This window comes from Daktulosphaira vitifoliae, unplaced genomic scaffold, assembly GCF_025091365.1.
Source record: "Daktulosphaira vitifoliae isolate Bord-2020 unplaced genomic scaffold, ASM2509136v1 Scaffold_1, whole genome shotgun sequence".
Classification (NCBI taxonomy): domain Eukaryota; kingdom Metazoa; phylum Arthropoda; class Insecta; order Hemiptera; family Phylloxeridae; genus Daktulosphaira; species Daktulosphaira vitifoliae.
Genome location: NW_026099572.1, coordinates 29,194,515 through 29,326,440, shown reverse-complemented (window position 1 = coordinate 29,326,440; position 131,926 = coordinate 29,194,515). Strand labels below are relative to the sequence as shown.

The 131,926-nt window shown below is 28.6% G+C and overlaps 7 protein-coding genes across 13 annotated transcripts in view; 2 read left to right on the top strand and 5 right to left on the bottom strand.

Moving 5' to 3' along the window:
- LOC126895172 (ski oncogene) overlaps positions 1-12,976 on the top strand; it is a 32,679-nt gene extending 19,703 nt beyond the window's left edge. Inside the window, exons 2-6 of one of the 2 annotated variants that reach the window (XM_050666741.1) lie at positions 10,057-10,295; positions 10,387-10,567; positions 10,651-10,732; positions 10,809-10,987; positions 11,045-12,976. In XM_050666741.1, the coding sequence (XP_050522698.1) occupies positions 10,057-10,295; positions 10,387-10,567; positions 10,651-10,732; positions 10,809-10,987; positions 11,045-11,260 (897 nt within the window). In that variant the 3' untranslated portion in view covers positions 11,261-12,976. Of the gene's footprint in view, positions 1-10,053; positions 10,296-10,386; positions 10,568-10,650; positions 10,733-10,808; positions 10,988-11,044 lie in introns of both variants that reach the window. The other variant, XM_050666740.1, reaches the window with a different exon arrangement.
- A 5,025-nt stretch (positions 12,977-18,001) lies between these two features.
- LOC126895204 (uncharacterized) lies at positions 18,002-21,431 on the bottom strand. The gene is made up of 2 exons (XM_050666819.1): positions 21,237-21,431; positions 18,002-18,766 (listed from the first exon to the last, which is right to left on the bottom strand). The coding sequence occupies exons 1-2, from the start codon at positions 21,294-21,296 to the stop codon at positions 18,281-18,283; spliced, it is 546 nt and encodes a 181-aa protein (XP_050522776.1). The 5' UTR covers positions 21,297-21,431; the 3' UTR covers positions 18,002-18,280.
- A 977-nt stretch (positions 21,432-22,408) lies between these two features.
- LOC126895205 (uncharacterized) lies at positions 22,409-27,384 on the bottom strand. 2 transcript variants are annotated; one of them, XM_050666820.1, is made up of 2 exons: positions 27,031-27,354; positions 22,409-22,958 (listed from the first exon to the last, which is right to left on the bottom strand). In XM_050666820.1, the coding sequence occupies exons 1-2, from the start codon at positions 27,088-27,090 to the stop codon at positions 22,584-22,586; spliced, it is 435 nt and encodes a 144-aa protein (XP_050522777.1). In that variant the 5' UTR covers positions 27,091-27,354; the 3' UTR covers positions 22,409-22,583. The 2 variants fall into 2 exon arrangements, with proteins under 2 accessions (XP_050522777.1, XP_050522778.1); XM_050666821.1 differs by lacking the exon at positions 22,409-22,958 and adding an exon at positions 23,952-24,427 and having other exon boundaries at positions 27,031-27,384.
- Positions 27,385-42,145: 14,761 nt separating this feature from the next.
- On the top strand, positions 42,146-44,400 carry LOC126895179 (cytochrome P450 307a1-like). The gene is made up of 3 exons (XM_050666751.1): positions 42,146-42,707; positions 42,780-43,577; positions 43,643-44,400. Exons 1-3 carry the CDS (start codon positions 42,323-42,325, stop codon positions 43,990-43,992), a joined length of 1,533 nt encoding a protein of 510 aa, XP_050522708.1. The 5' UTR covers positions 42,146-42,322; the 3' UTR covers positions 43,993-44,400.
- A 16,732-nt stretch (positions 44,401-61,132) lies between these two features.
- LOC126895186 (tubulin gamma-1 chain-like) lies at positions 61,133-64,803 on the bottom strand. Its single transcript, XM_050666773.1, has 9 exons — positions 64,596-64,803; positions 63,700-63,905; positions 63,348-63,631; positions 63,089-63,283; positions 62,910-63,021; positions 62,336-62,470; positions 61,641-61,823; positions 61,336-61,524; positions 61,133-61,269 (listed from the first exon to the last, which is right to left on the bottom strand). Exons 1-9 carry the CDS (start codon positions 64,642-64,644, stop codon positions 61,249-61,251), a joined length of 1,374 nt encoding a protein of 457 aa, XP_050522730.1. The 5' UTR covers positions 64,645-64,803; the 3' UTR covers positions 61,133-61,248.
- Positions 64,804-68,526: 3,723 nt separating this feature from the next.
- On the bottom strand, positions 68,527-102,732 carry LOC126895182 (inhibin beta chain-like). The gene is made up of 7 exons (XM_050666760.1): positions 102,001-102,732; positions 94,805-95,227; positions 74,161-74,390; positions 70,109-73,542; positions 69,580-70,017; positions 69,197-69,508; positions 68,527-68,627 (listed from the first exon to the last, which is right to left on the bottom strand). The coding sequence occupies exons 1-4, from the start codon at positions 102,209-102,211 to the stop codon at positions 72,931-72,933; spliced, it is 1,476 nt and encodes a 491-aa protein (XP_050522717.1). The 5' UTR covers positions 102,212-102,732; the 3' UTR covers positions 68,527-68,627; positions 69,197-69,508; positions 69,580-70,017; positions 70,109-72,930.
- A 10,982-nt stretch (positions 102,733-113,714) lies between these two features.
- On the bottom strand, positions 113,715-131,467 carry LOC126895188 (growth/differentiation factor 8-like). Of its 5 annotated transcripts, XM_050666784.1 has the most exons (6): positions 131,225-131,467; positions 126,214-126,303; positions 121,835-122,419; positions 117,991-118,202; positions 117,072-117,263; positions 113,715-114,384 (listed from the first exon to the last, which is right to left on the bottom strand). In XM_050666784.1, the coding sequence occupies exons 3-6, from the start codon at positions 122,358-122,360 to the stop codon at positions 113,989-113,991; spliced, it is 1,326 nt and encodes a 441-aa protein (XP_050522741.1). In that variant the 5' UTR covers positions 122,361-122,419; positions 126,214-126,303; positions 131,225-131,467; the 3' UTR covers positions 113,715-113,988. The 5 variants fall into 5 exon arrangements, with proteins under 5 accessions (XP_050522741.1, XP_050522739.1, XP_050522740.1 ...); XM_050666782.1 differs by lacking the exon at positions 126,214-126,303 and having other exon boundaries at positions 131,225-131,464; XM_050666783.1 differs by lacking the exons at positions 126,214-126,303; positions 131,225-131,467 and adding an exon at positions 125,830-126,031.
- Between the last annotated feature and the right edge of the window lie 459 nt (positions 131,468-131,926).

The window sequence follows — 131,926 nt, the reverse complement described above, 5'->3', positions numbered from 1 at the left end:
GGGGGGGGGGTGTTTAGGAGTCTACTCCCGCGCTCAGTCGGATCGTCGAATAAACATACACAACACCGTATCCCTTTAGCCATTACCGTCCTCCCCCGCCTCGTCGCCAGGATAATTCATTCGGCTAGCGGGATTTTTCGGCCAGACGGCGACGACCACGACGGGAGTTTACCCTAACCGTCTGGGGCCGGTGAATATATTTATTTCGGCTGCTATGGCGCCCGCCGTTGCCGTCGAGGGTTAATACTACAGCGTGGGACGGAGGGGTCGGTTTCCGGCAGACGGAGGCAGTATATTGATTTAAGGGGTAAGCTTTCGGTCCTGCGTCCCTCGACGACGGCAGTTCCATTGTTCTTGTTTTTAGGTTATAACGTAACAATCCACTTACCGAAAATTTACCGCCGTCAGCTTTTCTCTACAAAGTTACAACAACACCGACCCTTGTCTATATATTATTATTTTGGGGCCCACTCGCTCATTGTCGGCTTTTGTCTTGGAACTTTAGTTTATGTATTTCTATTCGGATTGTTGCGATTTTGAGCTTCATTACATCTATGCCGCCTAAAGTGTACTCTAAGGTGTGCGGCTTACTTAAATACCAATAAAATTTGTTTAATCGATTCTTGTTTTTGGACAAGTACTTTGTACGCGTTCCCCCCCTGCATTCAATTTATAGTCCGCTTGGCTTCACGGGCCATTTCTGTTATTTAATGTCGTCGTAGTTTATCGAGTGAACACGCTATCGTCGAATTCATCTTAATAAAAACAAATATCGCCCCGGACTAAACAACGCACAGCTACTACTTTATTGCTAATATACAGTAGAATTGTTGTCGTTGATGTTGTCCCATGTCCAACCTTCGTGTAGGTCCGCCTATGATAAAACGAATTTATTATGTCATGTTTACAATTTTTATCCCCCAGCGAGAAGAGTTTATTTTTTCCTTGGATATTCTTGGCTGGCAATTTGTTTTTTATTTTCTACTTATCAACTATAGTTATCATTAGTTTACTTTAATTTGAATACATTTGCGTTTTGGCAACGATTTACATTTTTCATTAAGTAGCGATTGATTTTAGGAAACATAATTAGAGATTAACTTATAGTTTGCCAAATGTTTAATGTGGTGTCTACTGTTTGGCGATGTCAATAAGCGGTGTAGACTTTAATTGAATAAAAACTGTCCCGTAAACAAATCGTATTGCAATAGTGAACTACTAATAGTGCTATCTATACTTAATTTTTTTGTCCGTGAATAATGTCGTCCCTTCTATTTTTAAAACTTGTATTTTTATTTCTAAATTTTTGCGAAACAACTTGGTTTAATATTCATCTAACGGGGACGATTTTCGTTGGTTTTTCTAGTGTCAAAGATCGTTTCAGCAGTTAAACGATTGTTAATCGTTACATCAAAGTCGTTTGCATATCATTGTGACTGGGCCGTGTTTAATTTCTCCGTTACCATATAAATGGTAGTCAGATTTCAGTAGTTAATTTTTATGACGCAGTCACCCTTCTGTCAAACAATACTATTAGAATTTCAGTATTGTCAATGCTAAAACAGTTTGCATATTAATTTAACGGTCAAAGCATGTGTTCAGTTTAGACGGCGCTATAACTACAGATAAAAAAGTTAAAAAGCGGCTCCGCTCGAATTTGTTCGTAAAATTTAATGAAAGCTTTGACGACATTTGGCCGCCATCGCTGTTCTGCTGCTCAACAAAAACGCCATTGACTTTCTTTTCCGTGTGGTTTTTTTTAATTATTATTGGCTGTCGTGTTCACAGACTGATTGATGTTCCGTTTGTTTATTGTGTATGTGTGTAAAGTATTGGCGGGGTAAGTTCAAGGTTGTAGAAAATCGATCGCGCAACACGACGGTGCTTTGTGGACGCGAGACGGAGAACGGACGAGCAAAGGGTGAGACGGCGGGACTTGGACGAGGGTGTACTGCCGCCGTCGACCCAGTTAACCACGCGCTTTCCGTTTTTTCGTGCACACTACACGACCTCTTCGGCCCTGCTCGTTCGGCGCCTACCGGAACGACCGACGATCGTTTACCTTCCGTTATTCGTTCGCCATGGCGGCCGCTAGACACTACGGGGGTTGGCGTATCGTAACGGAACCTAGCTTAACGTTTCTTTGTCCGCATCGCCTTTCCTCGAGTTTCCCCGCCGCAACACATTTGGAGCACGCGTTCATTTCGTTTGGGCGGCGGTGGTTGAACTTATACGAGCTGTTTGGAAATGATGTAGTGCCCGCGTCATTTCAACCCCACGCCGGTAACAAACCCGATGCTATTGTACTCCTTATTTAAAGGACGGCGTTGCTGAGGTGACGCTTAAAGAAGTGGCGGCCGCGTTTGCACACATATGTACTATGTAATAAACAATCCGCCCGTGGCGTTTTGAGAATTTCAGATAATAAAAGGCGTTTAACGCAGCGTATTAACGTTTACCTTAGCGTGTATATATATATATATATATATAGGAGCACCGTCACGAGGCTCAACGTGAAATCTATGTGGCGAGTTACGGTGAGCAGAAGGGAGAAAACAACAGTGGTTTGTGTGTGTGTGTGTGTCTATATATGTATGTGCAAATGTTCGCATAAATTTCGCCTCCGTAGCACTGTTTGTTGTTTTTTCGCGATAACGGAAAAGTTACCGATCTGTAAGAGCAGTTTAGCAGAGTTTATCGGCCGTTTAGTTGCCAACTGCGCACATTTCATGGGTAAACTCGGCCAGTGTGCCTGTTTATAGATATTGCAGACTTATGTCCCGTCAAGGGATGAGGGGGGAAGGGTACGCGAGCAACACAACTACAATAAGAAAACGTCGACAACGCTGTAGATTATCATCTGAAATAAAATTATCAACGCGCCAACAAGTCTACACATGTATTATATTTTCTGGTTTATTGCACATTGACATAATACAGTAAACTATTCAAATATAAAAAATTTTTATTGTTTGTCTATACGATATAAATAATGTTTTGTAAATAATTTTTTGGTAGTATTTTAAATTTTACTCTCTTTATCCTTTAGCAATAATTCTCGTTGAATATTTAGTGAATTATTTATTGTCGTTTTGATGTGTTCCCAACAAATAAAAATGAAAATTACATAATGATGTCCGTGTGATATTTCAGCCGAAATTTTGATGTTGTGGTGTTCTTAACGATAATTTCAAATAACGCCGGACCATTATAATGGTATATTTTAAAATACAAGTATCCCCAAAGCGGACGGTAGAAAAGGTGTGAAATTTATTTCCGTACGTTTACTCTCAATGGATGCCCACCTGAACGTACGACTGCAATGTGTATGTGCTGTGTGACTTTTAAAACAAACCGAGTCTAAAGACATTTGGCAATGTTGCTTTTTTTAGCAGGTGCGCATTTTTACCGCCAATCTCCAATCGTGTAATTTGTCGAAAAAAAACACGGCTCCTTTTCGGCCAAGGTATTTTCAAAACGTGTGCATGTTATTTTTTACTATAAGTTATTACAAGTACTAGAGTTTTCCGAGTTACAAGGTTCAGTCGTTGTCGTCCGGGAACTATCGTAGCGCGTGTGCGTTGTGACCTTGTGCAATGAGTTTCAGACTCGGACAAAAATTATACCCCATAAAACCGCGTACCTTGATCATTAAAATAATTAGCACGAGCAAAAAAAGCCGTCTTTGTGGTCGAACATTACACGCCGCATTTAATAATAAATATGGGTGTTGTCTACAAACTATTAAGTCTACTTATACAATGTTGTTTCTGACCGGTTTCGTTTTTTCGTTGTACAAAATTGTATAGGATTACACATTGCGGAACGGCGAGTTGTTGAGATCTTGTAAGCATCATTATTATTTTGACGTTCTTATCTACAGTGCTATTGTCGAAACGAGGTGAAATGTTTGAAAAATGAATATCTTTTCTTTTTTTTTTCATTTTGGATTACTCGAGTGCCCTTCCAATTGTAGTTTCATCCCTTTGCAATAAGAAAACCGAGTAATTTCCAGTTTGAAGATATTCAAGAGTGGTGGTTCAAAAAGCTTACCCCGAAAGATGAAAAGTACACACCGTGTTTGATTGTTTCGTATTCTTTGTGGAATTCTTATTAGACTTTTACGCTAGTAATGTATTCTAGTGTTTTTTTTTTTTATAAAGCTTACACTATCTCTACAGGAAATTTGTGTTTTATTATATCGTCTGTACACCCAACGTTTGCTCATTAGACGGAAACAACAATGTGGTTTTGTAGGCGTATATCCTACTTTCCTTTAAACGAACATCATTAATCTATAAAACAGTACATATTGAATCTGTCATTTTTTAAACCGTTGTATAATATTACAAAAATATTAGTTAAATAAATTTGCACCGATGGCACACAAATTGTTGCTAAAAAATGTTTCAACCATAGGCTGTTTACTGTATTAATTAATATTTTGTATTTGCAATCTAATTTTATGCTTACCGCATTTATTAGTTGCCGGTTTTATTTTGTGTCGTATCTCTATACAATAAACACATACGACAGCTTAATAATAACTTTTTGTTTTTTTGGGACAGCTGTTATTATGTACAGTAAATAAGTTAAGAACCTTTGAGATAGTCTCGTAAATGTTTGCCAAATACGTAAAACAAATACATGTTATACACTTGTGCATTATTTTGGTTGAAACTCAAATGTGGTATACACCTGTACATGTTTTACCAAAGGAACAGACGTCTCCGTCCTCGTCATTACTCTTTAAAATATATATGCTCGACTTTACATATATATATATATATACAAGACCATGTAGGTAAATGATTAGCCGAACCCGGGAAAGCTCTGACAACAAATGAGATTCTAGAAGAAATGTTTCTCTGGCAGGATTGTATTTTTTTCTTTTCCAATGAAGGATTATTGTATACAAAAGAGTAATCAAGCGTAGTTTTATCGGGCGACGGCAGAGTAATTGAATTCGCTTCCGGGGACTAAACGAGAATCCAATTTCGCGTGGGCGTAGCGCCTTTTGGTTATATATTATTGTGACGTCCCTATCGCTCAGAACTCGCGTGTCGCCGCAAAACCCTGTGAATGGCGTTCGTACTAGCTTACTCGGTCGGTGTACAAAGCGATACTTATCACTTTTAAAGCTTAATTATCAAGCGCATCCCGTGTCTTCTTCACTTACCGTTCTGTCGCCTTCAATTCTATGTGTATACTCTTTTGATTGGACCAAAAAAGGACCTACGCAAACCCTTTATCCCCCTTAGTTCATCAAAGATAACGACATACTTCACTGGATGTACAAAACAAGTCGACCAAGAGCTTTCCCGTTTTTTTCTTCTTCAAACATTTAAAATTAAAGTCGACCGAGTGGTTTTGACCTCAGATTATTTCGTGACTGTTTTTGATGATAAAACTTTAATACAAATTGCGATAGCAGTGATGTATAAATTTTGTTTTGATAATATGTTTCTTATCGGTAACGATTTTTTCTTTGATAACGCGGTCAACGCTTTGTAGACATTTTTTTTAAATAATTAATAGAACGATAAGGATTTTTTTTTTTTTATTGTACATTTTTCGATTATTCATATATATGTTAATGATTTAATTTATAGTTGAGTTATTGCATATGTTACTATATTTTTTCTTAGATATACACTCGTCCGTGTTTTATGTACGTTGTTAATTATATGTTTTTTGCACACACTCTGTCAGTTTTCGGTTTGGTTATTTCGGTACAAGAAACAAAACGTTAATAAAAAAATTTCGTAACAACAACGATAATTACTGAGCGCAACGTTCCACAAAACGAATTCGGCGTGGGTGGATTAAAGAACTCATAGATAGGTATGAGACGTGGAATCTTAATAATGTTATAAATAACAACGTTACCATCATTAGGAGGTCGTCGTCGTCGGCTGTTATTTTTTTACCGCGCACAAATAATGGATTCGCTTTGAACGTTTGAATTTTTATATACAATTATTGTAGAAATTTGACATGAATATTTACACTTTGAGATTGTTGATAAGGTAATTTGAAGTGGGTTTCATTTTGTGAAATCTGATTTTACAGCGATCGACGCGGTAATTGTGAGCGCGTTGGTTTTTTTCGTCTGGTGTCTGTTTAGGAAAGACTTGGTGGCGCAACCGTGTCTTACACGCACAAGGACGTGCGGTTGGACGCCAACGGACAATAGTCGACGGAGGAGCGCGTGCGCGGCCAATATTATAAATTTTATTATAAGCCATCTCGGTCGCCGCCGTGGTGTTGTACGCTGCTGAATAACAGCTGTCGAACAGATGCTGTGCGCGTCGGTCACAGCATCCCGGGCCGGGTAATGGGATTTGACGTGTATGCGCATTATGTACGGTGCAAACCGGTTTACCTGTTTACCCGCAATCCTCTCGACCGGATGAAAGGGAAACAATGTATCTACAGTGTGCCTGTACACGTGTGTGTGCTGCCCGGCGGCCTTGATTTTGCTCGCCGTTCGGATTTTAAGTCTTTTGAGAGGAAAAAAATTCTGCTGTTCAGGTGGTCTTGCACTACAAGTATTGTTGGTCTACGGCCTACGCTAAAAAACATTTCTAATGCCATTACTGTGTATTGAAGTGTATTTTTTTTAACCCTAAATATGTTCCGTGTTGGCACGCGAACACAACTGTGCCCTTGAATTCGTCAAATCGTATTGGCCAGTTTGTGTTCTCACAAGGATAATTTCCAGAAAATAAGAAACCTTGCCCCGTCAAATACTTGGACGTGGAAAAACAATAGGTTGGATTTTTAACCGTCTAGTTGGGGACAACTGTGGAGTTATTTCGGCGTTAAATATTTAATTCTTTAGACCTCAGATATATTTTGTGTCTGGGCGCGTTTCCGGATAAACAAACGTCCTATGAATATTTAACGAGAGTTCATTTGGTATTTTGTCGTGGTCGACGTTCATTGTCGTCGCTACCAGTGAAATGATTTCGTACACCGCCGCACCGAAAATAACATTATAATAATTGATATTCTACTATTGGCCTGTAGCCGCACAAAACTCGTCTCCTCTCCCACATACCCGTTCGTTCATCTCTAATAGCGCTACAAAGTCGTGTTCACTGCTGACTAGTGCGCGGAATGCGTTGCGGCAAGTGATCGGACCGTACACGCGCTCTGTTGGTTCCTTTTGGACGGCCACCTCCATTAGAAAATTGTTTTTTTTTACTCGTATCGCAATAAGATATTGTTGTGTTAGGTGATCGGAGGTATTTCTGTGGACGGTATGTGTCGAAACTGTATGAAATACCGTTTTTGATTTTCAATTTACAGAAATAGGCGTCCGGTCGGTATGGCTGCAGAATCGATGTTATTCTCCTATAAAATGCGTGCCTGGCCACCGCACGCCGCNCCTATAAAATGCGTGCCTGGCCACCGGCCGCCGCCGCCGTATGGCACATACCGTGCGGTGTTTTCGTAATGGTTCTGTACTCGATTACGTGTGGCAATGGTATGCGTTCTTATCGGTTTTTCTTTCTTAAAGTCGTCCCTTTGACGATTTCTTCACGGGTCGACCACGTAGATGGGCATAAGTTTATGCCGCTGCGTTCACTTGTATTTATTCTAGTTTTTGAGGAATCCCGACTCCTGCGGTGAGCCGATTGTCGTGTAGGCGGACTTACTCTTATTTTTTTCGCGCGATGTTTTTGTTATTACACCATCGACGGGGCGCCGCCAGACGATGCGTTCGGATTCGACCCGGCAGCATCCCACCTCCCTATCCTTTGTCTCGGTCCCTTCGTCGACCCTTCCTGAACGGCCGCCACTGCGTATATCTCCCACTGCTGCCGTCTACGAGGGACGTCTGGATGTGACGTCACCGCCAGACGGATCAATACTACCTCGGGGTTCAATTATACATACAGAGTGCCTTTTCGCGGCGGGTGTGCGCCGGCGGTGACGATTTTAGTGTATCTCCGTTGCTCCATTTCACGTCGGCTGTATACATTTATATGTGACCCGTTCAATATTCCGAATCAAAAGCGGCGGAACCACCACCCCATCCGTGCGGAGCGCGTGTACTTTTTGTCTGTACTCGTGCACACTGTAGTGTTAATTTTCTTCTTTCGTCCCACGTCCTCCGAGACCGCCAATCAAGTAAAATGATGCGCAAAATATATCTGGTTAACAACGCACATTCCCGAATACAGTTGTGGGCGGCGGGGTGGTGGCTGAACATTTGTTGTGGCAACGGTAACGGACAACCGTGTAGCTGGTATAGGTGTTCGGCGAAACTAATTTTGATTTCCAGCGAGTCTGTCTGTCGATAACCGCACAAATATCGACAATTCGGTCGACAGCAGCTCCCGTTGCAACAGCCCACAGTATCGATTGAAACTGGTGGCGGCCAACGCCGGTCTGGGAGTCCCGTGCCGCGTTCTGCTCGCCCGTGTCGCAATATATTTTCTAGAAACGCCGCTTTGAGAAGTTTTCGTTTGTTTTTTGTCCCTCTCTGGAGATACACTCGCGTTGTACCGATTAATATGCAAAGAGACTTTAATTGGCCCGATTAATATGTACGTGCATTAATGTATGTAATTTTTCCACGTCGATCGTTATCTCGTCGCAATTAATATTCATGTTTTTTTTCTAATTTATTTTTTTAAAACATACGCTGGTGGTTGGGCCGACGGTGTATATGACGGCCGTAATAAAGTGCGGCTTTCGTGCCTTTCGACATTTTTGGGCTTCCACTGCAAACTATGCAGGTGAAGGCACAAAGTAATTATAAATAAAAACTCGGGTGTTGTGTTAAGTCTGTGCGCATACATGAGCTTTAAATATTTCTGTTTAATTTTACCCTATCACGACACTTATAATTATTGCAGTAACGCCCCGAGTGTGTGCACACTATGATAATAATATATAAACAGAGGGTGTCGAGGTCGGTGACCGGCTTGACGAGGACAACGGACAGATAGTGTGGCGTTGTTCTGCGAGCTAATATCAGCATTTCGATTAATAATTTTCTAAAAAACGCATCGACGTGTGCACATCCGTGTTTTAACGTATGGCAGGACGTGTATTGCTGTATGGAAATTACGAAGGCAAAATGATTGTCTAGCTAGTCTATTGGAAAACCAGTCAGTAAACGTGTAAAATAAATAATGGAATTGAAATTTCAAATAATATTTTAACAAAGCGAATCTGCGTATGTCTAGTGCGTTTAAGAAAACAGCTTTGCACAGCTGAATTTCTGCTCGTTAAAAAGTTATTTTTTTTTTTTATTATTTGAACGTGTATAGAACTATAAAAAAAAAAACTGCGTTACTTCCTGTAGGTCGATTTTGTTACTGTTTCGAAATCGACATAAAAACGAGTCTCCCCAACGCGGCGGTGGTCGAACGACCTGGTCACTGTCCGCAAATGCGTAATGAGTGTATTTTAAAAGTATCTTATCGGCCTATGATTTCCGCGGGTGTATCGCACAGAGTTTTTTATGTTGAACTTTTCCGGTCGGAGGTACAAAATGATTTTGCCGGGACAATTACAGAGACGAGCGAATTCGAGAAACGCTGGTAGTTGTTGTGGAAGGTGTCGAGTATCTTCTCGTTTTGCAGTTTCCCCTGGAGAAATCTAACAGCAATCGCCGTTAGCGCCCCCCGACTACAACATCGGTCTCTACCGCCCCTTCCATTGCTGTAATTGATCTTATCCGGCGAAATCGCGGTTTTTAAAATTAACGACGCCTTAAATAAATAACGGGGCGTTAGTTACCTCCGTCCGAATACTCGAGAGTTGCACGGAGGAACTCTTCATCATCGCTGTGAACTCGTGGCGCGGTAACGTCAGTTTTTGACAAATCACACCACTTATTTCTTCTACTCCGTCTTCATCTCGATTGCTCTCAGACGTTACACGCTCCATCGTCTAGGCCACCGCTGGGTCGGGTCCTTATACGGAACTTGTTTTTGTATTAATAAAGCCGGGGCTGGGATCGCCGTATTGCACGTTTATATAAAAAAAATATCAATTCGTTTTAATAAACATGTTTGTTAATTTTTGTGTTAGCAGTTGATGGATCTAGTACCCGAGTCGTGCAGAGCGGAAACGCCGACTCCTTCGTTAAAGAGAACTAAGCTGGAGGAAGCGCCCACTGCAGCCACGGCGGCATATTACACAGCTCTTAGCATGGCACCCACGTTGCCCAATTACATGGTGGATCCGTTCCACTACTTTTACGGTGCGTGGAGCGTTCCACCACCTGCAATGTACCTTAATAATCCGCATTCGCATCTTTACAGGGGTGACAGGTTAGTTTTATTGAAAATAAGGTTTTAAACAAATTTCGTCTGCCGTAATGTGTATACGTTCTTTACTAATGCAAACAATTATTTTACACAGTTTGATCAAAAGAGAGAGACCGCCCAGACTCGTGGATCCGCAAAAAGTTATATCTCACTCGCAGTCCGAACAGTTTGGTCGGAGCTTTCAACCCAATGTCGCATTAGCACCTCCCGTCAAAATTAATGGAACTCATATGCCATCTAATATTAACAACAATAATAATATAACGAAACCCACGGTAAGTCAGTTGCGCCCCATTCTAAGTAAAGACGCAACACAATATACATTAAAATGATTAATTTTATTTGAATTATTTTGCAGGTCAAGTACAAAGACAAAGAAGATCAAGAACATAAAGACATTATTCAAACGCAAGACTTTGGGAAGAGGTACAATAGCGTGGGTGAGTATTATTATTTTTTTTTTACCCGAGTATATATTTGTAGAATAAAAAATAATAAATGATTGGAAATTTATAGCTGCAAGCGTTATGGAACAAGTAGCTGCAGTGCTTGATGCTCTCAGTGATGCTAAGGAGACTACCAGACAACAAGTGATAGAATTAGTTGAAGGTCTAGCTCTGAGGTTAGAAACAGTCGAATCTAAAAATCAGCATCTTGTCAGGGAAAACGAGTACCTTAAGGATCAGCTAAAAGCGGTGTGTATATTGTAAAATTGTTATTTTGATGTGAATCTAAATTATGTTTTATTTTAGAAAAAACATTTGAACAAAGAAGACTCGATCAGTGTGAATGATGCGATGATCAAATGGGAAGAGGAAGAGACCAACTCTAATAGCCTACCATTAAAAAACAAAAGGTGTAGCCCGGTGTCTGTGATAACGTCTCCACCTTGTCAGTTAAAATCACCTTCCCCGTGTCAACCACAGTCAAATTCGGTTTTGATTAAATCTGAATCCATCGACTGTTAGAAATTTAAAAAAATCATCATAATGGCCTGATTATTATAAAAATAATTATTTGTACAATGCTACCACCGACATTTGATCTCCTTTAAGAAAAAAATTATGTATAAGTTATACAAGCTTTTTATAATATTTATTATGCAGTACGAGTATACATTATTGTAACTTAAATATTTTGTTGAATCCTTTGTCTCGTGTAAATAATTTAAATTGTTAAACTGATTTTCTTAATTTCCTGACGAATTTCTCTTTCTATTTTTCTTCTTTTTTGTTATGAATTTTTAGTTTAAGACCATTTTTATTTATTTATTTTGATTATTTTGTTATACATTTTAAATTATTTATTTAAAAAGTTTTTGTGCCAATTTTAAAGATATAAATAGAAATTGAAATGTTTTATTGAAAAAGAAAAAAAATATTTAATGGCTAAATATTTGATTGCTAGAGACGGATACGATGTTATTTCTGAATCAATCAGATTATTTGCGCCTTTTGCAAATCTAAAATGTTTAATATGTTATTCTGATGTTTAATTAAAACTATCAAAAAAGTTAAAACATCTAGTATTGCAATAAAATATCTATTATATCAGATAGAAATTGTTTATTGATCTTAAATAATAAAATATTTATTTAAAAATCTAATGTTTACTGATAATATAAATTTTGAGGACTTAAAAAGTATATATAATTATAAAATTATTAGAAATTTTATGTAATAATTAAAATCGAACAATATTCCTTTTCTTTAGACTAGAATAATCGAGTACAAAATAGAAAGTGCCTTAAATTCTGCAATACTCTAACTTTACTTAAAATAAATTTACTATAATTTAGTTGTTTGTTTGCTCTATTACTATTTTTAAGATGTATGAATTTGTTTTATTATTCTGTGTCAAAATTATTTCAGTCCCCTTAATTTAGTATTTTAGTTAATTTTGCTTATTATTTTTAAATATTTTGGTAATTAAAATTGAAAATTACTTTGTATATTTCATTGAAAGCATTGTATTATGATTAAATGATAAATAAAATTCTAAGCATAGAATAATATATTATAAAGAACTATTTGATTAGTTTGTTACCATATTATATTATTAAGTACCTGATATAAGCCAGATTGTAATTTTATATTAAATGTAAATTATGTAGTACATTAAATAATACCTACTTTTTTTATGTGTTCTACAAATAATGAAATAATTTAAAGACAACATTTCATTTAATGTTGAATCTATCAAAATGACCTATGTCAAGAAAGTTATATATTATCTGCTATAATTTTTTTTTTTGAACCTGTGCAATTTTAACAAAATCGACATTAGACTTATAAGCAAATAGTTTATATAACAAAAAAAAAGGAGTGTAAAACAACCACTGTGTTCATAAAGTTTTCTCATTATATTAGTTGACAAAACAATGAATCATATATTATGTTCTTGTAAATGTTATCGTTGATGTACAGAAATTTTTTTTTTTGTAGATTTTAAGAGTTATATAATTTAAATGTAAAACGAAATCATTTAATATTTCGTTTTATTATTTATTATTTTTTCTTATGTAACAATGTTAAGTTTTTAAGTAACTTATATTAGGTAGATTTAATTGTGCCAAGCTTTGTTAAGCACTTTTTAAGCAAACTGAGTCATATTTTGTATATACCTACCTACCTATATTGAACATATATTTATAGACATGTAATAAAAAAACACATAAATTGTCATTTATGTTTTAAAGTAGGTTTTCTTTATTATTATTATTATTATTATTATTATTTTTATTTTATTTTTTTTTTTTCTGTGTACTATGTTATTCAATTTTATGAAAATCCGAAGAAAACCAATTTTGTTTATTGAAACTCTTTAAAAATAAAAAAAAATTAAATAATAAAGAAAATAATTATAAAATGTTGTTTATTTATTCAGTTTTGTTAAAATTTAACAAGAAACTAATTGATATTTTGATCAAATAATTATTTACACGGTAATAGTGATTTTTTAATAATAGAAAAAAATGTGATAAAAATACTATTATTTAAGTATTACTGTGTAGTTCATTCAATTTGCTAAAAGAGCATTTAAAAAGATAAATTAAACAGTTTAGTAAATCGAATGTTATAATTCCAATAGATGAGGAATAAATGGTTAAAATGATTAAGTTAATTAATTGAAACGTGTTATTTATTAATAATTTAAATGAAATCGTTTTGGTTATGTTTCATTTGGAAGTTATTAATTAAAATATGAATTAGAATATTTATAAGATGGTATTATAATCTATGTTGATTATCAAAGTAAAATTGAACGTTTTCCATTAAATAAATATTATAAATAGATAACAGTTAAAGTCTGTGAATAACGTACTAACTAGTATGTTTGTAAGTAACAATTTATAGATTTTTAGCATTTAAGAAAAACAATATGCCCTAATTAATTGAACAATAGCCGGTCCCATGTAAACATAATTATTATAGGAACATTTGGTGTCCATTTTAATTCCAAAAAAATTGTTACATTATAAATTTTTTTGTCCTGGCTTAAATTTATGATTTCAATAGTACGTTTATTCAGCTTAGAACATTGTTTTTATAAAGAAAAATTAGTCTATGTATATATATATATATAAAATAATCGTAGAAAATGTTTAATAATATTTTTTTATACCTTTATTAATATTTTAATTATTCAATAATTATAGACAAAAATTGTCAAGGGCCATAAAGAGGGGTAAAGCTTCTCCATTTTAAAAATTAACTCCACCAATGTATATTTAGTGATTTAAAACTTAAACAAAAGAAATTGAAATATTTTAAGTACAAATTAAATATTAACATTACATTTTAATTTAAATATTTGTACCACCTGTTACTATAATTTTCTACTAATATAAAAAATATTTAATTTATGTACTTATATATTTGCTCAAACATTATTAATGTTAAAATAATACTTGAGTAACTAAATAACCAATTTAAGAAGCTTATTATGTTATGTTTCTTAGAACTCAACTTGACCTTCAGCCGATTTCATAATGGTTTTGAAAACAATCTTATAAAAGTTACTCTAGTCCTAAAAAACTCACATTAAAATTTGATTTCAGGTACCAAGTAATAAAAACTACTAAGCTATAACATATCGTTAGTAAAAACAATTAAAATTTAGACATTTACTGCTAATTTATTAAAAATATACTTAATTCTTTTGTAGTTTTATACAGACATGAATTATACAAATGCCCATTGAAAAAACAATTAAAGGTGATAGCGAGACAAATTGATACTTGTCAAGAAATTTTTCTTGGATGTAATCTTTATGAATTTTTTAGTAAATATTTTGAAATATATAAACCATACAACGACAAGTTTTTCAAAAATAATATTAACAATAATAATAAACCTATGTTTGTTATAATATGCACTTATACCTTTTTCAAGAATGATGTGATATTGTTATATACTGTACAACGTAAATCTTACAGTGTAAGATTTTACTTGAGCGTTCATAAATGGCATTATGCCACACAGGGCAAGATAACAATATAGACTTTTATTTAAATTAATTAATAATTTTTAAAATAATAAATTTTTATTAATTAGTTATTTACCAATTGGTCTCAATAAATCAAGTTATTATAGTGAATAATTTATTTCAATTAAAGCTTGCTTTGACCTTCCCTCATTTTAACCTCTATCAGAATTTGTTAATACCAAACTAACTAATATGAAAAATATATATACATGTATATATATTATACATATACATACATGTATTTTAAATTAAAAAAATTATAAACCCCTCGAGAAAAAAATGTTTACATACGAGCCTATTGCACCACTAATTACAACAAAATATTAGTCAAAATACCTATTACATAACACATCTCTCACTAGAACATTAATAAATTTATTATTAATTATATGGAATAAATCTAAAAATAAAAAACAATACATTTTATTTTCTCTATTGATGAACCGACAAGCAACCTGTCTCGCCTTAAATGACGCTTTTGATTTTTAAAACTTTGTTAATAACAATCGCTTCTAAATCTATTTTAAATTGATAATAACTCAAATTCAAATTATAAGATTTGGTAGCTAAGATTGTATGTTTCGCGTTAGTTCTTTTTTGTTATTAACACGAAAAATTCCAAGAGTGTACACAACAGTACCTCCTGTCCCCTCTCCGTCATCCTTTTTAAGTCTAGTTAAATTTTTCTTCTCTAAAATAATATTTTTATAATATATATATTGGAAGTGTAAACTCCTTCGAACCCTCCCTTAGATTACGTTTATGTGTGCGATTAATTGTAAGCCATACATTAATGTTGTTTATTTTAATAAAAAAATATAATTAATGTCCTAATAGTCATATTTAAACCAACATTGATAATAATATTGGAAATTACGTAATAATAAATTTTTAGATATTTCAGTGTTCCGTACTACTTGGTGAGTCAATTCCTCCAGCTTCTCCTCTAACGTTCAAATTTAAAAATTATCATAAGTAAATTTTACTAACAGTTACACATCCAAAAACGATGGATGTTGCCATTAACGTTAACTGCGATTGATATTTAAAACGGATGCAGACCATTTGCAGATCCTATCTGAAATATTGTCGTGATGGACACGTGATCTCTCGTGAGCCAACTGTAATGTAGTTCCTGGACTTTGATTAACCCCCGATAATTTATTAAAATTCATTTCCATCCATCCGGAGACGCCATTTTATTAACCAGAAAAAATTTGTCGAGCTATTAAAAATTATTCATCGATAAAAATTTATTTATTATGTCACTACGTCATACCGTCGGAATTGTTGACAGGATATGTTATTAACACCGTTAAATAGAAAAATAGAGTTGGTCAGTCAGATTCTGTAATCATTTTTAATCGCGTGTTACATCATCGGATGGACCCAAGTCACGTTTCAATAAGTGTACCGAGACTAAAATTTAACTCTTAAAAAAACGTCATATTTTATATCGGATAGATTGTAGATGATTAAGTATTTCGGATATGCCGTAACAATGTGACATTCTATACACAATTTGCCCGGAAACCGATGAAGTATTCATTTTGATCAAGGCAAAGAGCTTACGTTATCAATAATCAATTTGTATTTACTTTTAAAATACAATTTTACTATTTGTACAAAGTTTTCGCTACCTACTGATAGATTTGTAAAATAATTAAAAAAAAAAAAAACACGTACACACGCTCGAGGTATAAATTACAATTGTTTGAATTGCATTAATTAATATGAATCACGTAAAATTATGAAAGACGAACGATAACATAAACGTTTGAAGTTAAGTTAAGCTTTTTTAGTTTTTTTGTCCTTTTCCACGTCTGCCTTGACACTTTCAGTTGACTTTTGAATGGCCTCCCTAGTTACGCGGAAGGAATCTACTATTGCACCAGTGGCATGTTCTATAGCGGTCACGGCTTCTGTTTCCCACTCTTCAATCGTGTTCGTAATCGTAGCAATTACATCCGGATGACTGTCATATTTCATGGACTCGGATTTCCTTTGCATCAAATCTTCTAAATGTTTTTTTACTCCTTGGAAAGTCTGAAGTTGTTGGCCATTGACGAGCTATAAAACAAAATGTTTTACTTGCATTTGAAAGAAAGTTGAAATACCATTATTTTCTTTTTTTAAGATGCTTTCTAATAAGAGAGCGATATCTGACTATTATTTATCAAGTTATTATTGTGTCTCAATGGAAAATGGTCTTCAAATTAAAAAAAAAATTATTTTATACAAAAAATAGTGGTAATATTTCATATTTAACAGCCTCTGTTTTTATTATACCATTTAGAATTTAAAGTTTACTAAGGTATCCAAGATTAATTTTTTACTAACATTAAATTTTGGACGAATTAAGAATTTTTTTTAATAATTTATCAATGATTTGAATATTTTTTTAATGTATTTACATATTATTTCATATTTTCCGATATTAAAAAAAAAATTTTGGCCCAATTCCCTGTAGTCATTTTTTTTTTCAAATTTTTAGTTTTAACCAATAGATTTTTAAAATTTAAACTAGAATCTCATGTAGTTTAAGGTGTTATTTGGAAAGTATACAGATGACAAGAAAATGTTTTATAAAAAGCAACGCATCAGTAAACTTTGTGTGCTAATTTTTAGTTGGTATATAAAAATTGATATTTCTTTAACTACTGTTATCAAAAATCTGAATTTTATTATAATAGTCTTTAGAGAAAAACAATTGGATTGAAGTTTACCATGGAAATTAACATCTATATTTTATGAATCTAAAACGAGCGATGACATCGAGAGAACGTAATGACAAAGTGCCATAATTGAATGACCTATTCTATTCCTGAACTGTTAGGTTGGTGTTTAAAATATGACATGTAATATAAAATTGATAATTTCAAAGCCAATGAAAATTTTGAGCTAAAATATTGGCTTGTTTGCCAGTTAATATATTGTTGTTGATAATTAAAATGATTGAAAATAGTTTAAAATATTATACTATATAAATACAATATAATTTATAATTTATTCGTATCATTAATAGTTATTATGTGTTTAACTGTAGTTATTTTTGAAAATAATCAAGTAAATAACCAAATATGGAATGAAATTTTTTTGTTTTTTTTACCATATACTTGGTAAATTATATTTTTAGTGGAATAGTAATAACTATAATTAATACAGTTTTTTACAAGACGACACAAGTGTTGTTACATTACAAGTGTAATAAAAAAAAAAAATCAAAAGTTTATTTTCAATTTATTGATAAAATATATCATAAAGAACAATTGATTTAAAAATATCTATTAAAAACGATTAAAACATTTTATAGTTTGATATTTTGCCGATGTTTTTATTTTCAAAATTTGCATGCATTTGAATACACCCTACAATGACAAATTGGGTTTCTTATAATAATTAAAATAATCTGTTTTATGGGCACTGTATTGTTGACGCGAATTACACCAATATCGAAGAAAAAGCAAAATTCTATTACAGTGCAAACAGTTTGGGCGGAATTAAGTCGAAGTTTGTCCATTATCTCTTTGCGATTTTTCTACAGCAGCCTTGGCTTTTTCTGCAGTTTCGCTGAGGACACTGGAAGTATAATCGAATGCCGCCTTGCCGTCCGTTTCAATTTTTTCGAAAATATTGTCTAATGTTGACGATACGTCTTCTTCGGCTTGAGCATGTTTCATTTTGAGTTCTTCGACCGTATTTTTCAGTTTGAGCATAGCGTCGTTCAGCAGCTGTTTAGCTTTGGTAATGGTGTCTCTCTTCGAGCTCTCCAATCGGTCCAGAGCTTCATCGCCGATTAGTTTGTTTTCGGTGTTCCTTAGATTATCAGTGACTTGAGCGGGTATTTTATTCAAGACTGTATTTTCAACGCTATCCAATGTTGCCGACGCCTGTTGTTTCAAAGTTTTTACAAAATCAGTCAATTTGTTTTCAATCGATGGCTGGGCGGTCTCAATTGTCGTTGCATCTTCGTTAGCGTATACGTTCTAAAAAAACAAAGAAACCACTCTGTTGTCAGTCATCAAAGGGAAAATTATTGTTTGTTTTTTTTTTTGAAATGGTGCAATTTAGTTTCGTGTTATCTGTACTAATATTTAAAATTTATTTTTGTAAACATTAAAAATTAATTAAAATAAAGTTAATAAAAAATCTATGGTATTAATAATATATATTAAACGTATCAGTGTTTTTTTGATTCGTATGCATTAATTCTAATTATGTATTTAAAAGATAAGAGGATTTATTTACTGAAATTCCCGAACAAAGTATAAAATATTAATTTGAATAAAAACTAATAGAAGAGTTCGCTATAATTATTTCGAGAAAAAGCTTTTTAGAACTGAGAGTATGTGATGACTCTGTTAAAAACAAAATCAACTTTGATACAGGTGATTTAAATAATATTCATTTGTCTTGCTAGGTGACTATAAAAATAAATATATACAATCTTTTTATTATACCGGATATTTCTTCCGATTATTATAATATACATGTCGTAGTTGTCTGTTATTTGAATGAAATCGCGAGGTTACCTTGAAAAATTTTGCGTTAACAATGCTAAGTTATGATCATTGCTGATATTTACTGAAAAAAAATTACTCTTTGCGTTCGCTCTAGATGAACTCGTAATATATATAACCTTACCATAATGATTACTTCCTTTTATTTGAAAATTTAAGAGGCATTAAAATAATTTGAATATAAACAACAGGGCCATGAAGTTTGAAAAAAATGATTTGTTCTTCCTGTTCCCACTTACTAATGACCGCAATTTCAATAACATTTAAGTAATAATTTTTAAATCAAAATAATCATTTTTAAAAATCACATTAAGACTGTTTCGTTTTGACTTCAATTGTTTTATTAAAATAGTTATAATAACATTGCTGCAAAATATTAAAAACAAATACTGACTTAAACAATTTTCATTTGGTTTTGCGCAGAACGTTTAAATTTTATTGAACCACAATAGACTTTTTGTGAAATAATTTTGGGCGGATGTTGATATATTGAACCTTACACACATAAACTGTTTAGGCATACCGACTTATATTTATGAATAGCGGGTTTATGCTAAAGAACCCTACATTATTACATTTAATAGAATATTAAGTGGACAAAAATGGACGAATACGCCGTTTTTAGAGTATAATAGACTTGTTGATGGTTCGTTTTAAAATTGGTATTACAAGATTGACGATTGAAACATTAAAGATCCATAAGAGTTTTTTATTTAAATTAAAGTTTTGATAGTATCTTTTTACTTTTGATAAAGTTTTAAGTATAAAAAAAACAATCAATACTTTTAAATAATTTATTAAAAATTGTTAATTTTCTTTTTTATTCATAGAATTTGGGCTCATTTTAATGAGATTAGTGTGAGAATTATTATTAAATAGTGTTAATGAATAATAAACAAAGGCAGTTTAATCTGCAATTAAAACAATTTGGCTACTAACGATAAAAAGTTTGCGTGACCTTTTATTGACCGCTAAATAAATTATAATAATATTCCAACTTGATTTGACAATATCTTATAAAATATTTGAGATTGTTAATTTTTATATTTGTCTGTCGGAGAGATTTTACTGCAGTTTTGTAAATATAAGTTTATCTTTTTCAATCGGCGACTGAAAACTTTTTTATTGTCTTTTTGTTTATTAAAATTATGTTTCTGTTTAACGTTAAAAATCGATTATGAGAAAACGTATATAAATTTTGTTTTAAAATTGACAATTGACTCTTTTTCCAAAATAATTTTGTAAGAACGTTTATTCTTATATTTATTTGTTTTTATCGCAAATAAGGTTTAATAATATCGATCAAATAGATTTTGTTCAGTTATTTTCATATATGTATTAATTTTAAACATATCTTTTACCATGTAAAACAACACATAAAAAGTTTCCCATCCCAAAGTTAATTTTTAAACAGATATTTAGTTTTACTCAAGGGAGAACCTATGATTGTTGAATTCATAAACAATTTTTGTTAGTTTTTTGGTAATTTTTAACATGATAACTGATTATACATCTAAGCAACATTGACCAAATTTATACTTAGTGATATATGAGAATCTTATATAAACTAATCTAAAACTAATTATTCACTTAATATTTTAAACCAATATTGAATATTAAAGTTTTGTGATTATACACAATCATTATATTTAATTGAAAAAATATTTGATAACTTGCTAAACATGTAATTAATATGTAGTTTTATTTCAAAAATTATTGTCTTCTATGGGATTTAGTGAGCAAAATAAAATAATTTTGAAAATATAGTTCTTAAATATTATATTAAATGAGGATAAATTAATGAAACATAGATTTTAGAATTTTTTTTTTTATGTAAATTGTATGTCGTATACATTTTTCAAAAACATATCATTCAAAATTATTGAAAATTTACACAAGACTTAAAAGTATTAGTAAATATAATCTTCATACTTACGCTTATAATGAAATATGAGACTACCACTAAGGTAATAAATCGACGAAGTAACTTTGCCATGCTTGTTTTTCTTGGTGTAGAATAATTTATGAGGTAAAATAAAAATAGTTGTGAACTAATAAAATGAACAAAATAGACCTTGTGTAGTACTTGAATCTGACTACTGTAGAACTATCAGTTTTAATCGATTATATCAATAAAATTTAATATTACCATTGATGATATGATCATTTACTCATTTCATAATTATGAACTCTGATACTCGGCAGTGTAATATTATCACCACTGATAAAAACTTATTGTTGTAATATCTACTTGTGGTATTTCTGTTTTTAATAAAAACATTTGACTGTCGTCATTATAATTACAAATTACTAGATAGTATTTACAAAAATACACTCTAAAGTATATATTGTACAAATAAATTATAGTACTGCTATTTTAAAACATCGAAAATCTGATAAAAAAATATAAATGTATTTTAAATAATTAAAAATAATTAAAAATAATGTATAATTATTATACAAGACACTGTTTAAATTTATATACTTGTATATTAATCAATGTGAAAAGTATTTGAAGTTATTATTAGTATTTGGTATATTACAAAAGTCTGAAAAATTCATAAACAGGAATAATCCGAAAGTTAAAACCGAACAATAAAAAAATATTTTAAGTTGATTTTCACTGCATTATTTTGAGAGAACAATTTTAGTTAATTTTGAATTCTTAAATAATCGTAAAAAATATAATTGTGTTAATGTTGAGACGATCAATTGATTTTGATAAAATTTATTATCTGCGTTAATAAAAACAAAAAATGCCTGATTCATAATTAGATCAAATACTATAAATAATATGAATAATGTATAGTCAATTATAATTGCAAACAAATGATATTAAATTTAATATTTAAAAAGAAAATGTTTTCATTTAAACGACTGACTAATCCTAATATCAGTGGCCTCCATTTTCATAAAAGTGCTTAACATAAAGTTGTCTTCTTTATAATTAAATAAAATTAAGTTTGACATTGTCTATACAATTTTAAAATATCTGTATCACTTTTCCGCCATATACAAATGGATAAAATTTTATTTTATTTAAATCATATAAAGAAATACATCATAAATAATTATTGGGAACTGTGCTTACAAATAAAATTCGAGTAATAAAGTTCAAAAATCTATGATAACTTAAAGAATTATCAGTTTATCTATTTTATATTTAATGTACACATAATTATTTCGTGTAAAAGTATTCACAGTTACAAACATAAATTAAAATGGTAAATAATTTAATAATGGTAAAATTGTACACATATAAATTCAAAATGGTTACATTTTATTAAGAAGTAAACTTTTCTGGTTTTTGTGGAATATTTTTCACTGTTTCTTGGTACAAGTCTTCTGCGGTCTCTTGAACTTTAGCTGGAACATCTTCTTCGTTTGGTTCTGGGTTTTTGTATCCGTTGTAAGTGTTTTTGATCTTTTCGATGGCACCATTTACGAGCTTCTTGGTTCCCGCCACGGCCTGTTTGCGCTTTTCGTCCAATTTTTTGGCCGCATCAGATACGCTGTCAGACACAGACTCATAGGCATCAGATGCACCCTCTTTAACGCTGGTCACGAAACCATTAAATTTATCTTTGAAGCTCTTGGGTGGTTCTTCGGTAATTATCGGACCATCTGGCAATACTTGTTGTTCATTTGCTCGAGTCAACTAAATATTATAAAAAAAAAAAAGTTAGAAATTTAGTTGTTTTTTAAGTCAGATTTCTATACACAAAAGTATTGTTGACTTGTTTCAATGTTAAAATTATATCATTATCCGTTTATCAAGTTCAAGAGGTCTATATGCGCCTTACCATTAGCTTTATTAATTCTACCATAGATGACTAATAAGTAAAAAATGATTCACTAATTATCGACCTAGATAAGTAATTAAAAGAAACCATTTGTTTGTTCAAATACGATTTAAATTTATATTATACTGAAAAACTATTATTACGTATAAGTAATGTAGAAGTAAACTTTATGAATCATGTACTGTTGTAACTAATAATAGTAAAATTAACATCATATTTGCATGGAAATATGTTCTAGTCTGTTTTTTCTTTTAATCATTATTAGAGTTCAAAGTACTAACTGTATTGAGATAGTTTGTAATTGAACCTTCATTATTTTATAAATATAATCCCTAAGAAATAAAATAAGAATTATGAGTAGATTCAGTACAAAATTACCAATTGTAGTTCAATTTTAAATGAAGATATTGTTTTTATTATAAGTCATGTTTCCAACGTTTACTGCTTAAGTAATAAGCAAGAGTAGTATGATCATGTGAAAAAAATCAACAATTTGATAACCAATTAAAACAACTGTTTTAATCAACATTATATTTCCCAAATACAGTCGTTATTTAAAAGTTGTTAAGTGTAAGATTATAAATTGTAGGAACTTCAAATTACAATAAAATGCCTATAAAGTTATATTAATTATAATATATACTACAAATTAAGAACTCCACTATTAATTAACTAACTGTTAATGTATTCTGGAATTAATTTTATAAAGTATTATTTAATAGTTTAAAATATATTGATCTTCATTATAAATATATTGTGAATTACTGTAATTTTGAGTATTGTTTGGCGCAAGAAAAAAACATATCTCAAAGTTTTCCAAAACAAAACTTAAAATAAATAGATTAGTATTAATAAAATAATGTTCATTTAATTTTAAAATTGATTCCTACGCTAACAACAATGGTAGTCGATGAAAGTAAATACAAAGAAAAAAAAAATTAAATATCAAAAAGGGTACCAAAATTTTTAACAAAAATATATGTATCTTAAATTAATATTTCTTATTGAGTGTTGTTTGTGCATAGTCATCAAATGCCTTGATTGCTTCGTCAAAATCATCATGTTTGTTATTAATCGGTGCTTGAGGTTTAGTGCTTAAGGCATGTTTGAACTTTGAAAAAGTGTCCTGAAAGAAACCTTGTGCACTTGACAAAGATTGCTCTACTTTCTTAGTAGCATCCATCTCTTGTACAGGCCTTGTGTTCGTTTGAATCTTGCTAAGCGCCTCAGAGGCAGTACTCTTAAAATTACTTATAAAACTTGACACCTTGTCGGACATTGAAGTACCTTTATTAATGTCTTGCGGTGTTTCAGCACGACTCCGCTAAATAATTAAAAATTAATAAACAATTGACTCCATGTAGGTAATTAATTTTCTGATACATATATCCATTCACAAGCATGTTTTAATTTAGCTAGAAAGCGCTTAACACACACAATGGACAAAATAATTACAAAAGTTCGTTTAATTATTAATGGAGAAATTAGTGGTCAATATATAATTTACAAATGTATTGGTTATCAGAATTATTATACTTTATTCGAATAATTTACTAACAGTTTTTATAAATTGTTTTGCTACATTGAGTTTCAGTTAACAAATCTAATTGGTCATACTATTATATATAAAAATATTGTAAAAAATAGACTGAAATCGGATTTTGTATATAATCCATATTTTATTAACAAGTAATGAGTGTATTGGTCATTTAATTAATTGTATTTTTATTAATATTGCTTTCATAGTACGTTGAAAATAGTAACACTATAGTAATTATTAAGGATTTTATATTATATTTAACTATTTATAATTTGTCCCTTAATTTATACCATATATTCTAATGGATAATTTTTTTAGAATAATTTGGATTAAAATATTTTATTTTTACTAGTTTAACAAAAAATACGTAATTAATTAAATGACTTAATTTTTTTTAACTAGGTGAATTTAATTTACAGTTATAATCTCTGAGTGTTTATCGCATCTCATTAAGAAAAAAACAAAATCATTTTTGTATACAAGAAGCAAATATTTTTTTCATTTACAGAATAAATTAAAGGGAGCATTATGATCTTAGAATAAATTTTATTCAAGTTCAATTTTGTTCAATGTGAACATCATCACATCCGTATGACTGACACAATGTTTTATTCATAGTAGAATTTCGGCATTTGGCATATACGTTGGCAAATATTACCAATAATCATATTAGATTTATTCTAAATAGGAATAGCAATAATTTAAAGATAAAACGTTCAATTACTGTGATAGTTGAGCAATAAATTATAGCGTATCTAAATATTATTTTAGCAAAATTTTTAATAAAACCATATTTTTAAAGCTTTTATTAATGGCTGTAATAAATGCTTTTAGTATAGCTGTATTTAGTTTTATTTATTGTGTTAGTGTTTAAATAAAGTACTTTTGCTATTGATTAAAAAATCTTAATTATTTCGTAAATTTTTACGAAATTTCTTGTTAAATTCAAAAATTTAATGCCTATTTCATGCTCACTTTCTAAAAATTATATTTTGTAAATAACACTGGGGTTCTCAAACTATAAATCCGCAATCTACTGTATAAGTTTCAATATTTGCAGTATTAAATCTGCCACTGTATGTTCTAGTTAAATTGTTTTTGTTAATGAATTTGGTAGAATTTCTAAACAATTTTCCTAGTTTTTACAAGAAATCACATTTAGCTTAAGAAATTTCGCTATTGCATATTTTTGAATAACATAACCGTTATAAATTTAAGTTTAAAGCAACCAGTTACCATTACAAAAATCTCGGGTGTATTAAGTAGCTGGTTAAGTAAGAAACATTTGTCTCACAAACATCATGAACTATTTTCACTTCATAATAAAATCATTCTTAGAAACAGTAAACAACTTTTATGTATTTAACCTATGTGTGTCAAATTTGGTATAGAATATGAGTGTAAGAATAGCTAGAGAATAAAAAAAAATCTGTTACACGGGTGTTTAGTTTTAGTTAATCCTATTGACTACCTTATTTAAATATATACAAAGGCGAAATTACGGTTCAACAGGCGACTAGGCCAGACTTAATATTTAAAACCCTTTTCAGATAATAAACGTAAAACTCGACCACAGGAATGATGTCACAAAATTGTTAAACTTAACTATCATTTCGTATGTACCTAATTAATAATAATAAAAAACAAAAAATCTTAAAGAATAAGAGATAGTGTATAGAATTTATTATCAATTTGAAATACAATCAACAGCAATAGTCTCTCATTTTATCTATATAAAGATTATTATGGTAATTTATGTAACTTTTTAAATTTTGATTATTACATGTTCACCCATAAGTAATCTTGTAAAAATATCGTTGAATAATGATAAAACTATTCAAATATTTTTTAATGCAAAATAAAATTGTTTGATTATTTCTAATAACAGATCTTGAACGAAAACTAAAGGGTTCTATCTCCTATAAAATTTATATATTAGAACATTGTAGACATTGTAAAGGAACCTTTTGGTTTTCGTCGAAAACTTATCGATTAGTCAGATAATTATTTTTAAAAAAAATTTGGGAGTGCTAATTTAATATCTTCTATTTACAGTAGTACAGGACAAAAAGGACTAGTCATTTAAAATTTGATCTAATTTTTTTTTGGCCTGGTCTAACACAAAGGTCTAGTTTCGCCTATGAATATAGATAATATCGTTTAAATGATATTGAACCTAAAAATTATTAATTGTATAATATATAAGTCGAATATACTTTATGACATAAATATTATAATCTGTAATTTTAATAATACTCCTGGTATTTCCTGTTATAGTTTTTTATTGTATTATTTAAGTTAAACATTTATAGTCCAAATAAAAAAAAATTAAAACCATGAATATGAGTGCAAATATTAAATAATGTAATTGAGATGGAAATACTTACATCGATTATAACACACACAAGCAAAGTTATAGCAATTGTTTTTAACGCAAATCCGTTCATTTTTGTTTTATTTTTTTTGTTTCACTTTGACAAAAAAAGTTTTTATTTCAGTAAACGAACAAACGTGTACGTCGAAGTCTTGATAACAACAGAGTAATAGGTTTAAAAAAAGTAGGGTTCAAGGTGTTGTAAACTTATCTCTTACAGTAAATTATGTAGGACTAAAAAATGTGTATAGATATAATTATTTTCAAGCTCGGCACTTTGATCGCGACTATTATAAGATTAAATCTAATAATGGAGACCTTCTCTTCGATACTATGTGCGGCAAAAATACCGACCGGTAACAACAATAATAAATAGTTTGGTGTTATTGAGAAGGAGAACGCTCTGCGTTTAATTTAAGTACTTCTTCTTATTGATAAAGCCTTGAACGTCAACATCATGTCGGGAAACAAACATGATGGATCTCGCGGCTGCATCAGTCTCTTAGTTTAGTTCATATATACCCATTGTTCTATTTTCAGAAGGCTCCATTCGGGTGTATCGGACCACAATGTCATTCTCAAATATTCAATTTATTAAACCCTTTAAATGAAGAAAGTATAAAGGGTTTAAAAACCATCAAAGTAAAATTGAAAGCTCGAATTATTTCAGTGTTAATTGCAAATAATTATTTGAGATAAAATTTTTCGTTAAAAACCCTAATGTATTTTTTTTTATTTCGAAAAAAACGTACTCAATATTTATTATTAGTAGGTATGTTATCTTTCTCGCCTTAAAAGCTATTTATAATGTTTTCATGTTATCATGTATATGTGAGCAAGAAGATACTTATTTTTTTCTAAAACTAATTAATTATTAAGATTTTTTCATTCAAAGAGAAAGTTGACGACAACTCTCTGCGTATAAAAATCAAACTAGTGTTATCTAAGAAATTTGGAGTACACGAATAAAGAAAGTTGTGGTGTAAGTTCCTAATAAACTACTGTGTATTAACTAATATATCAGCTCCATCGAATTTTATCTAATCATTAAGAAAGTATATTAGAAGCTAATTAATTTAAGTCAATTGGTCTATTCATAGGTAATTAAGATAAAAATGTTTTTCACCAGTATTGCCCATAGTGGGTTGGCATTAAAACCTCATATACTACATGTGAGCTAGATATTAATTCTAATATCAGGACAATTATGTCGAATCGATCAGCTAACGCAATGATTTTAAAAATCTTAAGTAGATTAGTGTGACGGTTTTAATGATCATAATCGCCGTGAACATGACATAGTGCTAATAAAATACTACAAAAACGTATAAGCAAACAATAATTTAAAAAACATTTAAGCATAGTAACCTATTTACACCTTAATACAAAATAAATTTACACGTGAAAGAAAAGCATATTTCACTTTGGTAAAAATTTTCGATAATCCGTTATTAACATTTCACGTGTTCACTTAGGTTAAACACGTGTATTTTCATAATATCTTTGTCTAGACCAAAGTCTGATACACAAACAAACAATTGTGCCATATGAGAAAATTTGTTTTAATTACCCAGTCTTAACTAACATGTCCTTGAAGTCGCACCTTTTGTTGTTCTTATTAAACTTTACTTAGACTAGACATTTTATTTACAGAGAAATATCAGGTTAGGTCACTCACGTGCTCGTGTTTGGTTAATTTTTTCTTTGGTTTTTAACACCTGATCACGAGATAAAGAAAAACCACCTACGTAATACATGTCATGTAATCTCTTATCATTCGAGTTGTTGCTTATTTATAGATTTAGAAAACGAAACTGGATTGTTGATCATAATAACATGAAAGAGGTAAAATTATTTAAGCACAGTCTACTGATAAATGGAGTACACATTATTTGAAAAAGAGTTATTATTTGGCAACTGATTGAACGATGAATGAAATGACGTATTACTAGTTATTAAAGTTACTTGGATAATTAGATATTATTTAACTAATAATTAGTTAAATCATTGCTCTAATAATTAGAATAATAGAAAAAAAGCTGTTAAATTGACTGTTCAAATTTCTAGGTTTCATGTGTATAAATAACGCATGTGTAATAAACTTAATATTTTTAGCAAACTTAAGTTATTACTATCGTTAATTGAAAATTTGTCTTAAGAATAATTGTGTCAAATAAAGTATTTTATATTGTTGATCAATTTTCTCAAAACAAATTTTAAACTAATATTATAATAATAATAAAAAGTTAATTGATATTGCTGTTGCATTAAAACTTTTACTATCATATGTACTCATTTATCCATAATGATCTTAAAACATTATAAGTCACCTAATAGCAATATTTTACTAAATATTGTAAAATTAAATACAAAAAATTAAATTTTATCAAATTAATAAGACCTTTTTTTTTCAATTTTTATGTTTAATTCTACTCTACAAATTGGCTACAATAACCCGCTAATAACTTGCAAAATAAATACAATATTAAGAAAAAATTTGGTTATTTTTAATTATCTACATTTTGTATATTATCAGATATGAATTAGTTTTTAACTGCATTCTTTAAATAAAATCCACATTTTTATCCGGAACTTGATTATTACTAGTAAAATTAGAAAATTTTAGGACTCATTTATTATGTATTTCTATAGCTTTTTAATATAATTGTTATTACACTTCTATGACTTTTTAATATTTGATATGCTTCTTATTTTTGCACTCCTAAAGCTTTTTAATTTGTTTGTTATTATATTTTTATAGCTTCTTAATATTTTTGTTATTATATTTCTATGGCTTCATGTTTTTGTATTTCTAAAGCTTCTTGATTTGTTTGTTTTGACATTTTTATGGCTTCTTAATATTTTTGTTATTATATTTCTATGGCTTCATGTTTTTGTATTTCTAAAGCTTCTTGATTTGTTTGTTTTGGCATTTTTATGGTTTCTTAATATTTTTGTTATTATACTTCTATGGCTTCATGTTTTTGCATTTCTAAAGCTTCTTGATTTGTTTGTTTTGACATTTTTATGGCTTCTTAATATTTTTGTTATTATATTTCTATGGCTTCTTAATATTTTTTTTATTATACTTCTATGGCTTCTTATTTTTGCATTTCTAAAGCTTTTAAATTTTTTTATTTTAAATATTGTTTTATAAAAATTTAAATAATATAAATTATACTAATAGTTTTTTTATTGAAAAAAAATTAATAATTCCCAAAAATTAGTTTCGAATATTTGCAAATTTTCAGAAACTTTTATGAACCAAGACAAGTATGTTAGACATTAACTAATACGAAAAAATGTATGTATACAGGATATCTCCGACTTAACTCATCAGGCTTATAACTATTGATACAATAATCATTTAGTTACATTTTTTTTTTTAATAATTATTATATTCATAGAGACTACGTTTAAAGTATATTTTTATTATTTTTCACTTATAAAATTGAAAATTTAATTTTTTTAAAAATATAAATATAGCTACTTTTTAACCGTTTTTTTACAAATAATTTTGTAAAGTCCAACACAATTTTAAAACAAGTATTCATTGAATTAAATAGTCCCAACATTTTTACCAAATTATTCATGAGAAAATTATCTGTAATCTACCATTTTTATTTTTTCGTTTACATTATTTCTAGTATTTCATATTCACTAGTAAATTTTACTAAAATTTACTAGTGAAAATTTCACAAAAATTATAAAAACGCTAGACCACAAATAATTTTTTTCTTTATAATTTTGTGAAAAATCAAAGGCTGTCAATGCTACTCACAACAGTGTTGTAACTCACTTTTAAAAATTTACTTTATTATGGGCGACAAAGAATCTATCTGGAACTAAAAGTAATTAAATTTTAATCTTTTTTTCATTTGCCTGTATTGCGTTCTACTAAATTTCAACCTTCAATAGCTTCTACTCATAAGAAATAACATGTGGATAGTAAAGTTTATCAAACCTTTATTGCTTCTACTGACTGTTTCTAAGAAATTCCTGACCTTAACAACACTCTTAACTATAGGCTGTAAGATGTTTTTGATTTATTAGTTACAGAATTAATTATGGTCAATTATGTAGATCAATTTATTGTTATGATCTTTTTGTAGATAAGCAAATTATCTTTAAAATCACGTTGTTTTGTAGCTTAATAAAAAGTCATTCTGAAAATAACTATACATAGTTTTAAATTTATTCTTTTATTATTATTTTTTAATCATATAAATATGTATAACAACAAATGAGCAGTTGTTAGTTATTTGATACAGTAGTTTTTACAAGACTATATAATAAATTAAATAAGGTTTTAGAAATATTCTAAAACCTTATTTTGATCAACCATAAGCTTGATTTTCATACAAAATTAATATTATTTGTTTATTAAGATCATGTTATTAATAATTATAGACATAAGATTATCTACAGTGTAAGTCATTAGTTTTTTATAAACTTTTATATTTTACATAACCAAAAATACCCATGTCATAAAAAATTCTACGACGTCATTGACTTCGTGAAATGAACGGAAAACCCCATCGAATAACTTTTTAGAAATAGAATTTTAAACAAATACATTTTATTTGATAACAAGTCTGCATATTGTGTTAAATGTAAATACAATTCCACCAAACAAAATTTGTTGTTGTTGATTGAATTTTTACTTTTATTATACTTAACTGTTTCTTTAACTTTGAAAAAATAAATAGCGCATTAAAAAAATTAATAAATTTAAAGAGAACCATTCATAGCTTTAAAACATTTCTATTCTAATTCTCATGGCTTTTTACTACTATTCACAGTTTTAAATTACAACTGGAAAATTACTTTAAAATGTTTGTAGATTTTTGATAAAGAGGTAATTTTACGTTACTAGAAATTAATTGGGGTATTTATATACTTAAGAAACTAAATTTTAGAATTATATGTATGAAAAAATATTCATATTATTGACTGAAAAAAAAAAGATAAACAAAAAGTTTTAAAAAAATTGAATTTTGTTCTATAATGAACGTGAGAAACATATTATTGGCGTATGTCAGATGAATTCATCTTAAGTCCGTTGAAATGAAGAACGATTACGTAAGCCAGACATTATTTAAATGTTCGTTTGCGTTGTGTTATAAGTTTAACTCGTTGTATTTATAATATCGATCGGCAAGGCGCATTTATTAAAATCGCGAATCATAACTATAAGTGCACAAGATTTGCGAACGCGGTCATTATTATTTATTATGTATTTAGGCGCATTTTTTTCGGATGCGACATGAACAGTGCTGAGGGATAAGGTTAAAGAAAGTCATATGCATAACACATACTTTATTTGTGATCGTGTATTGAAAACAACATTTGTCCATCGTATTCACCAATCTATGTTGAATGCATATATTTTTTTACGCTGCATTTATTGGTATAAATTTATGTATAACATTTTATAATCTATGAGAAACGATTTCATTAAGTTAAAGACGGTAAAAAATCTTGGTTCTATTCGTAAGAATTCAATAAGCCGTTAATCGTAATGCGAATTTCCGCTAAGAACGACCATAGTTATCTATGATTTGATTGGGCGGCACTATAAAATCCAAGGGGACAATACCTTTTTTTTTTTTGGTCATGAACTATTTTTTAGATATATACTTTAGAAAAAAACACGCTAAAATATGTCCCTATAACATAAGATATAATAGTATTCATTTTATTTTATATAATATTTTTTCTCTTAAAAAAAACCAAGTTTTGAATAATCGAAAAAAAAGGACATGCCCTTCCTTGCCACCTATCAATAGGTTCTCATGAAAACTAGTTTAATTGGATAGTAGTTTGAGAGATTTTATGGTTGTATTTTGGTACAGTGATTTATTTAACTGTAATATAAATTGAAGTACCAAACATAATAGTTATATAGAGAATGATAAACAACAAATAATTGAAATTCAAGTGTTAACTTGTTTTTTTGTTATTTATATTATACATTGTATGAATGTATGGGACAAAAAATATTTTGATTTATTTTTCTTATATTATTACAAAGCATACATAAAAGTGACAGACAAAAATAAGTTTTCAACAAATTTATAAATGTACAATAATAATATGTGAAATATTTTTTTGTGTATAACTTAATAAGTTTTTATAAGCTCATATAAGACTTATTTTAAATTAAGTATTAAAAATCCAATAAAAAATTATAAAATTGTTTAAAAACACCAATTGAATATTGATGTATTTTTATGTCTATTTATGTAACGCATAATCATAATTCGATCATAAAAGGGCACCTGCTATACTAAACTGTGTTTCATAATAATATAGGCAATTCTATGGAATAAATTGAATATTTCGAAGTTCAGTATATTATTTAGATATCAAATAATTTTACAAATCATACATTTTTCATGTTGGGAGGAGGTCAATGAAAATAGATCGCGTGGAATTTTAGTTTTCACTTTAACGGTTTGACTTTTAAATTATATGAAAAACTTTCGTTGAAACCAATTTAAAGAGTAATTATTTCTACTTTAAAATATAACTATAAATTAAAATTATTGTATACAATGAAACATCATCAATTGATTTTCAATACAATGTACGAATAGTAGTAAAATATTTTCAATATGCACGTATAAATATATCCAATCAAAAATACATAAATAGCCCTTATAAGCATAAAATACATTAATAGTTTTTTAGTAATCTTTACGGAAGAAAAGTTATGTATTAATATAAGTTGCGAGTAAAAAAATATAAAAATCAAAATACTTTTCAAGGGCATTGAAATAAGGGAGCTTGTAACATACATCGAATTTATTATTTGGTGTCGTATTTTGAGAATCTGCAAGTTAAATTCCCTCAAAATCAATAGTTAAACTATAATATGTACTGATTTGGTAAATACCAGTTACAAAATTAGAAATTTTTTATGGGGAATTTAGCTTCAAAACTTTTGACTTTTTTTTGTCTTTAAATTACTAAAAACTCAAAAATTAATAGAATTAAGACTCTCAAAAAGAGGCGTAAAATAAAATAATCAAAGAGCCTTTCGAAATTTTTGAAATTATATTATCATTAAAAATCATTGTGTATTGGAAATATTTAATATTGTAAATATTTAGTATGTTTATGCAATTAATCAGACATTTTTTTATGCATTTTAATTAGCAGAGTTATTTATTATGTGTTAAGTGATACTAGGGATGCGCCAGTTATCTGAATGGTATTCGTTGAACACAAATATTTTCTTTGCCCTAAATATTTTGAAATAACTTAGAAATTATGTATTAAATACATTATGTCAAAGCTTCAAGTTCTTTAAATTAATATTTATTTCATAATATTAATAAAAAAAAAAAATTTAATTTGACCGACATTATCCTGACATAGGGTTGGACAATATTAATACTTCAATTAAATGGTTAAGAAATTAAAATTTAGTATATTACAATTAAATAAATAAATAAAAAATTGATACTATGAATATTTATCGCTTTTACCACTTTAACTAAATTTATTTATTAATAATTTTACTTAATGACGGAACTTTGATGGTTTTTGATAAAATATTTTGTTATCCCATTTTTTTAAAGTTTTTAGATAGTGTTACTATACCGAGTTTGTTATATTATTTGTGTATCTTTTTAACCCAAATGAACCAGCTAAGGAAATATATTGTGATCATTGACTCTGTATTTGTGTACCTTTTACTTATTGAACAGATTAGAGTGTACATAATAATATTTTTAGAGTGATATTTTTTGTATTTGGAAATTAATGGATACCAATAACTGTTGTCTAATTTCAAATAAAAAATTGTGAACTTGATGGCATAAATATTAATTTTTTCAAAAGGTTTTATTTAAATAAAACATAAAAAGATATTAACATTTACAACATCGCATTACACTTGAATGACCTTTTTAATTTTCAATGGCTTGTACTTAATGTGCACATATATTATAAAATTTTTCAAAGAAAGTAGGACTACTGTTTGAATAAAAGTTCAATTTCCTTCTAATTTTATTTACTATCCATTATCAGAAATATTAGAGTTAATCTAGCTCAAACATTTATATTAAGAAATTAATGAAAATAGTCATGCTCTATTTTGGTTATTAAATATAAGTAAAGCGTTTTTGTGTGTTACTGTAATAATGTTGCGTATTTGATTTTTAATTGTTGTTATAATTTTACTTATTTGTCCAAGGTTATTTATATGATAGTAAATGTTGCAATTGCTAAATCTTCAATGTAAATTGGAATTGTACAAATATTTAAACAAAACTACTAAATAATTATTTACCATAAGATTATTAAATTATAAATCACTAAAATTAGATAACTAAATCGTATCTGTAAACATACACAACTGTAGCATGTTTCTTTAGATCGTATGCGTTAGACTAGATGACAACTATTTTTGGATTGACTCAAGGTCTTTTGTATGTTTTCTATATTAGGAACTAGTATAGCTTTTTTTAATAAAAAATTAAATTTTAAATTACGCTTTGTTTAAAAATTTATTTTTTTATATTTGTACTGCTAATACGATNGATGACAACTATTTTTGGATTGACTCAAGGTCTTTTGTATGTTTTCTATATTAGGAACTAGTATAGCTTTTTTTAATAAAAAAATTAAATTTTAAATTACGCTTTGTTTAAAAATTTATTTTTTTATATTTGTACTGCTAATACGATTTACTAGAAATGAGGGATTGTCAAAAAAGTTTTACAGTAATGTCTTCAACTCAGAACCGTTCTAGGGTTGGGGTTAGCAGGGCCCACGTCTCGAGCATTGATCTCCTCGTTTGGGCCCCACTCAAAACTGACACACTTAAGAAATCTTTAATCAGTTTTCATGATGTGTTTTTTTTATGTTTCTCTAACAAAATTCATAACTCTGAGTGGGCCAATTTCATTTGGTTTGTGCATCATAAGAATCCTATTCTAATTTAATTATTCCTGTAGTAGCCGAATATTGAAAAAAACTTCAATTATACAAATTTAGAAAACATAACTCTAAATTAAACTAAAGTAAAATATATCTTTTTCAAAAAATGTTTTCTGCATTTTGAAAATGCTATAACTCTTTCTTTAATATTGTGATATAAATTAAATTTTAATAAAGTATACAAGATATAATGCTCTTTCTTTTGGTATACTTTTGATGAAATTTAATAAAAAATTTAAGTGTAGAAAAAGTTTAAAAGAGACTATCAATACAAACACAAAAAAATTATTCATCGTAATTTTCGAAAATGTTTTGAAAAGCCACGTTCTTTAAACCTGTACAATATTAAAGTTCTTGAAGTGTTCTATGATATTAATAATAATTACAAATTATAAAAAATTTAATTTTGTCCGACGATTTTTCTATTAAAAAATTTTCTGTTAAAATAATATCCCCATAAGTGATTAAACTAAATATAATTAAAATATAATATAACTAAATACTAAATATATTAGAATCAAATACTACATTTTTAAATGTTTTTTTTTTAACACAATTTATTTATTTTTCGCTTTTATGTATAATTTTTTTTGTTTGTGGTTTTTTTATAAGGACGCATTAACTAATTGTGCAAGGTTTATGAAGTACAAGTTTGACAGAAAAGAGAGGTAGCATTTAGATTTAAATAAATGCTGTATTTTTATTTATCATTTTTCGAAAACTTTAATGCAAAATAATGTAGTAAGCAGAGAAATTGATCGTTAAGCTAAAAAAATTTATTCATGTTGCCAAATTAGCTTTTATTACAAAGATGGATACATAGGTTTGCGTAGACCTGTTATTAAACAACGTAAATAGTAACTTTAAAATGTATTTGAGTTTAACTAGCTATATTTCAAATATATACTTTTTATATTTTGAATCAGAATTTTCATGATTAAAAATTCATAAACACCTGTTAACTAATAAGGATAAAATTCAATACAATTGATAGGAAAATAATACAACTTGGTTATATTAGATATAGTTTGACATTGAGGCTTATAGGTTAACTGTATACAATTATCTCGTATATCATGTAAATTTCTAATTGTAAATTGTAATTACAAAGTTGTTGTATGATAAATTTATATACATAATTTTATCCTGATATATCACCGTCTACTTTTTTATATAAAATTTTTAAGTAAAGATGTTCAATATAATAAAAATTATTCGATACTAAATGTGATAAAAATTATTTTAATAGAGACTAATACCAATTGAAATAATAAAGTATTGTAAAGTATTAAAGAATATTTTTCATCTATACTTTTTTTAGAAATCTATACTACATGTCCCATGTTCTTTTTTGTAGATACGTTATAAGAGCCAAAAGATATTTTAAAAAATATTTGTGCTCTAAATTATAATAAATAAATATAAATATGAAACTTTGTTGATAATTTCTCTTTGATATAATATGCCGACAAAGGGTTCATTGAGCACTTAAATCTAAGGATTTTTTTTAATAATGCGATATAAAGACGTTAAGCAACTGAGTAAGTATAAAATATTAAAACTCATGACCAATTATAATAAGTAATTTAATAACTTGTATAACTTCTACTACTACATTCTTTGGGAAACTACAGAATTTTACAATAAAAATATCAAAATAAAAATTTATTACGTGTAAAAAATTACCTATGCTAAATACTAAATTTGCATTACAAAATAGAATAAAACGAATAATTTTAGCGTTTAATATTGACACAGTATTTATTATTATAACACTATTAATAATAATTAGATGATAACCTAGTTATCAATTTTACAATCTGCGTCTACTTTTGAGTGTTATTGAAATTATCTCTATGAAACGTTTCCTAATACTTACAGATGTTGATATGGATCGCTTAGCAACCATATCATGTTCTATATTCGGTTTATGCTCAGGACCTCTCACCACCCAAAAAGAATCTTGACAAGAGTGTTTTCTAATTTTTGAAGTCTTCATCTCTGGTCAAAACATTTAAGACAAAATATAAAAGTTACACCAAAGTCTGTGTTTTAGGAGCTATCTGCGAAGTACGAATTATCGGCCTACCTGAAATATTATTGAATTGAGTAAAAAAATTTAAAAGTGTGTTAACTTTTAGTTGCTTTTTTAACTGTGAATGTTATGTCAGATGTAAGGTTTAAAAATATTAAAAAATATACGAAACTTTAGTATTGATATCAATATAAATTGATTCTGATTCTAAGGATTCTATACATAAAATCAGTAGTGGTCAAAAGTTTTTCATGGTAAGGAATGAAAAACCTTTTTGATAAAAATCTTCATAAGATCTGTGTTCTTATACCCCAGAGCATTTGATATTCATAAATGGATTACTTCTTATTAAGCCTACTTCAAGTACTTAACTTATTTTAAATATTACACCATTTAATTTGCCCACATAAATAATAACCAAGACTTAAATTTTAATCTCCCAAAATTGCAGGATTCATAATTTTACATTCTAATTACACTTAATAACTTATCATATATAAAGTTTCTAAGATTATATATATTCATACAAAGAAAACTGTACAATAATGTCAAAAAAAGTATATCAATGAGAAAGATCTATATCTCTATCTCCTATTATTTACCGACACTGCTTTGAACATTGAAATAAATACATATAAAATACGATAATTAAATAGAAATAATGTCCACAAAAACGATACCAATGAAAACGTATACATATATATACAGGGTGTTCAGTAAGTCAGGAAACGGGTTTCTATTGTTCTCATTGTTACAAACAATGAGAACAATAGAAACCTGTTTCCTGACTTACTGAACACCCTGTATATATACACATATATTTTCGTTTTTAACTTTGCAATTTTTTATATGCATTCAATCAAATTGTCCAGCTACCTTATTTTTATTAATCCGATAAAAAAAAATTCAGTAGCAGCAACTATAAAAGTTTTGTTTTCTAAAAACTGAGTTATAACTATGAAAATCAATAAAGAAATTAGAATATTATTGTTTAATATACATTTTTTTTTTTTAATTGTTGTTTTTTTTTTTATAATAAAATATCCGGAATAAATAAATCATACTCATTGATTAACCAATAGAGAGTGATATGTAAAACAAATATTGTATTATATATATTTTATTTGACGAATTTTAATGTTATTTTTCACATCTTGTATAAAATATTTCTAAAAATTCAAATCAGAAGGCTCGACATTTCAACATATTTACAAATATATACAATTTAATCTTATATTCACTTACAGCCTAATATAACCAGGTCAATAAGTACATAAATTTAAAGATAAATTACAATATAAAAATTATTTCCACATTTTCCCTCGGTGACTGTGATAATTGTATTATAATTTGATTTACATAGTTTAGCAGCTTTCTAATGCCATGGTGGCTACGTGTAAAATGCGGCAGTTCGTTTTTCAGGAAATCTATTGTTTACCATTTTCATACATAATTTCGTAATGTTTTTTACTATTCACACAAACATCATATGTGTTTGTGTGATTGAGTGAATGACCAATGTATCTGTCCCACATAAATTGTTCTCTATACCCTTATAGCTTCGTCGGCAGCAACTACGATGAAAAATATAAATACAGATTATTTTACGTAAATTTAAATACGTTATCCATATACTTATATTCTACGATATTGAATAAAAGTGCTGGCAAGATCACATTAATAATGTATTGATGGCGTGTCTAGTAAATTATAAGTTGCAAGTCGATTTGTTGACATTCCCTCATAATCCATAAAGACTAGACCTTTGAAAACCATTAGGAGTGTTAGTATAAGCTTTAGATTTGCGTCCATGTGGAATATAAGTTCAACCATTGCTATATTCAGGAACCGTATTGCCCAACACATCAAATATTTAAAATAACAAGTAATATTTATATACAATTGGCATTCTTCTAACCAATAGTTTAATTCAAGTTGTTTATTACTTTTCTAAATAAATTAATTCAAATAAAAATGTAAAATTCAAACGAAATTATAAAATTATGAAAATATGAAGAATGTGATCAAGTTATATTAAGTGATCTCCTAAATTTGAATTTTTTGGTTGGTATTATTCTAAAAGTTTATTTACTATTAGAAAAGTTCAATACATCAGTTATAATCATGATAGTAAAGAAGAGAACTTGGATAATTAAAATGTATGACACAGTCGTAAACAAAATTCCAAAATATTAAAACNTAAAATAAACACGTGACACCTATAATAACTACTTATTTTATTTTCTACATAAAAATAATAAGTTGGTAGAACAAAAAATATAAATATTGGAATATCTTCTCAATAATTTTAAACTTAAAATTAATTTTTTAAAAAATTTTAAAAAAAAAAAAAAAAAAATACAATTAAAATATTGATTTTAATACATAATAAAACATGATAAAAAAATTAATAACTTAAAATATACTTAAATAAACAATGGTGTTAGTTGTAAACAAGAGAATAATTAAAGGCCACCAAAAAAAATTAAAAATGTTTTTCTGATAATGTATCGTGAATTAGTCTTTAAACCTTCGGAATGTTATATCTACGTGCTAATGCTCACACAATGTTTGTGTATAAGTATTATAATTTTCGCTAAATCGGTCACGGTGACCCTTTCTCAGAAACAACTTATGCTTTGGAAATTTTTTTCTGTCTACTTTTCTCTTTGCTTGTTTTGTTTTTAATCTCCAGCCGTTTAAATATGTGTAGTAATGTTTGTGTAGTGTATAACAAAAACACATGAATTATCCATGTTGGATTATTTTAGTGGCTTATCTCATATTGTAAAATACGACGACAATTACGCCGCCGTACTGACCTAATACTATGAAAGTCAACTGCTGGGTACCACCTTATGGGTACATTAGAGAGAAGATGCTGTTATTTTATATAGGCGGTATGTACTGTATAATACTACATTATACGTGACGGCTAATAATAAAAATCAATGAATAAATTACACAGGAGCTCAAAGGGGACGGGGTATGTGCCGTTATTTGGAATACAAAACCGAGGTATAGGTTCTTAAATATGTAAAGATGTGTCCCTAATTCATTTATTTGCAATGGTCAAAAACATTGAACGTTTAGATAACCTTTACTAAGATATATACAAAAATTGTTCCAGTAAACAATTTTAAAGTTAATAGTAGTTGACTTTTAAAACATTGTTTTTAGATTAATGGAACAATGATATTAATGAATATTAATTAATCAATATCATTTCATACTATAAGATTATAAGATACAAGATTTGTTTACTTTACAATATAATATTTGGATTATTTTGTAGAGAATGATGAATTATGTGGAGTGTATTCTATTAATCTGAGTTTGCGTTAATTGTACCCGTTCAGAATCCATAATCTAATAGTTTTAACTATTAATCTTATCATATCTATTGAGTACTTACTATATAATAACTATATATATAGTTTTTTTAATTTTTGTATGGCATTTATTAGTAAGAACTGTACTGATTTCTTGAGTCAATGTAATTATGTAGTTAAATTTTGTATAATATAGTCAATTTATTTGTGTTCTAAAGTGACAGTTATAAGTGAAAAAATCAAATGAATTACTATTATTGGTGTATCATCTGCTATCGCTAACGCATGCAGAATAATAGTCATTATTTTAATCCATTTTTTTAAAAGAAAAAGTTGTAATCGGATCTAATAGTTTCAATGCTTTTACAAGCAGAGATACTGAGGTTTTTTTTTTAAAAATTTAAAATTAAAATAATAATAATTAAAATTTTCCCTAAACATAAATTTTTATTTAGGGAGTACATTGTTTAAAAAATAAAACTTTATTTTGTACTTATCGAGTATTTAATAATTAAATATTTGTTACGAACATATATAAACACGAAATAATTCATTATTTTACTATTAAATGTTTTTTTTTTTTTAATTAAAAGCCGAAAAAATATTTAAATTGAATTATTATAGCTATAATGTAAACGATTACGTCATGACCAATCAAAGATGGTAGTTTAGTACGTGCGTCTAGCCGATGCGACAATTTTACATATTGTAGGTGATCCAGAGTGAAATACAGGATGAAAGGGAAAAATAATAATTTGCAATGGAAATTTGTTATGATCTGTCCTTTTCGACAGCATTCAATCAGCTGATTTAAAACGCATATAAAAAGGAAAATCGGATTACCACACGCCAATTGTCGAGCGTAGGAGCTCAGCACACAATCAACAACCACAACAACACACACACCCTTGCGCTGTACAATTCTACAACAATAAAAAAAAATAAATATTCGTTAAAAGTAGTACATTTTTTTCATTAATAATAGTATAATGGAGTTCGTGTTTAGTTCTTTAACTTATCTTTTACTTTTTGTGTTAACTGCGATTTTGCTATTTTTGATCCGGGATGAGGTGAAGACAAAAAGTTTGGATGAAGATATTAACGAAGGACTTCGAGAACCACCAGCACCTAAATCTTGGCCAATTATTGGTCATCTATACTTGATGGCACGTCATAAGGTGCCTTACCGAGTATTCGGAGAAATAATGGTTGATTTAGGCGCTGTTTTCCGCTTAGATTTGGGAACAGTACCATGTGTTGTTATCAATGGTTTGCAAAATATTCGAGAAGTTTTAATGGTAAAAGGTGATCATTTCGATAGTCGACCATCATTCCGTCGTTTCAATCAACTTTTTAAAGGCGACAAAAATAACTGTAAGTACTTTTTATTGATAAAATATTTTTACTTTTCAATTGGACCAATTACTTACTTGACAATTTTTTTAGCTTTGGCGTTTTGTGATTGGTCTCAACTTCAGAAATCTCGCCGTGAATTGTTAAGAGCCCACACTTTTCCTCATGCTGCATCTAATATGTACAATCGCTTAGACAAATGCGTGAAAACCGAATTAACAGACTTATTAGATACAATTGATGCTTTGAACGACACGAGTTGTGTGAATTTAAAATATCTTTTGCTTCATTCTTGTGCCAATATGTTCATGTCGTACTTTTGTTCTGCCCGATTTACCAAATCGTACGATAGATTTCGTGAATTTGTTCGAAACTTTGACGAAGTATTTTATGAAGTTAACATTGGATCTGCTGGAGATTTCTTACCTTGGCTTAAACCATTATATCATTGGCATTTCAAAAAGTTGCGTTCATGGAGCGCATCTATTCGAAAGTTTATGATTAGCGAAATTTTTGAACAAAGACGCACAGCTTGGAAAAATGAAAGCAAACCTGTTGATTTTGTAGACAGTATCTTGGAGGCTTGTTCTCAATCCGACAGGGACGATGGTTTTAATGCTGACGTTGGATTATTTGCGTTAGAAGATATCATAGGAGGGCATTCTGCTATAACAAACTTCATCGTCAAGGCTTTAGGATTTTTGGTAGAAAGACCAGACGTACAAAAACGCATCCAAGAAGAAGCTGATGCTGTAACTTTAGTATCCGGAAATATTGGACTCGCTGAACGTTGTCAAATGCCCTACACTGAAGCTGTTGTTTATGAAACTATACGGTTAATTGCTTCTCCTATTGTACCTCATATGGCGAACAAAGACACATCTATTGCTGGTAAGCCAAAATAGATAAATATATAACCTGGTTAGCTTTTAGTTACAATTTATTTTTGATAACAGGCATGAAAATTTCAAAGGGTACAACAGTATTCATCAACAACTACGATTTAAACATGAGTCCTGAACTTTGGGAAAATCCAGAACATTTTAACCCTGAAAGATTCATAAATGAAGAAGGTAGATTAGAAAAACCCGACTACTTTTTACCGTTCAGCGGCGGAAAACGATCTTGTATGGGATACAAACTAGTACAACTTATTTCGTATTGCACAATTGCTACTTTACTTCAAAAATACTCATTATTGCCTGTTGAAGATGTGTCCTACTCAGTACCAAAAGGTAATTTAGCATTACCTTATGTTACATTTCCATTTCAGCTTCGTAAAAGAACGACGGAACAATTGAAATAACTTTATCTATCCAAATAATCATATTTCCCAGTATTTCGTTATTAATTTTGTTATATAATCTATTTTTATTGTATAGTTGCAATAGAAATTAAGTTTGTGTAAGCGTATTTGTGTGTGTGTGTGTGTGTGTGTATGTTGTGTGTTTTAATATTGTTGAAAATTCACGTAGACAATTTTGAGAGAATTTGATGATAATTTATTACAATAATTAAATATTAAATGAATAAAACGGACTAAGGTCTAATAGTACAGATTAATATAATTTATCAATTTTCATCGAGCATTTTTTTTTCACAAAAATTCTGATTAAATAATAATAAATTAACAAAAAAATTATTTTGTTTTTAAACATTTGAGCTTTTGTTGATAGGCACTTATTTTAATTTTCCCCTCGAAAAATTTTATAAGTTGTTTTTCTAGTCCTTTAGTAAAAATAAATAAATACAAATATTACATTACTTCACAATATATGTTTGTAGTAGTAAAAAAATAGGGTTTTAAGACTTAATAAATTTTTTGTTTTGTAGGTACATTAATTATTTTTAAATAATAAGTCAAATAAATGTATTTTTCTATTTATTTGTTGTTTAGTGTACATACAATAATTTTACAAAACAAATTATATTGTACAAACTATGTAAAAATATATGTAATTAATCAAAAATGTTAATTATAATAATTCTATTTATTATTTATTTATTGTAATTTAATGTAAAATATTATTTTTATGTACTATTATTGTCCTATAATATAGTATATGTTAATCCATAGTTTTGTGTTAAGTATATAGAATGTGTGGCTCGATTAAAACAAATATTTATGAAATAAATTGTATTACGATCTCTAAAATAAATTGTTTTGGCTTTATAATTTTAACTAAATATTTTGGATTACCTTAATGACACATTTAGGTATTATCGGTGAACATAAAGGAGGGACTAAAGATCTTAAACATTCTCAAAGTTTGCTTGTCCAACAAAAAAATATAAAAATTTGTATATAATGCTAAGTATGATCCTTTATGTGAAGTTTAATGATCTCTAGCTCTCTAAATGTTGATGATAAGTGTTTAATAGTGTAGCAACTTGGAGAATGCTATAACATTTTAATGATTAAAAGTCAAATAATCATTATCAAAGTTAAGGAAATATCGATATCCTTATTGATTAGAACGTGAACCTAAAGGTGCAAATATAAATCACCATGTAGTAGATTGTGCTAAAATAACATTTGTATGAAACATAGTTTACAACATTAACTATTAAAAGTATAACAAAATATGAAGTATAGGTCAACTGGTTGGCTTATAGGTTGGATTGAGGTTGGGTATGGAGTAACTGATCCCGATACTGAAAAACCCCAATAAACGAACAAAATCGGATCTACTTGAAATATTAACTCTCAAGCATCAAAGAAGAAAAATTTTTTTAATTTGTGATGTATTATTTCTTAAATGATAACATTAGAGACACATATATTTACATTTAAATATGCTTTAAACCATTAAAATTCCAAACAATTACAGGACCTTCTCGGTTAATTGTATATCCAGATATTAGAAGATAATATCTATTACCATTAATTTATCGATCACAGTGATAAAAGTTACTTATCGCTTACCATAATTTCTAATTTAATTTTTTTTTATACATCACAAAACACGATAGAGTTTAGTTTGTTCACTAATAATAACTTGTCATAACTTTTACTATTTTTACTATTTTAACGTAAATTATTTATTATAATTTAATAAAATAAACTCGAGTTGAAATTTTTCATTATAATCTTCGCAAAATTCTCAATTATTCAATAACTATATATAAGTTATGCTAAATTTATTGGTTATTGGTTTTACCTTGACGTGTTTTAAAAGTTTTGTTTTAATAAAATTTAGTTTTATTTCGTTGTTTCCGTTGATGTTTGATCATTAATATTATTACTTTTTTTTAATAACATCACTTGATTTAAAAGTAATAAAAATTTATTTCAAAATAACTTTTAAAGAATATGTAATAAAATTGTAATTTGATATAATAATACATATAACATATAATAAAACACATATACATGATTTTTGCAACCAAAATAACCAAGGACTGAATAAATCATACTTATATCAGTATGTTATTATCTAATAGTTCATCCTTCATAAGTGATGACAATATAAAGTAAATAAATAATTTTTTCAGCATTAAGTACATTTGGAATAAATTTCAATGTTTTTGTTCATTTTGATTATGCTATTACAATATTTAGTAAGTCCTTTTGAATAATTTTATCTTATAGTTTTTTTCTTCTATATTTCTCTTGAAAAATAGTCATAGTTTATAAGCTTATTAGACATAACCAAATTTTATTTTTTAGTATAAAATTTACCGAGTGGTATTTGTTTATCATATTCCTTAATTGATTTCCTGAAATTATACAGAAAATTAAATGTATTAAATTAACAATTTGTAGTTTCTTTGCAAATACACATTGTCTAAACAAATTTAAAATTTTACTCTTTACTAACTTTATAAACGTATTTATGATGAAAATTCCTTAAATTTTCAAGTGCTCTACAAACTACTTACAAAAACATTTTTATGAATGTCAAAAATTAATTATACAATATCTTAATAATATCCCATAAATATATTTATTTAATTTTCTCTTCTAAAAATAACAAGTGCACTCTTGATAATATTTTTATAAACAATACCTAAATCAAGAGCGTAGCGAAGTCATTTTTTTTAAGGGGAAACCAAAACTTACAAATTTATAACTTTTAATTTGATCGACTAAAAATTTTATAGATAATAGAACTAAAAAGTTTTTTTTTTTGATTGACTATAATATAAGAACTATCTAGATAGTCAACTATGAAAACTTTAGGACAAGCAACCTCACTTGATCATTTTTATTCATGGCCCGGCTTTTGATCTAATAAATAATCAGTAAAGTCTGCTTAATGGTGGTTATTTTAAAATTGGATTTGACCTGTATAATGATTTTAACTTATGGTTAGTCTTATTAATTTATACTTATTATTTTAATTTATAAGTAATACCAACAGTTATAAATACTGACTAGACTAGGAATAGACCCGAAAAAATCAACTCTTCAAACAGGATTTTCCAGTATTTTTTAAAATTTTAATAAAAGTCGCATCTGCAATCATAACGGGTTATAAATATCTAGTAAATACTCTGACAGCAGATATTTTTACGAAAAATGATTCCTACTATAAAAAAATAACTATACCATTAGTATAGTATAAGTAGATATACAAACTACTAACGTCAGTAAAAAGTTTTACAGACTTCAAAAAGTTACCACAATTTTCCTGTATTTTAACAATTAATAATAAACCAAAGTTATAAAAATAAATTTAGGAAGAATTGTTATTGACAGTGTCCTTAATACAAATATATATACATACTATTCGTGTTTTTTATAACTTTAAACGTAATTAATTTCTATTAAATTTATAACAAAAGTAATTGTGAATAATTTTCTTTTGTGTTTAAAAAAAGAGTTTTAACGCTTATTATCAAGTGAGTTGTTTAATTTGTGCACCAATTTTCTTATTGATTATAAAAATTCCTGTTGCTAAAAATATATTTACTTCATTAAAATTCTAATAACAACAATTTGAATACATTATTTTGACCATTATTTTTTCTGCATTAATATTTGTTTATTCTAAGCAATATTTTTGTTTCAAGTGTTTCGCTTTCGAATATCATATTTTTGAAGTATTCATGATTTAAGACTCTGTATATTACGTAATATTGTATTATACACTGCCTTTATCTCTTCCTCATTTGAATTGCCCTCGATTACAATTTAAAATGCATTATGATGTTCAGTACACGAATAAATGTAATAAAGTGAAAACGGATTTACTCATAAGTTCAAAGTTTGAATAAGTTTTCTTTTAATTAAAAATTAACGTTGTGTTTCATTTATTTCCCTCCGCTATTTTCGTAATATAATTTAAAATCAGGTTCTAGCCTTTTACATCTAAAATAAGTGCTGGCTTATCAAAATAAAATAAAAAGTGCAAGTATAACAATCAAAATTTTTTTTTATATTTTTTAAAAATCAAATTTGTTCTTATTAATTTAAAAAAATGTAGTGCCGCTATTATGTAAAATAAAGGTTTCTCCATAAAATTAAATTTAATTAAATTTGTAAAAAATATTAGTACGCTGATACATTCTTTAAAATTTTGATTATTTTTTGGTGATTCATAGGAGAGTATTACAGAACAATCATACGTATGAGCATTGTTTGTTGACCTTATTTTCGAATAAACATAATTTATTATTAAGTTATAAGTAATTAGGAAAACAAAACAATTTTTTTTTAAATGCACTTGTTATATTTGTATATCAATACAAGAATCATTAACAATAAGGTCAATGGCGTAGTCGGAATTTTTTACGGAGGGATGTTATGGGTACTGAAGCAATTATTTTTATTATTTCATAAAAAAATTATTTTTATTTCCCTTTGATAAGAAAAATTGTTATTAATTCGCTAATTGTAATTAAATGGTATTCAGCCACCCTGATAATTATTTTTTTAATTTGAAAAAATACAGATAATTTTAATTATGTTATACAAAATCTTAATTACAATACTAAACTAAAATAAAAAAAATTATTAATGAGTAATTTTTAAACTATTCATACAAATAAAATATTGATGTTGGTACACTGAGAAACCTAATACATTGTTTTGGATTCACGTGACTGACGATTCTATTCATAGTAAAGATGTTCATTTGTTCATTATAATTTTTAATTTTAATGAGATTCACTGAAGATATCACGTGATTAGTTTTTAATTTACAAATTCTTATTTGTACCACACTAATAGGATTAAAATTTAAATCGTGCGTTATATGTTTTGACATTGATATAATTTTGTCTTCTCTGTTGTATTCAATTACAATTATAAGTAGTTTAGTATTTAATAAGTAATAAAAAAATTATACAAATTTATACTGGGTAAATTTGTTTATAACATAAAAATAATTATGAAATGTTAAATTGGAAAAATTGGTATTAAGATACTAAGTAAAACAAAAACATTAGTTCACTAAATTACGCAATGTTGTTATTTTTAGAAGAACATACATGCTTATTTTGCATAGATATTATGAGCGTAATAAAAGAAGGTTTTTTAAAGACCTTTATGACTACAGACATTGGAGATCCCTTAAAATGTTTAGTATTTTGGTATATAATTAGTATTATAATGTGTATCATTATTAGACATATTAAAATAAATAAATGAGAGAAAAAATCGATTGATCTGCATAATTATAAAAATATGTGATATTAAATTTATTTTATTATTAGTATTTGAAGTTCTATAAAAATTATTTTTAAAATTTCTCTAATTTAATTATAATTTGCCAATTAATTAACTACAATTGAAATAAGTTTTAGAGAATTATTTATAATAACTGACTGTCTCCTTTTTTTTTCAAAACTAAATAATAATAAAAATACATATGAATTTATAAAGTAAAAATTATAAGAATTACTAGCATATAATTTTCACTACTTTTGTAATAATATATTTTGAATACCCTGAGCATTATAGTTATAGTTATTGAGATTACTCATTTGAAGTTCTAGTTGACATTCAATATTTAAAAACTGGTTCATTCATGACTAAAGATAACTATCAACATATTAAAACGATATCAATTGACCTCGATCAAAATACACACATATCTATGAATGAAAACTCAGCATCTATCAGTTTCCGTCATGAACAAGACTTGGTCATTGTCAAGGTTAAGTACATAACGAAGACACAGTATTGAAAACATTTGGTTTTATTGTACAAAATCTCATAAATATTATAATTCAAACATTTTCATATAACTTATTGAAGGAGACAGAACAATATAATTTATATGATTACATCGCGATAATGTTATTAATTTTATTATTCTTTATAGGCTTTAACTGCCGTAAAAAAAAAAAAATTTATAAATTGATTCTTATTCGTATCTACTCATACATTGCAAAATATTAGAAGTTCATACTACCGACAGACCATTCACAAACATAAAAATAAATAAATGAATGAGATGAAGTATCATTAAACTTGAATATACTCAGATGCTAATCGAAATTTTTAGAAATTTTAGTTTAAGAAAATAATAAAGTCAATTTAGATGATTCCTATTATACATACAAAATTGTATTATAATTGTATTTACTCTGTTTATCGAGAGGGAAAAAATGTCTGAAAGTAATTTATAGTAAAAATACAAAATTTACTACTAAGATCACATTTAACTTTGAAAGATTGAGAAACTTTATAGTTTAGAAGTTAAGTTAAGAAATTTCAGTTCAGAAGATTAAATTAAAAAATAAAAATTATTAAGCATAGATACTAGTCGTATATAATATTATTTATATAGAATTAGGTTCAAATTAATTGTTTTCTTCAATCATATAATCATTTAACGTCTTTATTGTTATTATATATATAGTAATTGTATTCTTTATTATTTATTATATTTCTTTTGTGCTTACTAGCAAATCAAATGTTTTTTTTATTAAATAAATGTTTGTTATCTTCATGTATTAGTAATATTTTAGTGGTTATATTTTCACTTTTAAATATAGATAAATATAATCAATGGTATGCAAAATGAAACATAAATAAAAATATGTATTCATAATATGGGTTCTTTAGACCCTTGTGGTATTAAACGATAACAGTATTAATAAAATCTTGTATTAAAAAAAAATCAAAAACGACATCCGAATAATTACGGAGCTTAGAGGGTGTCAATCACGTAATGGTAAAAACATAAATTTCAAATAAAAAAAATTATTTTTATTAAGTCTGCTTTGACCTTGTGAATTTATGTGTACCGTAAATTGTAATTTAAATTTCTTCGTATCGACAAAAACATTCGTTGCTTGAATGATAATGTTTTGAGCAGCACTGAGATTATTAGATAAAAATGTTTAAAAATTAATTTCATATACCCCGATTCGAAATTAAAATGTTTTTAAAAATGAGATAAAAACTTATTTAAAAAATTTGACAAAGTTAAAATAAACCACATTGAATGAAAATAATGATTGCACTTATGTGTAAATTGTAATACGAAATTTTTTTTTTTTTTCGTTTGTAAAGATAACGCCGATTATATGTATTTTTTATTATATTATTAATTTTAATAAAACCACGTTATGGAAGATTTAAATAGTGATTCAAAATCACTGTTATAAAACGTTTCGGTGGGTATTTGAAACATGATTGGTATTAGAGAACCCGGCACGTGGTGACGTGCCATAGTTGGGTTAAGTATAATGATATCTGACAGCGATTAAAATCACTATCATAAAAAACGCTACGATCAAATATGTAGAAAGTGTTTAATATAAAAAAATTATTGGATTATTCTAAAAGCAACATGATCTCCTATTTCCTTATTTATATCCTGATTACAAGTTTTATGATTTATAAGTGTAATATATTAATAGTATATAAATATATAAAGGGAAATGGTTTTATTTAAAAAATTTTTTTGTCAAATGAAAGAGGTTTATAAATAGTATTTATCATAAAAAAAATGTATTGATCCATATATTTTTCAAAAAGTTATATCATTATAAAATTAAAAATATAAATACACGTGAAACTAATATAAGCGTGTTAAAAAAGAATTTTTTTACAAAAATCTTATTTTTTTTAATAACTTTGATATTAGTTTTTACCATGAATACAAACTAAAGCTTGAAGTTTTTCTTTTTCATATTGAAGTATATTACATAAGCTTTAATTTAAAATATATATAAAAGTGTCAGAGTTTCCGGAACACTTTAAAAAATTAAGTAGAAAAAGTTCTATTTTCTATATGCATTTTTTAGTTTTGAACCCCCCTCCCCTTGTATATAGGTAAATGGTCCGATTTAAAAAAAAAGTATGTCGAATGAAAGATGTGTATAAATACTACTTCTCATGAAAAAATTGCATTGATCTATACATTTTTCAAAAATTTTTATAAATATAAAGTTAAGTATATAAAATATAAAATCGAGAATTTTCAAACAAAAATAGCATTTGATAGCCATTTTCACCGTGAAGATAAAATAAAGTCCGAAATTTTTTTTTCCATAATAAAGAATATTACATTAGCTTTAATTTAAGATATACTATATATAAAAGTGTCAGAGTTTCTGGTACACTTTAAAAGTTAAGTTGAAAAAATTAATTTTCTATGAAAAAGTTGTCATTTTGAATCCCCTCCTATGAGCAGATAAAGGGTCAAATTTATAAAAAAATATATCAAATGATAAGTAAATACCTTATATGTAACTATAAAAAAAAAATTATATCAATTTTATCATTTTTAAAAAAGTTATGGCAGTTTTAAATAAAAAAATTGAAAACATTTCAAAAATTATCGACTTTTAAATTTGTAATTTTTTTGGAGATTTCTCCCATTTACGGGGAACGACGGAATTTTTTTCAATTTTTGAGGGTAATATCTTCAACTAGATACGATTTGTGATATATTGATGTATTGTTGAAAGAAATCGGATCGGTAAGAGCTAAGAAAAAGTGGTAACAGAAAAAAAATATTAATAAAGAAACATCATAGTAAAATTAATACGTTCTCAGGTTCGCATCGAAGCTAAAAAACCCAGTAGAGTGAAAACGTGGCACAGTTAAAACATGTATAGATATCTGACAGTAAATAAAACCTCTATCATAAAAAACACTTTTATGCAAATCTGTAAATAGTGTATTATTTTTAAAAGGAATTATTGAATTGTTCCACAAGTAACATGAACTCTTATTTTCTTAATAATATATTATTATTATATTTCTTAATAATAATCTGATTACAAGTTTTATGATTTATAAGTATAATACATGAATAAATACTTAATATAATAATTAAATTTAGTATGAAATTGATAATTAAAAATTTAGAATTGTCTTTTTATGGAAAATTATAAAAGTTATAAAGTTGTAGTGTATAGCGTAATTCTGTGTATAGATTAATATTAGTCACTCAATTTCTCTTCAATTACAGTTAGAATTTTTTCCTCCTTCAAATAAGAAAAAATATTTTTTCAATTTGATTCAACTAGTCACATACCTGAGTTTACTATTATAAAACGTAGTAACTTATTAGTTATAATTCAACTTTATTTTTTTCATACAACTGTAATTTTTTGCGATATTTCTCTTCATTATCGTGACTGGGACGAATTTTTTGAGTTATGGCGCTAATAGCTTAAACTTGGTAGAACATCTGTCTCACCGAAAAAATGCAATGATGTCATCTCAGAAAATGTTGTTTTTTCAAAAATATAAAAATATTAAATATAAATTTTTATAAAAATAGAAATTATATTTGAATTTTAGAGTTTATAAGAAAAAACCATTTCGTTAATCATGACAATACTTCAATTAAAAATTTATACTCAAAATAGTAATTTTAAATGCGTAAAAATTTTTAACAACCAATCTAAAAAAATAACCTTTAGTGATACCTATTCGTTGTTTGCAATGATAAAACATATGGACTATTTTACCGCTTTTAATTCTTTTTGTTATTTTGACCGAAATTTCTCAACATTTTTTTTAGTTAATATTGTATATTTTAATTTAAAATTGTTCTACCATTTATAATATCATCAATACCTACTTATAAAAATATCCAACTCAATTAGAACTTGCTTTACGATACCACGTACCGAAATGTGCTTATACTTTATATCATTTAAACACAGTAGTGCAACTGTGGGAGTGCCAGGATGGGTACAGATCGTACTGTTGTATATCAAATATACAACAATAGCGCAGTAAAGTATGCATTTCAAATTTTATAATGCATTCTTAACCCGCGCTACATGCTCACTCAATGTATTATAATGCTTGTAACTCAATAAGTTGTAATCGACCCATCAATATTCTTGATTAGAAAAAAGCTAAAAAATTAATTTTTCATATTAGGCACAAATAATAAAATAATTTATGTTGTTAGCGTAATTCAAAACGTTTAAATGTTGTTAAAAAAACAAACTATAAATATTTGCTAGACCAAGAATTATTAAAAATGTAAAAACCTAATGGGACACTCTGTATGTACTTCAGTTCTAAATCTTAACAATAGTTACGATTTGATTATAATAGAAGCTACATAATAGAATTTAGTAGTCACATAGGGGCATTATTTGGAGGGGAGCAACTCAGACGTTTACCTCATCTAAATTTTTCGTACATACTGAGGCCACAAAGCGTTATAAAACACAATTTTAGCAGGACAAAATTACTCAAAAACAGTCAAAATTTCTACTTTTGAATAAAAAAAAAGGCTGATAAAAATGTTTTTGAGGTTTCTAAATTCAAATATTTTCAATTCTAATAATTTGATAAACCAGTCTTCAATCATATTTTGATATTATATGATAGAAAAATAAGTCATTATGTATTTATTTTATACTTATCATATGTTAATATATTTAAAAGAGAATCTTTATAGATTATATTTTATATTTAAAAAGTATTCCACTAGATTTACTCTTGTTTAAACTCATGAAACTTCATATTACATAAACCAAAAAGGAATCTAAAATAATTATATTAATGAATAAATTTAAACATTTTATATCTAATTGGTGAATAATATGAATGAAACAGAAAATGTTCAAAGTTACGTATTATTTCTTCAGTATATTTGATTTTTTTCACCAATAAACTATTGAGATTAATCAATTAACCCCAAAGAAATTACATCAAATTTGATAAAATTAAACAATATTAAGTTAAAAAAATATATAATTCATTAAATATATAACATAAAACTGTATGTTTAACTCACTAAACATTATATAATAGTGTTTCTTTTAATACTACCACAATATAATCAATTAATTTATCATAATTAAGAAAGTTTTTATAATTAAATTACTTTATTACTTTGAGAACTTAGTATTTTAAAAGTATTGTATTGAGTGTTTGTAATTGAATAGATTGTTTGTGTCACGTGACTCGGTTAAGTTAAATTGTAAAGATGACTACAAGCCAATTATAATTTTTAATTTTTTAACGAAATTGAGCTTCGGATGGCATGTATTATCTTAAAAAAATTGTAGTTTTTCTCTCATTATAGTGCACTAAGCACGAATTAAAATTTAAATCACATTTTTCGACAATATCATTATGCAATCTCTGTTGTATTTAATTATAACAACTAGTTTCTAAATTTTATTTTTTATAAGAATGAATAAAAGATACAAGATTTAGCAAAGAATTAATAATAAACATTATGCTTTTAACACTTTCTCTTTCGTGTTTAATTTAGTAACAAATACTACTAAATTTTTAATTTTTTTTTGTGCATAGTATACCATATAAAATAATGGTTATTTAACTAATCTAAAAAAAAATGGAAATCCAAAACGTGCTTTTAGAATAAAGTAAATACTTATAAAGTTAATTGATATTTGAAACAAATGTTTTATTTTTACAAAGTAATTCTGTGATATTAAGGAATAGAAAGATAAGTATAAAATTGAAACTTTGAAAATTTATTATAGAATTGTTTTTTTTTTTTATTGAATTGTTAGTTTTGTTACCATAGGAATAATTGACATGAAAACAGGACATCCTTTTTATTTAATTTATTTTCATATTATATTACTATAAATTATGAAAATTTTAAAAATAGTTAGGATAAAAAAATTGTAGTAAAAAATAAAAATAAAATTTTTTCTGAGTTAACCATTTTGCATATATATGTTCAAAAATTTATAAATTTTATTGACATATAACTATGATCCCAAATAATTCATAGATTGTTATATTATTTAAGATATATCAGTGTTTTCAGTTTTTTGCTAGCGTTGTACTATGTATAGAGTACATCTTAAGAAGAATAGTTACAGCTTCGAAGTGGTCACTATACTGTCGACCTAGCTTGTTTTTTGTTTGTTTTTATATCAGTAATCGGTTAATACCAACAAGGTTAATATAGTTATTTTTTGTTGTTGTTGATATTATTGGTATCTTGTTATTGATAATGACTGACTTTGTTATTGTTGTTATTTTCGACATTATTGAAATTTTCTTTTTCTTTTCGGTTCCAGAAATTTTCAGATAAGTTGATATGGTTTTTTACATGTTGTATTGTTTTCTTTATTATTTCGTCTTCTTTTTCTTAATATATAATAGTTAATCAATTTTTGCTTCAGTTGTCTCTTTTATAATTTTTTTACTTTTTTTAAATTCAATTGCTTTCTTTTTTATTTGTTTACCAAAATGAGCTTCTTTATTCAAAATTGTGTCCGCTGTTTTTGGAGTGTTCGGCTGCCGCGAATTTTTCCACTCTTTGGTAGTATACATCATTTTCTTATTCTTTCATTCTTATTGTAAATGCTCTTCTTATTTGTCCAATGTATAAATTCATAGACACATAGTGTTAACATTTTTAGTTGGTCATCACCGTGTCGTCTCTATATCGTAGCCATACGTTTGGTTTTTGACCATATGACATGGATATATCTATAAATATTTTATATAATAGCAATATCTTCAATATACAATGTTATATAATTATACAGGTTTTCAAAAAGTAAGGAAACGGCCAGTTGTTACAAACAATAAGAACCCGTCTCCTTACTTTGTGAACACTATAAGAAGATATCAAAAATTGTATAGACCTTTACATAAATATTTGTGGCCATTTTCTGTGAATTTATTAAAAAAATATTTTTTAGTATTCGATGTTATGAGTTTGGTTGATATAGTACTCAAATATTATAACTAGTGGTGTACGTGTTTTTTTTTTTTTTTTAAAGAGAAGAATTAAAACCTTTTTATTTTTTGCTTATTAGTAATAAACAGAATTACATAACCTTACTAGTGCCAAAGTCAAATACAGTTAATAGCTATAATTAGACAAAGGAAGGGGCTATAGACCCTTCAGCCCGCCTCTTGAGTACAACACTGACTGTAACTGAATTTTAAATCTCGTTTGAATCTCGAGTTATTTATTAAAAAACGAGAAAAAATTAGTGCATTGTAAGTATAAATTGGGTTCTATAGCTCTATAAATTAAAAATTAATGATGATACATGAAATATAATAATTCAAACATTTTTTCAATTTCATAATATATGTAGAATTGTGCTATATCATTTATTTTTAAATACATTTAATTTTAGAAAAGATAACTTTTTTTTTAAAAGTTGTTATAATATAAAAATTTTGAGCTTTTCACATTTTTTTTAATGTTAACAGCAATTATTTCAGCGTCTAGATATGATAGAAACATAAAAATTACATTTTAAAATCCTTATTCAATAATATAAATTATAAATATCAGCCATTGAAAATGTATTATTATAGGTTTAAACAAAACAAAGTTGTAAGGAAATGTTCAGTTCAGCTTTGAATTTTTGTAAAATTACCGTCATAACCAATTTTGAATGCCATATGTAGTGTTTTTGTTTACTAAAATAATCCGCTGTCGATAATTAGCTGCCACACCCTGGCCCCGCAGATGACACAGCGCCCTGATATCAAACTAATTTTGACATTTCTCCCTGATCGCAATGTATGATTACTACGATCTAAATAACCCCAAATTTGCATTTTTTGATTTAACCTTCTTGCCCAAACATCACAGAGTTATATATTTGTCAGAATAACTTTAGAATTGTTTATACACAATGTACGGAAATAATTAATTTTGACCTTTTTTCGCCAAAAAATTATTGAAATACTGTATTATTCAATAATTTACTCGTGATAAATAATTATTTATCACGAGTTTTAATTAAATATAATTAATTAAAATGTTTTTTTCCTTTGATTATGACTGTATTTATTCACAGGTTACTGTAATTATTTTCTACGACATAGAAATTTACCAAGGTTAGTAAAAATAGTGTAGTGGTTTAATCTAAGGAAAGACTGACCATGATTGAAGAACTTAAATTTCTATCATGTAAGTTTTAAAAACTCTTTCGCATTTATGTAGAATTATTTTATATTACATAAGTGTTTTCAAAAAATCGTGACCCTAACTTACCCTATTTATCTCTTATTATTTAATCAATAACTTTACAACTCTGAAACCAAAAATATTCAAATATTCAATATATGATTAAACTTTAAATTTTTATTGATAATATTTAGGAATTAAGATAGCATTACCATAGGTTAAAAAAAGAAAAAAAAATGTTATTATTTTAAAACTAGAAGAAAACTTTTCTCTCAATTAATATACGGCATACACACTCGTGCATAGTTTGGTACTATATAACAAAATATTATATCATCTGAACGATAATACATTATTATAATAGGACATTAATTTTTTCTTAGCTTTCGACTTTAATCTAAAAACGAAGTCGCCAATACTTTTTAAACATAAAAAGAACTCGACGATTATTCATTGAAATTTTATATTTTATCTTTATATAAATGCATATTGAAAGAGATGTTTGCCAGCGTCAAATCTAAAATTTAGATTTATTTTCTTGACAACAACAGCAGCATTGTGTCTGCTTAGGCGTTCGAGATCTTTTTCTCGTCGACGTCTGTTCGAACAGCTCAAGTCGTTGATTTTTCTGGTTGCCGTCACCTCTGCTGATTGCTGTATAACAATCCATTGGACGGCATTCGGATTCGTGACCGAACGTAGACGTTTTTTCTTCTGCAGCAATAGATGAATACGAAGTTCCCGCGTCCAGGGTGATCTTACTGAACTTGTCGGCCACGTCGCCTATGCCAGGCATCAATGATCCCACACCCAAAGGCCCCATCTCCACCACCGTATTCTTATAGGGCATATCGTTTACTTCGGCTGGAATATGCACTCTAAACGCTGGAGACCTTGTGTTTTTGCTGCGGTTATCGCAGAGGTCGTGATGGCCTTTTGATTTTAACGGCATACTCTTGTGCATTGTACCCGATGGAAATGCAGTACAGGCAATCGGATCTGCAGAAGTGATATTAACTCTATAAGTATTTAAATATGCGTATTATTTCGGAGGACTATTGACAAGAACAAATAATATTGAATATTGACAAAATACAGGCTTTCGTTTCCACGCGATGATCGCTATGGTATATAAATTTACTTTTTTTTATACTATTCACTATATGTAAAAATATATATTATTTATACGCCTTATTGTCATAATATTATGAACTGTCGAAATGATCTATTCGACAAACCGTAACAATGTTGCGCCGAATAATATCGTTGCGATTTAAAAACAAAATATTTAAATATGATTTAGAAAATCATTCAAATTATTGATCAAAATCATGAAATAAAACATTTATACTGCGGCCACCATTGATTCCTCCATCGCGGTTACGGAATAACATTTACATACGTTTATTAATGTTCGTGTATATATTTATTTATGTATTTATAACAAGACGATAGTTGTGAAGATTCAATGTTAGCTCTCTCATAGAACATCGATGGCAAACATTAAATCTGTTTACAGTTTTCCTTGTATGTACGAACATTTGCACTTATCGTAATGGCGAAAACGAAATTATTTTCATACAATATTTAATAACATTTTTCTTATTAATTAAACATTTTATAAGTGTCTGTTTTATAGGCGATTTTCTATAGAGTGTAACGCTACTATAAAATATAATATCCGGGAGGTATTAGCTCTGTTGGAAACTAAAAAGGTATTGGTTTTTTTATTTTAGTAAAGAATATAACAAAATTAACACAATGGTAAATTTATAAAAAATTTTAATGAGACATACGTAAAATATACTAATAATTGATTGATTTTTTAATTAACAACCATTTTGAAAAACAAAAATGCAAGAGAAAAAATTTAATTATCAACAGACATCATTGCCAGTAAACCTTCGTGATTAACCTTTTCAAGCACTTGGTATACTATCGTGTACTCATCATTATTATTTATTTTAATTTACAATTGTAATTTTAAAGTTAAATGAGTGTTTCCAATACCAAAATATGCTAAATTATATAAACAACAACACTAAAGAAAAATGTTATTCTAAAGTTGAAAGTTAAAAAATTTCTCTGAAAATCTTTTTTTGTTTACTCTAGGGTAACTCATCATTGAAAAAACAATTTTTAGTCGTAATGAATTAGCAAAACAGAAGTAACTGTCGGATTAGTAACGATAGATGGCAAAGGAACTGGTGGTCAGAAGGAGCTCTAGGCAGCAGTAAATAGTACTAAGTACTATTGGCCCTATAAAAAAATTAAGTTAAACCCGTTAAATAGAGCATATATTGTCTGAGAAAAACGTTGTAGATAAATAAAGGCATTTAAACGAAACGCTTGAAAAGTCTGTATACTTGTATTATCGATAAGAGGTGAGGAGTGGTCAGCACTATCTACAACAGATAATACATATATCCTGTCGATAACTGAATGTCTAGCAAATCAGTTCTGCGACCCGTTTTACTGATGCATAAAAGCTTCCCAAGAAATTATTTGCTATTGCTATCAAACATTGTGTATTTGTAATGTTAATTTTGTATTATAATTTTACAATTTAAGGAAGTCCCGTGAAGATTAAATTATTAAAAATAAGAATATCAATTTAAACTAAAAATAAATATTATGCAACAAATTATGTTACTCTTTAAGTACTCTTAAATTTAAATAAAGATATTTTTCGTTAATTAAGTTAAATTAATTATAAAAAAATATTAATTTATTTTCTAAGAATTAAAAACATGATTCTAATAAGCTACAAAATAAGATATTTTAATTAATTAGATAACAAAAATTAAAAAATTGTTCAAGCAACCACTTTGTTATTTTTTAATCAGATATTTTCAAGTTATTAATACAATAGTATTAAGGATAGTATATTTTGATATCATTCACATAAGGTAATCAACTATCGGTAAACATTAAACATTAAGAAGTTTTAATAAATATTTAATTAGAAATAAACACATGAAATATTAAGACTTTTTTAGAAAACAAAATGATTTATTCATTAGAAAAAAAAATTACACAATAAACAATTATTATGGTAATAACAAGAGTATCATGTGTTTATTTATATTATTGTTTGCTATATTAGCACTAGGTTATTAAATTAAAGCTATTAGTTAAAAAAATATAAAACATTTTTTAATAGTATATATTTCAACAAATTCATGTATAAATATTTCAAATAATCTTAATAATTTTAGGACATAAATATAGATGTTTTTGCAATATTTATCTGCATTGTACTTTACTTATTCAGTAATATTTTTTTCCTGAAATAAATAAAAAATTGTTATAAGTATTTTCATTTATTTTAATAATTAATCTAATAATTTTACATTAGGTTGCCATTGAAGGTAAGTATCTTTGGTAGCTTCCAAATATTCATCTACGAGATTTTGAACTACACATCTAGAATCATCCATTTCACACAAGTCATCTTTAAACATATTTTGTTTGCGGAATTGATCTAAAAATGCTTCTCTATGTCTTAATTTATCATATTGATCTAAAACTCTTTGAAAAAGCTACAAAATAGAATACAGTTCATATTAAAATTTATTAAAAATAAATAACACACACATATATGTATATATATATAACAAAAAAATAAATAACCAATTTCAATAACAATTTATATTACTTGTGAAATACTAGTATGATTTGCTAACATAAGACCAGAAACACGATGAGCTGTGGGAACATATGGTGATTTTTTAGAAAGAGCAACTTGAATACTAGATGGTCCCCATTCAATAAACTGGACAGTCTTTCTTTCACGAATTCTTTGGAGAGATTTATATACTTGAGTAGGATCAACATCACCCTATAATTATTAAACATTTTTGTTTACATTATAACATCATTATATTAAATACTTTTTTCTCATTTTAATAGTCAGTAGAAAAATAATTTTTTGTACATAAATGACATTAAATTTATAAAAGATTTTTAAATGTTTCTAGTAATAGTGAAAATTCCATACAAAAAAAAATTTATTCAACTATGACCTGGCCTAGTTGGTTTCAACACACAGGGTTCTGGGTTTGATCCCCAAAGGCCAATGCGATTTTTCTTGTGTTTTCATTGAAGGTGTCACGTTTCTGGTGTTAACTGGCTATAATACCCATCCTGTCAATCATTGGCTTAGTCAAGAATCATCTTTGACCTTTTAATATATGAAAGATGGCAACCCACCCTCTGTAGCATGTTATGTTAGGGAAATAGAATGATGTAAAACTAATCTTTTTCATATTCAATTATGATCTCCAAATTTATACAAAATAATAGGAGCTAATCATTTTTTTGTACTTTAAGTAATAATATAAAATTTTTTACTTGTATGATATTTAAAATAGACAAGTAACAATGTGGTACTGATGTTCGTTCTTGAGCTGTAGATACCATCATATTTTTAGGTTGTAATAGTCTTCTCATTACATCAAACACAGTAGTTTTTCTAATATTAGCACCCTGTAAAAAATGCATGTATTGAAATTTATAATAAGAATAGGAAAATCTTGCATGACAGAACTGATTGAAATGTAAAAATTTATTATTCTTATCAAAGAATAAATTAAAAACATCAATTAAGAGATAACATCCTAACTAAATCTTATATACAATTTCATAAAAGTAGTATATTCTTTATTGAGTAAATAAAAAATATACTTTTATTTTCTATTTTTACTTTTGTCTACACTAGTTTTGTTATTGGAGAGAGATGAGTTATTTTTTATTTTAAGACAGCACATATGAAGATCAGTTGAAAAATTAAAGTATATACTGAAATGTGGAAATATTTTAGGCAAATACGACGAGTTTGAAGTCTCTCTATTGACATATATACAAATTTTTAATTGACTAGTTTTCATTTTTATGTCAGATTAAGTTTTTAAGAAATAATAATTACTTCATGATCAGATGTTAAGGGTGTGTAACCAGTCATAAGGAAGTGTAAACGTGGTGATGGAATCAGAGGGCCTATTAAACCTACCAAGTCATTATTCATATATGATGGATATCTGAAATAAAATTCAAATAATAATTAGGTACAATTTATTTAAAAATCATAAAAATTGACTGATTTACCTTAACGTGGCAGTGGACACAGACATAATAGTAGATACTAATGAATTAATTTGGGCAAACGATGGATTTTCTAAATGTAAACGATCAGTAGCAATTCGATTCAATGCTGTATTATCTAAAACTACAACACAATCTGCACTTTGAGCAAGTCGTTTTAAAGTTAGCAAAGAGTTATATGGTTGGACAACAACATCACTATCAATTAAAATTGAAAAAATTATCATTTAAAATTTGAAAATTATTAATATTTAAATTATACCTGATTTCATCTTGATTTGGAAAGACGCTGTATGTTTCAATTATTTTCTTAGGAAAACGATCAGTCAAATGTTCTAAAATATAAGATCCCATACCTGAACCAGTGCCACCTGCAATAGAATGACATAATACAAACCCTTGAAGACTATCAGCACCTTCAGATTCCCGATCTAATATATCAAAGACTTCTTCTTGTAATCTTTCTCCTTGGCTAAAACCTGATGCCCAATTATTACCAGCACCTCCTCCATGTTTGGATAAGTACACATTTTCAGGATTATAAAGCTTTAATAAACATCAAATAAATGAATTAAGTTAAATTAAGTTAAATTTATTAAATTTGAAATTTTTACTTTAGAGTAATTTGAGGTCATAATAGTATTAATAACACGGGGTTCCAAATCAAGCAAAACTGCTCTAGGAACATAATGATTATCATCTGCTTGATAAAAAAATACATCCTTGCGGTCACCTACACCTTCAGTAGCAAAGGGTTCTAAAACTCCTTCAGGATTAATACCATGTTCGGCACAAAGCTTCTTCCAAAATTCAAAACCAACTAATTGCATATTTATAACATTATGTAAACCATTGCATTATAATAACCAATTAATACAATGAAAAAAACATATTTAATAGAATAATATTAATATACTGATGTAATAATACATTTAGTTTCTTTCATCCACTTAGCTATTTTTTTATGTATAAGTTGATATATAATTTATTAAATTTGTTATATGTATAATTGTATATTAATATTTAAAAATATAATTAAAAAAAAAAACAAGTTATATAATATTCATTATATTTTTCTTTATCTTTTGTAGTTATTAATACAAGTTAATATGTGATTACTATCACACAATAATATCTTACTATGGTTTATTTAAAATTCTAATTGTTTTGTTATTACTTATTCTATTTTATAAATTGTATAGTAAATTTAAAATTATAATAATATATTTTAGTTATTATAATACATATATATATAAATAAAAATAATAAAAAAATGTTCACTAAACATTGTAGTATTAAAAATAATTAAACTGATATATAAACCAAATTGTCTAGGTTTATTACAAATAATATTACCTCTGAAGAATGATTTTAATCAAACGTCAAAATGTAATCCATCAATATAAAACTTTAAATATTTAATAGAAAAACTTATATGTAATTTACCAGAATTATTAACATTCTTCTACAATGAAAATTTATTTTGATATTTAAATAATGAAATTCTTACTTTGATTTCCACACTGGCCCAGTTGGACCGTTATCATTTCACAAGGCATTCTAAACAATAGTTATTATTGAAACATTAAAATAGAATAACAAATTTTTTTTATTAAATATTGCAATAAAGAAATCGTCATAAATTTTTTTCTAACAATTTTAATGAATAATTATTTTGGGAAAATGTAGGGATTATATGATTTCAGTAAGATAGTGAACGGTTTTATAATCAATACCATATGATAGTAACATAGAAAACAAACAGTAGAAATAGCGGGAATTTTAAATTGATAAGAGAGAAAACAGTGTTGTAAACTAAAAAAATTAATTAATTGTGAAAATAATTAAAATTACCAGTAGTTTCCATAGTTATAAGAAATTCTATTAGTTATTATTATATTTAATATTTAAAAATAAAAGTAAACTTTAATTAATTTAATTAAAATAACTAATTTACTTATACTACGCAATAATTTAAATGAAAAGTTCTAAAATTTATACTTACCGAATACTCATGGCATTGTCAAACAGCGTAAATTTAACAATTTTTGCTATTACGGCCATAGGTTCAAAGCGTGAACATAAGAGTAACAAAATACCTTAAGCCAATTCTATGTACCCGTACTAAATTTTATTTATGTAAACTTCTTCTTCTTCGTTTTCTTCGTCTTTGTTCCAACTACTTAAAGCCAGACACTCTCATCCTAAACTTCCACTGGACACAATCGTCCACATTATGTATGCACACGTTAGCTGTCCTCATGTCGTATTTAATAACATCCCTCCATCTCTCTTTTGGTCTTCTTCTACCTCTTCTTTCTTCAACATTTATTTCCATAATAGTTTTTACAGCTTCCGATTTCTCTCTCCTCATAACCAGATTAAACCATCCTAGTCTATTTTTTCTCATCTTATCTATGATTGACGCTATACCTATACTCCCTCTTATATGTTTGTTCTTTATTTTATCTTCTCTAGTCTATCCACTCATCTATTTAAACATTCTCATATTTTCTGTTAAACCCAACCACCCAACACTCTGAATCATACATCATATCTGGTCTCACTATAATCATATAGAACTTTCCTTTCACTCTCATTGGAATTCTCTTGTCGCATAACAGACCAGACGCTCTCTTCACTTCACCCACCTACACTTAATCCTGTGTCTTACATCCTTGTAAATACCACCGTTCTTTTGTATAACTGATCCTAAATACTTGAAACTTTCCAACATTCCTATCACGTCCTTGCTTATTGTCACTAATCTTATTTTTGTAATCAAATTTAAAAATAAAAAAATAACAATTTATACTAGGGATTTACCTACACAAGAAATTTTTTTTACTCCCTCTAAAATAAATATTTATCATATATTTATTTTCATCGTCCATTTCTTATATCCTTTTAAGAACGCTAATGAATTGTATAATAACAAACATACTATTACTAATATATTAAAGAACTTAAATGAATACTTCTTAGAGTTTTGTTTATTATTTTTAAAGCTATTAGTTTTTAATGTATTCTATATTTGTTGGATACACATCGATCGAATATGCTGTTAAGAAAATATGTTTTTGACTATTCATGTTATCGTTGTGTTACATCGAGTTGTTATCGGTTTTTTCTCTATGTTACCATTGTCGCAGTCAGCCATCTTAACGCTCTTCTGTTATAAGCTCTATGGCGTTTTGCGAGCCAGTAGTTTTGTATTCGCTTTACTGTAAAAAGAAAATATCACCTTTGCGATTATCTTACCCTGTGCGCTCAGTTTATCGCCTTAGTTGGGTCTATATATTTTCTGAGATACATCACAATACCGTTGACAGCATATTGTTCACTTTGGTCAGTTACTTGCATTCGACTTCAATTGTTCCTTTCAATATTCAACATTATCATCAGCCGTTTCATTTAGCAGATAAGTATAATGCTTGTTCATTTATTTTTCTAAGACTCCCTTGTATAATTTATTATTTGTTTATATCATCGCCTTAGTGGCATTAGTATTAAGTGTCCTATCCACTTCGGTGTATATAAGATTTTATATTTCTTATATAATACATTTAATTGTTATAATTATATCTTGTGAAATTTATTCTACATTCAAACATACAGTCCACTCACCTTATTCTTTATCCTCGACATAGCTAAAAATTTAAGACAAAACAAAACCACGAACGTTAACGAACCCGCGTGAATACCACCGGGCGCTACGTTCAAACAATATTTGAATTAAAATATAGAATACAATAATTATTGTACACTAAAACGCATCGTTTTAATGCAAATAAAAGTTAACTAGTAATTTTTTTATTTTATCATTAAGTTCTAAATTAGTAATCTAGTTTATTGATAAAAAATTCTCAGATACAATTTAAAGATAAAAGATAAATTATGCATGAAGTCGATTTTTCACAAACTAACTTGTAAAAGAAGTTATCTATTTTTAAAAGTAAAGGCGCATTTATAAATGCGCTTAATTAAGAATTTATTATAATTTTTTAGCACTGACTACTTTTTATCTACTTAACAAAATAACACAATTCTATTCAGCTCATTAATCATGATCAATCAATATTAACTTAATTTCTATCATAAATTTATACAAAATATTTATTATTAATTTAAAATATTCAGTAATATTTTATTTTACTAATGATCATGAATTTTTTGAAAATTGATATATGTAGGGGAGACAGGGTTAGTTGATAAAATCTTTACGGTATTTCCTCCTGTATCAATAATAATTCAGATAAAGCGATGAACATTACAAATAACTTCAAAAACAAACAGACTTTATTTTAAAAATTAATTTACTTTTAAATATTAACATTATTTATTTTATGGACATTAAAAATAAATGTGTCAACTGGGTAATTTGACATTATACTTAAAAATAAACTAGTTCTGAAAAAATGTTTTTATGAGTGAAATTTTATTTCAATAAACAGAATATTCCAATATTATTAATGCAATAATTTTATCACTTTTATTAAAAAACTAAATTGACAGTTTATTAAATAAATATTTTTTTTTTTTTTTTTACAACCGTTAGGTTAGTTAATACCATTGGTATATCCTGGGTAAATTTAAGTGCAGTGGTTTCCCGTTGCCATCTTCACTGGGAACATGGTGCTTTTTCGACACCGTAGAAGCGCACGCATGGTCACCCATCCGTTCACCTACAGTGATAGGCGCGGCTTAACACTAGAGTTTTGTCAACAACTAGTGTGACCACCGTGACACATCACGCCCCAAAAGTAATACTAAATTGATGGATTTATTCATAAAAACATTATTTAAGTTAACTTATATTAAAATTTAGGTTTTATAAGTAGACTTAGGTTTTTATGCTGAACTAAAATTAAAGATTTAAGTCTAACTTGTGTTTTTAACTAAATATTAAGATGCCCATGAACGTGTATTATTATGTCACATATGTTTTTGTTTTATTCAATTTAAAAAAAAATTATTTTTATGATAAAGTAGTAAAAAAATGCATATCTTATGCTTTGACTTGTTAGATAAAGTTAAAGTTATAGTATGTTATAGATATTTAGTAACTTTGAATATAAAAAATGTCCACGTCAAGAATAACAATTGAATGATATTTTAATCGTCGGTTAAGAGGAAATATGCAATTGAATTGTCTGAGTAATGTATTTAATGAGAAGTACCATAAATATTCACATATTTAGAGCCAAATAGAATGGAGATATTTATTTTGTAAGAGATCATAAATAGCGTTTTATTATTTCAAATTGTTGTTTTCCCTTGTATTTTTCCGTTCATCTGGTAAGCCCAGTTTGGATTGGAGTATATAAAATAGTGCAAGAACAGTTATAATAGTAAAGTGAAGGTTGGCTACTTGTGCCATCCGTTTTTTTTTGTCCGTTTATTTTATGAGCTTGGTCGGAAGTGCTAACTTGGATCGGCAGTTGTTTTTTTTTTTTATTTGCTGTTATTTATTTCGATTATGCATTTTGCATCACTTCCGCTCTAGACCCCACAAACAAGGCACAGACAAATAAATGTTTTTCTTTAACATAAAAATCGATGCAATAGCCATTAAATTAATGTACTATAAACGTAAAAATATATAATTAAATTTTATGAAAAATAAATATAAATATGCGTAGGTAGTTTTTACCAACACCAATTGGTGTTGATAAAAATTATTGGTAACAATTAATAATTTATTGTTGTAACATGAGTTGTAACACAAATAGGAAACCATATTATTGTAACAATTTTAGAATACCTTTGAAACTTAAGAATTGATTATATCCAACCACTGAAATATGTTAAAAATATTGTTTTGATAGTGATCAAATTACGTAAAAAAAATAGTCATGGTAAAAATGTCTTTTTAAAAAATTGGTAATAATATGCACCACTTAATTAAAAAGATTATTTAAAACGTTTTGTCGAGTATTTAGAACTCGACCTTAAACAGAGTACTAAGTTTAAGAATTTCTTTAGATAAATTCGTTTTTAAAATAATTATTTTGGAGCAATACTTTTATATATTATTTAACATTTTTTTAAATCAAAAATTTTTTGTAAAAATATTTGAAATTATTTATTATGATAACTGTAAAAACTTACGTAGATTGATAGTTTCTATCAGAATAAATAAGTTGAACAAATATCCAGCTCTTTTCAAAATTTATACACAGTATTATGAGTCCTTTGAGTAATAAATTCAGCCATGTTCTTAATACAAATATCAAAAAAAAATTTAATAGATAATAGAGAAAAACTGACTTGCTTGTGTTAGAGTTTTTGCAGCGCAAATATAAATCACACAAAGATGCAAAGACCGCAGTTTTTTATTGCAACGCTTATGTGAGGATTGTAGTATTCAGGAATTGGAGATTTATTTTTTTCTCGTACAACATTAAAGTACTAACAACGTTACTAAATTACACAAAAAAATTGTTTATAGATTAGCAATTATGACATAAATATAGTATTTTCATCATGCTTACGCGGTGTTTACGTGAAAAAGTTGCTGTCATCTAATATTGTACGCTAATTATAAATGTAGTGCACAATTTGCATTTAACATTAATATTATTGATTGTGATAGTTTGAATAATTTATTTTTATGTTTATCTGAGTTATAAATTTGAAGAGAGTACAAAAAATAAAAACTTATCGAAGAAGATATCGTTTGCGAGTTTGCCAAAACTATTGTTGTATTACATTTACTATTAGTTTCTTTTGTCGTGTAAGTTTACTAAAGCATTTAATCCTCCTCTTTTTCACTTACGGTTGTCTCAAGTTTAAACTATTATCGAGTGCTAATACTTATAAAAATAAATTTTGGTTTCTTTTTAAAATTATTGCATTATCTTCATAGAAACAGATACTACTAAGTTACTGTAAGTTCTATATTTTACTTCTTTTTAAAAACTCAAAAAAACCTAAAACAACAAAAAAATTATTTGAAATATTAAAGGATTAAAACACAAATAATTTTCCCTTGAAAAATATGAAATTACATTTTAAACTTACGCTAAATAAAGGTCGGGAAGAGCTTGCAAAATGTTTGGTAATCTAAATCCACTTATATTTTATGCATATGATTTTAACAATACAACTGCTTCTTTTACAATTATGTAGTGTAACATTTTATTGAAGTAGAAGGAAGAATGATTATATCAGAAAAAAAATTACTAACAGATTTTTTCATTTTATTCTTTTCTATACATAATAATTAATATTTAAGGTCATTATTTATCATACAACAATATAAATACTACATTTTTATCAAAGCACATAGTATATAGCAAGGTAACAACGCTAAAATCCTAAAACTAATAATATGTTTCATTAATTGTTATTATACTTCGTGTAAATGTAAGGTTTGGAGTACGAATATTATTTAATTTTATATAGTAAAAAAAATATTTAATAAATAAGTTATTCATTGGGGATAATAAAAAAAGCTTCAATATCACAATATTAGCAAATTTTTTTTACTTATTTATTATAATAATTATAATGTTTATAACACTTTGGGCTATTATGTAACGTTTACAATTATAAAAAACAATATATTTCTACACGAAGAAAAATAAATTTAACAATTTTTCTAGATATATTTTTTTTTTGTAAATGAAATGTTGTCTATTACGAATATTTAATTTTTTTCTAATTAATCCCTTTAAATTTGATACGAATTAAGTCGATATTATTAACGTTTCTCTACTCTCGATCAGTCTCTGATTAGATCACGCCTAAATAAAAACATGTCTTTTTCATAATTAAGATTTTCGAAAATATCCTCAAGGATTGAGTTAAAAAAAACATTCGTTATTGTTTCTTCTAAAGATTTTCCGATATGAATAAAATCGAACCAATAACAATTCGTTATCAATAAAGATTATTATAAAATAAATAAATAAAGTTTCATAACGTCAAAAAATAAAAAAATAAAGGGATAACGAATTGGAAGATATGTATACACAAAAACGTTGGTAAACTACAGTATTCTTATAGTTCTACACTTTTTAGAACGTTTACAAGTAAAAAGCGCCGATAGGTAAATCAATATAAATTTCATTATGATTATTACGATTATTGTAAAAGCGGTTAGTAGAAATAAAATGTTCATTGCAAAGCATTTGTTGGTTTTTGTTGAAATGAAAAATTATTGTAGCCCACTCAAGTTTTTATCGTAAAGACTATTCATCATACATTAAATAATAAACAATATTGCCAAACGATAGCTGTGGTGGACAGTTAAAGATTATGCCTTAGATCCTAAATTTAAAAAAACTCATGACACAGAAACGTCAAAACGATGAAAAAGATAATTGATTAATTGAATTTCATTCGCACCATCTTATATTTTTGCGGGTTTACTCGGTATTATTAAATAGTATTGAACACGTTACAAGCCTATGGCGTTCGAGACATTTATAGAGTTTAATTACATCTCAGTAACAGTATTTTACTCGGATCTGGTCATTAATGACAAATTATCTCCCGAAAAATAATTGTGCATGTTTTGCGATAAGAAATTCTTTTCGCGATAAGCTACGGTATATTTTATTGATAAAAAATATTTATTCGCCTTAAAAATCGACTCTAAAACATCCCAAAAGAATCAAAGTGTAAAATAAACTTGTACAATTAAAAGGATTGCAAAACAACTAACTTAATTTTTCTGGCTTAGTTGAAACAGCGTATATATTTTTTAAGTATATTATTTTTCTATTGGAAATAATTAATAATAATGATTTAGGGTTCATTGAATTGAATCTGTATCAATATAAAGAAAGTTTGGTTTGATTAAATAAAAACATCTTTTTTTGTTCAACGTTGTAGTTTTGATTTGAATAGTAAACTTTTCACTATTGAATTTATTGAATACACTATGATAATAATTAAGGTTTTTAAGCTTTCGAATAGATAATAAGCGATTAAGGTAATACTTATTTGACTAACGGCAGATGTTGGTTATAAATATTATGAAAGGGAAAATACAATTTTACACGCAATCAACTACAATAATATGTATCATGTATCATGATATTAAAAAGTTTTTTTAATACGTTTGATCAAATCGTTTATTTGTCTAAGCATTCGTCGAATATTGTTATATTTGATGAAATTACATTATTTTTAAATCGCATTAGTAGATAATAATTTACTTTTATTACTTGTTAAAACTATAATTAATAAATCCTTGGGAAAAGTGTATCGCGTAGAATTTCAATGAGAATTTATTATCATCGGTTGATCTTGTTTATAGTTCCACAAAAAACAGATCTCTATAAACAATGTATTAAAAAAAACTACTATAGATTGTTGCGTGACTTGACAGTTGTTGCGCATGTTGTTTAATTATTAATGTTAAGCGTGAACGACATTAACTCTTGTTAAAAAATGTTGAGGGCGATTGATTTGGATTCACAAGATTATTATTTTTTATCATTGAATAAATATGAACAAATGTTAACGCGTTAGTCGTATTAGACGTTAGATGGTTTATGCTAATAAATTATTAACTATGCGCATTTTATACTGCTAAAATATGCTTAGTCAAGGAACTAGAATACGATTCGTCGTTTATATTACACTGTACAAAACCGTCTCGGTGCACATAATTTATATAATAGATTGTAAAATAATTTCGCATTAATGTAAACAATTATATAGTTGTACAAATAAATTGATAAACAAACAGAAGAAAACGATTTTTCTTTTTTTTTTGTCACGAGATGTTGTTAAATTATTTTGGGCAGAACGGTCTTAGTGACGTCATGAAATGGATGTTGCAGTGAATACAAAATATTGATTCGTTTAGGGTCGTTGTTCAATTGGCCGGTCTAAGGGCAACCACATTCGTCGATGACCATTTTGGGCAGATCCCTTTTGATTATGTTACCGTCGTCTGTGAAGTATATGAGTGACATCGAGGAAAACTTGACGGGTGCGCAGCACGGCTGGAAAATGGACGAGTGCTTTGCTTTTCTATAGTCCTCGATGGCTTGCGTGTAAAAGTTCAAATACGTATCTGGCGTCCTGTGCACGCCACCGCAGTCACCCCTGCAATAGTTGGCGTAGTATCCTCCGGGCGCGATTATCCACGAGTCCCAACCGATGTCTTGAAACTTTATGTAAAACCTTTGCTTGCAACATTGTCCACGTACTGCTAGCGAACAATCCAACGCCCTGCGTCGGACCCTCCTGGTAACCGTAGGGTCCGTGTACACCATTAGAAACGGGTTTTCCCATTCATTGGCCTGCCTGGTGTCGTGGAACAGTACGGGTGAAACTAGACCGCCGCATCCGGAACAGTCGATATGAAAGCGCAGTCGATGCTTGCCGCTCGTTCCGTACCATTCTTGCACCGTGTTGGTCACGTCTACCGATATCCATCCCAAGTTATTCAGCGACAGCGATAGCGACGACGCCAGGGTGGCGTGTTCATCGAATTCCTAGACGCCAACAATCAACATTAAGTAAAACTTACTTGGCACGTCACGTCGCGTGTTCGACGTTTGCCGACATGGAAACGACTTTCGTAACACAAGTCTGTGATTAATATTTTTTCTAGACACTAGGGACGTTTTTTTAAAACAAAAATTTGTTGAACACAATTAACTCGTTAAGGTAGATGAAGATATTAATATTTGAATTATTAAAAATGTGCTCAATAATCGTTTCCAATTTTGTACAAACTACAAACACGCAAATTGATAAATAAATTAATAATTCATAACAGTTCTATCATACAAGTATATTTTGCCCAGAAAAGGATCCAACAATTTAATTAAATGATTTTATAAAAATAAAAGAATGACCATAATACAGTAAATATACTATAAAATTAAGAGAAAGAATTACTGAATCGATCGAAAAAAAAACAATAAGAAAGGATTTACAAATCAAGAAAAAATTGTAGAGATAAACTTTCACATTTATAGAAAGAGGTTTGAGCTCCATTTAAGTATCTATATGAACATTAATTTACATGTGAAATCATTATGTTGGCGTTTGATATATCAAACATAGAAGTAATAATTGTACTTGTTTACCAAGCATTCGAAACATACCTTACCACTTAGGAACGTGGTATTTCGTAATGGGTTCGCACGGAAGTTAATTTTAAAGAGCCACAGAGTTACATTGTGACTATGATGTGATCTTCGAGCGACTGGTGGTACGTCCGGTCTGTATTCTAATCTAAACCATAGTTTTGCGGACTTGACTTTTACTGAGTCTGAACTTCCCATGTCCTGCGACCACGGAAATTCTAACAATGTTTGTCCGTTCAACGTCGATCCTGGAAGAAAAAATTAATTGTACATTTATTTCATACATTTCATAAATGAACTTTTATTTGAGTGTTTCGTTTTCATTTGTCGATGATTATAGTAACATAATTGCAAGATCAAATTCTGCTCAAATCTAAGAAAGTATATTAGTTAAACAGAGACGAACGTACATATATTATTCATAATTGAGTTTAGCAATAGTACTTTTAAATAAAACATATCTAACGACTGTTTTATCGGCATAGATATTGAAGTACATAAACATTAACAATAATTGTTACGAGAATTGTGAATTTCTAAGCAATCATTCATTGTAGCGTGTAAACAAAATAAATTGTCGTAGCTATAATAATATTAACAATTATATAGTGATTTCAAATTAAACATATGACCTCATAATGTTTTGATATAACTTTACTACATTTATATGTTTAAATACAAGTAACGCGTTAAACATTTACATTTTTTTAAAAGACTTATAAATTTTTAATGGATACCTACATTAACCCGTCGTCACGCACTAACGTAATAGCTTAAACGTCTAGACGCCAAAAAATAAAACACTTGGTAATACTATAGACGAGATATGCCTTTACTAAAGTTTTAAAAATCAGATATTGCAATAATTCCAATCCAATATACCCAAGGCGAATCTTAGACGGATACACAACAGTATGAACTATAGTCGTGCAAAAACTTTAAGCATTAGTATAATGCCCTTTGAATACATATATACATAATGTGATAGCGAATCATGCAGTTATCCAATAAAAATATAATTTTTTTTTTGTTTTGGAAAGTTATTTTAATTCGCACGTTATTATGGGTTGACATGATTTTGGTGATATATTTATACGTATTGAGAATTCATTGTACAATTTTGGTAAACACCATTTCTGTATTCATAAAACTTGTTCATAAATTGTCAAATATTTATGTACGTTTTTGATAAAAAGAAAACAACAAATTTAAAAAGAAACTTAGTACAATTTGATTGAAATGGATCATTGTAAATTTAAAAGCCCAACACAGTGAAATCGCGGTAGAGTTGGGTCAATTATAAGATATCCTACGGGAACACGAAGTATAAAAAACCCACTATAGAACTTAATTGAAAATAAATTATTCTTTTAGAAAAAATTGAGTTTTTCTTTTTGTTGAGACCACCTTAAATCTTTTTTAGAAATTGAAAACTTTGGCTTTAAAGTCAAATAACTCATAAAAAAAATATCGCAGGGGCATTTTTATTTTTTTAATCAAAAAATACTCTTAAAAATCTCTAGTTTGGTGTAGTATAAATGTCTACCAAAATTTCTGTCCAATGTCTCGGTTTAAATAACCTCACGTATGCCAAACAAACGCAAAAATAAAATAAAAAATTATTACGTTTAAGCTATTTCAATGGTCTCGACTAATTTGATAGAGCTAAATTGTGTATTCTTATTTCGAATCGTTTATGTACACCATGTTTTGGCGATCTGACGCTGAATAATTATGTACGAGAATCGAGTTCATTGCGGGCTAATGCGTGGCGTCTGTGAAGTTTTTATTGCTCGCCGTCCTCTCTAGCTTATAATATAGTAAGATTTAAGTTCCGAATTAATTCGCACGCATAATAAAACAGTTAAAGCTACTGCTTGCTCAGTTAACCGTCGTAACATTCACCACACCCACGCATAACTTTCCTTCTACACTTGAACGCATTGCGTTTCTATTTTATTTCACAGATTAGATCAGGTAACCGACTTTAAAGTCGTTTGATCTCCAACAGAGTTCCGTAATCTGTTTGTCACCACACTTTATACTATCGAACACTTCAGATTAGAATTTCATAGTTCACGGTCAAGATACGTGAGCACATACAACCTGTTTAAAAGTATAACATTCATACCTTGAATAAACCGAAATTTTATTGTCAAAGGACATATATTTTTACTCGACATTTTCGTTTAGTCTACATGGGTTAAAGAAATTTTTTAGATGGGTACGACAATTTACGCTTAAAATATACATTTTGCTTTTCATTCGTGTAAAATCAAGGTTTCATTTATAATTTTTATCGCGCAGTTAATAACCTGATGAGGTCGTGACACCTGACCTATGACGACAACAATTATTCTTAGGCTATTATATTATATGAGTTCACAATAATGTTGTTCGATATTAAAGTTATTTTTAGCGACCTCCGGCAGTGAAGTCGGATAATTGCATTGTTCGAGAACGCCAACAAAAACGATTTTTAACGACTTCATACTGATTATTGAATGATTTAGGTATTTATCAATGTGATTGTTATTTTCATAACACGGAGAAGAGTCGCTCAAGTCATAAACACGGCGTTTTGGTTATGCAAAAGCACATCGTGATTGCGTAGATGTACCCCAGCACCGTATGAAATGCGCAGGTCGGAGTGGCGGCCGATGTAACAACGTAAAAACTAATATCCATTAAATGTGCCGAGGTCGGGTTCATGGCTTTGTGGGGAATTCGTCACGTATACCAAAAAAAGGGTCGTTTGTTCAAACGCAAACATAATAGCGAAAACAATATGGTCGCGCCTGAAGACGTTACAGTGACAACAAAAGTAAATTGTTTAGGCTTTTTAATGTAATAGGTGTTACAATAAATTTATTGTTGGCCTTGTTGTGCTAACCCATACACGTTTTGGGTAATTTACAAGAAGTGCATTGGATGCACCCTTTTATTTCCCCGCGTGCGCGCGCCGAATACATTACGTTCATACTCACGTCTGTGTGCCGCCTTTGTGTTTTTCTCAAAGGGTTTCTTGGTAGAGCAATATTAACAACCATAGGATAGCCAGTAAAGGGGAGACGACCAGTATGGCATTACATTAAAAAACCGCCACCGTCTATTGTCGAGGGACCTACTAGATAGGTGCGCGAGATATTGTCGCTCAACCCTTTTACAGGGGTACAATGGGGAGGCAAAGAGAACGTACGGCTTAACGCTCCGGATAATATAATAAACAGTGACCGTTTGCCACGGCGGCAACAATAACGGCCCGTGTAATAAAATAAAAACAAAAAACTTCCCCTCTGGCATGACGTCTGTTTGGGTGACATGGCGGTTTTTATTACTCGTGCAAACACGTACTGAGTCATTATAATTTTTGGCGTATGCAGTTGATTTTTGTAACCCCCTTTCGTAACACGATGTCCGCACTCTCCCCTCGGCAGTACGTCTGGTATGAATTTTATTATACACCTTAAAATTGCATCCGAAAACAATAGATTATCGTTGCTATTTAAGTGCTGTTTATACAATATGCGACAGATCTGTAGCCGGACGTATTACTGGCGTTACGATAAGAACGATAAATTGTGCAGAAAGACTATCAATATCACAGACGCAGGGATAATGTGTTTTTTTATTTTTCGCTTCGCGTCATTATAATAGAAGTGATTTTATTTTTATGTTCATACACACACAATATTGTAGTGCAACGTTAACAGAACGATTTGCTTTGTGATTTATTCGCTGCGTTTGGTCAATAAATTTGCGGTTGTGTGTCGTCCACGAGGACACACAACTGAACGGATTTTACTCGACTATCAATTAGATTGGCGATTTATACTTTTATCATATAAAATCATTGTCGTTACAAAAACGTTTTTATGTCATTTTAAATTCAACTACATGCAGTTTTTCCTATCGTTTTTTATCCGTCTCGATCTTTGATGTTTTGGTTTTCATTGATTTTATTTGATCTGAAATTAAAGTTTACTGGTGTTTACGAAAAATAATTATATCAGATCAAGTAACTACTCAACAAATATCAGAATAGAATGAAAAAATAGACGAAAAAAAGAAAATTGAAATTCTCAAAGTAAAAAAATTGTGTTATTACACACACATTCTGTGAAATCAATTAATTCTTTTATAGACTAATAAATTAATACAGCAATTACCAATCAATTATCGAGCTAATAAGGTTAGAATACTAGTATATATAGAAAATCAGATAATTAACTTTACTAGTTGTTTTTCAAACAACGATGACGTCTGTTTCTTTAGTTATCAGAGTGAAAAAACAGGATATAATTATAATGTCAAATATTTATAACATCAATTTCAGCAACGACGTATTGAATTTCATGTAATACATGCGATCATAATTCACTGAGACAACCACTTCAATTAAAACGTTGTGAATGACTGCGTATGAGTCTAAAAATAACCGTTAACGACAATAGCTAAATTACATATTTGGCTTTTTATTGCCGTGTTGTAATAATAATTATGATGGTAATGCATGTTTTATTTTAGATTTTAAAATAAACTATGTACATCAAAACTGCTCAACGTCAACATTTAATGTCCAGCAAACTCCGTCTACGAGATCCCACCGAAAAAAAATGTGTTGTTTCAATCGGTTTGAAATTAAATAACAACGTTTTGGCAGTACGAATTTTGTTAGGAAATCAATCTATTAAAACGAATGTCCGATTAATTTTAATAATGAATATTATAATTAAGAAAAGCATTGTTGATTAATTCTATTTTCCGTTTATAAATTAATGAGAATAATTGTGAAATTTCAAAAGAAATTTTGTAAAATTCTAAAACTACATTAGATAAATTAAATAATTCAATATAATTTCACTAGACGTACGGTAATATCAACTAAACAGAATACCAAGGTCAATAATACTTTTTAGAATCGCAGTTGTGTTAAAATTTATTTCAAAGCTGACAGTTTTCGATTTTCCCGGAGAGTGCTTTGAGCCATTACAATACTTATGTATTAGTACTGCAGTCGTTCAACTAGATCGGTAACAGAGAGTTCGTATTTGATGGAATGCCGTCAGTAAAATACAAATAAATAAATAGTTAATAATTTGAAAAACACATATTTTGATATTTTAGTTGAAATATAACAGCGTATACAGTTGATCACTGTCAAATAAATTTTTTAAAGCATGCCGAAAGTTTATTACAATCGACTATGGTTAACACAAATAGTGTTAAAAATGGATTCGTTCGATTAATCAAAAATAGTTTGTCAAACGTTCAAATATAATAAAATACTAATACTTATAAATCTTGAAGAAAATATAAATATTTTCAGTATATTTTTAGTAACTTATTATTTTTGAAAATTATTATATTTATATTCCAGCTAAAAAAAGTACTTAAATAATAGAATACTAAACAATATTATTAAAACTTATTTATTAATATTTTAACGAGTTTAATTTTTAATTCAGTCGTTTATTCAAAAAATGGCTCATCCCCAAAAGATAAATTATTTTTGAGACATAAAAAACTGGATTTTTATGGAATGGTTCCATTCCAATAAAAAGGATATTTTTTTATTACATATTGATTGTTTTATACTTTATGTTATACCAGAAAAATATCTTTACAGATAAATTTGACAGAGTAAATAGTTGTTACAGTCCTGTGATATAAGACCTATCGCAATTTATTTCAGAAAAAAAAGTTCCACACAATAGCGTAAAACTTGATGCAATCATTTTTCAAATACAAACGTAACACATATAAGGATAATAAATAAAACATTTCTAAGAATATTTTTTTTTAATGTACGATTTAATAACTCACTAATTAAATTTTAAAAGATATTTCGGTATGTGTTAAGCATGTTAATAGTTGAAAAATATTCGTATGTTGGTATGTATTTACCAGCATACGAATGTAATCTAAGACTTTAAAACTATGTTTTCGTCAAAAACTCCTAATCGCCCCAATTGAGTTGGCCTATTTTACGTTTTTTGTACACTGTTTTATGTACTGTAAGTCAGCCGACGGTCAAGCATTGAATAACTTTTATCTGTCTCGTAGCTGACAGGAGGAGGGTTATGTGCGTGCCTCTCCTTTTTGCCGTTTAAACAACAGCTATAAACTACCACTGCATACTACGTTTGTAGTACTTAAACGGCTGATTTCTGCCACCGACGATATATTAAGTCAACGTTTATGTGCTCCCGACAAACGATCTACGCGTCTCGCCGTATGTCATCAGCACACAGTATTCGATGGTCAGACAACACAGTGTCGGGGTGCGTGGGATTAATATGACATTGAAAGTTGCACACTGACAAAGTTTTAACAGAAATTTCTCCCGCAACATTTGACCCTTAGCGTTCATAAAATAAATAAAAGTGCCCTTTTATGGTACGACACAATTACATTGGTGTATAGTGCGTTTTCGGGTAGCCCCACGTGTAACTTTTATTTAAAAGTTTCGGCTGGTACGTACGAGTCGTTTTCATGAATATATTTCGGGTCGATGAATAGCAATAAATTCATAATTTATTATTTGAAAAAATTATATGCCGCGAACACGACGAGCTGTCCCGACCATCAGAGTCAAAAAATGTGTTACAACACCACTCGGATAATCTATCCGGCAATGTTACACACTACAACCACACGATTAACAGCTGTACATGCATCACACGTCAAGCTTTACGAACGTTATGACTAATAATAGCACATCCTGAAAAAAAAATAAAAAATAATACTGCTTTACGCATATTTAAGTGAGTGTACTGGTGTTAGGCATATACGCAGTACAACAAAATAAAAATTACCCTTAAGTACTGCTTGCTTCTAATGTCACTAGCAAACATCTAGGCTGTGACTCAATAACTGCGGGCCCTATGGATAAATCCTACACAATGGTATTAATACGAGAATTTAATGGTATTAGCATTAGACGATGGAATATCGCATCCGGGATTAAGTGTTTCCTAGAAACAAGTTATATTTTTTATCGACGTTTCTTTAATTATTATTTAATTGGTTTAACTACTTTTGTTCTTAACGATTATAATTTTTCTTATCACTCAGAATTTTGAAATTTTTTGAAAATTACTGTATTTCTGTGTCATATACTAAAATTAACCTTACATTTTTGAAAACTGTGATTTTAATTTATTAAAACGGTTTTTGCCATCTGATAGTTATGAATATTTCATATTTGATCGATTGTTTTACTATGTAACAAGATAGGAACAAATTATAAATAACGTTTAATTGTCTTATACTACGTTTAAGTTTTCTTTAAAAAAAAATTAATGGATTAATTACAATTTTTGGGTAAGTACTCATTGAGTTACTTGTAGTTGTTATAGAGGTAATCAAGAACTGCCTTTGATTATAGTTCCATTGTGCGCACCTCCTACCGAATTATATTAATTCAGTTTCTTCACATAAGTGTTTCTACCAAAGTGTTATTGCCATTTTTGAATACTTAAGACTATACATAGGTCGTTCTAGTAAGCCGCACTTATATATATTCAAACAATCATGTCTCTCTAGCGAAACTAGTATCTCTTTGAATAGGTTTTTGATATCTTCTTTTTCGGGAAAAGATTTTTCCAAATGTTTAGATCTTAATGTGACCAAGACGTTACATTCCCACATAATGTAAAATTAAACTTCTGTTCCACACTTCCTGCACAATGAGGACCCTATCACTCTTATTGTGTAAAGACGTTTAAGCAGATGACCGTGTCCCATCAATAGTCCAGTCAAAGTGCTTATTTGATATCTAGTCAGGTTATTAAGATCTTTCAGAAGTTGATCGAAGGCTTAGTAAACATTTTTAATTGTCTAGGTACTACTAGTCAACACTATATTTTGCTGTTTTGTTCTTTAAACTAGTTTTTGGGTAGTTCTTTGAGGGAATGCTTCGTGAGTCTCACCACAGGTTCTGGTCCAACAAAGGTATTTTCTGCACCATTCCACGCTAGAAAGTCTGCTCTTTCGTTACCAGTCATACCGCTGTGTCCTGGTATCTATGCTTGTGTAACTTTATTGAACCTAAGTGACTCTAAAGTTTTCCCGCATTCAAGAACTATATGGTTTATATTCCATTCCCTATATGTTAAGATCTTAACTTTTTAGAATGTATTATTTTAGAGATCAAATTTGAAGTATGTTAGGAAGGCAATAATAACTTTTTTTAATTATTTATGGAAATGATAATTGAGAAAAAAAATACAGGTATTGTCCGTTAAATTAAAAATAATTTTTATAAAAAATAAATAGTCATTGGACTTTTTCACCTTTTTAAATTACAAGAAGTAGTGAGTTTCGAACCCGTTTAACGTCAAACAAAAAAATTGAATAACGTTAAATTTAATTATAAGATAATGTTATAATATATTTAGACGTTGAAAAAAAACTGCTTAATCTGACTTTTGTATGTTCTACTATAGGAAATAGATAGGACTAAATGTATTTAAATGGGCTATTTAACGTAATTTAAATTGATTACGATAATTGTGTAATTAAGCAAAAAATATCTCGCTAAATTATTTGACGCATATGGGAATCAAGTGTTTCGAAACACATCTGACAAATTATTCAAATATATTACGTGGACATTGCCACGTGCCTTAACATGAATTATAAATAATAATAATGTTATAAATCGACCCTGAAAACCTACTACTGCAATGGCTGTACAGTAGTCTAGACACGTGTATAGACAGCCACATCGAGTGTCGTATGAAACTCTATAACCTGGATAGTTTATAGTAAATATGATCTTGTGTAGAATCAGTCAATTGTACAAAATCAAATTGATCCGATTTAAACTGTCGGGTTCCACAAATAATACGTTTTGTTTTTGTAAAATGTTATACTAATAGATGAATGAATAATTTAATTATTTCGAATGACCATAATCAGTTACAAAAAAATAAGTAATTTTAAAAATCCACTGTAAGTTTTTTAAACGGGGAACGTTGTTAAAAATAGTCACACAGCAGTATATCAAATTTCAAGTAATCGTTTCAGTTATTCACTATATAATTAACATTAAAAATAAAAAATGTCTCCTATGACATACATGTTTTATTAACTATTTACTGTATTGATTTTCTATACATAATTGTTTTCATTAATAACAATGTTTTTATTTATTGATGTATTAAAAATCAACATAACAACCGAAAAAATCATGACCATGTTGTGTTAAAAAGCACTCGTGTGTAACGTAGTTTATTGAAGTGATCATAAAATTTCAAAATTATTGCATAGTTTATAATGCACGAATAAAAAAAAATTGTTTTTGACCCTACTGAAAAGTATCCGCAAGTAATAACTGTCCACTTTATAAATAATCTGCGGAATAGTATCTTTATAACACGAATATAACATTTTGAAGTTCAAAAAAAATGTCCAGCTTAGACTTACTTTAAACATATTTTACATTTTTTTATACGATTTAGTTAATATTATTATTTTTACGGCTCAATATACACAAACAACTCGTATCCGTTTCGAATCCTAAACATATTGCAGTCATCGTTTTTAAGATACATGTAAGGGTTAAACTTTACGATTCATTAAATCTATGGGGTATCGATATTATTTCACGACTCTCGAGAGCAAATTTCTTCATTTTGTATTTTCCTTGCAAGAAATAATATAATCTTATGTATAATAAAAAATAAAAAATAAAAAAACACATCATAGTAAAATTAATTCTCAGCTTCGCATCGAAGCTAAAATTGATGATAATATTATGCGATGAATAGGATTCGTTAGAAAAATATTAAAAATTTTTTTTGCTGCGTTCAGTTTTTTATTGTTTGAGTGATTGATTCTTTCTTTTAAAGTTTTTAACCAACCTTAAATATTCATTCAAAACTATGTCGGGTGTAACTCAAAACTATAATTATAAAATAGAAGAGTGAAATAATAACAAATTTATTTTTCGATGAATATCATAAAAACTGTACTGTGTTTTACCCATTTAAATTTAACAATCAAGTTATCAAAAAGTGGACACTTTAATACTGTTTGAAAAAATAAATTAAGAAATTAACTATAATGTTTAAAGAGGGGAGTTCAATATATAGTCCTCCTTAATATTGATTAATATTAAGATATAATCGTGTATGTCGCGTTGTAGTTTTAATGTTATGGTATAATTTTTGTATAAAATAGGAACTATTAAAAATAAATTTTGGATTCTTATATTTTTTTAATGAGGATAATTACTTTCTACTGAGTGATAAATAACTTTTTTTTCACCAAGCAACAGTCATCAGTTCATTACAATTCAAAGACTATTTTATATTGCATAGTTGTCTCTAAATGTGTCATAAATTATAACTCACCGCTATCTCACTATTTTTTTTTCCTCTAAGGGTCTTGCTTTTGAGTATATTATTCAATATATAAATCTACCATCATACAAATTAGAGTTTAATTAATTTCATCTTTTGAATTCGATTCATTAACATGAAGGGAGTGTGTTGTATTCATCACACTGTGTTTATTTATTAACTCAGTAACAACTACAATACATGCTACTGTCACAATTTAATATTTTTATGGTCTGCGTGTTTATTGCTCTAGGAGTAAGATATATCAAATTATTTTATAGACAAGATATTCCTATAGTAACAAATCACGATAAACGATTAGCACTAATAAAATTTGAACTTTGATGTACCGTAAAGTAGGTTAAATTTGTTCCAACAAATGATCATATTTATATCCATAACAATCGTATTCGTTCTTTATACAGATATGTTACAATTTGGTGTTCAATAAAACATTACTTACAAACTAAATTAAGCAAAATATCCAAACTTTTAATGGAATAAAGTACAAACATTTACTACTGTATAGTATTAGTTGTATGATCATATCATTCACTACGAAATACATGTAGTTTACAGATATTGTAGATAACAAAGAGTAAAATGACGTTTTCTAAGCTTCTAGTAACTCGGATTTTAAACTATTGTAATGCTCTAAAGAACTTTGATAAAAGTTAATAGTTATTTATCGATTTATCGTATTAACCGATGGGCGGTATTACCCGTACCTCCCCTACACGTAAACAGAGGGTATGAGATTTAAAGAAGCTTAAACCCCGTTGTGTGCGTTTCCCACAATTTTCTTTGATTCTTTTTGAACAAATCCAAACGGAATTTAAAAAAATTATTAATAATTCACAACAATCAAATTGTATATGTTTATCGTAGTAATAGTATTACGTTTAATTACTTTATGAACGGACCTTTTACGAGCAACAACAACTGGCCATGTTGATTTATTATTGTTACAGATTTGTTTTTACTAAAGACCGTTGTGTTTATCTCGAGTGACAATTAGATTGCTGAATAACTTTGTGGTGACCTCGGAGGCCTATCTACAAAACACATAATCACGTCCATTTTGTTATAAACCACACACACATTGTACGGGTGTTACAAAAAGGATGTCTGACTGAGCTTTGCAATTGTGTCTGCAGTGTGCGTGCGTCTACGAGGTCTCAGACACGATCGATGGCAAGTGGCTCCAGTGAAAATCCCTTTGCCCCATTTACTCCGCCGCGTCCACTGCGCTCGCCGGTCGGTCGGCCGGTGTCCGCCGTCGCTTCCCTGTCATCGCCTGCCTAGCAAAACATTTTCATTCCAATCACTTATCATTACCACCGCCGACTTGTGCGTTGGCCGATTTCTCGTCTCACCCTTTCCCTTCTGAATGGTTTACTACGCAAACATACTACGTCCGTGTCATCGTTCACGATTTTTAATACTATTTTTATGGTCGTATAAATACCGCGTTTATTGCGTGGTGCCCAGACGGTAGACTAGTCTCTGTAGGTCGTGTTAGATCATTTGGCTGACATATTCAATAGCGTAAACCTGAATGTGTACGCCCAGGTTATGGCTTGACCGTACCATGTTTTAATCAATTATCTTAAAAAATAAGTATTACCTCGGAAACATATTCGCGTTATTAGGAGCGTGAAAACAAGATATTACGTTTAAACATTTGCTCGTATCCTTTCATGAGTACTATAAAAAAGTTTTTTTAATACTTTTAATGTACTTAAAATTATCCTAGTTGTACACTGTACTCAAACGACATTGCAAACTTCAATTTGAAATGATACTTGTAGCATAAAACATTTACTGCCGTAAAATCGCAGTCAAATAGCTAATGGAAATTAGTACAAATAACTTAATACCACTTAAATATTAATATCTCGATTTGAGGAACCGAATCTTATTGAATGTTACATTTTACTTGATAGCTTTTAACACTAATACTTTCATTATTATTGATAGTTTCAAAGATTTTTTATTTCTAATATTTTACAAGCGATAGTATTTATGAAAAAAAATTTAAATAAATATCAACTGAATTGACTACAAATTATGTTTTTTTGATATTGTTTTTGCACAAATAGATTTTAAAATTGAATTCTTCCGTAATCGACTACATATTGCGTTCAAGGTACACTCATGAAATATAATCCAATAAAAGAGACGTGTGCCAAAAAAAAATTTTTAGCTATTCATACAGGTGTAGAACCGTTCAACTTCGTACACGGCCGTTAAAATTCTTTGTGCTGCGTGGGCGTAGACACTTTTAAGGTAAAGGTTTACGCGTTCATTATACCTGTACCATTATAATAAAGTGTTTATTCATCGCTACGCACAGACAATTCCATACAAACAGTTGACATTATTTTAATACGAAATGTATAAAATAAAATTCAATATTTGTACTACAAACGAAAACAGGTTCTATTACCGACGCGAGAGGCTAGACGACTGAACTTGATGAGTCATTACATAGTACATTCGAGTTGTAATAAAAAATTAAACAGTTCAATTTTTTGAATAGAATACAAATGCGACAGGCTGTGTAATGTTTTTCTATAGTCGTATTCGTCATCGGTGTAACTAGACGTCTTGCCGAAAGCATTTTACGACTGCTATGTGATCGTCTATTTATCTATGAATTTCTAAACATTCTACCTTTTAGCTGTATCATTTATTAAGTTATCCGGCGCCATTTTTATAAACCTATTCACAATAAAATTAAACAAAAACTCGCTGTTAATATTATTTAAATATATATTCTTTAATTTTATATTTATTCACAGTTATTTTATATTATTGTTCACAATATTTTACGTTAATAATGTAACCTTTGCCGAACAATTTGAATATTAATTAAATATCTCATATAAAAAGAAAAAACAATGGGTTTTTTCAAATGTAAAATATGACTCATACCATTGCAAATGAATAAAATTTGCGAAAATTGCATACAGTATAGACTGTAAGTATATACCGCCGAGTGTTCAGTAAGTAAAGAAACATCAATTGTTATAAACAATGAGAACAATAGAAAACCGTTACATTATTTACTGAACACCCTATATATCTTTACTGTATATACTGTATGCAATTTTCATTTATTTGCAATGATACGAGTCATATTTTACATTTGAAAAACTCATTGTTTTTTTTTTATACATATTATACAGTATAAAAATACTGAAACTTTTGTGTTTAAATCATACATGTTTTTTATTTGATTATTCTATGAATCCTATTTATCATACATAACATTTTATCATTTAACTGAGAAATTTTAATTTAATTAATAATAAGAAAAAAATAGTTATTTAAAATAGTGTTTGATTAGTTTTTAGAGTGTCATTGATTCCAGCTAAAGAAATCATGTCAAGCAATTGGAATAATTTATCAAAAAAAAAAATTCATCAAATTTAAATGTATGATTTCGAAAATAAATATTAATATGTCCAATATTTTGAAATCAAGTTGTACTCTACCGATAGCCGATGTGGTATGAAAGATATTTTTACATCATTTGACAATACTGAAGTTAAGTAATAACTTAATTCTGACCTCGTTTTATAAGAGTAAAGATATTCTGAGGAATTTTATAAATATTGTAATTTTCAAATTACAATAATATAAACTCGTCTCAAAGGGATCCGGATGAGACTAGGTCGACCGAGAGTTATAGTATAAGAGAGCTAGATTTATGATGTATGTATATAAATAAGCATTGCTTGAATGTGCGACTGCGGCGGCCATTCGATTTATATTATCATTTCGAGCGCGATATTTAAGAAATTGGCCGACAACAAAACGGAAGGCCATTATTTACAACTAAAAAAAGGCGACGAAAAATCACAATTACATTTTATTACGGTTAAGAAAAAAGTCATAAATTGCATTAATGTACAGAGTGTTAACTAAGTTGTTAATGATTGAATAATAAATCGATAGAAAAAACCTTTTCATTAATTTTTTATGGAAATTCAATAAGTATGCTTCTAATATAAAAATTTAATATAAAAATAATATTTTTCGATATAGTTATATAATAATAAAAGTTGTTATACAAAAATGATTGAACTAGACTCGTATAAGAATACCACAAGCAGTAAATATTTTTTAAATGTATTCAATTTATGTATCATTTGAACAGTTACTATCTGATAATTAACGTTAGTTTTTATGGTTTATATTCTATATTTTGGATTCTATTTGAATTTCTACTAGTATTTAAATGAGCAATTAATTAATTTATAACGTATCTACTAATAAAAAATAAATTGTAATTAAGTGTCTATAAGTGTAATCTTGTAATTTAAAAACTAAATCTCATGTAGTTTTCAATAATGAACATTATTTAAAAAAACTGAATATAGTATAAGTCTACAAATATAAATTTTAAGTAATACAAATTTTCCTGCAATCAAAATTTAATTGGTACAATTATAACCAAGTTAAAAAAACTTTTTTACAACACTATTATTGTTAGATTGTAAACAAGAGCATCAATTACATTAATAAAATTCAGATTAAGATAATCTCGAAAAAATCCATTGATAAGGTCAGCTAATTTTGAATAATCTATTGGATTTTTATTAGCCCGAGTCTTATCTATTTAAAATAAATCACATCTTAGCTCAATAGTAGACAAGAGGTAATAGTTCAGGGTTATAGGGCAAAAAGGTCTTATCTAGGGTTTAAACGTAATTTAAAATAAAAACGATCATCTTTAGAAAACATTATGGTAAAATATTTTAGATTACTATTGACTAAAATTTGTCTGTGAATTACAAAAAGTACGTTACGGTTAACTATAATTTATTATTACAGATGTACACTTGTATCGTGTATACCATTGCTTTCTGTAATGGTCAATAACTAAATATCTTACACGTATATAGTTCAATTGATTAATTAATAATATTGTAATTCGTATATATATATTGTAGTATAATTAATCGGAATGTAGTCAAATGAGGATTTTCTTAAAGTGTAAAAATCATTTCAATTTTCTCATTCGTTGTTAGATATCTCAAGTAAATTTATGCTAATGTAACAACAAGTTTAGTTAAATTGATTATTAAAACAGCGTCAAAAAAAAAAATACACGTTTGAGTTTGGTCGAAACTCGAATTTAATATCAGCAAATTTCGCAATGTATACAACGACTCTCCCAAATTGATAAATACACACTTTAATGAATCGCAACCCACACTTCAGACTTCTTATTTGAACGGATATTAGCATATTATTTTTAAACACAAATCAATAAGTGTAATCAAACGTCTGGTCTCAACATTGCCGTCTTCCATAGGTCGATACTCACTGTCTACATAAGCTTCAACGTTTCCGAGATTATTTTTTTAAGGGGGGCGTTGCGGTTAATTATTTGATTTCTATGTATGTGTTTACAATAATGGAAATACTACCAGACAACCAGGAAGCTTGTAAAAAATATAGTAGTAATCACCATAGTGTTGGTAAATAGAGGAAATTTATCGTATTGTCGAACACTACTTTTCATTTTTATTCAGGTATACGATTAATTGTAAAATAAAAATCACCAAATAAGGAGGTATCATATGAATAATAGACTTATCCTTATTGTGATTATTTAATTAATATTATGCAAATTATATTAAATATTTATTTTTTCTTACTTTTATTAGGACCTTGGCGGTATTGGCCATTGACCTAATCTAGATATTTGAAGTCTACATTAAATTTACTTAACACATTTTAAATACGCTATTATAGATTTCATAAGCTTTAATATTCTTTTAATCGAGTCAAGTGACCCAAGGACACTATCTTCGTGTTACACATTTTACAATAAAATTCATTAATATTACAATAAATAATTTCCATATTATCAACTAAAATTGAAATGTATTATTAATTATATATGACAAGTGGTTTATTGTTTTATAACTTGGGTAATTGTCGACATACATAATACTCTGCAATAATCAAGTTAGTTTATGACTGTACAAAATTTTAGAACGTATTATAGATCTTTTTTTAGTTGAATAAAATTTGATTAATATCGAAATTTAAATCTTTCCATCGGTACGAACAAGCAGAAAAAGTATGCTTTCCAACATACATCTTTTTAATAATCATGACTTTATACTAAAAATAAAATTCATTCATAATAGAATGTTTCGAGTGTCTAGAAATATTTGATCAATTACTCCTCGTAGTAATTATGTAGTATTTTCTCCATTAAAGATCTCTCCCTTTAATTAACGTTTGAAAAAGAAACACAAGCGCGTATTGTATATCTATAATATAAAATGATTAAATTTGGTACAAGTTCATTCTGAACACACATTCGAGACGCGTTCAACAATTAATAAAACATTGCAATAAATCGTGTTGAAGCTCAATTTAAGTATCGGTTAACTACGGCTAGGACTCGTTTACACATTAAATAATGAGTCTTCTACATTATAATAATCATATTATTATTATGATTATACTAGCCTTTTTTATAATGTCTGTATCGGAATTCTATAAATATGCTTCATCCTACAGCTATAAAGAAGTGCTTTGGCGGAACGCATTTTTAACGACACCGTGTCGGTAGTTAACACAATTATTACCATGAGCTTACATATTGGCTTACTCAAACGGGGTACCTTATAGTGGCCCAATTAGCAGTATTGGAAAAAATATAAAAATATGTTTAATATTATACCAACATTTAACTATAATAAAAATAATATAACGCTAATAGCGGTGTATTATAATAATAACGAACTGACATATTACATTATGCACTGAACATATGGGCGTGGACCAGTATCTATAAATTATGAGCATAACGATCTGGATCTTAAGTTCTCTTTTAACAATTCTAATATTCTATAAATGAGTTCAAAAGAGGCGGCGGTAACGACTGCGGATAGGTATTTCTGCCCCCAAGCCGTCTCTCCTATAATGCCGTATCCATTGCAGGCATATGTGCGCCTGGATGCCTTTTAAATAAAATCAATTTAAATCAACACATTGTCATTACCGAATTATTGTTGTTAATAATACGAGTTTCGCTTCTCTCGCACTATTACAAGGTGGATACGAATTTGCATTTTTATCTTTAGCTTATAACCTAATTAATTTATACTGTCATTATATTAGTGTAACATCCATAATTAAAGCCAAAGACTCATCATTGGCATCGGGTACAACATTATTAATGTTTTCTGATTTTTCATATTAGCACGAGTTGGCATTGTCATAGTCGATTCTTTTAAAAGCTTACTTTCCTTTTTTTATCTTGTTCTTTAAAGCATAATTGTGTAACAAAAACTAAATTGTCATTAACAGATTTTATTATTGCTACTGTCCTTCGACGTTTGATCTTTTCACTAGCAATAGATACCTGAGGTCTACCAAATGAAGTACTGGTGATAGATCACATATTCCATAACATACTATTCACAGTTTATCAAAATCATACAAATATATATATATATATATACGCTATTTTTAAGTCACCTTCAATTCCAAAAAAAAAGAATATCTTCATATATCTAGTTAATATTTGATGAATTTAATTGAAGCTAACATACGAGAATTTTTTTTTTGTTAATTAATAATATTATAAATTATATTATTGTCGAACGATTTTTACAAGTGCCATCCTAAATTTTTCAATATTATTTTTCTTTTTTATAAAAATCGTGTAAATATGAACAAATAAATGTGTAATATTCAAATAATGTATAAGAAATTTCCAAATAAACTATTATTCTACGATAGAACTAATCTATATTAATAATAATTAAACATGTGTTGAATTTTATAAAAACAACAAAAATGTGTAATAAAAAAGGAATGTTTTAATTACCATAAAAATAATAAATATTTGTGATATAATATTAATATGATATCACAATTTAAACATTTAACTGTACAGAAATTATAACCAAAAATACACAATAGATAGCAGAAGCACGTAAAATGAAATAAATTCATTTATCTTAAGCATAATCGTCTTCTGAAAACTATAGATAATAAGCCTTATCTATGGATGCGATAAATGATATTATAAAACCATACCTAAACATAATAAATAAAAAGTCTCAGATCTTACTGACAACGCTTATATTTAATATTAATCATTATGTTGGCATTTTTTTTCTTAACATGACATATAAATCATACAACATAAGTATGGGCTATCACTTGTAAAGGTACCAAAATAAAATAGAAACTCGGCGACAATACAACTACACACACATATATTATTTGGACCAGTGAAATGACTTGCAGGTAGACTTGCATACAAGTCCTCGAGCGACGTTTTCACTTTACGCGCCCCTTAAGACAGGTTGACGCCACAAAACTCCAGTAATATATTTCTCGATGCATAGGGTAATGACCGCGTTGCAAGAGTATAGTTTTTAAAAATCATAGTCAACTGGTTGACCTATAAAGCAAATGCCGAAAATCATGTCTGTCTACTAAAGTAGTGATATAAATCTTGCAAGATTATTTACAAACTATTACTTTACAGACTATATGTATATACTGTATCACAAACAGAAAATTTTTTTTCTAAGTAGCCCTATGTATCGAATGTTAAATTGTTGTAATGAATTAAAGAATATTGATTTTCTTATAGATGATAAGGAGAAATTAAAACATAATGTCTTAAATTTACTATAATTAATTATAATTTTTTATGTTAATGTTTACTATACTCTTGCCCTTTTGCGGGCGTAAATTATATAATAAATAAATAAATATATGCAACACTTTATTGTTCATTTATCTTTAAAATATCGAACATTCAGATTTAAAGAAGCGTAAACATCTCTCAAACGACTAAGAGAGCAGCTGAGTTATCTAAAATGTTTGCTAGAATTTCATACATCACAAATTTTTATGAAAATAAATTGAAATTATTCTAATTTTATATGGTTAAAGATTATATTATAATAAAAAGTAAAGAAAAATAATATTAAGCGTTCATTTAGACCAAAGATTTATTGAAGATTTTATAACGATACTATTAAGTATTTTGTTTAGAATATGACTAACTGGATGTTTCGTGTAAAAAGTTAGTTAAGTACCAAATTCAATTGATTACAAAAACAATTACATCCCCAGTATAAAAAAAATATTTTTTTACAAATGCAGTACATTCATATGTGTTTATACTATCTCTTTATTGTATTATTTAGAATAAAAAACTCAGACATACTCATAATGTATAACTCTGTATATAACCTAGTGGATCAGTAGTTTTGATTTATATGTGTGTGCAAGTATGAATAATACATAATTTTATTGTATTTATATTTTATATTGAAAAGTCACTTGATATTATAAAAGTAGTAGCGTACGCAGAATTTTAGTTCGGGTATGGTTTTTACAATAGATCTGAAAATAGACCTGTAGGGGACTTAAAAAATTTAATGATCTATAAGAAATTAACTTATAAAAAGTTATAGATTAGTATATAGTTTGGAAGTTCCACGAAAATGTTGGTCACAAGTTTTTATTTTTAGAGAATCATATAGCCATAAAATGATAAGTTCAAATTTTAAATACTGAAAATTAGTTCTACAGATAAAATATATGAATACAGTTTCATTTACACTTCATTATATACCTAACAGTATAATTAAATTATGATTTTAAATCAATTGAACACGTTCAAAACGTGTTCTTATTTTACTTATTTAACGTCCATATTCTATATGAAAATACGTTGGTTTACAAAAATACAAGTTGAATGCCACGTAATTTTTTTAATATATTTGAAAACGTTAATTTACACTTAATACGGGATTTAATTTTTCTAGTTATACAATGGCCCTTATTGTTGCGCATAGGACTGTTTATTTAAAGACACATATGAACATTATATTTATACCTACATCGTACTGATAGATGTGTATTTTCAGATTGATTAGGTAATTTTTAAAATCGAGACTCGACCGGCCTCACAAGAATTGTACTTAAATTCATCGACTCGAATAGCCGGAAGGCTGCACCATTAAGCGTATTCAAATAAATCAAATTTCAACTATATTATAAAGAAAGTTTATAATAGCGTTAAATGTTAATGTTTTTTATTTAAAGAATATAACTAACGAAATTATTAAACCAGATGTGAAATTCATAACAATGAAATAACACATGTTGTTTTAATGGCGTAGAGTGACCAAGTTTAATTATTTCTACGACATAGCATAAATAACTATTTGATAAATATCTCTTGAATATTCAATTTTCGTATTAGTGTGTTGTTAAGTAGGTCTATAGAGTTATTGTAATTAATTGTTTACCTGGTTCTGCAAATCCAATTATTTCTCTGGTACGGCCGTAAAAGTCATCTGGTTCAGAATCGGAATCTCTGGGCGATAAAGGAAAACGCGTGCTGGGCGGTAATGTGTTCCCGGTGGCAGTGTCGGAATCAGTAGCGGTTAACCCCGACAGTGGTTCAACGGCTAGAGCTTCCGCCAGGAACCTGGTGGACCTAGCTTTGGTGACATTAGGTTTGGCGGTCATACCAAGCTTTGAGAGTATTTGTTCTTTGATTGCTTCTATTCGCTGTTTGTCTAGGCTGGACCTAGCGACGCTGTCATAGTGCCGCCGGCCACGCAGTTTGTGCTTTCGTCGATGATGGTGCCTATTCGCGTTGGCGGTTGATGGTAACGCGTCGGATGCTTGTTTGCACCAAGGACAATGTTGTTTACTGCCCGCTGAATCTGAAAAATGTTAATTACCAATAATTAGAATAAAAAAAATCTAAGTAAATTATTAAACAAAATCCTTTCTTGGTGGATCACACAGGAGTAAAATATATTAATTAATCCCAATTAATAACGAATTGTGTAGCTACAAATTATTATTATTATTTTGCTATGTGGATCATAGATGTCAACATTTCAATAACAATTACTTTAAAAAATAATTGTAAAAAGTATAAACATACGTAATACAGAGATTGATGAAATGTAAACATAATTTTCCAAAAATATCCAAACGATTCGATTATATTTACACTTGTATAGGTTTTCATCAAAAGATTATACGACTGTTTACATTCTTTACTAATATTATCATCAGACATATTAATTGGCTAAAATAAACAAGGTAATTTGTCGATAAAATTCGGAAAGTCAAAATTCGTGTGGGTGTTTCCTAAAGTCAATCCTTAACCAATCAAATAAGGTTAACAGTACAATCTATGTACAATTTCAGTTTTGATTTTGCCAATATTTGTTTAATTTTCAGTGTCCGGAATTACCTGAAGTTGTAAAGCACACGTGTCGTTGTTTGGTTTTTTTTTAACTTCTCTTTTTACTTGCTAATTATAATTCACTTTGTGAGTAAAATTTTAATTCTAGCTGTGAGCTACGGAAATTGTTTCTTAATGATGCTGTCCGTGATATTTTCAATTTCGATGAGGCATGTTTAAATTCTTAAAATACATAGCAGCTCATGATTAGAGTTACACTAGTTATAATTGAATTCTTTTTCTTCTTTCTCGCCTTAATCCCAACTACTTGGGGTCGGCCACTAGTTATAAGGTGTCATACTAGTATGAGGTGTCCTGAACAAAACTAGTTATAATTGAATTAATTTTTTTTAAGTTGGACACAAAGCATTTATTTGGGAATAACGAGCCGTGGCTTTAAATAACATAGTGCACAAGAAAACACAAGGGCTTTATTATTACACAACGGTTCTCCTATTCAATAGTTGAACTTTCTTTATAAAAGAATATATTCAATAGAATAGTTAGCTTTTTCCAATATTTTTTATGTAAATCAAATATTCACTGAAGTTATTTAATTTATGTTAGTCTTACCAACTGACATTATTTATTTGGTCTATACGGTTATAATGCACCGACTATTAAGATATCAGAATTATTTAAATGGGTGTCAATAATCTAGTTAAAATGAGAAAATGCCTAACAATTCAATAGAATTCTGTCATTAAGTTAGAGGCCTGAGACAATAAACACCATGTGACACACGACTATTGACTAACGTGTTACAAATAGTTGATTAGAAACACTGTGATACATTAAACGGGTATTTTATCAGTGTCACTTGAACAAGTTGAATGAGTCAACAGAAATTTACGTTTTTTTTTAAACAATCGATAAATCAACATTGATGATGTTTACTCATTAAGCATGATGAATTTATTATTATTGATGTTTAAAGCGCACGACATTTTTCCTTTTTCTCACAATATATTTTCACTTAAAAAAATAACTGGTAATCGAAATTTTGAATTAATTATGCGTTTTGAAAAAAATCTAGTACAACCAGAATTCAAATTATCCATAGACGTCATTTCTTGTTTTTTAATATTTAAATACATTATTTAAAACGTAACGTTTATTACAATTTTTTTTTTACTATGAATAACTAACGTCATAATATGATGTAAAATTAAAATAGTGGCGGCCACTAGTCAATGGATATATTTCTATATTGATTAATCCATTGGACTTATGGGATAATATGGGAATTAATATTTTTATTTCATTAAAATTCTGTAAAACGCTATTTTGTCTTTTGCTCATAACATTTTTTTCATCGAACAAATCGTTTCTATTATCGTTTATTTCTTTAGTACGGAATCGAGCTACTTGAAAAGCACCGAGGCCAAAAAGTCGATCGATAGTCGTGTAGGCTGAGAATTTAAATGATCGAATAAAATAGTTACACAACTTTGCATTTGACTAATTTTATTGAATTTTTTTTAATAGTTTTTTTTAATTTCATTCCCTCGAGTAGACCCATTTTGTCCCGCCGTTTTAAACGTGCAGATATTTATATGTTGTGCGCGACATTTACAATTCTCGAAAACAACAGCCAAAAGCAATAACGCGTCTGAATTTACCAATAAAACGCACTTGTGCAATGTCTAACCCCACTGCAAAGTGCATGGAAAGCTGTGCAACTTCACTCCCCGCCCCCATGTCTTATGAAGTTATTGATTCAGGCGTCCCAATAGTGGATAGACCAGTGCATTTTTATTGCTCGCGTGCGTGTCGGGACGATCAATGCCCATAAAACACGTAGTATGTGCATGCAGATAGTGCACTAGTCTATTCCCCGTTCATTATCTCACACGCACACCGATGCAATTATATTTATGTATACGTATCGCTGTAAATAGAGCCGGTCCGTAGCGTAGCGGCTCAGTGACGAGCGAGGTGGTAATAATAGTACCGAATAATAGTCCCACGGGGAAACCGATAAATTTATAATGCACGTACTATGCCTGTACATATATATATATATATATACACGGTATGCGTCGGTAACGGTGGTGATTATACCGCCAACGTCGCGAGGGGTAGTTTGTGCTGACGGCGATGGCACACGGAATGGGAAGGACGGCGGAACGATGCGTAAATGCGTGCGTGCCATGCCTGACCTCCCGTAACGACCGAAGATGGCCAGACAGACACTGACCTGCGTAACTAGACAACTCGGCATATTATTTTTTGGCCGCCTCTCAGTTTTCCATAATACAATTGTGATGAATAATTTACTAAATATTTATTTTTTATTTTGATGGCACACGTTATTTTTGTACTCAACGGCAAATATTCGTTTAACTGAATAATGTCTAAATTGTTTGAAAAATTCTAATCAAAATAAAAAAGAAGCTCTCGTGGTAATCAAACACGATATTCTAAAATATATTTGTTTTATGAGTTCTGGGAAGTGACTGACATTCAAACCCTAAATACTCCAAGTACTAAATTTAACCAATGAAATTCATTTCTTGCACACACAACATTTAACATGTATTTTTTATTTATGAGAAACGAATATGTGAAAATCATTAGACGAAATTTATATCTAAAGTCTTTGAAATTTTCATCAGGTTTATTTTTGGCTAACACAACCCTTAAAAGTTTATAATTAACCTTTTATTGGAAAATGTGTGTATTAATACAAAAATCTATCACACCCACGCCGATTTTACATTTTAATAATTCAATCAAGGTTTGCCCTCAAGCAAACGCCTCCACATGACACGAACCAAACACATGAAACGCCGTGTTACTGGCGATTCGACTGTAATATAAATAAAAAATTAAAAATATAATCGATCTAATTATAGGTTCGATTGAAACACAATAATTATATTATTTTATCTAATTTGTAATAACTATTATGGTAAAAATGTATATTTATAACAGTTTATACCGTTAAAAAACGCTTAACCATATTGGATTTTGTTAATTTATATTTTTCTATGGAGAGTTACACTCGATTAACTGTTAATTAAACATTGAAATTAAATCAACACAGCGGGTTGCTATTTTTTGTTAAATTTTAACTAGTCAAGGAAGCGGTGCCGTCGAATAGAGTAATATACCAAAACACGAGTATCTACAAAATTTATTAAAATAAAAACTAGAAATGATAATTTATTAGTCAACATTTCTTGTCATAAATCACCGTAATAGCTAAAAATTGAGGAGTCTATTACAAAACTGCTAAATAGCTATTATTAAAATTTGTAATAGACTCTAATATTACTTATCGCAAACAATTCTTATTTATTTTACAAAGTCTTATTACAATGTGCCACGTCCTACGTTCATTGTGTTTTGTTTTCTATGAAAATACTTATTGTACTGTTAAATTAACCATGGCTGGCAAAATCTTCGGATAAATTTTAACCGTCCACTGAACATTTTTAGATCCCTTAATGCGTAAAATGACATCCGTATAACTTAACAAACAATGTATCAGACCGGACTATGAATCAAAAGTTAATACAGAAAAGTTAGTTCACGGAAGATGTGTTTAGACAATTTATCTCGTGTTGCCAAACCAACTCCATTATTTTCGTCCTACATGTCCACTCATAAAAAACTTAACAAAATCAATATCGTAACATTAAAAAGAAGTGTATTACTGACAAATGTATATTTGTTTTAATATTGCACGCGTACACTTTTATGCTGAAACAGAACCATAGAGAGCACATACAACCGTCTAGGAAAAATGTCGGTTAAATATAATCGTATTAAAATGTATTGTACAGCTGAAAGGCCTAATTTGTATATGTAAATTTGTTCAGTAAAAGTGAAACTTTTCGTGAAAAAAAATAACTCTAATAAAATTTCTATGCAAGATGATTTAAATGAACTGAGCTGCAATAGTAATTAATTGATGCCGACAAGGTCCATGATCTGCCTGCAGGTTTTTAAAACAGTTCATTATCAAAAAAAAAAAACGGCTAATCCATTGAGGTTATCGTTGCTTTATTCAAGACTGTATCGTGCTGATCGCACGGAGAACGCATGCTAATAATTGTTTGTGCAGTGCATTCCAGTTTGCCTCTTAACCGAGTCCTTTTAGGACAGCCACCTTTCACGTGCGACATAACATGCACACATATAGTCTCACATGGCGATGCTTTACTAGCCGCCGGGGCCCACTGGTAATTCCCAATGCTGTTCGTATATGCCTGACCGATCTCGGAGTCATGAATACCAACGAAAATCCTTTATAACGAAAGAAACGGATTATCTTCATTTGACTGTTCAATGCCTTCTGATGACCAATCGTCAAGACCGAATTACATTACTGTGCATACACTAATGGTGTTTCAATTCTTTAGCTGAATACACCGAAAGAGAGTACGGTTAAAAAAACAAACGCCTAGTTTGTACTTTTCGGTAATTCACTATTATTGACGATTTTTATTTGCGGTACATTTTTAACTATAATTTTTCTAGTCCACCTCTCTTCAATTTACATAGAATAACAAATTGTTAAAATATTTATAGATATTATCCTCCCACAATCGATTCCTGAGTCCAGGGGGCCCGAAGAATAAAGATTACACTTATCTCCCGATCCTGAAGATTTTTTTAAATACTTGAACGCCGATCTTATCTATATTATCAATCGTAGTCGTTCACGTTTTGTATTGTTTAACTATGTAATAATACAAACGTATAACTACTAATAATAGCACACGAAGTTGAGTATTTTTTGTTTACGGGTTTCAACGTTTGGACTTATTATTGACGAGCAATTCAAAATGAAGTCGCCTATTAAGAATTTATCATCAATTTCGATACAGTCTAATTTAAAGAAATATATTAAATTTAATTCAAGAATTAATTACAATAAATGCAATTGAAAACTACATACTCCGACAACTTAATGCGATTTGATGTATTAATGTAAAAATTACTCGTTAATTTTTAGTTGGAACAAAAAAAAGATTTAATATTTTTTTAATTCAGAATTTTAATGGTGTAATTGTTATTTTTTCTATGGTAAATAAACATTTTTTTCGAATATATAAGATAAGATTTGACTAAAAATAGTTACGATTATTTCGATCAAGTTACTCATAATATAAGAAATTTGTAATTATTAAATCATGTTATGGCTCTTGTATATTCGATATAAGTATATGGTTATATCGAAAATAAAGATAGTATTCAATTTATTATTGTTAGAATTTACGGTGATGAAATACTAATTATGCATTACATATGAATCATAAAGAATAATGTATAACATATTTTATTATTACTAAATTATACCGAAATTTCAATAAATTACTGCATTTGGTAGTATGGTGTTAATTTATTATGATAGCTGTTTGATTTCTCAACCAATTTTGCCCACATAACTTCAGAAGTCAATTGGTTTTGAACATAAGTGAACGCGCATTCATGGAAACAAGTTTTTTTAGTCATAAATCATATCTATACTCATTACATTAAAATTGTGTATAACGAAAAAAAAGTCAAGTAATTAACCACAAAAAGGGAAATTTTTAAGGGAAGATGAAGTATATTAAACTGAACTCGTGTGAATAATATGACAATAAATTTCATATTCCACAATAATTATATGTACATAAAAAGTTTTAGATTGAAATTTTAGTGAACATGGGCACAACAATTTTATCCAAATACGCTTAAGATTTTACTACTTTATTTATAAGCTGTTGTTTTTCAATAAATAAAAAAAATTGCAATGCAAATTATATCAGAAGAGAACTAAACATTCAAAACATCTTAGCCAATTCGGTCATCCCCAGTTTTCGTTAAAACTTGACAATCAGATACTGTTTGACCATGATTGATTACATAATACCCACAATATGCTGCTTTAATATTTTTTACATAATTTTTTTTTTATTACTTTCGAGGAATATCCGTAGACTAAATAGTAGCGTAAAGTTAAAGTACCTACGGCCCATTAATTAATAGTTTAGTAATGATGTAATAATAAAGACTGTGAGTAAATTTAATACTATCCAATTTACTTTAAAAAATATTTCTTAAAAATAACATATGAAAGTTAAATTAATTAATTCTTATAAAAATTGAAAGCAAGCGAGACGTAATAAAATCTCATTACGAGAAAACCATCTCGAGATAAATTTCTAATTTTTTTACGAGCTTTTGGTGGTAAAATTGAAAAAAAGCTTTTAGCCCTTAAGAACATAATATTGATGTACTTACCAGGCATATTTGTCTGATGTTCAACACCGTCTTGGCCAACGGCTACAGACATGAACGGCGCCCGCTCCAGTTGGGACGTGACAGCAGCGGTAGAGGAGGACGCGGCAGATTCACGCGGTTCGGACATAGCGACCGTGACGGCTGTGGCAACTACAATAACGACAATACGTATAGACCACGACCAATTGTATCGGTTACGTGTCTTCCACATACTTCCCACAAACGCTCAGGTCAGCGGTGGCGTCGTTACACACACGACTGGTAGCCAACAACTCATCGGGTGGCTGATGTCGTCCACTGCAAGGATACCGGCATGACCGGATGGAATGACACGAAGGAGCTTTGTCGTGTTGATCTCCGGGGGGATCGTCAATTAGTACTGTCTCGCTGTAATACTATCAGTGCAGTTTTCGCACAGCTGTTTGACAAAAGCGTATCAGTAAGTTACGTGTCGGACACGTGTCGGCCGTAAACGCCGATGAGGATCGTTTGGCAGAAATCGCGACTTCATAGTTGCCGCCACTATTTCCAAAAACGAATTTCTCTGAGTGACACGTCTAAATGTACGAACGGAAACAATGTATGAAGTATGCGGTGTTCCGTTGAAAGTTGAAAAAGGACAAGTTACCACTTTGATCGGAAGAATTGTGATTCGAACTCGAATGGAACGTCCGTCGATCGCCGGACACAGTTAAACACACGCGCGCCGCGACACGTCAGTGTGCCGGCCGGTCGACTTCGTAGTGTGGCTGGCACGCCGCGCATGCGTAACCGTCGCACACCACGTGCCTGACACCTAGACAAGGTTCAATTTTCAGCGCCGCCGGTGGTCCCCCGGCGGTTTCTCTCGCTGTCGACACACTGACACCGCCAAACTAGTATTTAAAGTCTAAATTTTAGTCTGAGATTTGTTTTTTCAAGGAGGACAAAAATTATTATTATATATTTTTTTTTTTTAGCTCAACAAAATTTGGATCGTTATTTAAAATGAGCAAAAAAATAACAAAATGTTATCACAAATAAAAATTTGTTTAAAAAAAATTCAACGAAACTGACGTTACATATTTTGTTGTGTCATAAAAAAAAAAAATGTTATCATAAACAAATTGCTAAATTTTAAATAACAATGTTTTTAAATATTGTTTAAGTTTTGACTTAATAAAATTTAATGATTCTATAAAAAATCAAAGACGTAGGTATAATTTTTTCATTTTCTTTTTCATGGCCAACGGAATCAATGATTGAAAAAAATAAAGGAACGAATCCAAATCCTCTACTTTCATCTCTTTTCAATCATCTAGTTTTTATGTGTGAAAAATAAGATGAAAAGATTTTACCTGCGCCTTATTAAATGGTTTTATGCAAGGCTCATAACTTCTAAATTTTTCTTATATATACCTCAACGAAAAACAAAATCCTAATTACGCCACTGCTATCAGAGGGAATCATGGCACGTGCTCAATCGCCCCGAACTTGTATCGCATCCTCACGACTACGAAGCACAGTGATTTGAAATCAAAAATGACTTGTCTTAAATAACTTCTCCTGATTTAAGATAAAAAAAATTTTGAATTTCTCTATTTATTTTATTTTAAGGGTCGCTGATTTTAAATTTATTCAATTTTTAAATTTTCATTTATTTAATGTAGTGGTTTTCGATTCTTTTTTCTATAACTCATCTAAAAGAAAAAAAATCTTACAGACACTCTTGCTAATGTGTCTAGGAAGGCTTAGTCCTCCGGACAAAGAATTAGATTTTCTTCCATTCTAAAAATGTAGAAAAGTATCCTATCATATAAAAAAAACGTTCTATGTTCCTCTGCAGACGGTAAACGCTTGGTTAGCCTCAATAAAACAGTTAAAAATAATAAATATACTATATGCAAGAAAATATTACAAGATATTAAAGACATTAATGTGTACAACAATTGAGACTTGGCTTTTGCCGATAATATTTCATAACATAACACATTATTTTAATGTGTTTTAAAAAACTTTATATTTAATTTTGATGATAAAAGTGTAGTTTTTATCAAGTATTACAATTTTGTTTTTATTTATATAGATTTAATACATAATGTTATATTAGAAGGACAATTATATTTTATATTTGATATTATTTAATATAGTGTAGTTTGTAGAAATAGTAAAACAAATTTTGAGGATATATGAAATTCGATCCGAGACAGGAGGCACAAGTATGACGTATTAAATTAAAATTCCAAAAATTATCGAATAATAAAAGTAAAATTGCTTTCAAATTAAACTTTTTGACATATTTGGTTTTTATTGGTGCATAATAATGTGCTACAAACAGTATTTTTAAATGCTTGTTATGATACTTTAAATTACCTTTTTCGCTTAGAGATACTAATAGTTATAAATAGAAAATCAATAATCTTACTAAATCTATATTACGATAGGATTCCGCAATCAGGCGATCTATGGATCCGTAGCATCAAAATCTGACATAGTAAAAACTCAAAATATGTATAGGTGGACAATTTTTTTACTGATTATTTGAGAATTTTCAAGGCACATTCTTTGATCTGGTACCGACACCGAAAATTTTATTTAAGGAACTTGCTTAACTAAAGTAATATTAAACAGTTTTTAGTGAACTCAAAAACGATAAATCTGAGGAAGATTTTGTTTATCTACTTAATTAAAAAAAAAATCCAAAATATCAGTCGAAAATTCCACTTCAATTCGTTTACTTAATGAATATAGCAATTTGTTGATTACGATCAAAAATGTATTAAAATGTATAGAATGTTTACTATTTTGTAACATTTTGTAGCTAATAACATATAGTTAATATAATTTCATAATTACAGTGAAGTTAGCAGATCTACATAGATTCTAATAAAATACTTAGAATGATTGAGAATATTTTCGGTTGTCAACGGCCTTCTCAACTCTTAACAAGTTCTCAAATATATAGTGTCTATTAATAAACACGATTAAAATCATTTCGCCTCACACGATTTGCTCCATTGTTTCTTTTTCTATGGCATTCATACGTCACGACTATTCCGAGAAGAGCTGTTCTTATAATTATTATCACATTTTAGTGAAAGAAATCTCATTAAAATGACACTAATAGACGCGTGTAGAAGTGTACACAAATTTAGTGGTATTGGTTCTGAGAACAACATAAGTGGCCCCCGTGTTGCCGTGGACTCGAACCCAACCGACATTCGTATTTCCAAAGAATATTCAATATTTCTCCGGCCGTTTAACAACTGAACTCTACGTGGAGTAGACACATAGTAATTTGTCACACGAGACAGTAGGTAAAAAACAAGGTAAAACGACGCACCAAGTTCAAAGAACTAACCATCAGCTCGGCCATATGTGCACCCGTTGGACTAGATGTGTGACATTCTGAACAAAGATCACCAAAACAATATTTGAGCTAGTTCATTCAATACAAATTGATTTCTAACTCGAATGTCTTCGACGGAACTAGTTGTTTACATACAGCTTAGTTAATTTACCATTAGCTGTATTTTAAGTTAGTGGTAATACTTTATAATTGATTCGGTTTCCTAGTAAACATTTCAATTTATAATAATTGATATTCCACGTAAGAATTTGTCTCTGACAAAAATAATTACTTTGAATGCGTTTAGAAGTAATTCTTATAACTATTCAGATGGTAAAATTATTTGTTGTAAAATACTTAATTGGTAAAAACATTCTTTAAAAAAATATTCAAAGACTTTCCTGGGAAATTAAAACCAACAAACTTCCCGAAATTGTAAATTCGATTACCAGTACCTACGCATTTTAACATGTTTACCAACATGAAAAAATACCTAAAACTTATGTTCAAATAAATATTTCATCATATCGTCGAAAAATTCAATTACTATACAATTAATTAAAACAATCTACCATCTTTTTCAAAGTTTCCAAACAATAATGTACTATATTGGCTACTAATATACAGTCATAGTTATTTTAAGAAAAATAATTAGGTTTCAATTAGGATATTTATTTTGTTACATAAGTTAAAAGTGTTTCACTAGAATTTATTAATCAAAAATGTTACTAAAACTCGAACTATGCCATCAAAATTCGTTCTGATGGTCAAAGTTGATGGTAAAGTTCAATACATTTTTAATAAATAAATTTAAAAAAAATGATTGATACTTAATTTATTGGCACATTTGTTAAATTGCTAATAGTACTTGTATAGTTCGGGAAAAATTAAAAATTTCATATTGTAATATTAGTCATTATAAAAGTATGATATAATTTTTATTTTTTAATCTAGCCGAAAAAAGTGTTTTAACACGTATGTTGCATTATTTTTATAGCAACAAATATATCGATTTATTTGATATCGGAAAATATTCATATTGGCTCACCCTAGTAAAAAAATTAATAAATAACTGAAATACTGTACAATAAATCGAGATCGTTTTGAATTTTCTATACATTTATATTTTAAGGAATCTTTTGTTTCTTTACACCTTACGATGTCTTCATCATACGCATCAGCAGGTGTCCACTGCATGTCACGATCAGATTTGAATCGTTTACATTTATATTATATTACATTACATCTTTATTTTGAGCAGCACATTCTTCCAGTTGTTACCGAACACGAGAATGCCGTTCGTATTTTTGAATACATAATGTTATTTACATTAAGATAGTCCAAATTGTTACATTATAAATTCGCTTAATACTTTTTACATTATTGGTTAAAAACACCAAAATAAATTACATTTTTATATATATTTTTGTGATAATTTTGTATTTGTATGCATTTTAACAGAACTATAAATTCAAATAAAAAAAACAAAAATGTAATTAAATTTTTTTGATTGATTATCCCTGAACAAAAGTATTCATTTAAAATAATAAATTGCTAAAATGTTTACGAGAAAAGTAAATCTCATAGTAAGATTTCGAAGTATGATAGAGCATTTTTCTGAAAAACGTTTAAAAATAAACAAAAAGTTTCCGAAAACGGGATCTAGCACACACCTGTTTTTGAAACTCTGCTTTTTTACCACGTAGAGTATTGAACTACTCAACTTCAATCATAAATAGTATGCCTTTTTTATTTTACAAATTTGTTTAAATAAATAATTCCCTTAGTAATATTTTATTTCTATCAGAGTTCAACAACATTTTGAAAATATGCATCCGTAATACAAAATATAAAACTTGTTATTAATGTAAATATTATACACAATCAATAGTATTTCACATAAATTTTGTTTTTTAAGTACATCTCAATATTTTGGCGGTATAATTTTTTTTGAAAACAGCGAATATTCATCCTAACTCTATAAAATGACAAATTGATATTGTCTCATAGTGAAATTATTAAATAACTAAAACCAATATAACTACAATATAGTCGATTATGAGCTAAATTTAAGATTTATTTAATTTTTACTTTATTAAGTCTAAATCAACGAAATAGTCTTAAGTTTTTTTTCAATATTTAATAAATCTAGTTCTGGATGTATGAAATAATTCATCAGCTTGTTTTAAAAATACACCCTTTCAGAGTCTAGGGTTATTTAGTTGGTTTTCCAAATAGAAAATTCAGAAAGATGCTTTTAGTTTATAGAATTTCTTATTTTGTAAAAGATTGTTCTAATGTGTAACAGAAACATAATACGTTTTATTGAGCATGTCAAAAACAAACAAGATTTAGTTTTAAGATAAAAAAAATACTATTTTTAATTTACGTATAACAACAATCTTCAATTATCTGAACTAAATGCATACTCAGGACCGAAAATGATATCATAATTTTCTAAAAAATATTTTCATTTATAAGAAAGAAAACTGTTTTTAATAGTCACTAAAGTATATAACTTTAAATAATATAATTTAAAAAAAGAAAACTGAAAAAATTGTAAATGCTAAGGATATTTTAATAACAATACAGTTCTATAAGCTTCTAAGATACTTTTAATATCTACATAATCTATGATACAGAGTGTTCAGTAAGTAAGGAAACAGGTCAATTGTTATAAACAATGAGAACAATAGAAACCCGTTTCCTTACTTATTGAACACTTTATACATCTTTAATATAATTTATTGAAGTCTACGTCTAAAGTTAACAAAATCAATATTGATAAAAAAACAGTGAAACAAAAACCAGCACAAGCGGGTCGCGACACAGTGGTGACATGGCATAGTTGGGTCAAGAATAATGATATCTGACAGTGATTAAAATCACTATCCTAAAAAACGCTTCGATGCAAATCTTTATATAGTGTTTAATTTTAAAAAATTGGTGGATTATTTCAAAAGCTACAAATCTTTTATTTCCTTATTTATATCCTGATTACAAGTTTTATGATTTATAAATGTAATATATGAATATATATATATTTATAATATATAAATATTTAAAGGTAAATGGTGATATTTTAAAAAAAAGTATGTCAAATGAAAGAGGGATATAAATATTATTTCTCATAAAAAAATTGTATTGAGCCATACACTTTTTAATAAGTTATAGCATTATAAAGTAAAAAATGTAAAATATAAAATCCAGAATTTTCACACAAAGATAGCATTGAGTAACTATTTTCACTGTGAAGACAAAAAGTCCGACATTTTTTTTTTCCATGATAAAGTATATAACATTATCTTTAATTGAAGATATATATAAAAGTTTCAGAATTCCGGAACACTTTTAATAATTAAGTTAAAAATTTTTTGTGAAAAAGTTGACATTTTAAATTCCCCATGTGAGCAGGTAAAGGGTCAAATTTATAAAAAAAAATATATAAAATGAAGATATCGATTTTGTCATTTTTAAAAAAATTATGGCAATTTTTGAGGGTAATGTCTTTGATTAGATACGATTTGTGATTTTTTAACGTATAAAGAAATCGGTTTTATTCTGAGAAAAAGTGGTAACAGACACAAAAAAAAAAACACATCATAGTTAAACTAAACCTTCTCAGATTCAAATTGAAGCTAAAATGATATTATTTTACATTTAACTACAAAAAGCTAACTGAATATCTATTGCCTATCTCAAACTCCTTATTTTTAGTTATAATCTATTATTTCAACTTCGGTTCTTTTCAATCAACTTTCATTTGTTTGTACTTACATTTAATTTTATAGTAATTAAAATCCGAAAAAAATGTCATACTTATTGTTATATATTTTTTCATAATGAATTACCAAAAAGAAATCTTTTATTCTAAATCTACACTTGCCCAAAGAAAATATTCATTTGATCTAATATAATTTATACAAAATAAAAAACTTTTTAGCGCAAGATTTTATTCATAGATTCTTTTAAGGAATCTCTAAAAAACTAATAATAATGGAATCCCAAAAAACATTTTATATTTATTAATACCAATAAAATGTTTATTTAACATCAATGATCTAACTATTATTATTATTTTTTAATTCTATCCAAGATAACATTTGAAAGTGCCAACGGGGTTATTTGTGTTAGTCAGTAATATTTAAGTCTTCAACAAGCATCGAAAAAACATTGTGTTATTAAATTTTTCTGGTTCATATGACATTCAAATGGCAGTATTTTAATTTACATATCCTCTAGTTCAGAAGTAATCATACTAATATCAATTGTATCAAAAAAAACATTGTATAAATTGTTCTGAATTCTTATTAGATCGATTTTTTTTAGTAGTACAAATTAAAAAATATGTTAGCTCGAAAGACTATAAATAAACCTGTCAATTAATTAGTTTTGACATTTGTATCAACCTTAATTAAATATTTAATGTTTTTACTCAAGGATAACATACCGCAATAAAAAAAAAAAACATTGAAAATGTTTAATAACTCGTTTAAAAAATAAAATAATTTCTTACTATTTTAATTGAGGTTTCTTATTTTAAAATAACATAAAAAAAAATTATGACTGGATGTTTTTCATAAATAGATTTTAATTTTTAATCGCGGTCAAACAGTAGGGAAATGCAATCTTGTATTGCTATTTTAGTAGTATTAATTTGAGTTGTTCGATGCAAAAACAATAATCAACGTGATCATTTATGGCGAAACATCTAAACGTATTTTAAACTTTTATGCACATACTATTAGATCAAATATTATATTATATGCGCATAACACCATTTTACTTGCCCGTGGTGTATTAAGGATCTAATTTATGCGAACCAGAATGTTGGCGCCTCTGTGATTTGATTTACGACTAATATTTTATTTAAGGGCGACCTGATAGCATTTTAGAAACGTGGGCGAACAACTTCTGAGGTGTACCTACATCATAATATCCACCACCGTCATTTAAATCACGTGGCTCTTTTCCTTTTATTATTATTTTTGCTCTTTAAACTGCCAGACACTCGAGGCCGTTATTTTTTAAATTATCAAAATTTACAAACCTTGATCAAATCTCGATATGGCAACCTATATCATATTATGCATCTGTAGTAGCATGTGTATTGTAACGAAACGCCAAACGATAATTCAATGTAATTTATTTGTTATTATTACTCGTGTGCCGTCATCGCTTTAAAATAGATTGGAATGAAATGGAAGAACAATTGTTCAATGCAATTTTGTGCAAAAGTATTTCGTAAGATATAAATCTATGTCTTGAGTGGACTATGTAAAATGATATCTTAATCTAGCAAAGTAAAGTAAACTCAAAGAGTATTTCATTGTTTTCCACTTCAAATTACTTATCAAACAAAATATTTCATCAAATTCAGTTAAATTAATTAACCACACGAAATTAAATTAAGCTTACAAATAGAAAATCATAAAGTATTTTTTCCTAAACAATCAACATTAATGTACAAATTAAATACAGACAATATTTATGTGTAGCATGTCATGCAAGTACATTTAGTTGCATAACCAACATTTTTTTTCAATATTATGTAACACAACACACGTGTTATGCTTCTAAGTGTAACAGCTAAAATTACTGTCTATATAAAATTTAGAGTGTATCGTAGGTGTTTAAATAATGACACTTTTTAAATCATTCAGTTCATAATTATTTATTTACATTTAATATTAATACTGATACTTACAATCACACTGTTTATTTAACTCAATAAATTTATCATTAATGCTTGTAAAACTGTAACAAGCAAATAATTCAATTTTTAATTGAATATTTCTTTTTGCTAAAATTTATTAGATTCCTAATATTGGACAAAATTAGAAACCCAATGGTTGATAATGAAAATTAAGTTTTTCATCATTAACTCAATATAATTCTTTATGCTATAACAAACATCAATGATATCCATAGTTCATAATTACTGATATAAATTAATGTATGATGTCTGATATAAGGCAACACTATTTAAAAGATTAACATTTATTTGTTAAAAATGTATGAACAAAATGTAATTGGTCATTTGTAGCACGACCAATTATTCTATTATTGATTTTTTAGATACACTTGTTTATTACATTAGAAAATCTAGTTTTATTACTAATGAAACATTTGATATAAAATTAACAATAATATTGTGATGAAACCAGATTATTTTTTAATTTACATTATTATTTATTATTTAAATTCAAAACACTTATTAAAAAAGTTTTTATTGGATTAAAATTAAATACTATTTCATTGTTATGAAAAATTATGAAATAATACAAGAGTATATTATACTTGTAATTTTATTATTTATACTTTTGTAAAAATTGCAAGTAAAGGTTTTATTATTTTTAATAGTTAGGCTTTGGAGTGATATTAATTTCTACCACTCCTTCGATATACTTATACTATAATTTAAAACACGTACAATTTATTAAAATTATAACATCAATTTTTACCTCTAAAAAAGAAAAAATGCATGTCTATCCTTAGAAACAAATATATTTATAATTAAGAAACATGGCAATTTAACTAAGAAATTGTATTTGATTTATTTTTTTTATAATTAAAATAAATAAATAAAATAAACTGTGTTCTTTTTAGACCACACTTTCTTTTTTTAAGAATAAACAATAAATAAATATAAATTAAAAAATAAAACCATTCAAAATAATTTTTAAAGGCTTAGAACTTTTATGCTTAATTGATTTTATTATTAACATAATATTATTTTTCAATAAATAAATCTTCTCTTTGATAATTCTTTAACACGAAAAGTAAATACAAAATTTTTTTTACATATTAAATATTTATGTTTTTTAAGTATTTTATATTAATGAAATATACAATTAAATAATTATAAAAATATATTACTATCAATGTTGTACAATAGAGTATCTCAGTTATTTTAAATATTTATAGGAAATTGTTTCAAAATTATTTTGAAAGAACTGTACAACAATAAATAATTAAACAAAACAATTTCGCTATAATACATACAAATATTTGTTTTTTACCGAAATAAAATGATTTAGTTTAATAAACAATGAGATTAACTATGAAAGGTACATGTTGTTAAATTTAATTATTGGATCATTAAATAATTAAAATTTGCGTTATTTATAAATCTAAAGACATATTTTAACCTATCATATATTTACAATGTTTAACACAAATAATTTTATAAGTATACAATAGTAAAAGGTCACTTTTTATATAGACATAATTTCCTTTAAAAATAGTATATTAGATTCGATATATAAAATACCAATATTTATATGCGATAACAGTTTTTTAAAAATTGTTTGTGGATAATATCTGATTTTTTTCCATAAATTCATCGATATATCAGAGAAAAATATTCATCATATTTTAGTAACAATAACAAATTTGTAATGTTTAATCATAATTTAACTCACTAACTAGACGACCTGCTATTAATTTAAGTTAAATTGAAAATAACTTATATTATTTGTTTAAGTAACAATACATTTCTAATTATCACGAGTCCATCATAACATTTTTAGTAGAATATGAATTACATTCAAAAATTTTATGTATTCAACTAAAATATATCATGTAAAGTTTAAATAAATTTCAGATTATTTATATTTTCAAAGAACTATTAAATATTTTATATTAAACGTAAATAACTATCACATTAATAAACACTACTAGTTAATAAATCGTTGTAAGATAAATATTTTTTTAATTTAGCAACCTTCACATGAAGATTATGTGATCAAAAGTCACCTTTGTCACAATTCAATTATTATAATCAAACAGTACTTTTCTATATATCACACATCAAGATGAAAACTGTTATAACTTAAAAAAAAAAACATTTTTCAGAAATTTAAAAAAATATAATCAAGAACTCCCTTATATGTTTTTTTAACATTTTTTTTTTTTTTTTTGTGAGTTTAAATAGTTTTGAACTAGGTGACGATATAATGTACTGATAATATTTTAGTATTATATTAAATAAAATCGACTATTTAATTAATCATTTTATAACTAACGGACACGTTTAATAAATTACATAAGATTATTTTTCTAATTTTTATGAACAAAATATTTTTATGAAAATTAATTCGATTCCCAAAAGTTTTTAAAATTAGTTNATGAAAATTAATTCGATTCCCAAAAGTTTTTAAAATTAGTTGAAATTTGCTATCGAATATCTTTATTTGCGTCGTACTATTTTCATTGGATTGAATCTCAAATGTGATTTTTTAGATGTGTACAGACAACTTAAAAACGTCTCAAAGGATAAGTCGATGCCAACATTTCACATTGATAAAACAATTCCGGTCAAAGAATTTCGTTACTATTTTTGTAGTTAAATAAAATATTAAAAAAATATATATATATTATACTATTTCCGTTACCTAAATATATTTTATTAAGTTATTTTATATTATAACAACTATTTTTTTTTTATAAATTAACGATTTATATACATTAACGGTAACATTTTATAATAATAGTTTATATACACAAAATAATTACTGTATACTAAACAGACGATGATAAAGTAAATGCCCTAGCCATTGCGGTCGTTTTACAATGTAAAATCGATTAGACGAATGATTAGATAATTAAAATTAAAAACAACGTGTTTTATATTAGTGAAAAATGTCGGCTGCGCGCAATTAACTACACCCACACCTATCCACTATCATGCCTGGCAGCAGTCCGTAAATGATGTTCATGTTCTCGTCGTAGTAGAGCATTGAAATGGAGGACATTTTTCGAGGCGCACAACAAGGTCCTGTACCCGGATACATGTGTGTCTTGTTGGTGAGTTGCGTAAGATGCGTATGAGGGTACTTCTGAAGGAATTCCATGGGACACTCGCCGGAACAATAGTTGGCCACGTATTGCTTTGGCGCTATGATCCAGTCCCAACCGAAGTCGTCAAAGTCCACTGTCAACGGGTACCGACAGCAAAGCGACTCCTGTGAGCTCTCGTTGCAGTCTAAACCGAGCACGTTGCGCTTAGCGCGCGACCGCCGCCCTTCCTCCATGTACACCACCAGGTATGGGATCTACGCAAAATATACGATTTACACAATATTTTTGTTATTTAAGTATCGTGAGACGCACCACATGCACATCGCACTGGGGTGACGTTAACTGGGTACCAACCATCCGGTTACGCAGTGCGAATACCAACACCCTAGTACATTGAATTGTACGTTAAGTAGAAGGAATCATAATTAGTTTCGGATTATACACCTGTGTGTCGAGTCACACGGAGAATATATTATTTGCAATTTAATAGGAAATAAAATATGTAATTCGTTTTATTTACTAAATTGTTTAATGATTGTTATGTATACAGAGACATTAAATATATAAATAAATTCGTAAGCAAATTGACATATTTATTGCACTATTATTAATCAGTCGTTGTGCAATATTACTCTAATAATATTAAAAACTAACAATATAATATGTTCTAAGATCTACAAACTATGAAAATGATATATTACTATTTAACCGTAATGAATAAAGATACAGAGTTAATTACATGAATTTAATTTATTTTCACGCTAAACTTTATCGAGCAGAAACATTCCGAGTTTATACGTGTTCTTACACAATGGCATCTGAATGAATTGTAAAGGAAACACATCTTTGGAAAACATTTTTTCGCATTATTTTGTGACTGGTTTATACTTTTTTAAACATTAAACATATTTTATATACAGAAAATTAATTGAACTAAAATGTTGTTTTTACATCACAATCACATTTGATTTAATAAAATAATGAAACTATGCCAAATGTTTGTATTATCTATTTGATATCATTAAGCTAAATTCGAGGAAACGAAGCGTATACATTATTTAATATAAAATTAAAAAATATACTTAAAATTATTTAAGCTAAACATGCTGTTGTGAATTTGCATTAAAGTTTTAAATACTAGATGAGAAGTTAATATTTTTAGATAACGTTAATTACAATATCTCAAACCTGAGATATGTTTCACACATGTTAATTAAGTCTAATTTAATGTTACGATTTTTAATTTCTCAATTTTAAATTATCATTTTAAATAAAATCCGTATGAATAAGTGCTTAACTGCCAAGTAAACAAAAAATTAATAAATATGCAACATGGTAACAAAAAATTTCATCATTTTTACTTGGACGTCATATTATGGTACATTATTAATGAAAAAAAAAAAAACTATAGATTTTAATTTACAATTGTCATAACTCATACATTTTCCAGTTTGGTATTAACTTAAACTAATTTTAAAAAATGTAGTAAAAAATGAAATATACGATAGAAAATATTTACAGTAAAACACTGTGCAAATAAATAAAATATATACTTGTGGCACAATATATAATCGTAAAAAAATAAATCACGACATAAATATTTCGATTTTGTTATCTGTAGACATTTAAAAAAAAAGTCACATAATTACCAAAGTGTCATAAGTACGATACGTGTACGAGTATATTTGTTTGATTTACTTTGTACTCGAGTTAAGTACTATTATTACCGTTTTGAAAATGTGTGTACCTATTTTATGAATGATTTACAGTGCGTGACCGAACGTGCGTAATTAGCTGCAGCCACACCTGTCCACAACCATACCAGGCACCGTACCATAAACAATGTTAAGGTTACTGTCGTAGTAAATCATAGATATGGATGTCATTTTTCGTGGCGCACAACACGGCCCTACGTCGAACTTGGTCATTTGCACTAGATGCGTGTGCGGGTATTTCATGAACAGCATCGGGTCGCACGTACCGGAACAGTAGTTTGCCTCATACTTCGTGGGCGCCAGAATCCAATTCCAGCCAAACTCTTCAAAATCAACGGTTAGCGGGTACCGGCAACATCGAGTTTCCTCCACGGACGTCTCGTTGCAAATTAGCCCGTTGCCCGTGTTCCGTTTGGCTCGAGACAGCCTGTCGTCAAGGGTATGCACCTCCAAGTACGGGATCTAACAAGAGCATGGACCAATCGGATTAGAGAAGACACGCGATTGCCAAATACACTAAACGTGCGTGACTCGGTAACTACGGGAGTCAGCGACGTTTATCTATTTGGCCATTGGTTTTTATAATAATTATTACAACACGGTCGTTTGTCCCTACAGCTTTTACAACTTCCGGTCAAAATTATTTTACTGTCCTTACCTACGACAGCAAGTCGTGACTAAACTATTCGGGTGATACGTTAGAATTATTTCTGTTACGTGTACATGTGCTGCATTCGTGATTTTACGCCGCGAATACGTTTAGCGTTAAGATTAACGATTGAACTGACATGTCATCGGAGTGCTCACACATAAAAAACATAAAACATGTGTTACTGAGCAGGTATAATAAATAGTGTATTAAATCATGCGTTATCAAAAAAAATGCTAATAAATGTAGTACCAACTCATCGTTGTAGAACTAACACCCGTATCCAACTATGTGTTCGTTATAATTTAAATTAAAAAATTGCCCCTTACCACCACCATCACCACCACCAACACCACAATTTTTACGAGTTACGCCATCTTCTTTGTGTCACCGTCCCGCTCGTTGTCTGTTCTGCTACCCCTCGTTTTTCATTCAAACTAAGCAATTAAGCGTACTAACCTTCTACTCGTACCGTCAAACAAAAAGATTATTATCGCACTCCCTAACAACGAGGACCAGTGTTCTGTACATTTTTTCCCGAAATTTACAATACACAAAGTAACAAAACTCTACGTACCTCAGTCATGTCATCTCTTCTCCTGGCGTCCGTAACAAATGATGTCTTGGAGTGTGTCATGTTTACGTTCGCGTAAGTTGCACGGACCATAAGCGTCAAGTTCTTGGCCGCGTCCGTGGTCTTGAACCAATCGGACATGAGTTTCTGTAGGTTAATGGACACCCAACTTGGTTCAGTCGTATTCACTACAAACTACAAGACAAAAATATAAGTTTCATTTTTTTTCTAAACTTTATTTGATACGTCCAATAAAGTTGCCCTTTTTATTAGGTTTCCCGTATATGTTATACAAAAAAAAAAAAAAAAAAAATACTTTAGGGGTGATTTTATATCAAATTTTTCTTTAGTTTCGAGATTGAAAATGAGCGTGTAGCATAATAAAAATGTATCGTGTCTTACTACAAATGATATTTACGATCAAATATTTTTATTTCAAATTGTTTAATCGGATATTTTTTAAAAACTCGTTAAACGTTATAAATATGTTTGAAAACATAATTTGTAAGCTTGTACAATCGTTTGACTTGTGAAAAACTATATCACTTATAACCTAATTTATACAATTAATATGGATGTAAAAAACATATTTTTATAAATTTGCTTTAAAATATAAAATTATATATATATAAATAATTAAAAGCCCTGTTATTATATTTATTCTATCATTTTTTATTATCTTCTATTATTACTACAAGGCTACACACTTCAAATTTATACGTGGTGTTCAAAAAGTAAGGAAACAGTTTAATTGTTACTCATAATAAGAACAATAGTAACCCGTTTTCTTTACTTACTGAACACTCTACATACTTCTGATTGTTTTTGATCTTTTTTTTTTTTTTGACGCGTTCAAATTTCTCGCATCTAATCTATTATAATCACAACATCGTTTTGATTGAAAATTCTAATATTTTTTTACCTTTACGTTAGTCACATACAACAGCTGGTTCATCATGACCGGATGAATCCTGCTCACTTCAATGTTGATCACCTGTTCAGTTTGGTGCAACTCAGCGGTTGAGCGTTTTTTGTACACCCACAGGATCGCCTTGGTTATTCTGTGCTGACATATTTTCTCAGAAAATGTGAAATACAGCAAATGATGGTTCCGCAGTTTCGGCGTCGTGGGATCTATCGGCAACCGAAGAAAAAAAAAACCAACCCCCGACAAAGCCGGTGGTGGTAGTAATTGATTATTATTATACAAGCGTAATGAGTGTAATACATAAAACATATTAGGTAAGAGCGAGTGTGCGTGTGTATTTTTAGTCGTTACTATTAACAACGAAACACACCGTCATTAAAATCTCATTAAATCCATTAAATGAACATCATCGAATCCTACCCCGGGGGCCGATTCCCACGAAATATCATCCCCCGCGTGCATTTGTTGAGCTTCAACATTTGAGTTTTATTAAAATCGTCGGGTTCACGTCACACGGCCATCGGGCAAAACGTACGAGCGTTTCACTGTATTCAAATATGACGCGCAAGTGGTGTTTGCTTCCGAATCGCACTTTGAAAACTATTCCATTACGATTTCAAAAACAAAACACGATCTCGGCAGAAACCGCAATGGCGAATTTGATGAAAAAAATTGTTTGTATGCGATAACACAGGGGAAACAGGTTAAACTCGTTGAGAAATATCGATATAATAATTGACAGTACGCAGAACAAATACACTATAATTCAGTACTCGGTATTGATGCGGTACGTCTAACAATTTGACGAACAATTTCCACCCCATTCCGTAGGCACCGGCCAGTGCAGTGATGTATTTTCGAATGCGTAATAAAAATGAGTAACGACTGTAAAACACGTCCAACAAACATTATCGCACACATTTATCACCGTGTTCACATTTACCACATCTCGTACGGATGACGTCTGACACAATAAACGTACCAACGTTATTAATTATTGCGGCCGTCGTTATGAATATATTGAATCGACTAAGTACCTGTCGTCCGTTCATTTCATTATCAAGAACACAGTACTACATCAATGTCTGGCTTAAATTTTTTTTTTACCATAAAAACGCTCATAGAGCCAGTAAATCGTGCTGAACGTTTATTCACAACAGTTTTTAAAGTTGAATGAAAAAATGGTTCATAAATTGTAGAAATACCAGCTCGCCGATTCATTGAACACAAACAAAACTTGAAATACAAACGAACATTTTTTTTTTTTATGTCGGCGGAGTAAAGGAATTTGCTGAAATGCGTATTTCGTAATCACTCGGGTACTCTTACTAGTTTTTCAAAAATCGAACACTGGTTATGTGAACGCAAACCACCTCGAGCCTTTCAATTGCGCTTGTACGAAAAATTATTACAAAAGGTCCTCGGGCCTAATAGCATGTTAAATGTACCATTAATATTAATAAATTAAAAGTAAAATTATTGACCCGAGTAATGAATTTTTATTACCTTTGAAAACGGTAAAAAATAAAATAACATGCAATTACCAATCGTTCTAAAACGGCTTATTTTATTAAATTAACAAACAGCGTGCGAAAATTAAAAATTTTTTTATTTAATATGCGGTGTTTTTTTTTTAACGTCTTAGCGAATTTGATTCGACTGATAAATAAATGGATTTCCAATTCTAATGAGTGACAAAAAAGGCCGCTTAATGTTACGCATAATTATTATATACATGAAAAAAAAAACAGTGCATGCCAAATGGGCTGTCAATGAGCTTCTTATGCGTGTCGATTACTCACACGAGTACACGCGACGCAAACGTTACACATGGTTACGTTCAAAAACAGGTTCAAATTTGTACGTGAAAAACTGACCTAGCCATTGTGTGACGCTCGAGGTAGGGTGATGCATCACTCTGGCAGACGGACCGAAGCTCTACATGAGCCTACACAGCCCACGTGGTAGTATTGGGGTGAAAAGCCTTCCCCTCGCACGGATACGTTGACCTGGGCCCGGTGCGCGCGTATGAGTGCGCGCCGCCGGCGGGAGCGAGGGGTCGACCGGAGGGGTGCCTGCACTTACGTGTAACACTCATAAAATTTGCAAAACGCCGCCATCGGGTGCATTAAACTCTATAGATCAATATTCACATCTCCTTCCACGTGTCGCGTAAGTGTGTTATTTCAGCCATTGTTATGTAATGGTATTAACTGTTGGGTTGTAAAATTCGTCAAGTGCACGTGTAGATATACACGAGTCCAGGTAAGCGGCGTTCGGGTGTACGTTACCAGCGAGCGGCCCGTTGCAGACCGTGACGGCGTAATGTTGTAGAGCTTCGTTCAACGGCCGCGCGAAATACGATAGTCTCGTTACAGTTTTTAATTAGACAGACGGCTATTATTTTACATTAAATTATTGCGTTCCTTCCTCTCCCTTAACCTATTTAACCGAGTGCGTTGTTCGACGGGTTATTCTCGTTTTCGCGTCCGAAGGCTGTTGTACGCTTCTCAATTAGTCACGTACATATTACAAAGGTGTCTGCCCAGCCGGTCAAACGGTCGAGTAAATAATTACCCCACCCCGCCGCCATCGCTGTTGTTTTCCATGCGAAAACATAATAATCGTTTTTATCGAGTGTATTGACACTTCGGTTTCGCAAAAATTCACGTATCGTATGTACTTCCAAATCATAATCAAAAAAACCAATCGCCTACACTACCGACAAAATCAATGCCATAACTGTGCGCGGGATCAAAGATCTCAATAACAGAAAACCTATTTCGAATGGCACTTTACTGTTTTCGATTTAAATTTTAAGCAATACGTGTATTATCACCGGCCTCGAGTCAACACCAAGTGGTCACTAAAAACGATTAGGTACAATTCTTATTGTTTAACACAAACAATAAACAATGAAATCTACACGAGTCAACAACGGTTAAACAAATTTGGATAAAAAGAATAATAATAAATACTGTTGTACTCTGCTGTTATTAATAAGCACTTAATACAATTATTTGCACTCGATAAGTTATTACGAACAAATGACTATTATATACTTATCGATAAATAACGAACAAACACCCAACAAATGTTCTGCCAACAAATTTATGTGCATACATCGGTTATGGAAACATTCGGACATTTTATTACGTCAATGACCAAAGAGAAACGCTACTAGAAAAAACCTGTATGAAAAAAACTAGCCCAGTCAATCCTTTAAAAATTGAATAATTCAACAGAAATATGAATCTAATACTTTTTAAACGGTGACATTTCAATAATCTATTATGCGTATGAACTTGATACAATCTCAGAGGAGATAAAAATTCAATATTATTTTTTAATATTTTCAATGGTCCGAATAATTTTTTTAGCGAATTTACCGGAAACCGAAAGTTTAATCATGTATGATTATATTACACTCTATATGAACTTGTTCGGCGAAATCGCCCACTAAAAATGTTTCAAGAGATATTTGTTGCATCGTTTGAACACAGACTATTACGGAAGTAACCTACTTATTACAAAAAGCCGATAATATCAGATGAAATATAATTAACACTCAAATAAAATAGTGTCATCATTTAATTACTAATTAATGACATTACAAGTGAGTGCTAAATAAGTGTTGTGGCTTACTTTAAGTGTAAATAAACATAAAAATAATACGAAAAAACCTACTATCAATTGATGTCAGCAAATTATTGATTATACAACAAGATATCACACAAGGTCAAGGCGAAATTTGAAGAGTCAGCGTTTTTTTTAAGTATCGTTGTAGTTAAGCCGTTAATTCAAATATAAATACAGTAAATTAATGACGTTTACTTACGTGGTTGCGCGAATGCGATGAGTTTGTGCGTCTTCATGTGGTAGTCGTCGTCATCACTGCTGTCCACGTACGGGGTCCCCGGCGACTTGGTCGTCGCGTATCTGGACGCCTCGTCGCTTTGCATGTCCGAGCTATCGCCAGACGCTTCGGAATGGTGCGATTTGTGTCGAATGTGCGGCCGCACCACCACGGAACCGCTGAGGTCGTTGTAAGTGTGAATGAGATCTTTGAGCGGCGGCAAGTCGGCTGGCACCTTTGGCGGCCGTCGTCCACCGAACTCTGGAGGACGCTTCATGCCCAACTTACTGAGTATCGAGTCTTTGATGAGCTCTATACTGAGCGACTTGAGTTGATCGTGAGCCAAACAACTTGAACACTGGACAGCGGACGGCGTTTCGGGCTGCTCGTCACTATAAGCTTGCTGACGGTCGGCCACGCCACGTGGCCGTCCGCCGGCCGCCAGCACCGTATTAGCGGTTACCAGCAACAGCGTGGCGACCGCCAAATTCCGCATCTTCCAACGCATCAAAATCTTCTCTGTTTTCGTTTTGTCCACGGTTTATCTCCGAACTTTAATCGAATACCCTGAAAAGTACGAGTATAGCTTTATACGCATAAATATATTCATTCGCCGGCATCAATCGCAACGCCGGGAATCCGTTCGCGCATACATATCAGTAAAGAAATTTTCTATGCGGTCTAGTAGTATTTTGAGCCTAACGTAACATGGGATTTAGAAAAAAATTGTGCACGTCCTATAGCCGACAAGCAAATACAAGCCGTGTCAGAGGTCTAGCGCTCATGATGGCCTCAGAAACAGCGGCGGCGGCGGCGGCGTCGTCGTCGTCGTCATAAGGTGTACACATACATTAAGTCGGGGACGTTCACGCGGCAGCCGGCAGACCGTTACTGGTGTTTTCCCGTCCGTTCGCTATCATGTCCAGCTTAGTGCGGCCGTCGTCTATAAACGTATACGCACAAACGGCTATATAATACAATATTATTAATTATGATACGGTCATGTAAAAAATGTCATTATTCCTTTTCAGTGGATTTCCCCCAATAATACCTGAACAATGAAATAAAAATAAAAAATTCAAAATGCATCGCGAAAAATTGCACACCGTTATTGTCTCCTATTTTAAACGCCTTCTTCGCCCTTCTCCTCTTACTTTTGGCATTCTGTCGCCAAGCGGCACACGTGTGCATCCGTTTCGACTTCGTAACTTCATCACCCCCACCACTGTATGTCCACTTTATTGTAATGAACACTTACAACATAAACTCACAGTGTATACTATGCGTGTAAATGTTCGTCCATTGTCTGTGCCTCAGGGTCAATTTGTTAAATAACTTATGATCTCAGAAGATGCTCTCGACTTAAAATCTATACGGAGTGAAACTACACAGTTATTATTTATTTCAATTTTCATGCACTTAGACCAATTCGAATTGTGATTTTGTTTCTATCGGGGTGAACATAATACTCGTCATGGGTAAATCATAATTTAACATTAACGCGCCTAATAGTTCTTAATATGACAAACGAAAAAAATAATAGACGCTCCAAATGCTAAGAGTTGAAATGATGTTCTTATAAAAATTGAATTAGGTTACGGTCGGACTGAAAATTAGTAATTCTACAAGCCAACAAAAATTTGGTGAATAATAACTATAAAAGAGTATAAGAATATTGTAGTGTTTATGACATTTTATGTGGAGTTATGTGGAAAACTTTAAATAGATTTCTCCAAAAAACTGGACAAGGGGTACAGCCTTTCACTTTCAAATATTGGTTGATATTTATAAATTATATGTTTTTAAGAAAATCTGCACAATTTTAATATGAATTAATAAGATAAAATTTAATTTAAATACATTCATAATAGGATTATTATGGAAATTTAATAAAAAGCAATTGCTGAAATTATATCATCAGTAGGACTTGTTATATTGTCGTTCAATGTCATTACATTGGTACCCTTTGTACTGTAACGTGTTTTATCAACCTTGATAATTCTCCCATAGTTACATATCATTGACCCTTTTAATTATACTTTATAGATACTCAATTTCAGTAATGTACTTACAAATTAACTGCAAACGAAATAGACCAAAAATTTATAATGAATTATAAACAATTAGATTTCAACGAAATACTAAGATACAATTATTAGTCCTGCTAATAATTAATCGCGTTTAAAAATTTGTAAACAATTAAATGTAATTATTACAAGATTAGAGTAGTGTCGGAACTAAAAATAACCAAGCTCATATTTAGCAAACAATGCAGCAGATTGTATAAAATACAACGAATACAATATAAGTAACTTGTCCTAATTTTATAATCATTTGATATTTTTAATAAAACCGAGTTCAGACCATATGAATACCCACACGAAACTCAGCGATCAATACCAAACAGTAAATATATCCTAATCATGTAAAGACTTGGTATTATTATTTCTATTCTATGAAATAACATTGATATTTGTTATAAGGGTAGCTATTTTATTTTATATCGTAATAAAGGAAAAATGTCTGCTCAACTTTGCGCCGACTGAAATATTACATCAGATAATTTTTATACTCATTGGTGAAAATTTATAAAAATAAATTCGCAATGAGCCATTATGGGGATATATAAATAATTCTAGACAAATTAATGTATTCCTGTAGAGGAAGAGTAAAATTTGTTTTTGATTTACCAGTATTGAACGAAAGAATGAAATAATACTTGATAAAAAACTAAACCTCAATAGAATGAATCAAATTTAAAGATCATACTTGTTACTGTAAACAAGTTAACTAAGACTTAGCAAGAGAACATTACTTAATAAATATATGATGATAGGTTTTGAAAAAACAAAACTTCTTAAAAAAAATTGTTGTCGCTCGTTATTTTTTATTCAAATAATTTGATATTTATCTACAAGTGTAATGAATAATTAATTTCTGTTCATTCAAAGAAATTCTTGAGTAAAAATATTTAAAAGTGCTATTTTTTCTGTTGAAAATAACTAAAAATAGATTAAATCCACATCACAATTGGAAACGTTAAAAGTGCTCCATTTTTTAATTTCTTTGTTTGGAAAGTACAAATACCCTAACGAAAATGATATTTCTTAGTAGTGAAGCATTTTATAATTCACACAAGAAAAATATTACATATATAAATTTTCCAACATTGTCAACAAACTAAAAATATCTAAATTATTTCATAAAAAATTTACTTTCACTGGTTCAAGTAGTTATTTTAGTATGTATAATGTAAACCCAATATATATATATTTTTTTCAAGAAATTTATAAGTCAAATTTTTACAATTTTTTTTTGGCTCTATACCAATTTTATTTTTAATGCGTCCCTAAAAACTAAATCACATAATAAATCTTAGACGAACTAAAATTAAAAATATAATACTGAACTAAAATTTATATCTATTTTTTTTTCTCTTTAAAATGATAAATTAATATATTTAAATGTATCTATATTAATCTCGAGTTATCTAAAAATTTTCAATTTAGTGAAGGCAAAATTTTTTTTTAGACAATTACCCTATGATTCATAAATACTTTAATCAAATTACAAGTGATCAATAACACCGCTGGTAATTGATATTTTTCATATTAAATCATAATTTTATATAACTCCACACTGATATAAGTTAATAAATAAATTTGTCTATGGATTTCGGTAGTAAAACTAAATACTGAACAATTATTGATATTAATTAAAATTATATTCAAATGAAGAAATAAACAGATGAATTTATGAAAAACTTAACAATATGTTTTAAACAAAACTTACAAAAAGCCTCACGCATAATTTGTAACTTAAAAAAAACATTTTATTTAAAAATATAAGGCATTTTATGTTCCATTTTCCTTTTATTCTTTTTTATCCCTTGATCATCTTTAATTAAATTTTCTAGCAGACTAGTTTTCAATAAAAACCTCATTTAAAAGTTAAGTTTCTTATAGACGCATAAATACCTGTACGTACCATTTCCCTACTTAATAAGCACTTTTGATTATAAGACACTGGCTGTATAATAATTAAATTGCCGTAGTTTTGTCCACATTAATATTACACACAAAACGTATCTATACAAGCACACGGATTTAATTGCACTACATGCAAACGTACACGTCATAGTTCATTTTGTAAAAACGCAATGCACTTCATACCGTTTTGCCAAAACATGCACGTTTCGTGCGTGCGATATAAATATAAAGTTACTAAGTAGGGGCATTTAGGGGTGGGAGATAGGTCAAAAATTGTTTTTGCATATCTTGTTCATGGCATATTCATTCTGAAAATATTCTAGGATTTAATGGCCATAAGATTTTATCAATGCAAAGGTAGTAATCACTTACAATAATTGGTCTATGGGGAAACTGTCGTTGAAATGTCACAAGTATGAAACTAGAAAGTATCTGCCTTCTTTGAATTGTTTCGCGAAAATTCTAGTAAACATTTAATACACATAATTAAACTTCAATATTATAAAAAATTATCATTGGATAATAGAGTTTTCATGTTTTTTTTTCCATATAAATAATATATAATTAAACATATTACCGAATAGATTAGATGTCAATAAACTGATGACGAGCAAAAATCAAACTGATAAAATTCCAACATATTTTATGAACATGGATAATAGTGTCTACGTTTGAAAACATCCAGTGCAAAGGTAAAATAGTAAAAAATATGGAATGAGTTATGTTTTTCTATCATTATTATGGTTCCAATATGAGATTTAAAGAAGGTACCTCTTATTATAGTTATAATAGTTTAATAATTAATTTCTAATGATAAAATATAAATTTTAGTTAATACATACTATGTATTGTTAACTACATAAATTAATTATCATGAATTTTTTATTATCTAATGTACTAATATCATTTTATCCTATCAGTAATTTCGTAATAAATAACAATGTCTATATAATTAACATTTAATATATACATTGCTAAATTAATAATCATTTTAATTAATTAAAGGCAATCATAAAATTTCATGATAAATTAAATTTATATGAAATATTCACGGTGATTGCAAACAATCATGTTTTCCAACGACATAGATGTCGTTTACAAAATTGTATAGATTTTCTCAGTGGCCTAACCTTTAATTTTGGCTTATTATAAATTTTTACTAACACAAAAGTCATATACTGTTAACAACATTGCAACAATTAGCAATGAGGGGTTTATATTAACCCCCTCTTGACATTGTCACTAGATTTTCTACACTTTTAAAATTAATTCATGACAAGATCCTACGGGCACGGGAGTGTATATATATAAATATATTTTACACTAATACAAATACTTGACAATGAAATAATTCATTTTCATCCAAAGCAATTCCGATTAAACTCTCATGGCATTATTACAAACTCTAAAAACATATTTTAGTTATTATTTAAATAAATAGAATATCTCATTTTTTTATTAATACCTATAATTCAGAACTTTTGTAAAATTATTTCATAATTTCTAAAAATAAAAAAAAATTCAACCTCGAGTAGACAAAATATGTAACTTTAACAAGAAAATATTTCCATTTACATAAAAGTATCAATAAAAAAACAGAGACAAATCTGAAAGTGCCTAAAAAATTGAATTAAATATTATCAATTCAGATAACTCAAATGTTCAAATAAACTTATCGACAAATGTCTAAGGTAACCTAATACCATTTTATTATTTAGTTAAATAGTGTATAAATAAAATATAAAAAAAAAATAAGTGACCTACTATATAATATTTTATATCAGTCAATTACTTGTTATTTTTTTCTTACTTTTAAGCACCAGGTCTCTTGTGCAAAACATTTTTAATTACCAAAAACCTGATAAATTATTCAGTTAAAAGTAATTATCCCAAATTTTAATAGACTAAAATCAATTTAAATTTAAGCAAAAAATTTAACTCATTAGCGTTTTGACATGTGATACCCTTAAAACATGTTTAAATTATTACTTATATAAATGTGGGTTAGGGTGTTCTTTTACTCAATATTGCTTATTAGAATGTATTCCTCCCTCAAAAAAAATATTACTTTAAATAACGCGAAATATTTTTAAAATCAGAAACTCGAGACAACCTACATCTGTTTTAATTTCAACCACATGTGATAACTCCTGAAAAGAACCCCTAATGTTCTAATGTATAGTTCTTAAGTGTAAACTATCACTATGTATAAAAAATTTGGACTAAATGAAAGATTTTTAATGTTATAGAAATAATAAACATAAAACAAAGTTTTCACTCGAGTGTTCAGACTAACCGCACTCATACATACAATTAAAAATTAATAAAATTTAAGTAACACATTACTTTTTCTGGGATTTAACTGTTCAGTTTTAAACCTACTAAGTAATGCATTTACCTCTATTTCATTACAAATAAGTTAGTTTTTTTTTTCAATTAACTAAATCATTAATATATATTTATTAACTTAATTCAACTTAAAGTTCTACTTCAATATTAATTTAACAGGTCGATACGATACTGTCTTGTGCTGAATTAGAATAAATATGTTAAATTCAATTCTAAATGAACAATTTAAATTTGTAGGTTTATGGGTGTAAATTGAATAATTGTTACAAAACGAATATTTTTTTATTTTTATTTTTATAAGAAATTTACAATCTGTTCTTAATTAGAACAATAAGCAAATGTGCACAGAGTAATTCAATATAAATTATTTGAGAGAAGAAGCCACCCATTAGTGACACTAACAAAACCAATATTAAAATCGTAAATAATAAATTATTATGCTGCTCATAATTTTAAGTTATAAATACACTAAAAAATAATATTGGGTAAAATCAACAAATGCATCATCGAATTACGTTTAATAAAGTATTTGTCAAATGAATCATAGTTATCTGTTTATATATCTTTGTTTATATTTGAAAAATAAAAAATGTATAGAATTTACAAATCATTTTTTAATCAACAAAAAATATGGTCAACTAATAACAAAAATATTATTGGACGTATATTGATAAAAGATTTTTTGATTTAACCCAAGAGCTAATTCAATGTAGTTACACTGCAAATAATATGCAAGACGTCAAAAAAAATTTTTTTTTTGTGCATTGATAATACAAATCATATCAATTTTCAAATTGATCCCATGTCTTATAAACATTGCCATTTAATTATTTTAAAATTAAAACGAAATGTCTATCTTCAATCATTAATAATTGAGTCGTTGAAGCAAGTATGGACAGTCTGGGTTATATATTAAAATTTTAAATAATCGTTTTACCCCCTTCCTTACAATGTAACATAATATATAATATAATAATAATGCGTTTTTTACACGCGCTTAACAGTTTAGCTAGTCGTTGACCTCGACCACGCGAAATTAATTCTACAGCTCTTTAACACCACCTATTCTCATGTCATATGCCATTGAACAGGTCAAACACTATACAGCCGGCTCCCCCGTACTATTCATTATTTTAAATAAACAAAATATAAACTAAAAACTCAACTTTAAATAATGGGGATGTCAGGTATATAAATGCCTTCAACAATAAATTAATCAATGTTGCGACTTCAATCATTTTTGTTCATAAATTTATAAAAATTAATTTTAAGAAATTCAATCTTAAAGAAATGTTGTATTTTTTATTTTCTGAGACTAGTTTGTTTTCACCTATGATTATAGTTAATGAAAAGTTATTTTTAACGTTAAAATCAACTAAAATTATAATTATTACAAAATAATTCTGTTCAACGGTAAAATTTTTCATTATTTTAATTGTAAGTAATAAATTATAAATTTTATTTATAAAAAAATTGCTTTTTATTAGCTTTGTTCTGTTTATTTATAAGTGACGTGGAAAAGCAAACAAATATACACTACCTTTCCTTCTATTACTTTTTTATGTATGCTTGTAGTTTCGCAAAGTTAAAATAAATAATTGATTTAACGTTCTAATAAATATAAATTATTAGAAAATACAAGTTTGTTATGCTAGCCAAAAAAATCTCATCCGCTTTGATTATTTACTTAATGAATATAAATTCAATTATTATTGTTATTTAATTATCATTAGTATTTAATAAAGAACTTTTCACACTTAAAAAAAATTTGGACAATACACAATTTACGACGGTTAAGATGCTGCTATAGAATTCTTTAGTGTCTACGGTAGCAATTAATAGAAGATAACGGTTATACTGGTGAATGATGGAACAACAATATATATATATATATCGTTTTTAAAAACCATTATATTTTACCCTAAAGAATTTTTTACGTGGCACACGACAATTGGCATTTCAACAGAATTTTTTACACACCCTTCACCAGTAGCATTTTCGAATCTTTTCTTCTGCTTCTTTTTTTAAATCATCTTTCACCTGGTTTTTTTCATCTAGTAGTTCATCAAAATATCATCAGTACAATGAAAAAACTTGAACGGTATTATTATCGTTACTATATTACATTGTGTTACATGCTTATACCTATATTTGTCAGGATTTATTTTTCTTTTCTCACTCTTTCTCTCCCACTACCTCTCTCTTTTTCAACATGTATTATCTAAAAAAAAAAACATCTGGTTCACGTCATTGTTGAAGATTTTTGCGCTACCTGCTGAACGTGTACGGTAGCTAAACGGATCCTACCGGTGAACGTGCCCCTCGCAGATAACGTCGCTGGTGGCCCCCTGGGGAAAAGTAATGCTTCATGAATAGGGGGACGACTGCTTAACTTCAAATTATGACTCTAGCCTAGATCAACCGTTTTTTTTGTTCTTATCACACTCGACTTTAATCGTGAGCCAAATTTATTTTTTGATGATAAAGATATAAAATGTGGTTGTTATAACAACACTTTTCTGATAAATGATTTCAATTCAAATTTTCACTCTTTTGGAAAACCTGATGATATTTTATACTTAATTTAATCACCAAATATTTTTAACTTTTAATTTTTTAAAGAAGTGACAACAAAATATTAAATGATTGCAGTTCTTAAAAACATTTATAAAAATTAATTTTTAAATTTCTATCTTAAAATATAAAAATATTAAGAAAAATATCGTAATAGAGGAAAAAAAACTATAGAAGTTTCTTTCTAAATTACATATAAATTTATATTGTAAAATTTTTTATTTTGTAAATTAATTAATACTGTTAATGATATTTATTATAATTGTTAATTAATGTAGTTCCTTTTATTGAATATAATATTTTTTTTTAACTGCTAGTTAACACTCCAAAAAAATAAAGATATTTGCTTTAAGATGAATCAGACGACTTAAAATAATTGTAAAACTGGCAATCATTGAAAAGTTATTAAAATTAATAATAAATTACACGTAGCCAATAAAAAAAAAAGGATAATACTTACAGGCAAAATTTTGATGAGATTATAATATCCCTGGATGAAACTTGACCACCTGTACGATAAACGACGAACTGTAGTACACTATAAATTAAAAAATTTAACGGGGACCCGTATTGAAATTGTCGAGTTCGGGGGGTTGTACTCGAAGGTGAAACAAAAATCTCCGGTTGGTCGGTCAGTCTGTGATTACTGTTACTGTCAAAATAAAAACTCCACCGAACGCTCCCACTCTCTTTTTATACCCGAACTGATCATCGTCCCTTCCACCAGTGAACAGGCGGTATAATTCTCACTTTTTTTTACCCTTCAGGATTACAGGTAAAAAAAAATTATAAGAAAAAATATTACCTATAAAAAACGCATACGAAAGAAATGAAAGAAGCCGAAAACAAGACATTTTATAAGGGAGGGGACCACTTCATACATATACACACGCGCACGAATCATTTGATGATTTTAATAAACTGTACGGTACACGTTGATCAGATAAATATCAATTTGTTACAAAAATTATGATCTATATCAGTTCACGTGCCTGTAATCGACGGTATAATGAAACTTACTGCATGCTGAACATAAATTGGTTGCAAGTCGAGTAATTTTAACGGCTTTTTAGAGGCATCTGGACTGTGTGTTTTTATATGTTTACAATGTTACAAAAGCGCAGTTGCAAAAATTCTGTGTAAAATCTTAGTAATACGTCAT

Coding starts and splice junctions, on each gene's coding strand:
- LOC126895179 (XM_050666751.1), top strand. CDS start 42,323: ATGGAGTTCGTGTTTAGTTCTTTAACTTATCTTTTACTTTTTGTGTTA. Junction 42,708..42,779: donor TAAAGGCGACAAAAATAACT/GTAAGTACTTTT, acceptor CAATTTTTTTAG/CTTTGGCGTTTTGTGATTGG. Junction 43,578..43,642: donor CAAAGACACATCTATTGCTG/GTAAGCCAAAAT, acceptor TTTTGATAACAG/GCATGAAAATTTCAAAGGGT.
- LOC126895182 (XM_050666760.1), bottom strand. CDS start 102,211: ATGTGGAAGACACGTAACCGATACAATTGGTCGTGGTCTATACGTATT. Junction 95,228..102,000: donor ACATCAGACAAATATGCCTG/GTAAGTACATCA, acceptor AACATTTTTCAG/ATTCAGCGGGCAGTAAACAA. Junction 74,391..94,804: donor AATTGGATTTGCAGAACCAG/GTAAACAATTAA, acceptor TTTTTCTTCCAG/GATCGACGTTGAACGGACAA.
- LOC126895204 (XM_050666819.1), bottom strand. CDS start 21,296: ATGGCAAAGTTACTTCGTCGATTTATTACCTTAGTGGTAGTCTCATAT. Junction 18,767..21,236: donor TCTCATATTTCATTATAAGC/GTAAGTATGAAG, acceptor TTGTTTTTTTAG/AACGTATACGCTAACGAAGA.
- LOC126895188 (XM_050666784.1), bottom strand. CDS start 122,360: ATGCGTTGGAAGATGCGGAATTTGGCGGTCGCCACGCTGTTGCTGGTA. Junction 117,264..117,990: donor TGTATGTGACTAACGTAAAG/GTAAAAAAATAT, acceptor TTTGTCTTGTAG/TTTGTAGTGAATACGACTGA. Junction 114,385..117,071: donor GAAGAGATGACATGACTGAG/GTACGTAGAGTT, acceptor TATTTTGCGTAG/ATCCCATACCTGGTGGTGTA.
- LOC126895186 (XM_050666773.1), bottom strand. CDS start 64,644: ATGCCTTGTGAAATGATAACGGTCCAACTGGGCCAGTGTGGAAATCAA. Junction 63,632..63,699: donor TGACCTCAAATTACTCTAAA/GTAAAAATTTCA, acceptor TGTTTATTAAAG/CTTTATAATCCTGAAAATGT. Junction 63,022..63,088: donor GTGTCCACTGCCACGTTAAG/GTAAATCAGTCA, acceptor ATTTTATTTCAG/ATATCCATCATATATGAATA.
- LOC126895205 (XM_050666820.1), bottom strand. CDS start 27,090: ATGAACGGATTTGCGTTAAAAACAATTGCTATAACTTTGCTTGTGTGT. Junction 22,959..27,030: donor TTGTGTGTGTTATAATCGAT/GTAAGTATTTCC, acceptor TATAATATTTAG/TTGACTCGAGCAAATGAACA.